This window comes from Nelumbo lutea, chromosome 8, assembly GCF_056320005.1.
Source record: "Nelumbo lutea isolate HS-2025 chromosome 8, American lotus-T2T, whole genome shotgun sequence".
In the NCBI taxonomy this organism is placed as follows: Eukaryota; Viridiplantae; Streptophyta; class Magnoliopsida; order Proteales; family Nelumbonaceae; genus Nelumbo; species Nelumbo lutea.
Window position 1 is genome coordinate 6,955,273 of NC_142691.1, and position 144,179 is coordinate 7,099,451.

A 144,179-nucleotide genomic window follows, 5' to 3' on the forward strand; every position below is an offset into this window, starting at 1 on the left:
AAATAGGGTTCAAAGTATTAATATTTAATACTCTTAATAAAAGAAGCGCGCATTAATGATAATTTGTCATAGGATATGTCACCTCACCTTTTCAATGTTTTTGAAAAACACCCGACTTGATATTTAGCGTATAATACGTAATTGATAAGTAAGATATACATATATAAGCCAACCTCATATAGTTGGTAGAAGGCTTCGTTGAATTACTGTTGGGCTGAGTAGAGAGGTTAAAACGGTTACAGTCGAACCTAAGACGTCCCAACAGCTTATTGGGTGAACATTTTACATTATTCGTAGTAGTCCTCCAATATGAAAAGGACGAGTTATGCCATTGTTGTTAGAAATTAAATATAGAGCACTAGAAAAAAAAATTTGTCATGGTAATTTGAGAAGCATGGAGTGATACCCCTTATTACTGTAAAGTTTGAGGAACTAATAGCTAATAACAGTGAGTGAGAATATTTTAGTCAATGAAAGGAGGAAGAAAAGGGATGGGGGATATTGGTCCCACCATATTTGTCTAGATGTGCTTGGCCGGGGGAGTTGGGGGTGGGGGTACATGGACTGATGGACCCAAATTCTCCAAATAACAAGTGTGGTGCAGAGTACCTTGCCCTAAGACAGCTCCCCGGATTCATGATCCGTGTTGGATGGGCTTTAGTTAATTGTGGTGGGTTAGGAATCTAGTACTATTTTTTCTTTCCTAGGACTTATCAAGAGAGAGAACTACATTGCGAGAGCGTGATTTAGTTAAAAAAAAAATCCTTGCATTGTTTGCGTCGCTCATTCCTGTGTCAATTTGCATTTGGATTCGGGCGATGAGTATTGAGTAGGGAGATATTTGTCTGCTTCCCGTGAGCGGGTCTCTAAACCCTGGAGCTAAGACAAATTCTGGGAGATTTGGATTGATAATTGCACTGTGGCTCATTGGGAACCTCTCGTTCTCATTTGGGTTGGGGGGAATAATAATAATGAAAAAAAGAAAAAGAAAAAAGGTAGAACAAAGACCCAACCCAAGAGCGGAGGTGAATCATGATTGGGTTTGGTAGCTCGAAAATGGGTAGGAAATGGGGGAATAGGGATGGATCTTTTGACCTTCCAAGATGGGGGCCCATGTGGCATTAAGTGATGACCCCTCAGAGCGTACATTGATAATAAGAACATTAAACTTTGTACTGGATGGCGAGGCTGGCAAAAGCTGCAGATCGGTGGTGGATCCCCAACAGTGCCATCGATTCGATCCAAATCTTTAGGCAACATGGTGTCATTATCACAGCTTAAATGCTTCAATTTAAAACGGGGCTGAGGCTCCTCACTCCTGCACCCGTGGTGGATGTTGGGTTGGGTTGGGCCCAAATTTATTCACCAAGGTATAAAATTAAAAGTGGGGAGACGGGGGGAGGGGTTGATCTTTGATGGCCAACAATGAGAACAAATTGATGGACATTTGGTAGAGACCCTTTACGACTACATTCACGTAATAAAACCCTTCGTACAGCTCACGCGTTTATTGTGGCCATCCATTGCATGTCTAGCGTGGAACATCCTGGGCCACTTAAACTTAGCTGCTTCACCTCTCTCTCTCTATACAGAACATACAATGAAAGAATTTTATTTTCTTTTCATTTCTTTGGGGGGGGGGGGTATTAAGAAAATGATGGTTCACCTGATTTTCAATCAAGGGTGATGAGAGCAGACGGGAGAGTTACAGCGGGAAGTCCACGGCTGTTGCAGTCGCTGAGCTCTTTTTTAGTTTTTCTTTTATTTTGTTGAGGGGGCCATTCAATGTGACAAACAAACTTCTGTACATGCATCAACTTCGCGAAACCAACAAAGTGAATGAACGAACAGAACCCCCAGCCTCACGGATCTGACACCCACATCATCACGGCCGGTACTCCCTTGACGGCGGTCACATTCGCTATCTCTATCTTTGTTCGCCGACATCCGTCTACTCTTCTACCCAACGCCTTTCTTTCTTATCTTTCTTGATCACCTCACCTTCATCAATAATTATAATAATCAGCGTGTTATCTCGTTTTCTAGACGGGTCGCCCGGCACTCAAATCTCCAATCGGGGCCCACCATGTATAAATGGGACTCGAAGGATGGACGTTTCAGATCCAACCACGTAGGTTCGTTCCCCCTTTTCTTTGGGAAAAATATCTATTTAGAAACCAAAAGAGATCAACTTCAGGGTGCCAACATAGATAAATCAGAAGCCTTAATTAGGATAAAATATTATATATATAAAAAGAAAAAAGAAAAAAGGGGGTTAAATGGTAAAGGGGGGTGGTGGGGGGGGGGGCCAAGCAGATGGTCCCAGATACAGCTCTACTGTTGTGATTTTCCATGTGAGAAGGAGCGATCCACTAGGGGAAAGAACCACTCAAGGGAAGCCACGTAGGTGCGACGTAGTGATGTTCACGTGTGGCTGTGGTGATAAAACAACTGGGAACAGAGTGGGCCCTACCCCACTTGTTGGGACCTCGGATTAGGGTTGGGGGTGGGCTGGGCTGGGCCCTTGGGGAGAGGATGAGGGTTGAGAAGAAATGATTATCAAAACCAGACGAGATCAGCCTCAGCGTCAGCTGATGAGACAATAAAGCCAAAAAACGGTCGAGAAGGAGGGGCAGATGAGGTAACGAAAGCCCACCCGACAGCTCACATCCGTTAGCAGAAATAAGGCGGAAGAAAGGAAGAAAGCGACGATTCTATTGAATCCTACTCCAGCTGACATTAAATTTTGCGATTTTGACGTCCCGGCATAGACCGCGAAAGAGAGAGAACGGTAAGATCGGGTTGAGGTCAACCCCTAATCCAACCCGGGCTGTTGAACCCCCAACCCAACCTAGCTTTCATGTTGAGTCCGCGCTGGATTTGGATTGGTCCGATTTCTTTATTTACTTTTCTCCAAAATATTATTATTTTTTAGATTTCGTTCCATTACTAGTATTTAGTGGGGTAAGTTGGCCAATTGGTAAGTTACTGATGAGTGTTGATTTTACCCTTCGGCACCCTCAAAACTCTCTCATGACATCTAAGTGTCATGTAGGAAATGATTTCAAAAACACTCCGAGTAGACCTCGACTGCCTTAACTGTCTTGGCACCACCTCGACAGGGCTGACTTGCAGACATCTCGATAGGGCCAGATTGGCATAAGAGCCAACTTGCCTCCGCTGACTTGGTTGGCAATCTACATGATGTGGCGGCCGACCTCTAGTACACATGGGCTATCATCTCCGAATCCTATGGGATCACATCGCCTCACTAATAGAGCTATCTCCCACCCCGCCCGCTTCGGAGACAATCAGATAAGCACTATCACTTTACGCAAAAGCCAATTCCAAGCGACGTGGGCCGGTAAGCCATGTCCTCCAGGAGATATTGGATGCGCTACGTGAAGTCCATGCAACCCACACCTATATAAAGACATCCCATTGATTAGAGAAGGTACACACAATTTAACTCTCAAGCTCTTTAAGTTCTCTCGCTTTCTAGCATCCAGACACTCTTTGCTGATTTAAGTATCGGAGTGCCTGACTCAAGTAAAGCACCCTGGGTATTCTGATCATTACTTTCTTGCAACTAACTGACTTCACCACTTCGACATCTGAGCTTTCCTCCAGCATGAAGCACGAGATTGTGCATCATCACTAACTGCTATATTAAATCCCATAGTAAACGAGGATTCCTAAGTAATAATCCCTAGACTTGGATAAATCACTTATTCATCTCTTGAACCACGTTGGTAGATTGATCAATAACAACCCCCATGAACTTTGATGAAACCCACCTGGTTACTACTTTTATGGTACTGGTTGCTTGCAAGGTTGCAAGTTTTTGCAACATAATACCTTTCCGGCATAATATATGCATATTTATGTACATGCACATACCTATATATTTATATACATGCAACATGCCAACCAACTGGTTGGTAAGGTCTCCTGTTGGTCGTTGTGGAGACTTGGGATAAAATCTCACCTACACCATAAAAAAAGATTTAGATACTATATATAATTATATATACTTATATGATATTTGTACATATAAATATGTGGTTAAGGCAGGCTTGGATTGGGTCAAATTGGTCGATTAAAAACTCGACCCTAATCCAATCCGCTGTTAAATTGGATTAGTACTTTTCATCCTTTAACCTTAACCTGAACCTCAGCCCAGTGAAACTCAACTCAACATTTTCGGACTGGGTTAACCCAACCCAAGTTGCAGCCCTAACGATGGACAGTGGGAGTTGAATAATCTTGCATTATTCCTGAGTGTGGAATCGTGATCTCTAACACACACCACTGCATTAAGATGAATCAAAATAGGTAATGAAGGATCCTTTATATGAAGAATTTAAAGTAAAGGAAGAATATAATCTTGGTCTGAGTTGATCCAGGGAATGCAATGCATGTGTACTGCGTCCTATCTCACTAAAAAACAAAGCTTAATTAATTTTCAGAAAGAGATGTTTGCCGGAGACGGCAGGTTTTAGATGCGGTTTTTTCGCATAACTCATTTGACCTAGAAGCCCAGAGAACACCTCTCTCTCTCTCTCTCTCTCTCTCTCTCTCTCTCAATCTAACTTAACTCTGTCCGATCTAACACCCTCCGATCTGTGTCGCAAAAAACAAAATTGGAGCAGTAATTTCCGATCACAATAAATTCCGTTGTACTTATGTATTGTTGTTGTATTTCATCGCTAACTTTCAGTACTGCTTAAATTGCATAGTTTTATTGACTTGAAAGCACCCAATAAAAATTCAACCAAGAAAAGTGACACCACCGCTGATGACTGCCGCATTTATTCTGTTACAGCCTTAAGTGGGCCTAGAAGAACTCAGGAAGGGACGAAAATAAAATCAAACTAAACGGCCTGTTTGATGGTGGCTTCTACGTTCAGTTGCAAGAGAGAGCACTTTTAGAGGCTGTACTGTGCTGTGATCGCTGCAAATGCAAGCTTCTCTCATGGAGATGGAATTCTAGTTGGTGACGACAACAATACAAGCTTCAAGCTTGAGTGCTTGACTGCAGAAGTGAAAACCCAATTACAGAAGCCAGTTGACGGATCATGTGATGAGAAAATTTAACATCTGGGTTTTATGATAATATTAAGGGTTCGTTTGGTTTGTATTCAAAATTGAAATTTGAATTGTCCTCAAATGGGGTAATGCCCATTCCATCAGGAAACGATTGAATATTTTGGTTCCTATTCCGGACCCCTTTTTCCCGTGAACCAAACTGACCCTAAACGCTTCTTCAGTTCACGGGAAATAATAATAATGTTGTTGAGGCAGTAAAATTTGGTAATGATATTAACTGAAGGCTAGGGAAGGAAAAAAGTAGCTGTCATGGCTAGTTTGCCAAGACCGTTACAGCAAGAAGAGGCCAAAACAAGTCCAAACATGCATCATTCAATCTCTTTTATATCCTCCTGCTACCAACTGGTTTGTTTCATTACTCACATGTACCATTGTGGAATTTAGCTCTTTTTGATTGATTTGAAATTAAAAAAGGGGAATAACTCATGAAAGCGAAATGCCTTTATGCATGTCAAACAGGAAAGAATCTGCATTTATAAAACCAAGCAAATTCGGTTCGATTTGAGGAAGAGCAAAGAAGGCTTTAAAAAAGTTAACTCTATGTATTTGGAAATGGAAATCAAGGAAAGGAAAACTTCACTTGTAATTTCTAGCTAATTAATTAAATGAGGCAGAAATTGGTAATTTGCCTTTTCCTGTATTAATTTATTTACCCCAACGGTCCCACCCACCCAGCTCCATTCATAAAGATATTGTTAAGGTGGGGTCACGAGTTGGGTTGATCTAATATTCTCCATGGAACCCAGCTCTGGCAGATTCATCGCCTTTAAAGGATTTATCTACCCAAGTTAATTTCAACCCAACATTCCTGATTGGCCACAACATTGCACAGGCTGCCATGTGGCTGAAGTAGTAGATGTTGTTGGGAAGATGAATAGATGGATGAACTGTCGCAGGTGACACGTGCATTTACCAGACTCTCAACTCTAGCTTGTCTCTTAATTATCAAACTGGATGGTCTGTGTTTTGTTCTTTCTTTGGTATCTTCAAGTTAATCAATGTGTATGGCCCCGGCAATTAAAGAGGTATAGGCACTAAGTTAATGGGTTGGTGGGTTCATGTATACGGAATCCACAGTCTGATGGTAATAATCTATTGACGGAAATGATAACCTGCACATTTAAGGGGTTTGCTTGGGCATGTGTAGTTCTCTTCTGTCGCACACAACACAAGCAACTTGTGCGTAAGGTATTAGTTTGCTCTTTATATTGGAGCTCAACCAGTTACAGCCTCAGTCTGCAACTATTAAGCCTTTAATGGTGGCGTACAATTCTCTCTCTCTCTCTCTCTCTCTCTCTCTCAATGGGCCACTCTGAAGTCTGAACCAATCTCAAATTTGTATTTATCCTTCTGTTCAGGCAAGGTGAGGAAAAACATAAGAGTTAGCATTAATCGAAGGTGCTGGTGATCAGTGACAGAAGGAGCAAATCCCATGAAATCAAACCCACATTCACTGAGCCGTGTAATCATGGGGTGCATGTGCAATGACTCAGTACCTCTGATACTCTCTCTCTCTCTCTCTCTCTCTCTCTCTCTCTCTCTCTCTCTCGTGATCTGGTTACAAGTATATATGTAGACTTGACAAGATTAAAAAATTAGGAAAAAATAAAACTTGTTATGTTGATGTAAACAGACAAAATTTTAGGAACCACTTGCGTGTGCTATCTTCTTCAGTCTGACTCCCTTGCCTGCCAGCCAGCATGTTTTAAATTCCATAGTCCAACCCCCCCCCCCCCCCCTTCTCTCTCTCCTTACCACCACTACCTTACACGTTTTATTTTCCATTTCTACCTTCTCCTGTGTTACAATTTTTTACTCTCACTACTATTTCTCGTTTTTACTGTTTTAAACATTTATATATATCCTCATTTCTATCTACCTCTTTAATTGTGTAAACCTCAACTCTTTCTCTCTCTCTCTCTCTGATCTGAATGATCAAGCAATCTTACACATGGCAAAAAAACTCAGTGGATGGGTTTAGACCTATTCCACCCACCCCTGTATTCATGGAAAAAGTTCAGACCCAAAAATACATTGTCATCTATATATGCAAAATGAGCTCACTTTTGTAGATAAGATTTGTATTAAAATATATCAGAAAGTTGATGGCTGATCATATTAGTAGTACGTGAAAACCATTATATGGATTATGAGATTGAACATGTTGGGAATCCAGTGGGTCTCTCTCTCTCTCTCTCTCTCTCTGGGTTTGTACTAATGCTAATGACTCTGCTCTGCAGATACGCTTAAATACATGGATGTGAAGGGTATTATGTTGATGATAAGAATTGTTATAGAGAGAGGGGTTCATATTCGCTCATGAACCTAGCCATCCTATACAAGTGGACCATGGGCATGGAGTCATTGATCTGGACGTTTCAAATGGTGGGACTGGGCCACCTCTTGAATGGTGGAAGTCCTAGGTCAGTCGTTGAAAAGAAGAAACAGTTCATGCATCGGTAGCATCATGTCCCTTCTCATCTTATGTGTCTCTGGCAATATGCACTTTATTTTTTGTATATAACAAGAAATTTTCACCTTTACTAGCTAGAGCCTAGACTCTAGAGTATAGAGGTGAAAGTTAAGGCTGTAATGCACTCTACTATACACCAAATGTGGTCTACCAAACCACAGAATATCTTCATCTTCTGCAAACGACAGTAACTCCTATCCTGAGAACCAACTAACTTCTCTCAGCTAAGATCCGTGCTCATCAGAGACCAATTGGACAGTGAGTCCTAGTTATATTCCCCTGCACGTACATCAATTTGTGCAGGTACAGAGACATTAGACCCTATTTAGGGTTTACTAATACATGGGGACCATATGTATATATATATATATATATATATATATATATATATATATATATATATATATATTTGCATTTTCCCCCACACCCACGAGCCCACATTCACTAAGAAATAACAGTTACATCAGGGAAGGATAGATGGGTCATAGTTATAAATCGGCCCCCTGATTGTACATCACTATTGCAGGCCCAAGGTCATCAGACCCTCTTAATAAGTAACTAGTAGAGGAGGGGGACCATACATAATTACATGCATCTTAATTCCTCCTAGCTTGCTCAAGTAAATTTCACTTAATTGCAAATTAATCATCTACTATGACCACACAGCATTAATTAGGGAGAAGAATATATTGATGATTAAGACGATGATTAATCTGCTTTTTATATAAGAAGATCAAAATGGTAGTGCTAGCTCCAAAGCTGCTCAGTCTCACTGCACTAGTGCAGTTTATCACAGAGCGCATGGAAGGGATGCAGGAGCAACCAAAAAGGAGGTGCAGAGCTTTTCCCCATTTCTTATTGTTGTTGTTAATTATTTGATTAATAGTATTCAACATGGTTCTCAGAATTCTCATGCTCCCCATCTGAAAAATACTCCCACACACCCCCACCATACTGACCCAAAAAAAGAAAAAAAAAGGCATCATCTTTTTGAAAACCAATACCTCTACTTAGCAGAGCTGTTACATCTATATTTTATTTTATTTTTCTAAGTCTCTCTCATATTTTACAAGTTCAAGTACTACTTCTAGTAGCAGATGGGACCATCTGTCATTCCTATATAAGCTTATCTTATTTCAGTCTTCGTGACAATATTGTTCCCTCATAGAAACCCAATAACTTTGATCTTCTCTCTTCTTCTTCTTCGTCTTCTTCGTCTTCTTCTTCTTCTTCTTCTTCTTCTCTCCTTGCAGGTATTTCTGCGCTGTCTTTGTGTATATGCTTCCACACTATGAGTTCTTGGGAAAAATTTTCGGAAAAGTTGCCAAAATTGACATTAGCGACGACTTCTTTTTTCCTGCTCACAGTTATCATGGTATGCAATAAATATGGTTGTTAACGCTGGTAGTCCCGTTATAGAAAAGGTGGTTCAGAGCTGAAGTTTGATTCGGCTTTCTTTATCTTGTTCGAGTTCGCGAATACTTGAAACGGGGGGTTTCTTTGGATAGCTATAGTTCGTTCTTCACGTTTTCCAACTTCAGTGCAGCCAGATCTGAAACAGGTACCTCCCATGAATTCAAGTTTCTTCATATTTTCTTCTTCTGTATGACTTTGACACTATTTCATGATTTTTGGGCTTCAGTGATGCATTTTGTACTTGATGATGCTATTCCTGATATCTAGAACTTAAAGACATAACATCTATACTACCCAAAAATTAAAGAAAAGTTATATATACAACTGCTATATATAGAATGAAACAACAGGCTTTCAGTCTGTCTGTCCATCTGAACTTTTCTATTCTTGTCAATTGGATGCTGCAGTTGTACAGAAATACTTGCCGTGAAATCTCTTTGTTTTTTCTCTGTCTCGAATCAAATTTCGTCTGATAATGGATTGTCTGGGTTGGGACGAGCCGTCGATATGGAGCAATGAAGTACAACATGAACTTGCTCAAGGCTCCATAGCGTCTAATACGACCATTAATTATGGAATTCTTAGTGGCAAGGTGGATCTCTATGAGGGTGTTTTTCAAAGAACGAGGATGTCTGGAATAGGTTCAAATTCCGAAGGAGTAAACGAAATGGCCCAGCAATTAGTTCCGACCTTGGATTCGATAAATGTGGTTTCTGATTTGAACTTGTTGCAGCGCCAAGAAGCGATAAGGTTAGCAGATGCAGCGCTTCTTGCTAAGTCAGGAACTGGAAGCGCGGCGTGGGGAGAAGCTCCAACTACTGCAGAATTATGCTCTAACCATGTGATCAACAGGCCTTGCAGCATCAACCCATTGAGTGGTTTAATGGCAGAATTAGGCGCAGTGGATCGATTACGAGTTAAAGATGGCAGGGCTGGAGTTTCTGATACTGGTTCACTTGAATCCTTCGACTGCTTGCTGTCAGCAACCAACAGCAATACAGACACATCAATGGAAGATGATGATATTTCCATGATCTTATCGGATTGCAGAAATTTATGGAATTTTAATTCTGGTGGTGCTGTTTCATCGGGAGAGTCCGAGAACAATGGCTCTAACGGGAGCAACAAAGATATGTGCTGGCGGTTTAATAATGAGCTTGATGAAGCGGTCTCACGGGGTTCTTCAAATCCATTTGTCAACCATGGCAGACCTTCAGATGTTGGGCCTAATTCTAATAAGAGAAGCAAGGTTGAACAACAACTCAAAGTGATGAGACCGAACAATCATCATTACTTCGATCTTCTTCAGCCAGATTCTTCGACTACGGATGGTGGCTTCCGGCTCATCCCGGAGAACCAACCAAAACCAAAGAAACCCAGATCGGAGAAGCAAAGATCATCAAACATCAACTTCCAGCAGTCGAATTCTTCTTTTTCTTCAGCCGATGAGCTAGATGCAGAGGCCATAGCGCAGATGAAGGAAATGATTTACCGAGCTGCGGTTTTCAGGCCCGTGAATCTAGGTTTGGAGGTGGTGGAGAAGCCCAAGAGGAAGAATGTAAGAATATCAAGTGATCCACAAACAGTAGCAGCAAGACATAGAAGGGAAAGAATCAGTGAGAGAATTAGGGTGTTACAGAGGCTAGTTCCCGGGGGAACCAAGATGGACACTGCTACAATGCTTGATGAAGCTGCAAACTATCTCAAGTTCCTCAGATCACAAGTCAAAGCCCTAGAAACCCTTGGTCACAAGGCTGATTCTGTAAATTGTTCATCCACCAACCTTCCACCCAAGCTCCCTCTTCCCATGCAAACAATTTTCCCACTCCCAAAACCTTAGTCAAGATTCTTCCTCCCATTATTCCACCACCCCAAAAGACCAACCAAAATAATTAAAAAATAAAATAAGATAAAACAAATATCATACTACAACCCCTCGTAACCAAACTCCGAAGGAGAAGAAGAATTAACCAAACCCAAAATCATAATCATCATCATTTCTTCACCATAATCCAAAACCCCATATCATGATCATCATTATTACATCTTCTGTGATCAAGGGTTGTAAAAAGGCCTAGCACTCAAGGAGGGAAAAAAAAAAGGGAAAGCCCCTTTTTCATAGGAAAAGCTTTAACAATTATAACACCTATGATTAACATGTATGTAGGTAGGGTTAGAAAGTGGTGTATCACTTCCTGTTGTTTTATTTTATTTTAATGTAATTCGAGTTATTATATGTACTTAAGATCACTTTTAGGAGTTGGAGAACAATGCAAAAGGGACATTCTCTTAGGGGCTATGAACCCTAGTCAGAGGGTCTGTCTCCTTGATTCAAGCCAAAGCGTGCCCTTGAACCTCACTCCAACCCTAGTGCTAAGCACGTGTAACCCTTTTTGCTTTATGTTGGTGTTGGGCTTGTTATTGGTGCATCATTTCAACCCCCCCCCCAATTTCTGAGCATCTACAACTTTTTATTTAATATTCTATTTGTTGATGATTATCAGAAAGGGACACGGATCAAAGAGGAATATCCGTGGCTGGAATTGTTTACTTAGGATTTGAAATTCCGTCAAATCGGTAAAGGGCCCGGACCAATCGCTTGGCTTTATAATTATTGCAGTATTTTCTACAGGATCTGTTTTATTTGTTTTTCCTTCTAAGTTGACCACATTCTAGATTTCTTAAATAACCAAAATGGCGTGAGCGAAAAATCGTCGGAGCCACATTTTTATTTTCACATGGGGAGGTTTTGACTTTGTAACCAATAGCAATTGTATTGAGAGAGAGACAGATACAGAGAGAGAGTGAGAGATTTGCACTCACCAGTCACGACCCCCAAGTATATGCTTATATGCTTCACAAGAAATGGGAGCTTTTTATCTTTTATTGTTTTTTTTTTTGGGGGGGGGGGGGGGGAAAGAAATGGGAGATTGATGCAAACATAAACTTAGTAAAACGCATGCCCCTATGTAATTCAGTAGATGAAGTACATTATATAATCTGTTTTGGGATATTGGTGACAATGGATGCTATTAGATCTGGTAAAATCAATAATAAATATGTGTATGTTAAACACGTTCAAAAAATTGAATGTGGCAGATACGGATATGCTGAGATGGATGAGTAGAAAGGCTAGAAAAAATAGGGTTAGAAATGAAGTAGTTCGAAGGAGGAAAACGAAACTAAAATGCTCAGAGTGACAAAAAAGAAAGAAATTGGAATTTTGTAGATACAGAGAGGATTACAATAAGAAGGTAATAAGTTGGGGGCTTACTCATGCAAGAGGTATAGGACTCTTTCAACTCTTCAAAAAAAAAACTCTAAGCTTTCACACATTAAAGGAAAGAACTTGGTGCCTTATGCTTAGAATTACACAGCTTATATAGAGAATAAATAGTCAAAGCTAGATGTTAGAGCAATTAATGTAAAAGTAGCTATTGAAGCATTTAATAAAATTAGTTGTTATAAACCCATGACAAACTAGTTGTTCGAAGCTCACTAACAAATTAGTTGTTAAAAACCTACTAACCAAAGTGGCTATTAAAAGCTTGTTACGAGTTCAAATATAAATCCATTGGCTTCTCCTTTTAAAATGATCTTGCGCTTCTCAGAGCATCTTGGGGCATTATTATTGGTTAAGTAGCCCATAGTACGGGTGCCAATTGGATTGGATTTGGTCTAATCCGATCCAGTCCAATGTGAGCCTATTACAAATGGACCATGTCCAATCCAATCTAATAAATATTTTGGACCAATTCAATTTAATGTCTGAACCGTCCAATATGTTCAAAATCATTTTAATCTAGATTGATTTCAACCCAAACCCACACAGTCCATTGATACCTATATTCTGACCACATATTGGCTTAATCCAACCCAGTCCAATATAAATTTATTACGGACAGACCATGTCCTATCCAATTTAATAAATATTTTGGATCGGATTGGTCCAATCCAATATGCCTTGTTGGTCCATCCAATCCGTTCCATTGACACCCTTATCCTCTAGCACAGCCATCAAGGGCAACTAATCCAGTAATCAATATGGAATGGATTTTCTTTTAGGAATCAAGGAGGTTATAGGTTTCCATCTTGGCGTCTTAAGGCCTCAAATTTTATTTTGACTTTCAAAATATCATGTATCTAGGCTTACAAATTGAGCGGTTTTTTTTTTCCATTTCTTTTTGATAATAAGACAATCTTAATTGACTGGCGAAAATCCATCAAGATAAAAAGTGCAGCTCCACCAAAATTGGTGATTAATCAAAGAGCACTAGCACACTAAGGGGATGTTCTACAACATGGGTTGTTTTACTTGTTGTTTGCTCTAAAAACAAATAAAACCCATCTTGTTTGAAAACAAATTATTTCTTAAAACAAAACACAAAAAGCATGTTCTCGGTTGTGTGTGTTTTCTATTTTCAAAATTGAAACCAAAAACATGTTCTTAAATCTGGTTTCAAAAACATGTTTCATAAATCATATAATTTCTATACTAAAAAATTATTTTTGTTTTAAGAACCAATATTTTGTTGGTTCCAAAAACATGTACTATTTTTTGAAACAAGACCAACTTGTGTTTCTCTTTGAAAACAAAGACAGAGTTCAAGGACATGTTTTTGTTCTTTTGTTGATGTAGCGATTTCAATTTCCAAAAACAAATGAAAACAAAAGCATTCATGTTGTAGAAGGCCTTTGAGCCTTTGAGGGGTGTTCAATAACATGGTTGATTTTGCTTTTGAAAAGAAAACAACTCAAAAAAAATTATTGTTTTTGCTGATGTGTCAGTTGTTTTTGTTTAAAAAAAAACAATCATGTTGTCTAATACCTGCTAAAGGAATTGCACCAAGTATCATCCCATTTCTCGCAGGGTGTTTTTTTGGGTAAAACTAGGAGAATTTTTTTTTTTTTCTTGCAGGATGGTTTTTATTGAAATTAATGGCCTTTAGGTTAAGCATTAGTACTGCTTAACCATTTACTCTAATAAGCAGTACTAATGCCAATATAATATATTATTTTTTAAGTCATTTTAAAACCCATTATTAGAGTAAGATCTCTCCATGCGCATTCAGTACCCTGTTGAGCTCCGTACCCTTTTTTCCATTTAGAGATCAGTATTGAAGTTAAAGCTTCACGATTGTGCAATATTTCTCCTCTATCTTTTTACTTGTGATTTGTCATGCCATCTCCTTCATAGTTCATAATTGGATATTGTAGAGACAATATTGAACTTTTTTTAAGGTAACAATATTGAACACTGAGCAATACATGTTCATCCACTAATACGTTTTTCGGATCTAGTCCCTAAAAAATGGGTTTTCTAGTGTGGTATTGGTAAGTGGACTAAAAGGTCTGTGCATGCGAGAATGGGTCGGTCCGTTAAAGTGCTCGGGCCATAGTCCAATCCGATCAGTTAGGAGAAAAACATTTCGGCTTTAGTTACAAAGTTTATATTCTATGCCAGGTTGGTAGGATCATCTTTAAGGTGGGGTTTGGTTTGTCACTAGGTTATAGTTAGTTATTTATCAAAAAGTAACGTATCACATAAGTTGCTTGGCGTCGCTTAGAATTTTAGCCTAATTTACTTAAATTTATTTATTAAGGCTATTTTTTTATGGGAAACCCACCATACTTCTTTACTTTTCTATTGACTTTTTAATTTCTATGGTGCTTAACGAGATCCAGTCTTGATGATTGGTGAATGAAATTTGAAAAAAAAAAAAAAAAAAAAAACCACGTAGATGTAAATGTAATAGACTCAATGACGGAATGGGGAGACGGATACCAAATCTCAGTATGCTGATTTGATTTCAACAAGTAAACGTTGCCAAACAATGGGGCAACATTTTTCCAATTTCTGGGCGCATAAATAATGGGCATCATAGGAGGGCAAGCCAAGATGTTTATGCAGTGGGTTATAATTATTACTTGGCAATGCCTTGTTAGGCTCAAATTTTAACCATTACTAGAGATTTATTCTAACCACGTGGCAAGGTCGTTTTAGGCTCAAATTTAGCCCAGCAATAGACGGTAGCCAGAAAAAGAGTGTGGAGCCATAAGCCATTTTGAGCCCAAAACCAACTTTTCCACATGAAAGATTCCTTTACTATTCAACCTTAATGATCTGACTAGCAGCTAATCAATCAGGTTATCTAGCGGGATTTCCCAAATGACCAAACAATCTTATAGGTTCCAAGCTAGATTAATTCGAGCTCAAAAGAATTATCTGAATTCTTTTCCTCACCTGTTAGCTTGGGTGAGGCCCTAAGAATTGTCTCACTGTTCAAAAACCCATTTTTAGCTTTCTTTCGCCAACAATTTTCCGGCCAGCATCACATTCCTTATGAAAAGGTTTGCTCTGGATCCAGTTAACACTTAACAGTTACAAATGGAGTGTTAGGGAGAAAATAGCTCTCCCAAATGCAACCTAACATGAAAAGAATAATATCATCATACAGTAAACTAAAGAACAATATGGACTTATGGAGCGCGCCAAGGAACCAATACCTGGACACCTTGAGCAAATGCTTGAAGAATATTCAAGGCAATGCAAAGAAATCAAGGAAAGAAGAAACTCATTACTTGAAGCTACCAAACTGTTGTTGGTCGAGTGATGAAAATATGTCATTTCCAGTTGTTCCTGTCGAAGTAAACCCAGATATACCCAGACCTGACCCCACCCCCATGGCTTTTCCCATGTAAGCTGAAGTTGGTGATCCCTTTTCCTTCTCATCCAATCCATCACTGAGGTCTCCCACAATTCCAACCTCCGCTAGAGATACCATTTTGGCTGTAGATTGACCACAAAGAAACAAAAACCAAGTTAGTACAATAATATGTTGTAGCCTAATTCCACGACTGCAAGATCAATTTCAAGAATCTTCACACAACCATGCATGTCATTGGATCTTCTGAATTCTTGCACGTTTTTCTTTCCTTCTACTGTTATTAACTTTTCCATGCATGTCATTGGATCTTCTGTTATTTCAAGTTGAATCTGCATTGAATGTTTGCTAAGCGAAAAGAATACATTTCCATAATATCTTCCTCTCAAAGGGCAAAAGAACAATTCCGGTAAAACATAAAAATAAGAGTGATCAGTATTTGAAACATGTTCCTATATTTATTAAAATCCAAATAACTTGAGCTTAACAAGATTCTAACAGATTACAGAATGCAAGCATAAAGAAATACGATATAACATCCTACATTCCTACCCTAAAGGTATATTCTTTGGCAACTGCTAATTTATGTATTCCAACAAACATTGCCACTTGTAACCAGACAGTGTCACCCCTAATCCAACCAATATCCTAATCCATAGTAATTGGTGCACTCTCAAGTTAGCTTCCATTTAATCATGAACTGCAATTAATGTTTTATTGATGTGTGACATAAACCCCTCACTTCCAAGACATTGGAGTTAAGAAACATACACAACAGCCATAGGCAGACATTCCATTAAAAAAAAAAGCAGAACCCTTTCTGCTAGTGCATTAGCAACATTGTTTGCTTATCTTGGTATCCACCTGAATGGGCAGTTTAAGTTAGAAGCCATTACTTTTGCATCTCTAAGCAAACAATACTTCAATAGTTTCATCAATTAAAACAATGTCACCAGAAAACAGCATGCACCATGGGACCTCTTGAACATGTTCAGTCAATTCGTCTATGACCAGTGCAAATTAATAAGGGCTAAGTGCTGGACCTTGGTGAAGATTCATCATGACTATAAAATCTGATGTCTCTCCCAAGGTATTTTGGCATTAGTTGTTGCACCCTCATACAATCCTTAATTAGGTCTATGTACCTAGGGATCCATCTCTTTTCCAAGACCCACCATATCATCTCTTTGGAAACTCTATCATACGCTTGCTCTAGATCAATGAACAGCATATGAAATCTTCCAAATAGGTACATAAGACCACAGAATTTCTTCTTTTATGGTATATATGCCTTAATTTTAAAGACCAAATCTGGTAGCAAGATACACCAAGCATTTTTCATGATGCATATCATATTCATGCAATAATAACTTACAAATTTAGATAAATGGAAATAGATGAGTAAGGTTCACCTACAGAGTTGATGGTTCAATTGATAGATTATTTCAATTGGTGCTTTACAGTTCACAACATTTCAACAGCCCAACAAGGTCTTTTCCAATTTCCTTCAGTTGATATTATGAAATGCATATGATGGTACTTTGGCAATTTATTTATTTTTTGGTCAGAACCAAAATCATGCAATCTAGTCATTAATGATAATTGATATTCAACAAAATGCAAAAGAAATAGATGTTACTAATAAAAGAAAAAAATACAATAAATGGGAGAGAAAAACTTACGAGCAGAAATAGTCAGGTCAATCAGTCCACGGCTCAGGGAATCTGCCCAAATTTCAGACTTGACCTGAAAAGTATCCTTCTTGGGTGGAGGCTTGGATTCTATTGGTCGCTCTTGGTCTTGGTTAAGCTTATTAAGGTCTCCACCATTAGCAGAGTTTATTGTTGACTCAGTAGAGAGTTGAGCAGAATGAAAAGTGAATTCACCAGAGAGATTGGATCCATCAAAACTGTTTAGGGGCATTGCAGCAAATGGATCAATACTGTTGGAGTTCTCTGGTTCAGATTGTAGAGTCCTGTTTTCCATCTGTGAATCTGGACCAGGAGCAGAAAAAAGGTCTACTGTTGAAGAAAATGCAGAAGAAAAGGAAGGCTGAGAAGGAAATGGATCAAAGTTGGCCTGTACGAGTGGACAGAAATGGGAAAATGTCACACATAGAAAGCTTCCACTTTAAACTGATTAATATAATTAAACAATGCATTTGCTCAAGATGGTTGAAGTCCAATGACCTATCAAAATAACTAACAAAATATCATTACAAGTGGCTAAAACAAAGAGCTTTATTAAAAAAACATTATGGAGTTTCTCATTCATAAGCAAAGTGCATGAACTTTTCATCTGGTAAACACCCAGGGAAGCCAATGTTCTTCTAAGATAGAAGCATATCAGGGCAAGGGCAAACATCCTAGCCACTTAATGGTTATGATCATCCCAGTATCTTTGTATCTTTCAGATGGTGAAAGATTTAAATATATATTTGCAAAAATATAGATGGTAAAGCATTAATGACTCTCATTTCATCATTTAGAATAAAGTATTAGTTAGCCGTTTACAAAGAAATGTGTTGTTACTATGGGGAAATGCACTCTATGATGGACTAATTAAGTTGCTCTTTCACTAAAGAAATAATTTTTATTTTATTCCACAAAGCTCATAAAGATCAAATGAAAATTCAAAGTTCAGAATTTTATGTAGATAAACAGCCCAAAGGAACAAGGAAATGACAACAACCAAGTTGAACCCATCAAGTCCTAACTATTACTAGAATATAGCATCTCAAGTTTAATAACAAAGTGGGCAGATGCCAAAGATATAAAACACTCCTTGGCTTTTCTATTTGTTGCAATTAAATACCCTGTGTAGTTCCAAAGAGTGTTGCCACATTTCATTAATTCTGAAGACTTTTTTGGTGAATAAAAATCAATGATTTAAAATGCAGAGGTGTGGTGTGAAGCATTCCACTACCTGGAGGTGTGAGGCATGGCTCAGAACACTAGAGCCATAATCCTCATGTAAAAGGCATTTGAGGTGTATGCCTCACACACCTGAAGTGCGCACCTTGGGGCATTTTGAATGTGCCTCGCCTGGTGTCATGATTCCAGGCGTGTATGCCTCAAACACCTTTTAAAACATTGATAAAAATCTTTCATTCAACATACGAAACAGAACAACCAAAACCACAGGAAGGCAACAGACAGAAAGACAAGGAAAAACAAAAAACAAAAAAGAACACGGAAAAGGAAACATAATCTAACTCTCATCAGGAGGATTTTTGTCCTCAGGCCACATTTAGAGCTTCAACAAGAAAAATAGGTGGTTCACTACACCAACATCCTTCCTCTATATGGCCTGGTGCTGCATTTCAAGAGCAACACTATTTTCCTTTCTGTCAACATAAGAGAACCATGTGTGATACCAACATCCTTCCTCTATATAGCCTGGTGCTGTATTTCAAGAGAAGCACTATTTTCCTTTCTGTCAACATAAGAAAACCATGTGTGTGATACAAAATGTCCTTGATGACTAGCGGTGGCAATTGGGCGGGTTGGGTTGGGTTTCGTTTGGGTTGAGCTTCAACCCAACCCATCTAACCCGCCAACCCATTAATGACCCGGTTATATAAAATTAAATGGGTTGGATTCAACCCAATCCAACCCGCCCAAACCCATTAATCTTATATTTATGAACTTAAAAAACAAACTCTCTCTCTCTTAAATAAGTTGGCCATAGCTTGGTGGTGATTGTAGTTACTATTTACACAAGTGGTGAAGGTTCAAATCACATTACATGCATGTTATTTTTACACAAGCGGAGAAGCCATTTGGACCGGACCATATCAGGCTTGTGCACGGGTTTTGGACCGGACCATATCAGTTACTATTTACACAACTGGTGAAGGTTCAAATCACATTACATGCATGTCGGTCCGGATTCAGGTCGAATTGTGTGGATATTGGTCGGTCGGACGGTCCAGATCGAGCAAAGCACGCGGACACCGAATCGTCCCACCCGAAACCGTTTCAGATTTGAGTCAAGCCGGATAGTCTTGTGTCAGGTCGGATAGGGCTGCGTGAATGGTGGTTGGACCGGACGACCCAAACCGAGCAGAGCAAGCAGTACCAAACCATCCCGTTCAGGGTCCATTTCAGATTCGGGTCAACCCGGAGCGGTATTACAGTATATGCTAGGTCGGGTCAGACCACGTTCAATTGGTCTGAACTCAGGTCAAATTAATTTGGATTTATGTTGGGTGAAGTGTGTTGATTCAAGACAAAACTAAATTTAGTCAATAATTAATAGAAAATTAATGCATTAATTATAAATTATTTAATTCAGATGAAGAAAATTTAGAAAAAGGCTAAGGAATTAGTACTTATGTCAGTAATGGTTAACCCAATGGTTATCCACAACCCAACCCATTTAAATGGGCGGGTTGGGTGATGGGTTGATTACACAACCCGCCAAGTAAATGGGCGAGTTGGGTGGGTTCAGCGGGTTGGGTGAAAAATTGCCACCCCTATTGATGACAAAAAAACATTCACTAGTCAGTACTTCTCTATTTTTTATAGTAAAAGCAAATTAATTAAAAGAAAAAAAGAGGAAGATATCATCAAGGTAAAGGGAACACTTATAAAGCTTCCCTCAAAAACATGACAACTCCCTCCAAAATTACTCATGCCCTCCTAATCAACCCAGACAAAAACCCATCCTACAAATTCACCACTCTTAAAATACTTCAAGATAGCTAGTTTAACAAAAGACCTGCAAATCTTCAACCCAACCACATAGAAGGTGTTATAATTTGGTCTGCCTTTGAGTTCTGTTAGTCTGATAACAGCCAAGAAGAAAGAGGAAGAAAGAAAGAAGAAAGAGGAAGAAAGAAAGAAGAAAGAGAGAGAGAAAGGAGGAGAAAAGGAGAGAAGAAAAGTCTGGTTCGAATTAGGGAAAAGTTACTCTCCCATTCGGCCAGACATGTTTTTATATTATTAATATAATGGAAAAGACACATGTGCCCTTATTTAAGTGATGGACACTAGTTCTAATATAATATTATAGATCAGCAACCTCACCATAAGTATAAAGACAGAAATACCCCTACACTAACAGAAGGAAAAAAAAAATTATGCTCTCACTTCATACCTGTCAACTAAGAGTGAAAAGGATGTGTTCTGTCTTGAACCATGCCCAGAAATATTTAACTTATATATGAGATAATACAATGTTATGGAAAGGACAGTTATGTCCTTGTCTTACAAGAAATAATAAAACAAAAGATAGTGTACATAAGTTACAACATAAAAGGGTGGTCCCAAGGGCCAAAAAAGGAAAGGAGATGTAAGAGACAGATCAGTCTATATACCAAATGCCAATATCAACTTAATAAAAATTAAACTTTCCTGCACACTTCCTTCTGAGAACGGATTGAAAATTCCACCCCTCCCCAAAATTTATCCACCATCTCTTCCAGACCTCCAAAGCACCAACAAATCCCTCACCCTAATTGATCATCTCATTCTCTTCATGTTGCTGAATAAAAAGTTAGAAACCAGCAATGAGCTGGTGTGTTTTTAATTCTTGTTCTTTAACGAACTTCATGAAAACTTTTCTGGCACTTTTTTATTATTTTTGAAAAGAAATGAATGTATGGATGTGCATTGTGTTGCTGTATCAGAACCAAATTACAACAGTCCCAAATAACCAAAGGACTGTACAAGAAAGCTATACAAAAAGATCACGTCATCACTTAATCCCATCTACACAAAAAGAGTTTCTTTCAAGAAAAATAAATTGTAAGGTATTCTTTAGTTTATGCAAATCTAGACAAGAGAATAGCAAAAGTTCTAGCATTCTTCTTATATTCCTCTTCTAACTGAGCTTTCTTTTCAAAAGTTCTAGCATTCCTCTTCACCTATACTGACCAACAAACATCAAAAGGGGCTCCAAACCACCTTCCCTCTTATATTCAAGCCTCTCAATTTCTATCACTGGAAACAAGCTTCAACTGATTCTGGACAACAGTCTTCCACTCCAAAAATTCCTCTTACCCATGTCCAACAGCTTCTTGAGAATCTTCAATGCAAGAACACATGGTTCACTGTTTCATCTCATTCATTGCACAACACACAACCACTACTGCCCACCACCATACCCTACCTTATCAAGTTATCCTTCGTCAAACATCTATGATCTATAAGGTAGCTGTTCAAACTAGGACTATAATCTTTGATGGGACTGCTGAGTACCAAATATTTGCAGCAGGGAATGTGCTTGGCCTGTATCCTCCATCTTCTTTTAAAAAAGACCTTGATGTAAACAACTCAGAAGTTTTCCACTTCCAAACACTTCTATCCTCCAGTGAGGGTTTGGAACTATATTTTTTTATTTTGACAATAGTTCCATCACCTGAGAAACCTCTCAATAATTGGGATTTCTTCTAAAAGTGGGTTGCCATACCACTGCCCCATCTTGAGCTACAGCATAAAGTTGAGGAAAAAGGTCCTGAAAGCTTCTTATGAACTTCCAGCTTCATTCTTCACTGCCTAAATAGAATATTCCCAACTTCTTAGTGACTTCTTTTTCTTATATGTGTGTGTGTGTACCAAGATGATGAATACCAAACTCCTCTTGGAGGGTTCTAACCCCCCCCCCCCAAAAAAAAAAAAATAATAATAAAATCTTGGAGGAAATAGAGGCATTTTTGTAAGATGGGTTTGTTTTAATCCGGTATTCTTGTGTTTTGGCTTATTTAAGCAATCAAAAGTATTGAAGTATTGGAATAAAGTGAAGAGAGAGAGGTCCTATTCTAGTTTTCCCAATAGTGGATTGATCTCTTCATCTCCCATGATCTAGACTGCCAAGACAAAACCATGTTAAACTTTCTCTCTTGTTCTTTTTATTTTTACTTTCGGGCTTGTTATCTTCTCCACTCCAAGCTGACAACTCCAACATCAAAAAGAACTTCAAAACCTATGGATGAAGCATTACCCAATAATAGTTACCACATGTGTTAAATAAAACACTGGAGTTCAATTTGAAAATTGATGCATGTGTAGACTAACAAGATTGCCAGGGGTGATATGGACATATTCTTACCTGAAACTGAGGGACTGCCCCTGCCTCTACATGAGGTGTGGCTGACACAAAAGTTGCATTTGAAAACAAATCAACCTCTTCTGTGGCATTGTTATTCACAGTACCTGTTTCGGTTGGACCAGATGTTGGTGTATCCATGAGGTCAATTAAATTTTCACCAAACAAATCCGCCAGCTTAACACTTGTAGCAGCTAACCCTGTTACATAAAACAAACATTTTAAGATATGCAATATTAAAATCATCTATATGGTGTATCCTATTGATGGTTATATGCTCTAAAAAGTTATATTAGTTTAATATCATTGCATAAGAAAGAATAATTTATAAAATTTAGATGTCTCCAAAAATTTGTCTATTTGATTGTTAGCAATCAAAAAATTTATTGATTAAGACTTGATAGTAAAAATATATTGTATTTTACAACAGAGGGATAGAGGCATAGAGCCCCGAATTAGTTATGCTAGTTAATGCTACCTGACCCCCAATATTTCAGTTTATATCACCCACTCTCATACAGATCCCCAAAAGAGTTGCCTTCTGTTCACCCCGTGTTTTTCCAATAAATCTGCTAACCTATTGGCTGATCTTTAAACCCATTTGAAAATAGAGTGCTGTTCCCTGGCCAAGTCACTTCCCTCATAATCTACTTTATGTTTTTTGATAGATAACAGTAAAAACTTTTTATTACTTAAAAAGAAATGTTGATACAACGAGGTACATAAAGTGGTTAGCTGAGGCTAACAACTTTGAAGACCAGATCCCCAATACACATTCTCCCTTCCCACCCCTGGCCTTTCCAACCCATCTTCCAGTTCGTTAGCAGCTCTATGTAGTATGTACCCATTTTACAATTGTTCCCAACTCGTATTAACTGCTTCATTTTTTTATAGTATGTTGGTATTACCATGGTCCATCCTAATTAACCATTAGCCACCCGGTTACAAGTTCTGAGTCACCTTCAACAATAATATTCTTGAAGTTCATTGACTTAGCCCCTCTGAGACCTTGAAGAACTGCCCATGCTTCTGCCCTGGTGGAGTTGTGGTTGGTATTCTTCAACCATCATAAAATAACTATAACCACATTACTTAAGAGAGCTGCCCAACCTCAACCCATGTAGGACAGATAGTAGTTCTGTTCATTTTTAATTCCCAAAAGTTCAAGAACAAGTTTTACCAACAAAAACATTAAGTGTTCATACATACTCACACTTGTATGAATAAAAAATGCCCTCTCCTACCACATAAAAGGAACTAAGATGAACCTACATTTTACAACATATTTATATTGATCAAATATTCTATTTCATTTCTTTAGACCCAATCATACTTATATTCTTCTTTAGAGACCCATGTTTTTTTCTCACTTCTAAAAACTCGAGGGATAGAATCACAAGAACATGTAGCAGTTTTCATGTACATGAATAGCATCAATACAATGCCACTGGTTCTCTTTAATTTCTTTTTTTATTGGTATCCTCCTTTTTCTTCTTTTCTTTTCTTTTCTTTTCTTTTCTTGTATTTCTCAAACATTTTAGTCAAGATATCAACTGCAAGTAATATACAGTTCAACTATCATGTTCTAGGTCCTGTTTCCATGTAAAAATCTTGAAAGCCTGTGTGGCTAGATAAACATTTAGCATAATAGTATGTCAACATAAAATATGCCAGACACAAAATATTAGCAATACCAATCCCAACAGGAAAAAAACGAGGGTACAGGAAAAGAATATACATCAGGTCATCTCCAGTGCCATGCCAATAGAATAATAAATACACATTTCTGGACTGAATTAACAAATTTTTACCAGTGGTGGAGGTTCCCCGGGGATCAAAGTCATCAAAATCATCATCAGGATAACTCAGAGGTGCATTTGAACTTTGGGAGGGAAGAGGACCATAGTTATCATCAGAATGGCTTAACTTTGAATCTGAACTTGAAGTACTGGGTGGTGGAGCATCTTGGCCCTTACTACATAATCAACAATCTGGAATCAGCAAAATAACAGCTATTGGCATGGAAACTTAAACAAAAATAACCATTCATTAACATTTGTGCACAGTCAAAGTCAATATATTATCTAAATTGCAAAACATAGGAGGACAAACAAGTGAATAGATCATTAATCTAAGAAATGATTGCCTCTGCCTTTGTTAGAACTTAAAGGTAAGCAATTTTGGGTTCAGAAATAAAAGATCATAACATCTCAAACTGCAACGGTGCGATGTAGCAAAGTTACATTGCAAACTAGTAGATTGTGCTAATGTGAGATCTTTTCAACAACTGTATATATATATATATATATATATATTAAAAAGGAAATATGATTACAAAGAGACAATGCTGAGAGAGTGTCAAGGATACAAACATAAACCATGACACTCATGATATCAACCCCTAACCCAATAAATCAAAACAATCTTAAAAAACTACTAACCAAAAATGCATAAGGAATCCTGGAAATTTTGGGATTGGAGGTGTGTTCAGAAGGCATGATGGGACCATAATTACAATTTTCTCAGGGCCCATTGGCGTTGGGAATCCCATGAGGGCAGAACTCTTGGCAGTATTGCAAGGACCAACGCTGGGGAAGAATATTAACTATAGTAACATTGTGGTGGAAGTGGACTTCAAGGTAATAGTGGGCTGGCTTAGAGACAATAGTGCAGGAATGTGGCGATATAGATATCTGTTAAGGGAGGTTAGATATTGGCAGATGAGATAAATTTCACCTTTAACTGCATTCCAAGATGTGCTAATAGTCTGTTTATTATAGGAGAAAGAGGGAAATAAGTAACAGTTTCCTCTCTCCAAAAATTAGAAGGGAGAATATGCTAAGAAGATAAACTAGAGGAGCTGTCCTGTGGGAAGAAAGGAATGCATGGATATTCAAGGAAGAGAGTCATACAGTTGAAGCCTTAACCGAAAACATTATGACTAATGTAGCCCACTGGGTCAAAATAATATCACTCTAATTCATTTACAATGGATGATATCATAAGAAACTGGCCGCAGGCTGCTAATTCTTCCACATCAAGAACCATAGCAATAAGCATGTAGTCCTCCCCCACCAAATTATATAAAACTGAATTTTAACGGTTGCAGCTTGGGTAACCCAGGTTTGGAAGGAGCAGAGGTTGTTTTTGGAAACTGTGAAAGGGAAGTTTTATCAATATATTCAGGACCTATAGGCCAAGGTAACTCAATCAAGGCGGAGTTGATGGCATTACTGCAGGGGTTGAAATTAAAGAAGCCACAGAACTACAACAACCTATTGGTGGAAGGAGATTCTCACACAGCCATAGGGTGGATGATGAATAACAGCAAACGACCTTTGTGCCATATGCACCCCATTAGATAGGGAACAAGGCTAGAAAGGCAAATGAGAGTTATATTCAGCCGGACTAGACAGAAAATAGGATGGCGGATGCATTATCTAGACAAGGGGCTCACAGGGACCAAATGTTTTCAGAAAGTATTGATAGGGGATCTGCAAACTCTGCATCCTAGCAAAAGAAAAAGGCTATGGGATTAGGAGCTTGGCTCCCCTATGTAATATTGGGGTGAATTTGCAAAACCAATGCTGTAAATAGATTTTTTATCCAAAACTAATAAAATGTTCAAGTTACCCACCAAAAAAATCATTAATGATAAAACTTCATTGCTGAAAAGAGAGGAGAATATAAAACGAAATATGGACATATAAACTAGTTATGATACATTATAGGCAATTAGGCCTGCAATATAACTGTGCAGACCTGCCATAGCAAGAAGTTCCCTTCTTCATATCGGTTCCTTTATCATCATTGGCAATGCCACTATGCGGCTTATTGTGACTACCCTTTCCATACTCTTTCTCTAGTCGCTCTTTATCTCTATAAGTATCCTTGGACATTTCCCCTTCTTTTCTGTTACTTGGACCTCCATATCGGTCATTATGATTGAAGCCACTACTATCATATGAGGTTGAACTTGACTTGTATGTTATTCCAGATGATGAAAGTCCAAAAAACCTAGAGATAATGATAAGTGCTTAGCTCATTCATTGACTCTGAACTGAAAATAAAAATAGGGAACAAAATGAAGTTCAATTAAAAAAACAACAAATGAACTCACTTATCACGATTTGCAGCAGCTTTATTTCTAACTCCTTGTATTTTATCCTTGTCATTCAAAAGAGTCACAATGGTTTCAGACCTCTTTCTTACATTGATTCCCATATCTTTACCATTAGGCTCAACATATTCAAAACCTGAGAGAGACTTTAAAAATAGAAGGCAAAACAGAGAAAACCAAAATTATCAGAGATATTCATATTTAACTGACTATGAATTATATTTGAAAAATGTAAGAGTTGCAAATATAAAAAAGAAGATCCCTTACTGTAATTTGAAAGGTATGTTCAATTATGTCATCAAGTGCACGTTCAGACCCATGTGCCACCAAATACTCAATAACTGCCAATGCCTGATAAAGAAAATGCCATCAGAAATGGAAAACAGATAAGAAAGAGAAGGGGTAAAGAAAAAGGTTGGGAAAATGAAATAGAAACCTATGATCTACTTATGCAGATACCAATACAGACACGGATATGGGAAACAAGGATATGACTTTCTTCTTCCTAAGATATGGTATAAATATCCCATTTCATATGCTTTTATCATTGCTTTGATATCTAGATTTTGAAGTTAAGTGTCATTTCTCAATACTAATATCTTGCAAATTTCAATTCAATTTATGGCATATATATGTTTTTTATGGTTTATTTGACCAAATATACACTAACTTACATGTTTATAGGTTTTAACATTATATAGTATACTGCAGAATTGTCCATGCAGATTGTATCAAATACTTTTCAGGTCTAACACCAGTACACAAAGCATTTGCAGCTATCAAGGTATCATAAATATGAGGTTCAAACTGGAACTCTAATGTGATTGAAGAAAAACACGTTAACTAATTGAAATAGGAGTGTCTACCTTGTAGACATGACGCCAGTTTCGACCAGTATCAGATAATCTTGTCCATAAAACATTCATAATCATCTGGCATTCAGTGCTGCATGATGACATGATATGTATGACACAACATCTTTCATTTTAAGGAACAAAGTTCAGTAAAAAAAGGGGGAAAAAAAAAGAATGAGCACAGAATTAACAAGAAAGATATTTAAATTAGCTTACAATTTTTTGGTGGCCTGTGCTATCTCTGCCAAAACAGATCCATGAGGACCCCAAGGTTCATCGCTTGTTGCATCTAGAACCTGTCATGAGTAATAAAGAAACTGTCATAAATTGAACCAAATGATGTAAAGTAAGATGAAGTGAAAATGCTATATTTATCCCACTGTAATGAAGTGCAATCAGATTTCAGTGCTAAAAATTCTAATTTTTGGCAGTGACCTTTTAACTTGAGTGTTACCATTTCAATATTTCCTCATACAATGATATCATCAGTCTCATAAATGAATTGGCCCTGCTCTCCATATTCTTTTAATGCTTAACCTTTTCAGAAACTTGAATAAAATGAATTAAGCCAAAGAAACATTATGTATGTTGAATCTCACTGAATGGAAGGGCCAACTTGAATATACATACCTAAAAGCTTTGAACTACAAATCAACATATTCAACAAGACATAAATTGAGTTCCATGAGATTAAAAAATCTAGGTTTTTTTTGCGACTTATGAAAACCTTTTGTTCAAGATTTCAGCATCTGTTGATAAAAAAAAATGACAAGATGGCTCCAAGATCAGATTGCATTGATGCCAACATAAGCTAATTCAAAGCCAAGTTCTTAAACCTAACCTAACTGAATATGAAATTTTGTTTTCTTTACAATTTCATTTCTATCCAAATCGCTTTCTTTGTTCATTTATTCACTTATAAGTATTGCTTTTACTGTAATCAGCAATAAGTGAGTATTTAGAAAGTTTACGAAATTTAGTTCAAGTCCAGCTGAAGTCAGATTTATTAATCAAAGTATCAAACTTTACATACCATGTAGTTTCTATTATCAGCCAGTAAGTCAATAATTGAGCATGTTACTGCCTAGTCCTCAAGCATTTTTGGGTATTAAAAGAAAATACTGTGATGAAATGCAAAGTATTTCAATGGAAAATATATTGAAGCCTTTATTTGCAGTGCTTTGGCATTATGTACAACAGCATGATTTAGGGTGGTGCAGGGCTATCATCTCCCCATATACGAAATTGTTTCTTGTTAAATAAAGCTTAGATCCCTCAACGTTCTCTTTTCTTTATCATGATCTCATCATTCTCTAACTTTTTTTGAGGTGCAAGAAGTCCATACCATCATCGCCTAGCTTAAATTTTAGCCAACAGGAATGCAACCTAGATGGGGTTTTCCTGTATTAGTATCACATATTCACATGTCTTATAGTGTACTCAACCACAGGCTGATCCTTTTCTATTTCCCAACAAATTCAACCAGGAGATATTATAGAGGTGATACTCCTTTTACTTATATCCATGAAAATAATGTAACTCTAGTCCAAATCATCTTCTCTCTTCCTCCTCCCTATTCTGTTTTCCAGCTTCAACAATTCATTTAGAAGAATTCACCAGAGACTCAACCATCTATGAATAAATAACAATAACAGTGATGATGAATAACAACACAACAACAAAAACCGCATCTCTCTCTTTTTCAGTGGGGTTTCATTAAGCTAAGATTCCACGTTTTCAAATGCTTCAAATCCAACGTTGAAAATAATCCTACCGATTAAACACAAGACACTATCAACTAACTGCATCCATCTCCCTCTGGATACTGAAAGAACATACCCGTATCTAAGAAGCGTATCGACCAAATGGATGTAAAAAAGAAATGTTGGCATCGGTTGAATAATATACCCAATCCTCAAGGTAGCAAGTTAAAAATTCCACGACAAGCAGATACAATGATCCCACCACTGAACAAGGTAAATGTTAAACAACCATAACCCATGACCACAGTTTAAATGCATAACAGTGTCAAATTTTGCAGAGACAATTAAATGTCGAAGCCAAGAAATCCCTCCCTCGTGCATAAACAATTAATGGCATCTGTATTCGGTCATGATTCTTGCCTTCTGTTCGATCTCAGCAACTTTTAGGATTTTCAAATTCACCTCCCTCTTTCTGCAGAAACCGAAACCAAAAATAAACAAAATCAGTTTTTTTTTTTCTTTTTTCTGCAACAATCAATCTTCAATAGAACAGTTTTGAAAGAAACGTGTGAAAATGTTCCAGAGCTCACATTCCTCGGATAGTTTGGTCAATAACCTTCATGAAATCCATGGCGGAATCTGCAGAGGGAAATTTGTGAAGAAGTGCAATTCAGCTTGTTCAATAAAAAGATTCGCTAGTTCTGATCGATTCTATAGGGAATTGGATATCGTTTGTTGTTTGGGTAGAAATTGGACATCGATAAGAGGAATTTGATCACCTTATGTTAAAAGGTAAAGGTGTGCCTTGAAGGGTCGATCCAGCCAAAAGAGGAAATTTTCCTTTTCAATTTTTTGGTAACAGAAATTTTCAGATCTTATGAGTTGCATTGCAGGAGAACATATGGTTTGCATCAAGTTTCAAAGATATATATAATGTTTCATTGGCACAGGGTGAGATTCAATGTACATCTATAATGTTTCTTACTCAAAGATTCAAAGTTTATGAAAAGTGAAGCATTGAGAGAATCATTCATGAACCTGATGGTATCATTGTACGTGGAAATATGGATATAACACTCAAATCAAAAGGTCACTGCTGAAAATTATCATTTTTAACAGGGTTGTCGGGTCGGGTCGATTTTGGGACAGGGTGCACCAGTCCCAACCACATTATACTGGCATCAGTAATTAATTTTTCTAGAAGATATTTATAATTATCTATGTCTCGATTTATCTATAATCTATAATTTATAATGCTGATATTTGCCTTTGAGTTACATTTATAATGCTCATAATCGATTTTGAGATTTTTTTTTCATATTTTTTAGATATTTGATAGTTAAGATACAAAACTAAAAATTAACAAAAATAACAATATGATTATAAATAAATTTACATGTTTGTAGCAAATAATAATAATAATTAGTATTATTATTGTTATTATTATTATTATTATTATTATTATTATTATTATTATTATTATTATTAAATTTTGTATTCTATTTTTATCATAAATAAAAATGACTTTTATTTTAACAATTTTTTATTTAATATGATGAATATATATAACATTATAAATGTTCTCAAATGTTTTAGACAAAATTCTATGCATTTTTATCATCTTTTTTAAATATCTATTATTCAATTCTGATATCATGGGTTTCTTTGAAAAGTTGGATCATTGACCCATCATCTAGATAAGAAAATAGTTTTGCTTTCAGATTAATTTTAAATTAAGGAAAATTATAGTTAGAGTTGGTTGTTGTACATTTAAAATTAGGCTATAAGTTGGTCTAGAAACCAACAAAACTCTAATAATCGGCTCTACATGTCAAATTATAAAAACTTAATCATGTCGTCAAAGGCTTATATGGTTGTTACCAACATGGGACTCTTAATCTATGTTGGACACAAGAAAAAACTTATACTGAAATTACCCTTTAATGTTGGGTGATTGGAAAAAAAAAAAAAAAAAAGGTTTTTAGTCTCTCTCTCTCTCTCTCTCATAGTTGTTTCTCTTTGTTCAATGATTGTGTGATTTGAAAATAAATAAAAATGCTTTTTGGTTTTGTATTTACGTTCTCTCTATCAATTTCTCTCATTCTCTCTCCACCTATCGTTCTCTCTCAATCTCTCCCATTTTTTTTCTTGGTCGTTCTCTCCTTCTCCCTTAATTTCTATCATTCTCCTTCAGTTTCTCTCCCATTTCCTTTATCGTTCTTCTTTTTTTTTTTCTTAGATACTTATATGGTATTAATCGGGTCGTATAAAAGTACATGAGACCAACTTGGTATGGTTCAAAAATCATTACACCAATTTAATAAAAATTCACAAGAAACTTTTGACTATTAAATTTACACCAACTTGGTAGAAATTTATAAATTGATTGTACAAGTGGTTGGTCCCTTTAATTCTTTTATATGGTTTGGTTAATATTGTATAAGTTTGTAAGAAAAAAAAAAGAACGAGAGAGGGAGTGGGAGAAAGACTGAGGAGAACGATAAAGATTGAGGGAGAATGAGATATTGACTGAGAGGAAGAGTGAGAGAGAGAGAGAGAGAGAGAGAGAGAGAGAGAGAGAGAGGATTTTAATTTGACTATAGACCGAAGCTGAGAGAGTGGGAGAGACAGAGGGAGCGGGAGAGAAACTGAAAACATATTTTCAATATAGGCTTTTTGCTATGTCCAACATGGATTAAGAGTCTCATGTTGGCAACAATCACATAAGCCTCCAGTGACATGGCGAGGGCTTTTATAATTTGAAATGTAGAGCCAATTCTCAAAGTCTTATTTATTTCTAAACCAACTTACAACCTAATTTTAAATGTATAGTTTTGACTATTTTTAAATTATATATTTCATTTACATTATATAAAATAATTTTTACTTATCACACTTTATTTTTGTTTGTCTATAATATAATGTTACCCAAACCACTATCCCATCACCCAAAAAGAAAAATAGTTTGATTTCTAAGTTGACATTAAATATTGTATTACATTTTTATCATTGATAAATTTATTTCTTATGTATAATATTTATTTGTGTTCAATATAATGTATGCATAATATTAGAGATGTACCCAATATTTTATTTTTTATAAATATAACATTAGTTATGTGCCCAATTTTTTTTATCTTTTTTTATTTTTGTGATTCTTTGTATTTTCTATTTTTTAAAATTTTATTATTTGACTATGACATGATTTCATTTCTTGGTAGATTTTAAATTTGGCATTCATTTTCATCATTAATAAAAATACTTCTTACAATTCATACTTATTTATTTTATTATTTAATTATGGCATTATTTATTAATCCATTTGACTTCAAATGGTCGAATTGCTTGCCCACCACTAGGAGAGAAGAAAATGGTTTTGTTTTCAAATTACTTTTCAAAATATTTATTTTTATACTATTAAAAATAATATTATGGATTTAACTACAAGAATTTAATGATGAAAAAAAATCTTCAATATAGGATTTAATAAGAGAGAACATAAAAATATTTTTACGTCGAATTAGTTTAAAATTTTACATTCCATTTCCATCATTAATAAAAACATTTCTTACTTATCATGCTTATTATTGTTTAATGTGTATGTTAAAAATGTTACCATTTTTTTATTTTCTTTTTTTTCATTTTATTATTTAATCGTGGCAACATGGATTGACCCATCTGACCCACAATGGTTTAATTTCTTACCACCACCTAGATGAAAACACTATTTTTTTCTAGGTAGATTTTAAAAGTATAAGCTTTTATGTTATTAAAACTATTAATTTATCAGGTATGGATTTAATTAATAGAACTTAATGATGATAAGAAACAAAAATGACTTAAATATACGATTCAATGAACATGAATGCAAGCATATAACTTAAAATGTGGGATTTAATGAGAGGGAATTGAATGCACTGAATCTTAAAATCACCTCTTTTCAACTCATTTAATATCATTAACCTATTACCCTATTTTCCCTCATTTTTTATAATAAATTTCAATATAAATGGGTAAATTTTGTCCAAAAAATTCCAAAAATATTCTTGAGGTCATTCATGCTTTTTAAAGTAACACACACACACACACACACACACACACACACACACACACACACACACAAAAAGTAGAGCTTGCCATGTCAACAGTCCTCTCATTGGTACTCAAACCAAGCAATTCTAGAGGGGTGCAAGATTCCCTTTAGAAGCACAAGGAGTTGCCACCTAACATGGCTTATCTCCTTTTTTTTCCTTTCATTTTTATTAGGAAACTAACTATCCCCATTTTCTCATAAATTATCTCTATCTCTCCATAAATCCTATTTATCGCTTAAATTATCTCTAATTCTTATTTATCCTCTCCCCACTCTTTATCTAGAGAAAGTTTTAATTAAAACATTTAACAATAATTAAATAGTATAATGAAATTGTGTTAATAACTTTAAAATATTTATTAAAAACACAAAAAAAAATTATAATAGGTTTAATAATATTCATATTATTAATAACTTTGTATTTTATGAAATTCATAATGAAATTATGTAATAACAATATAAATTATAATTTTATGGATTATTCGATTAGTTTAATAACTAAGTAATATTTTAAAACATAAATAAAAATTATTTAAATAATAAAATATTAAAAATAGCTAAATAATTATGTAACAAAATATTTAAAATTGTATAATAACTTTGAAGAAATAAAGTTTAAATAACAAAAAATATTAAATATTTTACACATTATTTACATATTTAACTATTGAAATATTTAACATAACTAAATTTTAAATAGTTAAAATAATTTTAATAGATTTCATAACTTTTGAATTAATAATAATTTTATATTTTACAAAATTAATAAAGAAGTTATAGAATAAAATTAACTTATAATTTCATGGATTATTAAACTTAATAAACAATTAATATTTTAAAAATTTAAACAATGATATTATTTATATTATTAAATAATACTATAAATAAATAAAAATTAAATACTTTAAATATCAAAATATTAATAACTAAATCATATCTTATATATCATTTCAAAAACAAAAAATAGATTAAATAACAAAATCATGTTATAACTTAAAAGATATATATCAAAAGCACAAAAGTAATTATAACTAGCGAGGCCCCATGCAATGCATGGGATGTGGCACCCCTTCCTATCCCTTGCCCTTGTAGTGAAGACACTCTACACCATCCTTGCCTCATCCCTGGTGGTGGGGCAGGTTGGAGGTGAGGCACCCACTCCCCGTAGGGATAGGGAATCCCAAAATTTTCCCCACCTCGAGGCAACCACCTAAAAATAATTTACTTTGTGGACATTTTACAAATAGGATTATGGGAATTTGGGGTATTTTAGGAATTGGATTATGACAATTTGGGGTATTTTATAAATGAAATTGTGGGATCCTAGGATTATAAGAATATGAGGAAAAACTTAAAGATATTTTAAAGTCAATATTAAATCTACTGATATTTTACTAATTTCCCATCGGGTTTGGGGAATTATATGTAAACCCCATCCCTTCCCTGTCATTGATTTGGAGCAAAAATATTTTCCCCATCCCACCATGTTTCTTCCCATCTCTATTTAAGATTCAAGAAAACGTGTCCCGTTTTGGGTGGGATAGGGGTTTTTTTTTGTTTTATATACTATTTTTTAATAATTATCTATGTTTTATATAATATTTTTAAATAAATTTTAAATGTTTTCAGTATAAAAAATTGAATGCTAAATCATATTTTAAACACTATTTAAAAAAATAGATTAAATAACAAAATTCTATAGTAACTTTAATAAGAATATAAAATATAAATAAATGAAAAAAATAAATATTATTAAAATAGTGGAACTATTAATTAATTTATAGGTATTAAAGCTTTTTATTAATTTATGTATTGCATTTTTTTTATAAATATGTTTTCAGCAATTATGTATTTTTTCTATAAATTTTCAATAATTATGGGAGATTAAACTATTGTTATTTATTTGTGGTTAGACTATTAATTTAGTCAAAATTAAGAGTGTTCACTAGGCAATTCAATTTAGTTGGAGATTGTTTGGCTAGCCAAGTCAGGTTAGGGAGTTGGTGACTCAAAACTGACCAACCATTAGTTAAAACTAACCATTGGTTAATTAATAAATGTTCAATTTTTTAATGTTTAGCATATTTTACATTAATCATTGTACTTTAATAAATTTTCATTAAATTTGTACAACAATTATTTATTCATAAAATATATTACTAATTGGCGTAATCTACTAATTTTTATATAATCAATAATTATAGTTAACAATTATCAAATAATTCAGGTCAACTCTTTAACTATTAATCCATAATTTTTTTAATTAAACAATAATTAAAAAGTTATAAAATTAATCTACAAAAAAATTCTTCAAAACTATTTAAATAATAGTCCATTATTATTATTCAACTAAATAATTATTAAAAAGTTTAGAAAAATTAAATTAGGAAGTTAATCTAAACAGAAATTGTTTCATACTTATTTGAATAACCACCCATTATTATTATTTTAATAGATAATTATGAAATAATTTAGAAAAATTATTAAATCTATCCACGCTGGTCTAGACCACTTGGTTGACTTCAACCATACTTGGTTTTACATCAATTAAGAAAAAATGTTTTACTTTTAATTAAAATTAATGTAATTTACCGTAATTACATTAATTTGCTTTAATTATATTACATTGATTAATAATAAATAATTTAAGCTTAAAAAGTAAATAATTTACATTAATTTATTGTTATTGTAAATAACTAATTTACTATACATTTTTGCTAATCAACAACAATTTCAATAATTTTTGGAAATTATCATAAAGTACTATAATTTATTATTATTTAATTTACTATTAGTTAATTAGTTATATAAATTTATTAAAATTGTGGAGATGGAAAATTTTCTTGTAAAACTAAGGCCATACCCTGCCCCACCCCGAATGGGGCAAGTTTTTTCAAATTTTAAATAGGGATGGGGACAGGGAAAATATTTTTGCTCCAAATCAGGGATGGGGTTTGCATATAATTCCCCAACCCTGATGGTAAATTAGTTAAATATCAATAGATTTAATATTGCTTTTTAAAATATCTCTAAGTTTTTCTCATATTCTTATAATCCTAGGATCCCACAATTCCATTTATAAAATACCCCCAAATTGTCATAATCCAATTCTTAAAATACCCCCAAATTCACATAATCCTATTTGTAAAATATCCACAAATTAGATTATTTTTAGGTGGTTGCCTCGGGGTGGGGAAAAGGAGGATGTTGGTAGATTACTATGGGGGCAAGGGATGGGGCAAGGATGTCGTGGAGTGTCTTGACTATGGGGGCAAGGGACAAGGAGGATGCCCCAATAGTATATATATATATATATACTTTGGATTCTATGTAAGTTATAAAATTTAGGGAAATTGTCTAAAAGCATTTCTCTTAAACCTACCATAATTTTCAAAATGTCCAGAACCCCATGTCAGTAAGTTACCTTAAATAGATTAACAGATGTTGGTAGATTACTATTTTACCCTTTGTTCAATTGAAAATGGAAAATAAAGCAAAACATTGATAAAAAACAATAAAAATATATCTCAAATGTTTTAGTCTATTTTTTTATTGCCCATTTTACACATATAAGTAAAAAGGGAGCTTCAAATAAAAAAAATGCTTTTGATTCGAATCAAACTCATATGGTGCTCCATATCTACTTCCGCAACACAATTGTTACTTTATCCCTTTTAATTTCAATTTTCAAATGCAACAAGAACTGAGATCAATAAAAGATTTATGGTCAATAAGAGTACACATGGCTCTATAGGACCCCACATCCACTTCTATAGATATCAGTTATAACAACAAAGGTGTGTTGAATAAAAATTAGGATGACATAAAAATATGTTTAATAAGGATGGCATGCCATTCAGGGGCAGTTTGATCATAACAAATTGCATTTGTGCTGACATGGACAACATCTGTTAATGAACACTAACCGATGCTTTAATAAATGGTGAGTTTTGGAAAACAAAAAGTCATTAACATGGGGTTTTCTAGACGTTTTGAAAAGCTATGGTCAGTTTAAGAGAAATGTTGAAAAGTCATAGTGAGTTTTAAACAATTTCCCTATTATATGTTACTTTTTTATCATTTGAGCTCAAATTGAAAAGAGTGCAAATACAAGTATAAAAGTGCACCCAATGCATGAGGCTCCTTCCAATTTAGGGTTTGGTGAAGGATATATAGATGTAAATACAAATATGTAAAGTGCAAAGCTTTGTATATTATATTTAGACATGGCAATTGGGTTGGGTGTGTTGGGTCAAGACACTTCACGTTGATTTGGGGTCAGCTGAATTTTGGGTTGGGTCAAAAAATGCTAGACCCTAACCCTAAATGTTTGGGTTAGGGTTGACCCACGAGTCAATTTAGGCCATCCCTAAAAACAACTAAAATTAAAAAAAATAAAAAAATACATGAAAATGCCAAAATTAAAACAATTAACCTTAAAGTTCCAAACATAAAATAAGAAACTTGAACATTGAACCATTCAAAGAGTAAAGATTAAAGAGTGGAAACTTCTAACAATACATAAATAGTTCCAATTAGACCTAACAATTGGCATCAACGGGTTGACCCATGACCCAACTTAACAAAGTTTTTTGGGGGGTCAGGTAGGGTTGGGTCATTCTCAAATTCAGGTAGCTAAATATGCAACCCTAACCTTGTTTTTTCGGGTTGGGTTGGGTTGGGTTAAGTTCGCGGGTTGGGTCAACTTTTTGCTAAGTTTAATTATATTTGTAAACCGGATTTGATCGGGCGGCTCAGGTTGGGTTGGGTTAGGTTTACTTTTTTCCAAAAAAGAGAACATTAATTCATTGAAGGGATACAAGTTTTACAATTTACCTCCTGAATTTGAAGAGTGCAAAGGAGAATTCTTAAGGCTGTATTTGGTTGCAATGCAAATAAATTTGCATTGATGCAAAACCATAAAATTACAAATGATTTGAGTGTAACTTCTGACTTATTTTTGTTTCAAATTTTAATTTATTATGTTCAATTGCAGCACAAATTTTAATCTATACAAGGACATATTACCACCCTCTGAAAGTATACATATTTTATTCTCTATTCTTACTCTTAAATTCTTTGCCACCTTCCAAAACTCTACATTTTGGAGTTCCTTGCCCGGGACATCCACCCGAGCCATTTGACACATTTTGCTATGATAAATCACGCCCGAGCTTTAGATCATCATCACTAGCAGGGATCCGGGACATTTGACATTCATCGCGCAGCTGTTATCTGCTGTGGGTATAAATGTGGGAACCACATGTGGGTAGCAGAAGTGACCCCAAATTAAAGAAACGCTCTTCACTAATCTTACCTCATGCGGAAGCCAAAAAACACCAAAGCGGCTTTCTTTTGTGTTTTGGTTGTTTTTTGTTTTGCTTATTAGTGATTTCTTCGCGGAAGTCTCTTCTCGAGATTGACCCTGTATCCGCCTGACACCTCCCTCACATCCCCTCTCTGCCAGTCAAAGCGACCTCGAATTCGACTTCACGATTGCTATTTTCCAAAGCCCATCGTCAATTTTGATTTATAATCACAGGTGCAGTATTGTTCCACCCTGATGCTTTACCGCTAAGAAATCTATGCTTTTTCCTTTTCCTTTCATTTTTATTGATAGATCGTTTTGCGAAGTTTGTGCAGTTGATCTATCATATGCAGTCCAAGGTTAGGGTTTAGAGTAATTAAATTCGTTTATTTGGAACAGAGTGGCACTGACGTTCCGGGGAATTAATCATGTTTACGAGGATTTTCGGCAAACCTAAACAGGAGACAAATGCTCTCGCAACGCTAGATAAGTTAAACGAGGTATGCTTTTAGATCTTCTTCTGATTCTTTTGTCGTAGATCTTCCTTTTCGTTTTTTATTTCGAAGAGAAGCGATCTATGCTGGATTTCTGATTGTATTTTCCACTTAATTTGTTATTCAGCGGGAATCAGTTTATGTGCGGTTTGTTTTTCCCCATTCAACAAAAAGTTAAGCAAATTCCTTTTCTATATGTACCAGAGGATGTGATTTAAGTTTGAACGAGAAAAATTAAATTTTGGAGTATATCTTGTCGTCTCAAGAAAAAAAAAAAATCTACACTGCAGTCCAAAAGGGATCAATCAACATTGATTAGAGAGCGGATTGGAAGAGAAGGAAAAAAGCTCCCCTTTTCACCTTATAATTTATAGGAAGTTTGTAGCAAAAAAAAAAAAAGGAAGTTGATTGCCATGTGCCCATGTCCCTCATTACATACGCAACTTATGCACATTGTAGAAAGAAATTAAGAAAAAAAAATAATGAGAAGGGAAAAAATGGACGTATAAGCTTATTTCTTTTGGATATGGTAAGAAGCGCCTTCTTTATTGCCACAGTACCAAAAAGAAAAGAAAGGCATATTATAAACTAACTCATTCTGTAACATAGGCTACATTTTAATCAGCATCTAATGCCCACTTGGTAATTAGGAAACTATTTCTATACATGCATACAAGTGGGAAGGCATGGGTATTGGGCATGGCATTAAATAATGACACAAAAAGAAAAGGTGTCACTTTATATAGCTAATGCATATGTATGCATCCAGGTATGTAGTTCTTTTTGAACATTATGATTGGCCTTTTCTTTGTTATTTCAGCATAATGTAGTAGCAAATTAGGTTTATAGACTATCATCCTTAATACAAAGGGTTGTTTCTCAATCAGATCTCTAGCTATAAGAAATCAATAATCATATAATTAATGTCTTTGATTCAGGCCTATCAGTATATTATACCTTCCAAAAGACTTGCAGCTAGCATTTTTATTCATTCTGGCCTCCTATGGTCATTGTGAGGAGCTGAATTAATAATTGATTTCACAACATAGCAAATCTCACAGTTATTTTTTTATTTTGACATCCCCTCTAAATTTCTTTTCTATTTGTCATGCCTTGCATTTGATATTTTGTTTGTATTGGCTTTAATTTATGCATAGTCTATCTTTGAGAATGGCGAAGGCACATCAAAGCTTTACTCTATCACTATCAGCTTAATCTGTTGGTAACCTGTCTCAATTTTATAGGTCATATCTGATTGGGTATTCACCCATTTATGGGTGAATTGTTTGCATTATAACATTGGTTCCTCATGTTGCAATTCCTTCAATATTTTATCTCATGGAGAGGGTATTAGATGTCCTATTCAATTGAAGTCCATTTCTACTTAATTGGCATTAAATGGAACTTACTTTACTGAATTAATCTGGAAAAATATTCATCAGTCCCTGTTTATTGGAGGTAAGCATTTCTTTAAAGATTCCAATGCAATCAACATTGTATTTGAAGGGCAAGCTTTCAGGAAGGAATACCATTATGAGTTCAATTGTTCTGTCAATATAATGGTCAACGTTTATGAAATAGATTTTTGTATTTAGCTACACTTCACCATGTTTAAGTGATAGAATATTTTAAGACACATGAATGGTTTGGTGCATGCTTTATGCACTGGAACTTTGGTAGAAGTTCTAGACAATATGCTATTAAAAACACTCATCGCTTTCCTATTTGTGCTGTGGATAATGGATATTTTATATGAAATTGTAACATGATAATGCTTTTTTGATTCTATATGTCAGCCACCCTTCTCTTACTACTTGATCATTTTCCGCAGACACTTGAAATGCTAGAGAAAAAGGAGAAAGTCCTTATTAAAAAGGCTGCTTCAGAGGTTGAAAAGGCCAAGGAATTTACCAGAGCAAAGAACAAAAGGGGTATGGTTGAACTTTTTTTTTTTCTGAGACAGTTGCCTTTTTGGGTCACCTTATATGTTTATTTTAAATCCATCCATTAAGGTGTATCTCTTTTTGTTATTACTTAGAAAGTTTAAGTTACTTTTTACCTATCCTTGTTGCCAAACTGTGCAATCAAAAAAGAAAGTGTAGATATCATACAGATAGTTGATTTTCTTCCTTATTTTTGTCCTCAACCCATAAAGAGGGGCAAAATATTGTGGAGATGCATGAGGGCTTCAATCCTATGGACCGTTTGGGAGCAATGCAATATGAGGATTTTTTAAGAGAAAAGCCAAACTAAGGGAGTCTTGATGACAACGGTGGCAATTTGGGTTTAGACTTTGCCCAGAGTTTCAAACTTATGATATTATTAGGAATTGACCAGTTGTCACTCATCACTACCTTGTCTACATTCTAGAACAAGAGTTAATGTCTAATGGTCACCTCCCACTCAACACAATATCAAGATGAATTTTGATGGCTGAGGCCTAGGGAATCCTGGCAACTTGGGGGTTAGGGGAGTTTTCTGAAGGCATGATGGGACTATTATGACAGTTTTATTGGGGGTCATTGGATATGGAGACAACACTAGGGAAAAACTCTTAGCAGCCATACAAGGACTAAGGTTGAGCAAAGTAGTGAGTTGGTGACAAACAATGTTGTGGGTACATGAAAATATAGATATATGTTGAGGGAAGTCAATTGTTGGTGGAAGAACTGGATGTAACTTTTTATTGGACTCCTAACTTCTAAGTGTGCTAAATTGCTAATGTAATGTTTGATGCCTAGCCAGGCAAGCTATGAATAGATGCACCTGTATTGGGTGGTTCCAGAGGGAACCTGATGCAAAAGAAAAACTTACTGGGGTAGGTACTGATTACTAGCTCACAATAGAACTGATTTTGCACTTTTATACTTCTCCCTTTTAAAGAAGTCAATAAGATGTTTTGATTGTTACTGGTAAAAAAAAGGATATTCTACTCTACCCAAGGTGCTGTTCCTGCTCCATTGTTTTGTTCCTGTTATTGCTCCAACTTTCTTACTTCCATTGTTCCACCATATATACTGTGATTATATCAGGAATTCTCTTCATTTTATTAACTAGTAAATCTGTACGTGCATTGCACATGGTAGTTTTAAATGATAAGAACAACAACACAATTAAAAAACAATAGTGGTCATAATAATCTTAGGCTGCGTTTGGAAGCGGTGTAAAACCTCATCGATGTAAAAGTTCATCGATGGAGTTTCACACTGAACTGTAAAAGGTTCTGACCATTGAGCTTCGAAAAACATGGAGTTTTTACATCAATTTTATCCCACTCCATCCAAACACCGATAAATCTAAACTGGGAGTGGAGTTTTACATCGATCTTGATTTACATTGCATCCAAATTCTGACAAAACCGAACCGGTGTAAACTTTTATATCGATGACATTTTACATCGTTTCCAAACGCAGCCTTAATGTTCTTATCAAAACCCATGTGACAGATAAGTAATTGACAAATGGTGTGTATTGGTGAAACCAATAACCCATTTGACCAGGTCAACGGACTTTGGAATTTGGATGAGATATTCATCTCCTTATTTTTTTTCTTTTTTTGTATTTTAGCTATCTCCATCATTAATCACAATAATACTCATTTTTAGACATTTTGTTTAATACAATGAATATATAACATTAAAGACATGCTTAGTTTTAGATAAACTTTATAATGTTTTCTATATAAAAAACAATTGATTGGTAACTCCTAATTAGTAATCCCATGGTCAAATCAACCAACCAATTGGTTAACTCATAATCAAACCAATGTTGTGTCAAATTACTTGCTTGTAAAATCAACCAATCGACTGGTTAACTCATAATCAAACCAATATTCTGGGTCCATTTATCATCAAATTACTTGCTTGTAAAATATAGAATGAACTTTATAGTTGAATTCGAATTACAGTTTCTGCCCTTAAAATATAGAGGGGTTAAATTCAAAAAGAGGGGATATTTTGGTCAAGAAAAAGGTCCAGAAATCTTGGGGGGCTATTCCCATTTTTATAGTAGTATATAGATTATTTTCAAACTTTCAATTGCTTACAGATTGTCTCCATTTGGGTATTGATATTGGAACTGGAACCGTTCTGGCCACCGGTTTCCGGGTTGACGGGTCAACCATTCAGTTTGAATGGATGGTCTGTTCTGACAAAAGATTTAAAAAATAAAAATAAAATAAAAAAAGCGGCCAAAAAACCGTTGAACAGTTTGGTGGTTCAGACCGCTTGGGTCAACGGGTTGTTGACTGATTCAACAGTTTTTGGCCAGGAACCGGGTTTGGGGCAAAACAGAACTGGTTGCCTGGACGGTTCCCAGGCTGAACGGTCCGACCATCTGGGTCAACGGCGGTTCGAAAACCATGTGTAAGAAAGCATCAGTTGGTAGCAGCTCTTTGGTACACGTTTTTAGGTTATTTTGGATCCAAATTTCAAAAAAATATGCTGTGAAGTGTTTCCCCATCTCTTGCTGAACTGAACATTTCCTTGTTGAATTTTTCTACTTTGTTTTGTCATGTAGCGGCAATACAATGTTTGAAGAGGAAAAAACTATATGAACAGCAAATTGAGCAGCTTGGTAACTTTCAATTGAGAATTCATGATCAGGTTTGTTGGTAATATTACATAATTTTATCAGTATTCAGTGATTTGTTTGCATGTTAGTTGGTATCAAATCCTTTGAATTTTGTCATTTGGTATTGGCATTTCAGATGATAATGTTAGAAGGTGCAAAAGCTACAACTGAGACAGTTGATGCATTGAGAACTGGAGCGTCTGCAATGAAGGCTATGCAGAAAGCGACGTAAGTATCACTCTACTTCATTTTGCATGCATCAATTTAATTAGATCCCACCTTCAAGGTTTTGCTACTGCTCTGCCATACTCAAGTTGTCACTGATTGTTTTACTATTAATTGGAAAGGTTTTATTCTAAATGGATAAAAAGAGATAAACAATAATTATTCCTTTTATAAACAAATACTTGTTCTTTTTATAAGCAATAATTATTCTAAATGGATAAAAAGAGCTCTCCAAGGAGGCATATATGAGTGCAATGTCCACAACCCAATCATGGCAAAAGCAACTAGACCATCTTGGGAGAGCATTTCCTTGGTACAGCTCATTTCTCATAACTGAACTGTAGCCTAACTCTCAGCTAACGAATGATCTGATTTTGAATCCATCTGAAGAGATTTTTATTCATGCATCAATGTTCTGGCCTCTCTGATGTATTGATGTAAAGACCAATTGCCCTTTGAATCCTCCTGCATCCATCTATCCAATGAGTCTGAGAGTCACTCTTCACCTTCGTTTTAATTGATACTGATGTTAGTTACCCAAGCTTTATTGTTTCTGGGTTGTTTATTGATTCTCCTTTGAGCTTAGAACCCCTGTCCAACCAACTGAGCAAGCGTTGGAACTGAAAATGTGACTTAGTAAAATGGAATGAAGGGAACATAAATGATATGCATTAATTATCAAAAAAAAAAAACATAAATGATATGCATTGTTTCTAATGAAAAGTAAATTAAGATAGTTTTGCCATGTGCCTGGAAGTCTACATGGAGCGAGATTGAATAGAGTTGAGATAAAACTATGAGAAATTAACCTCTAAGGAAGATAGCCCTTAAACCAATGAAGAGGTGGCAACATGGTGACCACCCTCGGCTCGTACTTCCTCTTGGGAGGCAGTACAAAGGAGATGACCAGAATGAGAGCCCTGGTTCTCATTTCCCATCATTCCAGATGTTGCTTATATTTTCTTCTGTAGGCATGCATTCTTCAGCTTACAGATCCGCTTCCCTATTGCCAAATCTATTCTCCTTTGCTGTCACACTGCCTGCCTCATTACTCCATCCACCATTGAATTTATCAGGTATGTCAGGTTTTGTCTTGTGAGCCGGCTGAGTTGGACATCTGCTGAAAATACCCCTCAATAGAACCGAAGGAAATATTGAAATGGGATCTGTATACCTAATCCCAAATAGTTGGTATAACCGTATAACGCTTCATTGAGTGGATAGATTTGAGGATTTATGAATTATGATGTAACAGAGAATATAGTGCCTGATAGATTTGGTTTACCAGGCTCTGTTGAGTTGAGCGGCTTGAGTCAAAATACTTGGGCCTTGTTTTCCTTGGAGTCTCAAACCTATGCAATGCATGTAGGTCATGGCTAGGAATGGCAACAGGGCGGGGCGGGGCCGGGTTTTGCCTGCCCCGTACCCGACCCTGAATTGAAATTCCCCACCCCAAACCCCCGGTGGGGCTAAAAATCTTAATCCATTCCCGTCCCCACGGGGAATGGGGATCCCTGACTTTGCCCCGCCCCGCATTGGTCATTCTTGTATATTTATAAATTTATTTATTTTTATTTTTTTGAAACCTAACTAGAACTATTTTATATTATGTAATACAATATAGTATAATATAATATATAATAATATGTTATGATATAATATACATTAGCATATATTAACAATTTTATATGTATTATGTAATATAATATAGTTGAGCGGGATCAGGGTGGGGTGGACAAATACCATCCCCGCCCTGTCCCTGACCCCCAGAGTTTCGGGTTTTCCCTGAACCCGCCCTGAACCCTGATCAGTGGTAAAAAATTCTGCCCCAACCAGGTTGGGGCAGGGTGGGGCCCCACAGGGATGGGTCAAATTGCCATCTCTAGTCATGGCAGATGTTGGCATTTCTGCTGCTGATGTTTTGTTATCATATGAAAATTTCACTTTGTTCATGTAAGCAAAAAATGTCAGTAATGGATTTCAAAAACCAAGTTTCCACTAAGCAAACAAATTTCTCAACAATGTTCACCATAACTCATGGATTCCATGAAATCTTTACAGAAATATTGATGATGTGGACAAGACAATGGATGAGATTAATGAGCAGACTGAGAACATGAAGCAGATACAGGAAGCTTTGGCAACTCCTATTGGTGCAGCAGCTGATTTTGATGAGGTAATCACCCTGTTTCCATATGCTCCCCCATGGGAGGTTACTTTTTTGAAGTGAATAATCAAAGCGATCTGAACTTTCAGGATGAGTTGGAGGCAGAGCTTGAAGAATTGGAGGGAGCAGAGCTGGAGGAACAGCTTCTTCAACCTGCTACAACTGCTCCTGCAGCTCCAGTGCATATGCCAGCAGGCAGGCAATCAACTCGCCCTGCACCTCAGAAGAACACAGCCGAGGAAGATGAGCTCGCTGCATTGCAGGCAGAGATGGCTCTTTAAACAGGTATTTCTTCCTTTTAATTTATGTTCATCCTTTCATTTACTGAAAAAAGTTCATTATTTGTTTTGAAGATTCTAATCCTGCCTTCGTCAAGGTTGGGGTGGGGGGTTGGGAGTTTGTGGCCATCAAATGTAATAGAAAGCACAACGGAATTGTTTCATTGCAAGTGTGTCTGATATGCTGCTAATAAAAAAACAATTGTCTGATACAATGCTCTTGGTTATCGATAAGAAGTGCAAAAATATCCGGGATCAGTTTAGATTCAGACATTTTCCTAATTAAAATGTGTTCTTTAACAAAACTGATGTTTTTCCTGTTCTGATTGTGTTGGTTTTATCTTGTGCAGTTAGTTCAGTCCATGCAGTAAACGTGGATTGTGTAAAGATTGGGTACTCAGGCTGATACTCCAACTTCCGCAACATCTCGGTGTGCATTCAGGCGTTGTATAGTTGGCATAAAGTAAACAACCCCCTCTGAAATCTGTACCCTACTTGGGATAAGAAGTTTTCTGTTTTATAGAATACCTTCGTTGTGAGTTTATTGTTCTGTCACGCATTGAATTCAATGTCACCATGGGCAAGGTATATTATACATGAATAATGAAGTAGTCAGTATTGCCACATGTTCTGAACTGTTTTGTTGTTAGCTTTAAATCAATGTAGATGCGCTTAAACTATTTACTGGTTTGGGGGAAATCAGAAATATGAAATTCCCAAATGGGGAATGCCATTTCAATAGGAGATCACATCTCCCGAAGTTGTCAGTGGGAGATGTTCCCAATGCACGGTTGGGATATGCTGTGCGGTGCAGATGTGAGTTCTTTCAATAAGAACGGGATTCCCATTTTGGCCAACTAAACAGTTGAATTGGAATGAATCATTCTTGTTCCGATTATTCCCATTAAGCAAATGGAAATGGAGTACTGTATAAGCCTTAAAGAATTATTAACAATAAATAAAAATAAAAAACAAGGAATATTTAAACTGATCATTGGCGTATGTGAGAAAGATCATTACTTGAAAGTGTTGTTTCTTTGACAGTTTGGCTAAATTAGCGGGAAAAATACAGGCGAGTTTAAGTATCGTTTAAAAGAGTGTTTATGTGAAATGGAGGTGGAACGACGACAGTTGTAGTGCAGCTGTTCAAGCTTAAATTTTTAGACTAGAACTTGACGGAATTCCTCTACTCTTTCCTTCCCGCCCAACTCCCCAATAGGTGGTGGTGGTGGTGGCAGAGGACCAATGGCTAATCCACTGGGTGTCAAACTGTAAATGATGTAGAGCTCGGATTACCTTTATAATGCGCCATGCCTTTCAACTAGGCTTTCCGCTTTTGAAAATTTGAGCTGATAAAAAATTGAGGTACCTCAATGGTAGAGGGGGCCTCGTTCGTTTCAATACTCATGGATTTGAAATAAACTTGTGTTCGTTTGCTACTATAATAAGGCCAACGGAAAAGATTTTTCCCAAAGACTAGACTTGACAATTGTGTTATGATGATGTGCGATTTAGAAACTCCTAGCTGGAGGGTTGTCTGGATGTGTTTTGCGTGGCGAGTTGGATCAAACTGTGAAACATACCAGAGAGACCGGGGTGGAAGATCCGGTGAGGTCACTCTGATGCTTAAGCCAATAATATGTAGCGGTTGCGAGCTAAAGTTTTAGATGCTAAAGAACTTGAATGCAAACAATCACACATACTTGGGCCTTGGAGGGGTTGTTGTCTTTATATAGTTGAACTTCATGGGTCCCACGAAATGGTCACGGGATCTTCGGCCTGAGTAGATAAGATCCATTTCCGCTTTAGTCGGGGAGTGACATATCGGTTAAGGAAGTCTATCGTCTCCGCCTGCTCTGAGTGGGGAGAGGATAAAGCCTGCCGTTACGCGGTGTGATCCCGTGGGGTTTGGATTTCGTTGGGTAGTTTCTGGAGTCGATTACATGTCACTCCGGGTCTTGAGCCCTGAACTAGATTAAGTGCTAAGATGCCTTTACGCCAAGGTGGCTCTATGCCGAGGTGGCTTTGTATCGAGGTGACTGAACACCCGAGCTCTGAGACTGCTGACTAGGCTCCTTTTGCTGAATTGTCACCTATCAGGCAGATCGCATCCACATGACCTTTACTTGCTAGGTCGTGCCAAATCACCCTCCATCAGGTTGGGTGGGTCGAGTTCAGGGTGGGTCAAGACACTTTGGGTTGATTTAGGGTCGGGTTGAATTTTGGGTTGAGTTATCAAATGCTAGACCCTAACTTTCCTTTTCTTTCCCTACTTTTTCCTTCAAACCAAACGTATCTTAAATGTTTGTGTTAGGGTTGACCCATGGATCAATTCAAGTCATCCCAAAAAAATAACTAAAATTTAATAAAAATAAAGAAAAATTACATAAAAAATGCTAAAATTAAAAGAATTAACCTTAAAATTCTAAATATAAAACAAAAAAGCTTGAGCATTTAACAATTTAAAGAGTAAACAATAAAGAGTAAAGACTAAATATAAAAAGAATTAAAGAGTGGAAACTACTAACAATTCATAAATAGTCCCAATTAGACTTAACAATTGATTTAGCGGGTTGACCCATGACCCAACCCAACCCAACTCTAGTTTTTTTTTTTTTTTTTTCTGGGTTAGGTTGAGTAGAGTCATTCTCACATTAAAATAGCTAAATATGTGACCCTAACCGTGTTTTTTCAAGTTGGATTGGATCGGGTTTACGGGTTGGATTAACTTTTTTGCCATGTCTACTAAAGACTTACAAATACTGACTATTGGTAACCAATATGAGGGTGAATAAGCTAACCATATGCCAAAAAATAAAAGTATATGTTTGGCATCGATGGCGCAGATGCAGCACCATTTAATGTTGGAAGGACTGCTTTTTTTTTTTTTTTTTTGAATTTGCCGCGTGTCCTTCCACACGTGGATTTGAGGAACTCGTGCGGAGTTAATCGTGCGTCCTCTCGCCTAAAAGGTCATCCTTTTCATTTCAGAACACTCAACCCTCCATCTTCAGCTCTCAGAACTAAAACCCGCCGGAGATTTCTCCCTTCTTCTGCTCTCAGAACTAAAACCCGACGGAGGTTTCTCCTTTTGAGTTCTGCCGGTCAACGCCGACGATCACTCCGGCAGATTTATTTACCGGAGGTAAGTTTTTCTCATTTTTTATGTTTTTTGTTTTTTTCTCATTTTTGCCGGAGTGAGAGCTCCCTTCCAGTTCCGCCGGTCGACGCTAACAAGTCACAACATCTGCAACTCTGTCTCTTCCATTGACCAAGACCAAAACTCTACCTATGTTGGTAAAATCTCCCAAATTTCAGTTGTAAACCAAACCAAAACCAACCAACAAATTCAAGATGTGGCTACTACGAAACGAAACGGAACCCATACCCTCAGTCCCTCAGAGAAATAACAAATTTTCATATTTAGCAGCAGAACCATTTCCTTCAAAAAGAAAAAAAATAATAACAAAGGAGGAAAAACTGAAAGAACACTCGCCAAAAAAATATAATAAATAAAAGGATAAAAAGCAAGGGTTCCATTTAATGCAACTGTGATGGATGAAAAATAAGTAGCACACAAAAAAGCATACAGAATCATCAAAAAGAAACCATTTTATAGACAGTCGATGCAGTTACCTGCAACCGTGACCGGAGAATTATCATCTTTGGATTTAACCTGATTATTGCCCATGGAAATCAAGCTCTCCTGCAACCTCTGACAGAGAGAGCAAGCCATTTGAACGATTCTAACAGCAACATCCAATTCTGTTGAATATTCCTCTGTTTCAGAGGATGTAATCCCCAACTTTTCGTCCTCCATGATCGATGGAGAAGTTCGATGAAAACCCGAAAGAGAAGCAGCGTTTTCTGAGAGACCCACCTTGCTGGAAGAGGCGGCTAGGCAGCATTTACTACTGGATAATAGCAGAACTCCTACATGCTTAGATGTACCAAATTATGTGGGAGTTGTGTTGCGTGGCTTGCACAGAATAACGGCATCAGACTCCCCTTTCAATCAATTTAAGCTATCTTCGCCTACTCGAAAGAAAAATCTATATTTTTTTCAATGAACAAATTGGTTGTTTTTGATTGATTATGTGGGTTTTGAAGCAAGAAAAACAAACGGCAAAATGGGTTCATGAAAACTGAGAAAATGGATATAACAAGGGACCTGTAACAAGGCGTTTGAGTGGACATCTTCGTCGTTTCTCGCTGTTAAAAATGCTTCGCTTTCGGAATGGTCGTCGGCGTCGACCGGTGGAATTCAAAGGGGTGCAATCTCCGGCGGATTTTAGTTCTGACAGCAGAAGGTGGAAGGTTGAAGTGAGCGCGTCGACCGGCGGAGCTCAAAGGGTTGAGGTGTTTTGAAACGGGAAGGAAGACCTTTTGGGCGAGAGGACACACGGTTAGCTCCGCACGAGTCCCTCACAGCACGTGGGACGTTTTTGGGGGGCGGATGGAACCCGTTTCCTGGAGCACTGTTTGATACCAATGCCTGTCATGTTGGCAACAATTTACAGTTGTAGTTTCTGCAAACGTCAAATTTAGCATCGCTTCAAGTCATACTTCAAGTCATATCGTAGAACACCATTTTTTATAAAAAAAAATAGTTTCAAACAAATGCCTATTTTCTGAAACACCATTTTTTCCAAACGATAATGTTATTTTCTGAAGCAACAACAACGATGCTAAATACACACAATTTCAAAAATCACTTACATGAAAAACATTATTGTGTACTTACCAGAAAATGAACAACAGGACATTACTGCGTACTTACCAGAAAATGAACAACAGAACAAGGTACTGAGCAATGCAGGAGAAAGAGGTCTTCATGTATGACGTATCTCCATCTCCATCTCCCGTGGAGATAGGAATATTGTTCATTTGGGAGGGTCACTTCCATTCATGGGTCCTGATGGAGCGCGATCCGGCCGGTCTTAGCTGTCCGTTATCTTACTTCCGAACGGGGTAGCAGGGAACCTGAAACGGAGGAGATGGAGAAGCTCCGGGGGGGAACCCAGTATAGAGGCTCCGAAGCTCAAATTAGAATCCTTCAAAAGCAAGGTAATATCAGATAGCGCAAAGTTTGCATACCTCCGTTGTCGGGGGGCAGGGGGCTCTTATAGTCACCTCGTGCACTCGTCTCGGGGCCCTTGTCAGGTCAAGTATGATTACCCTTGTGCTTGTCAATCCGGCCGTCGTCATTTCTGTTGAGACAGAACCGTCGATGCCTAACCGTCATCTAACTGGAGATGGCGGTGTCAGTGGTGGTGGCAGGTGGCCGTTTAGGGTGCTATCGCCAAACGTCAGATCCCAAGTCAGTCAGGCGCGGCGCCCTTGGGCATGAACTTTCTTAGTGTCAGGCGTGGTACGACTTGTTTGGTTTTGGTGCCAAGTGATGCGAAGTGCTGAACGAGGCGGTCTTGAGCTCGGAGGTATCTATAGGGCAGGTCAGTTCGGCGAAGTGTATTCCGAGCTGTTACAAGGTGGGTCAGTTCGACGAAGTGTATCCCGAGCTGTTACAAGGTGGGTCAGTTCGGCGAAGTGTGTTCCGAGCTGTTACAAGGTGGGTCAGTTTGGCTAAGTGTATCCCGAGCTGTTACAAGGGTCAGTTCGGCGAAGTGTATCCCGAGCTGTTACAAGGTGGGTCAGTTCGGCGAAGTGTGTCCCGAGCTGTTACAAGGTGGGTCAGTTCGGGCCCCCGGTAGGGAGCTCAGTCCGCTAGTGTCCCCTTGTTCCCGCCTAGGCTTGGCCCCTTTTGCCGAGCTGTTGTTTCTGCCACGTGTCACGTAATAGAGAGGTCGGGCCAAATCTTCCTTCATCAATTGCCCCCCACTCCTTGCCCGGGGGTCTTGCCATGGTGCGGGGAGTTTTCGCGAGGTAGCAGGTGGATTTGTCACGTCCTTCGAACCTTCACTGCACGAGAAGGCTGGAAACGTGCTTACTCAAGAACGCTGGTGGTTGTGACAGCGCACGTTTTAAATTTCAAACCAATTCGTGCCGTTGGGACGTGACAGCGGGTCATTTCAAAAAGGCGCGCCACTGCTGTACGTGCGCGGGCGACTGTCAGGGAGACGTGTGGCGCGTCAGTTTTGGAAAAGACGCATGTCGAAGCAACGTCGGTTTCAAAAATACGTGCGCTGACGTTTCACTTTTTTCGGAAAGACGTGCGCCAATCACGTCTCGACCTTAAGGGTTGTGCGGTCGGTAAGAACGTGGGCCGTCGGATCGTCTTCGGTCTGCACGGTCGATTCTTGGTTACTGTAGCTATAAATAGTGGGGGACCCCGGTTGGTTTGTCACTTCTGCGGTTTGTCTACTGAGTTCGCGTCCAACCTTTCAACTCGCGTCCAAGTCTTTTTCAGCTCGCGTCAAGGATGGTTATACAGTCTTCACGGTTCTTTGGCTTGTTCTTCAAACTTTCCGGTGAGTACTTTCTTGAATCCATCTTTTCCCCAATGTCTAGCTTTGATAGCTTAGACGATTCTTCGAGTAGGGCCGACGTAGGTTCCACCAACCGAGCCGTGTCCCCAGACTGCCTCAGTGATCCTGAGGTGGAGCTTGAGGACTATGAACCAGTGGGCCGAGTCGCTTCGGGCAGTTTGGCGTCTACCTCCCGACGAGGTCGGATGCTAGACAGGTTTGGTCCTTCGACCATGACGCCTGAGGGGCTTCAATCCATACTTCTGTCTTACAATCTTCCTGGGGGGTACACATATTTTATTCCTTCGGGTAACTTTCCTTGGGAACACGGTCCCGACGAGATTGTGATTTTTCGAGAGCAGCTCGCTGCAGGGTTGCGACTTCCTTTCCATCCCCTTCTCGTCGAAGTCATAAACCACTTCGGTGTCACCATTGGCCAGCTTCATCCGAACTCTATTCGGAACCTGGTGGGGACAGTTTCCCTTTTTTGCGAGCAGAACTTCCCCTTGGACCTAGAGATATTCTCCTCTATCTTGATGCTCAAGAGACAGGCGGGTCCTCTTCCTGGGGGGAGACGGGCGTATTACCTTACTCATCGCCAGGGTTTTAAGCTTCTGCACGATCTTCCTAACAAGGTCCCGGCGTGGAAACGGGACTACTTCGGCGTGCGAAGTGCACAAGGATGGCCTTTTCAGACCGGGTGGGGTGAGGCCGCTCCCGATTTAGGCGTGACTCTCGATAAAGAGACGGTTAAGGGCCTCCGACAATGGGCACGGCAAGGCTTAAAGTGCCACCACTACTTAACGGAGGCCAAGCTTATTGTAGCCGGCCTGAGTTCGGGTAGGTTTCTAGCTATGCGGTTCTTGCTTGCTTTGTTCTTTTCGTTTTTTCTGATGTCGAACTCGTTTCTGCAGGTGTGATGGACGCGGAGAGAACTCGTGGGGGGCGTTTGTTCCAAGGTATGAAGAGGAGGAAGCAGGTCGCCAAGCGAACTCATACCGAACTGCCCCTGGGTGAGGAGCCCAAGCCCCAGACCATACGCCGGAGGATCTGCCTAGGGAGCCTGATGTGACTCCACCGGTGCACGAAACTTCCGGGGCGCCTTATGCTGAGACCACTCATACGGATGCTCCTACATACTCAAGTGCTCCTGCTCACTCCGGGTCTGCTCATACATGGGCTGGGCCCTCAGGCTCGGGAGCTCAAGGGGAGTTTAGGAGCGTGTTGACGCCGAACTACGCTCTTAAGAAGAGTAGGGACGCTACTTTCCCTGAGGAGGTCGCGGCATGGACCGATCTTCCCTTGAATCAGGTCGCTTGCCGCGCCGTAACACATGCCATGGTGGTAAGTTAGATTCTGTCTTCCTTTTTTATTCTGTTGCTTCTGCTGTCATTTGCTCACTTGTTTCTTTTGGTAGGTGAATTCTTCAATTCATGCCTTGGCGGCCCAAGTGGAGAGGAGCTCGCGACAGGCGCGAGCTGCTGAGGCTGCCGCTCATGCTACTGAAGAAGCCTTCCGTGCTGCAGAGGCAAATACCCGGGCTGCTGAGGCGGCTGCTTATGCTGCTGAAGAGGCTGCTCGCGTCGCGATGGCCAGACAGGCGAGGTCTCAGCGTGACGCCGAGGCCATGGGGGTAGTTGTCAAGCATATGACGGACTTGAAGTTGGATTTGCAGCATCAAGTCAAATATCTTCAAGAGGACATCAGGGAAAGAACACATTGCCTCTCCGCGTTTTGACGATCTGATGGTGGACTCTTACAGGAGGGGGTTCAAGTTGAGCCGGTGGATGATCCGGAATACGTACCCCGACCTTGATGTAAGTGCCATAACCACTTCGCGTATAACTCAGGAGATGGCCAATGCTGCCGATGGCGAGCCGGACTCTAAAGGAGAGGCAGGGCCTTCAGGTGTTGTTGAAGTGCCTTCCGATGGCGAAGAAGTGGCTCCGGGCATGTAATTTTTTTTTTGCCAATGTACTGTTTCTTGCAATGGAGTATGTCTTTTTCCCCTTGCTCATCTTCCCCGAACTGTTTCTTTGTCGGGTTATTAAATTTCCGCGGTCTTTTATGCCGCGAACTGATTTTTTGCCGAGCTGATAATATGCTCTTCTTTGCTTGTCTACGCCGAAGTTCCTCTTGGCTTGCCTTGTGGCACATAGGGCCTGATTTCGTCCACTTCGCTTGGTGGTTTATAGGTAGTATCGCCTTAAGTTCACGATGTTCCACGCTCGAGGTACTTGTTTGCCTTCCAAGGTTTCGAGTTCGTATGCGCCCCCGAGCGCTCTTTTTACTTTAGGGCCCTTCCCAATTAGGTCCAAGCTTGCCCATGCCGGGTTCGGGCACCATAATCTTACGAAGGACCAGGTCGCCGACTCGGAAGCTCCGTTGCTTTACTCTGCTATTGTAGTAGCGAGCTACCTGCTGCTGGTATGCCGTTGTTCGGATGTGCGCGAGGTCCCTTACCTTGTCTAGTAGGTCGAGGTTGGTGCGTAACTCGTCTCCGTTCGTCCGATCGTCGTATGTTTCTAATCGCAACGTTGGTATTTCAATTTCCGCCGGGATCATTGCTTCATTGCCGTAGGTGAGGTTGAAGGGGGTTTCTCCCGTGGCTGCTTTTTCGGTAGTTCGGTGAGCCCATAAGACACTTGGTAGCTCTTCGGCCCACAATCCCTTAGCTCGATTCAGACGTGCTTTCAGTCCGCGCAAGATGGCTCTGTTCATTACTTCCGTTTGACCGTTTGCTTGCGGGTGCGCGACTGACGTGAAATTTTTCCGAATCCCCATGTTCTGGCACCACTCTTGGAACTTGATATTCTCGAACTGTTTGCCGTTGTCGGAGATTAGTACCCGAGGTAACCCGAACCGACATACTATGTTCTTCCAAAAGAAGTTCTGTATGTTTCGAGCCGTAACAGTTGCCAGAGGTTCGGCTTCTATCCACTTCGTAAAGTAATCTACTACAACAACTAAGAATTTTCTTCCGCCTGTTGCTGGTGGGAATGGTCTTAGGAGGTCGATGCCCCATTGTGCAAAGGGCCACGGGCTGGCGAGGTATTTGAGGTCGGAGGCAGGTTGATGGTGGATGTTAGCATGCTTCTGACACTTGTCGCATTTTCTGACGAGCTCGACAGCTTCTACCTTCATCGTTGGCCAGTAGTATCCTTGTCGAAGTGCCTTTTGGGCGAGTGCTCTACCCCCCAAGTGTCCGCCGCACAGGCCTTCATGAGTGTCGCGGAGTACGAACTCGACTTCGGTAGGTCACAGGCAACACAAATAGGGGAGCGTGTACGACCGTCGGTATAACCGTTCGTCTATTATGACGTATTTGGCCGCCTGGCACTGCACCCTCTTGGCCGCATTGCGTTCTGCAGGGAGGGTTCCGTCTATCAAGAAGCTCGCGAGTGGATCGATCCAGCTCGGCTCTGCTTCTAAGACGGGAGCGACCTCCTCTATCCCCCCGAGAATACTTGGCCGAGGTAAGTCCTCTATGTACACAGTTCTCATATTGTTGTGACTCGTACTGGCTAACCGAGACAGGGCGTCGGCCTCAGTGTTTTCTGACCTCGGGATTTGCCCGATGATGTGTGACCGGAAGTTGAGCAGGGCTTCTTTACTTTGGCCAAATATGCGATCATGGAGAGATCGTGTGCTTCGTACTCGCCGGTAACTTGGTTCACCACGAACTGAGAATCGCTGTAGATGACCAAGTGTTTTGCCTTTACCTTTCGCGCTAGGTCCAGCCCGACGATCAGTGCTTCGTACTCTGCCTCGTTGTTGGATGTCGCGAACTCAAAGCGTAGTGCGTATTCTAATTTTGTGCTGCCCGGGCCGCACAAGACTATTCCACCTCCGCTGCCTTGCCGGTTCGAGGAACCGTCCACGTGAAGGATCCAGGGCTCCTCATCCCAGTTTGCGCTTCGCCTGACCAGGAGAGATGCCACACTAGCTGCTACTTCACGGGGTTCGGACTTTATGGGCTTAGGAGCTCCAGGTTCGCCCGAACTGGGGACCTCGGGCTCGACCTGTGGGGCTTCGTGGCTGAAAGTGCACTCGGCGATAAAATCTGCCAAAGCTTGGGCCTTGATAGCGGTTCTTGGTTTGTACTAGAGGTCGTACTCGTTGAGTTTGATGGCCCATTTCGTCAGTCGACCGGAGACCTCGTGTTTGAATAAAACTTGTCTAAGAGGTTTGTCAGTTAGGACGATGACTGTGTGAGCTTGGAAGTATGGGCGGAGTTTCCGAGCTGCTATTACTAGGGCGCATGCTAGTTTTTCTATCTCCGGGTACCTTGCCTCTGCTCCCTACAAAATTTTACTAACATAATAGATGGGTCGTTGGACCCGGTCTGTTTCTTTTATCAGTACCGAATTGACCGCCTCGTCGCTCGCCGAGAGGTACTGTTCTAAGACCTCGCCCACCTCGGGTCGGGCTAAGGTTGGCACACTAGCGAGGTAATCTTTTAGTTCGTCGAACACGAACTTGCAGTCCGGGGTCCACTCGAACCCTTTGCCTTTGACTGCCTTGAAGAAGGGTAGGCAGCGGTCTGCTGACTTAGACAAGAAGCGGCTTAGAGCGGCTATGCGGCCGTTTAGCCTCTGAACCTCTTTTACTTTCCGAGGTGGTTTCATATATAGAATGGCTTTTATTTTGTCCGGGTTGGCCTCAATACCGCGCCGATTGACAATGTAGCCTAGGAACTTGCCCGAGGTGACACCGAAGACACACTTGTTGGGGTTCAACTTCATGCTAAACTGACGCAGGATTTGGAAAACAGAATCTAAGTCTTGTATTAATTCTTGTGAAAACTGAGTCTTGACGACCATGTCGTCTACATAGCACTCTATCTTCGTACCAATCAGGGGCCGAAATAGCCTATTTACAAGTCTTTGGAAAGTCGCTCCGGCATTTTTTAGTCCGAAGGGCATGACTTTGTAGCAATACAGGCCAAACTCGGCTATGAAGCTGGTTTTTTCCTCATCGGATGGGTCCATCCTAACTTGGTTGTAGCCCGAGTAGGCGTCCAGGAAGCTTAGCAACTCGTTTCCCGAGGTCGCGTCCACTAGACGGTCAATTCTGGGGAGGGGGAAGCAATCTTTCGGGCAAGCTCGGTTCAGGTCGGTATAGTCGACGCACATGTGCCACTTGCCGCTTGCCTTTTTTACCAACACCGGGTTGGCCACCCAGCTTGGGTAATGGACTTCCCTTATGAAGTTTGTTGCGAGGAGCTTCTCGACCTCCTCGTCGACCGCTCTCCAACGTTCTGGGGCTAAGTTGCGTTTCTTCTGTCTAACGGGTCTGACTACAGGGTCAGTATTAAGTTTGTGAGTTATCAGTCCGGGGCTAATGCTGGGCATGTCGGCCGCGGACCAGGCAAAAATATCTAAATTTTGAAGTAAAAATCTCACCAGTTCGGCTCGTAGGGGGTCTTCGATGGAAGCTCCGATGCTTAGTGTGCGAGCTGGGTCCGTAGCTGAAGTCGGGATTGCGACAGTTTCCTCCGTGGGCGAAGCTCGTTCCTCACCTTGCTCCGCAGGCCGCTCCAGTTCGAGGTCATCGGCCGCCTTGGTTTTTCCCTTCAGGGCAGCAACGTAGCACTTGCGGGACTCGAGCTGGTCACCCCGCGCTACCCCTATACTAAAGTCCGTAGGGAACTTCATGGCCAAATAGTAGGTGGAGACCGCCGCCCGTAGGATATGCGTGATCGGCCGCCCTATTATGGCATTGTATGGGGAGGGAGTCGCGACTATCAGGAAATCATGGTTGAGTCTGACTGCACAAGGCCATGTGCCGACTTCCACAGGGACAATTACTTTTCCGAGGGGCCTGACTTCCTCTCCGCTGAAACCCACCAGGGGAGTGTTCGCGGGCTTCAGCTCGCTCCTCTGTAACTGCAGCTGGTCAAATGCTGATTTGAAGAGGATGTCCGCTGAGCTGCCCGAATCTACGAGTATGCGCCTGACCTCGAAGTCGCTGATCCTTAGTTTAATGACAAGCACGTCATCATGGGGGTAGTGGACTCCTCGCGCGTCGTCCTCCGTGAAAAAGATTGGTTCTTCGGTCTTTGGTCTCTTTGGGGGGTTCCGTTCTTCGAGGGCCGCTTCGCGAACTGAAGTTCGGGCTGCTGCCGAGGTACACCCCGCTACCACCGAACCTCCCACTATTACATGGATGGTTCCCCGAATTGGCCTCTCTTCCGGAGGCTACTTCTGCAATGGTTCGGCAGGTCTGTTGCTAGACTTGGGGGCATCCTTTTCGTGCTCCCCTTGCCGACCTGCTTTATTGTTATTGTTGTGCTGTACAAAGTTTCTCAAGTATCCGGACGGATGAGCCCCTCTATCTCATCCTGGAGGTTATTACACTGTTCGGTGCTATGACCATGGTCTCTATGGAAACTACAATACAAATTCTTATTTCTCTCGTTCGGATTTCCCTTTAGGCGAGGTGGCCACTTAACGTACGGAGCGTATTTGATCGTCATTAAGATCTCTGTCCGCCTCGTGTTTAACGGCGTGTAGTCCGTCCGAACTGCTAGGGGGGGCCGGAATGACTGGTTCGGCTTCGGCTCCCGGGTCGGGTTTTTTCTATTCACCGGGTTGGAGAGCTCGCCTTCTCTCTTTCTTTTCTCGTTCCCGCCTTCGGTTCGTTGGTTGATTTTTTCCTTTGTCCTCATGAACTTATCCGCAAGTTTGAGGAATTCGGCCACGGTTGCAGGCTGGTTGGCCACCATGTGCCATTTGAATTCTTTGTGTGTCACCCCTCTTTTGGCCGCCGCGAGCTGCACTGCGGGGTCCAACCACGGTATCTGCAAGCATGCTTCGTTGAATCGCTTAATGTAGCCCCGAATAGATTCTCCTTCTCTTTGGACTACTCCGAAGACGCTTTCCTCCGTTCTGGGGCACCGTTGGCTGGTGACGAAGTGTGTGGTGAAGACTTGCACGAACTGGGCCCAACACTTTATCGACCCGGGGGCCAGGTTCCTGTACCAAGTGCGGGCTACCCCCTGAGGGTGGTGGTAAAGGCCACGCACATGCACGATTCGCTGGCCCTGGCGAGGTGCATTTGCGACTGAAAGGCGTCAACGTGGTCGTTGGGGTCGAAGGACCCGTCGTACTTGTCCAGAGGTGGGAGCTTGAAGTCTCTGGGTAAGGGGACCGCCAGGAGTTCCGATGCGAGGGGGGAAGGAACGGAGAGAGCCGGGGCAGCCCCTACCTCGCCCAAGCTCATGTCTTTGCCTCTGAATTCTGACAAGGCACGGGTGGTGGTTCGACGACTTCGCTGGCGCCTTCGCCGTTGAGCGGGCCTTGTACTGGCGCTGCTGGCCTCCGTGTTACCGAGCTCGATGAGCCCGGAATGCTGGTAGTCTGCCGCCAAGGCGCTGAACCGGTTTTTGGTGAGCGGGAGCTCGGGCCCGGAGCGCCGAGGTGCCGACCTCGCGGGCGAGGTTCCCGACCCGCCCGCAGGTTGTGAGGCGGGGATGACATTTTTCTCTCTTCGGCCTGGGGACGAGGCCTGGCTGTTGGGGTTGTTCTGGGGCCGGGAGGCCTTCGCCTCGTGGGGGCGCCCATCCTGCGGGGAGGCCTTGACCGGCCTCAGAGCGGGGTGGCAAGGCGGAAGTAGTGGTTGGTTCAGTGGCAGTTGGGGGAACTGCTGTTGATAGTGATACTGGGAGATGTTGTGCAGTACTTGGTGCTGGTGAAGCTGGTGCTGTTGGAACTGTTGCATTTGGGCTTGCATTGCCCGCATGCACTGCATCAGGTCCTCCAACCGGTTTTGGCTAGCTGCCAGGGGGACGGCAGCCGGTTCAGTGAAGGTTGTCTCAATGGGGAGAGGAAAGGGGATGCTTGTGGTAGGAGGGTTTACGGGTGCCACTGCTTGTGGCGCGTTCAAGCTGGGGATCCCATCCACCGAAAGGGGGATGGTGAACTGTCCAACGCACACTACGGGGACTTGAAGTCGCTCCCCGGTGGCGTTTGTCTCCGTGCCATGTCCGGTGTTGCTGGAGGAGGCCATGAGTGTTGGGTTTTTTTTTTTTTGGAGAAAAGGGGTTATCGAAGCTTAGAGGGAGGCTTTTTGAAGCGTTTTCCCACAGACGGCGCCAATTGATGGAGCGCGATCCGGCCGGTCTTAGCTGTCCGCTGCCTTGCTTCCGAACGGGGTAGCAGGGAACCTGAAACAGAGGAGATGGAGAAGCTCCGGGGGGAACCCGGTGTAGAGGCTCCGAAGCTCAAGTTAGAATCCTTCAAAAGCAAGGTAATACCAGATAGCGCAAAGTTTGCATACCTCCGTTGTCGGGGGGCAGGGGGCTCTTATAGTCACCTCGTGCACTCGTCCCGGGGCCCTTGTCAGGTCAAGTATGATTACCCTTGTGCTTGTCAATCCGGCTGTCGTCCTTTCTGCTGAGACAGAACCGTCAATGCCTAACTGTCATCTAACTGGAGATGGTGGTGTCAGTGGCGGTGGCAGGTGACCGTTTAGGGTGCTGCCGCCAAACGTCAGATCCCAAGTCAGTCGGCGCGGCGCCCTTGGGCACGAACTTTCTTAGTGTCAGGCGTGGTACGACTTGTTTGGTTTTGGTGCCAAGTGATGCGAAGTGCTGAGCGAGGCGGTCTTGAGCTCGGAGGTATTTATAGGGCATGTCAGTTCGGCGAAGTGTATTCCGAGCTGTTACAAGGTGGGTCAGTTCGGCGAAGTGTATCCCGAGCTGTTACAAGGTGGGTTAGTTCGGCGAAGTGTGTCCCGAGCTGTTACAAGGTGGGTTAGTTTGGCGAAGTGTATCCCGAGCTGTTACAAGGGTCAGTTCGGCGAAGTGTATCCCGAGCTATTACAAGGTGGGTCAGTTCGGCGAAGTGTGTCCCGAGCTGTTACAAGGTGGGTCAGTTTGGGCCCCCGGTAGGGAGCTCAGTCCGCTAATGTCCCCTTGTTCCCGCCTAGGCTTGGCCCCTTTTGCCGAGCTGTTGTTTCTGCCACGTGTCATGTAATAGAGAGGTTGGGCCAAATCTTCCTTCATCAAGTCCAATTTCAGATTTTGAGTACTCCGAGAACTTGTGAAAATAAAAGATTAGATTTTCAGATTTTCAACCGTTACTATTAGTTGTGATTGTGGCTGTGGGTACGGTATAGAGGTGATATAGCACAACTGGATCATGTTCCATAGTGCTCGGAACACGGGTAAGTGGGACATTGCCTGGTGTCAGATGAAATCATCCTGAAATGGATGCGAAACAGCTACGAACCCCTGCTGTTTTTTTCATATAGGTTCATTCGTGCACATGAAAATATGGCACTTGGACATGCACTCTCGAGGTATATCCAAATACCATATTCCAATAGACTTGGGCTTTTTTTTTTTTTTTCTGTTTGTGGATTTCGATTTCACCCCGGTTCTGTCACTGGAATTTGAGAGATTCACGGGAAGAGATCTTAGTATCTTACTGATTGACATGAGAAGCACCAGAGAGCTTACTCTGATACCAACCAGCACATCAGCACTTGTATATTTATAGAATTGTTTACAGCATTCGTTGAACACAATATAGTAATATAAATTGGGAATAGATTATGGAGCCCCACGAGAAAAAAAAAAAAAAAAACTTCTCTCAGGGGAACTGAGAAACTGATATTCTATTTATTCAAGGCATAAAATCAATTCCAATCAATTTCGAAACAAGGTAAACGGATGGAAGTGAAGGCAAAAAGAAAAAAAAGAGGGGCACAAGAAGAAGGAAAGAGAATGGAATAAAAAAAGAGCTTAGAGAGAGAATCCCCATATAAAATAATAAAATTAATATGTGCCATTGTCAATTGCCATACAATACAAGCATGAAAAGGAAGGAACCCACATCGCTGAATATCTCTCTCTACGTTCCTATCTGTCTGTCCATCTTCTAGGACTCAATGTATGATATAGGTGAGCACCATCGCAGCCAACATTAGCACGTAAGCTATTCCTTGGTCTATCGCAACTCCTGCAAAAACAAAACCAACGCATGATTATTATTCAGAGAAGCTCAAATAATTCTAAGTACATTCGTATGTAGTAGTACTTGACTAGTTGTTTTATTTTCTTTTTATCAAGGGGGCAACCACGGAACCACCCAGAATCCAGATCAGACAGGATGATTCAGGTCATGATGCAAGAGAACCCAGTTGGTTATGGGATTGGGCTTGAGAACCGACACCTAGAAGAATAGAAAAAGAATTGAGTTAACGACACTAACCATCGCTGGAAGGAGCAGGAGCAGGGCTCTGCGCATTGATGACAGGTAAAAGCAAGGTCAGGAAGAGAGCCAGAATAATGGCTACTTTTGCAGAAGACAATCTCATCAATTCCATAAGAAAGCTCATTGCTGGTTTTCCTTTCCCTCTCTATAAACAATAGGTACAGGGCCTGAAACAGAAACTGAAAGCCTAAGAACCATGTTCTTCGGTTTTAAAAAGGATTGGGGAACTTGGTTGGGGGAGAATCTCCAAAGGAATCGCATTGCCAGTCTGGCTGACAACTGTTGTCAGACTGCATAAACCACTAAACCCTTCTGGGCCAGTATATATTTGACACGTGTACTGATGGAAATTCCTCATGCATGTTCTGAGTTGTTATTGTTAATGTGCTGGTTGTTCCCACCCTATTTTATGTATCCACGATTGCCTTCTGCACTCATTAATATTCAATTCGTCTCCACAATCAGGTGTTCCTTTTTTTTTTTTCTTTTGAATTTTCAAAAAATGGATTCGGCTGCCAGTTACAACGGCTAATCTCTGCTACTGCATCATGCTCTTCCGGCTGACACGTTTATGGAGGAATTGCGATTTGCCAAGTGCCGAGGATGATCGATCAATGCTTGCTGATCCAAGATGCAGCGGTGAATCAGCGTCGACGATCAACATCAACATTTTCGTGGGACCCACATAAGAAATCACCAAACTGTTGATCCATTTGAATGATTCAGATTTACCTAAACGGCATCGTGACTTTCCGGCATCATAGTAAAGGTGGCCATGGCAACACATCTAATTCAAGGTGGGACCATGACAACACATCAAAGGTTTTTAATTACTTGTTTGGGCTCAGCGCTACAACTAATTAGGTGGCCATGGCGTGGCAAATGTGGCTTGCTAAACATAACGGACATAAGAGATAAAACACCCCCTTTGCCATTTAATAACCTTTTCTTTGCCATGTAGAACATAAGAGACTAAACCTACACTGCTACACATCATGGTGGGAGAGAATTGGAATTGAGGGAAATGACCCATTATAAATCACTAATTGATAGGAATGGCAACAGATCAGGTTCAGGACAGGGATTATATTTCCCGTCTCCAATTTTTGTTGGGAATAAAATTTGTCTTCCATCCCCGATTTCCCCGACTAAGGATTCCTAATAATCCCCGTCCCTATCCTGCCAAAACAATCCCATCAGCATCAGCGAAAATTGCCATCCCTACCCGTTGATCTGGCAATTGTCATTAATTGAATACTTTCTCTTCAGAAAGACGGCAAAAAGAGAAAAAAAATAGTATCCATCATACCGTCAAACTTTGTGGATTAAAGAGCCTCAGCGAAGCCCCCCCTTCCCTCCAAAAAAAAAAAACAAGAAAAGAAAAAAACACACTTCAACCACCAAACTCCGATTCATTGTATTAGTAAAAAGCATCAAGTTGTTATACGCCATTAATCAACTGGGAAAAATTAAAAAAAAAAGGCAAATATAATTTCGATGTTTGAGGGAATACAACTTTACCCTTCTTCTTGGCTTCTTTTTAAGCTGGAATGTTACCTGCTAACTTTTGAAAATTTAACATATACATGGTTTCTGAGAATAATTTGAACAGCTTCTAGCATTTATTCACCAACTGCGCTGGCTGAAACCAAAACTGCAGGTTCCAAATAGTCGAAATCATCTCCCATACCCACCTGCAGTTTGATTGAAAAAGAAATTACTCAAAAGAGAAAAAAAAAAAGAAGAAAAAAGGTTTTAGCATGAGTTGATTATCCTCCAAGAAACACAGGGTGCGTGGTCTTAATCGGACTTTACAAAAATGTTGAAACTAATTTGGCTAGGTCCATCATATATATCCTGAAAATGGCTCTGCATCCCATTTAAGAGGAAGGGCTATGACATAAGAGAATGTATCCAAGTTTTCAGACTTTTCTCATGGGTGGGAGATAGGTTGAAGAGAAGCGATAGGAAGTTCTGAAGTGCGGTTATGGCTTGTGCAGAACTTCGATAATTAAACTTTTAAGTTAATATGTAAACATGAAACTGTATGTGGAAGTTTGATCTTGTGCATTTATATTTCCATATAGAAGTTGACAACGTGCATTTCAACAAAACTTATCCCATTTGAAACCTCATTCCAATTACTATGGAAGTGTGATGCCTGACACATTTCAATTAGGCATTGGATATGAATGGGCCATTGCTTGGTATAATGGTAAAACCTTAGGCTGACAAGTATAAGAACATGGGTTAAGAGTCTAAAAGCAGTCACTTTGTACCAGATTCCAGAAAAAAAAAGCCAAAGGTTAGGTGTGTATCCAGCCCACCCCTCCCAAGACCCTATATAGCTGGGAGTCTGGGACCAACAAGGGATAACCTGACTAAATGCATGCTATGCAATCATAAGAAAATATAAACAAGGAGCAGGACCATTATTGCATCAAACGGATTAAAGGAATATAATTTTGCTTTAAGCTAGCAAGTCCGATCACATGCATATTTAAGGAATTGGGAAATATTGATACCTCCTTGTACATGTGTTCAAGCTGTTCTTTGGCCTCAGGAAAATTGTTTGAACACCATTGACGTAATGTGAAGATATTATCTGTGGGATGGTTTATGAGCAGTAATCACAGAATAAGGACTATTGGAATTTACCACCCATAAATAGGACGGAAATGAAAGCTGATTAAAGTTAGAGATATGTCAAAGGTGTTACCTGTCCATCTATTAGCTGCTGCATGGGCAACTGAAATTGCATTCTCTGTCAATGTCAAAATGAAAATATTATTATATGCATGAGTACATGACTCAGAGAAATAATGTGAATCCTTCTGAATAAGAAATAAAGGATATACAAGAATGACAAATCCTGATCAATTCTCAATAATGTGCTTTCATGATAAAATAATAGAATAACAAAGACTTAAGAAGAGTTGCAGTATCAAAAAGAAAATCTTAACTCATTGCTTCAAGAGCAGCTGGGTCATTTTCTGCATATCTCCCCAATTCTTCCTGAAGGACCAGGGCATAGTCTCCAAAATTAACTTGCATAAACTTTTTATATTACACAAGAATGAGAAACAAACAGGGTATGAACTACCTTCAGCTGGTTGTACTTTATCTCAATAGCTTTCAACTCACCCAAAGCCTCCTCTCGTTCATCCTATATTAAAGGTTCAGGGCTAAAATGTCAAACCTGCAGAGCTTATCCCTACAAGAAAACTTTTCATTTTAAGCACAGAAAAGAGGGATGCTTTATAAACTTACAGTTTCCTCCCTGCCCTTCTTTAAGCTATTCCTGTGCTCAGTAAGTTCAGAAAAACGCTTCTTGCTGCTTTCAATATCAGCTTCCAGTTCGCAGTATACGTTCCTAAGCTATAAAATAGTAAACTCTTTACATTATCAATATGAAAATGGGTTTATGTGTCTAGGAACAAGTACAAAATAAATATTTATTGTGTTGCAGTTATTGCAGAAACAGAAAAAGAAGCAGCAAAACTTCACCAGATTTCCAGCACAACTAGGAAGGCTCCAAAAGTATACCTACGAGTTCATAACGTAAAACAACAAAATATAATAACATGAGAGAAAATCCAACTCAGCATAGGGTATAACAAATCCCACCAGAAAGGGATTACATCTTCTCATGTCTACCAACACATGAGTCTTCTATTATTTACTTGAAAGAAGTTTCCAGTGAAAATTGAATTTTATGCTTTCAAATGTTTCCCATAACATATACTCACTGAACTGCCTATCTTGTCTTTTGAAACAAGGTCATCATCCACCAAACTTTGGACGACATCCTTCACAGACTGGCTGATAACACCTTTCTTGGGGCCCAACTTCTCAAGCTCTCTAAGCTGAGGACAGTGCACAAGTAAGGAATTAAATCTGAAAACCCAGGTATCACATCCAATAGAACCTATGCAGGTTTTTAGAAGTGTTATCCAGAAATAACACATGAAAAAAATCTGAAGAAAAATCAATTATCAGAAGGACAAATAGACAGAAAGAACAGTGCATTTATGCCATAAAAGGGAGAAAAATAAAAGAACGATGGAGTCACTCAGCCGTGGCCAAGATGGAATTAGATGCAGAATCCAAGCTTCCATGCTGCAATACTCCAATAATAAGCCATAGGAATAATACTAGACACATCTCAATTAAAATCCATAGCAGTAGTAGCAATCAATCAATTACAAGATCTTCTTAGCATATCAAACATGACTAAAAGAATCGCTTGAGCAATGGATAAAATCCTGCCTCAGAAGACCTGCCTAGAACTTTAGTTTTCATTACTGAGGATAAAGAGGAAAAATAAGATTGTATAGAAGATGAAGAACATATTGCCATCATTTACACATACAATGCTTCAAAGCAGTGGTAAGAATTTAACAAAACCAATCCAAACATTAAAATAATGTATTCATTATGGGCATTAGTCCCAAATTTTCCTGAATTTTTTAAAAGAACAAAGATGGAAATACACAATTCCTTTGCTAAAACATAACAAAAGCTTATGGTTCCAATGCAAAATAAATAATCGAAGCTACTGAACTATCTCACAGAAGTACAGATAGGAAAATAATACTATTATAGGAAACCTGAGAGGTGAGAAAGGCTGAGAAAATAATTTCTTCTTATATGTCTTCTTAATGAAGATTGAGACTTCTGAATAATTGAAGAGACTGCTCAATCTTGTAATTTTTCATATTTTCATGAAAGCATAAGGAGATGTTACTGTTATCTAGCTATCTCCATAAAGCAATCAAGTGGACAAATAAAGCTGATAAACTGTTGAACAAGTTCTCTGTTACTGATCAAAAAAAAAATGTTGAACGAGTTCATCCAAAACAGAAAGGGGGAAAAGATCATTTGTGCCAAATAAAACTGTTCTACATGTTCCTCAAAGAAGTAGCAAGTCCGTTCTTCACCCCTGTGGCCAATAATGATGAAGTACATGGAAAAACAGCAAAAGCATAATGGATATAATCATGTGACATCAATTTCTAAAATCTAAAAACATAAATTGATTCCAGGCTGCTGTTTCAAGTCAACAGTAAAATGGACTACTCTTTTTCAGGAACTAATTTCTATTTCATAGTGATGACTCAAGAGAGTACACATAAAACACTGACATGCAATACAAAGAAAAGAGAATGATTTCAAGAATACATTATAATTATTTAATTCAGTAGTAAAAAAATCAATAATGCTCTTTGCCTCTTTCAAGTTTCCAATTTTCACTTATTAATTTGTACAAGCTATTATTTGGCAGGAATCAAACATGTAGGAGTAAAACAAAATTCTGAAGTAAGAAATACCAGATCAGTATCCAGGCAGAACATATAAGCAAAACGTATATAATCTTAAGGGACATTTGAAAATGAGGAAGTTTGCAAGTCTAGAACAACTTATTGATAATTTTGAAGGGAAGTTGCATATAGGAAAACAGAAACAGCATGTGCAACATGACTTTTAGAATGCACAATAGAAGGGACGGAACGAATACGAACATTATAGTATTTCTAATTCATAACTTACTGTAATGAAAATATAAAGCTTCTTGAAAATTGAGAATGCAAGACACATTTATAATTTCACTCACAAGAAAAAAGTCCTGGGACTCATAAAAGATTTGAAGGATTTGCTCTCGCTTCTCTTCTAAAGAAAGACCCCTTTTCTTTGACTGTGCAATAAACCCAAAAAAAAGTCATAATCAGATTCCTCGTCATATATACTAATTATTTGGGAATTGGGATATAAAAAATATAAATGAAAAGATCCACTTTCCAACTTAATGCTTGCCAGCATAATGTAGTACTTCCAAGTTCCAACATCGGAAGAAATGCTTGTCTATTGCGTTATTGGAAGAAGTAAACAAGGTAGAAAGACCGAACCAGAGCAATCAGATGCCTGTAGTGGAGGGGATTCTTCTATTTCCTTACATTCGGGATGCAGATTTCTGCAGCCCATTGATAAATTTGTTCCATATTCGGGTATTAAGTTATGGTGAAAAGTGAAAACCGTCTCTCACATGGTCACAATAGAACCTGTTTGCAGATGTCATTTTCTGTTTCTAATTTTTCTTTTCTCAATTAGACGATCGAACTATCTAACTTTCAAAATCTAAAACCAATTTTAGTGATCCAAACTACATTCGAAATTAAAGTAAAACGTCGAATATTACACACAACAAGATGATTTAATTGACTAGACAACAATAAACTGTAGAAATCAATAGTATCATTTCAATAGAGAGAAGTCCTAAATTCAAATCGAGATTTGAAGACGAACAATTTATTAATCAATTAATCAGAGAAAGGAAGAAACAGCCGAAAAATCATTATACAATGTAAACTTAATAGAAGCAGAAAATGAGAAGACATGGTAATGGTAATATTTCCCCTTTTTGTAATCAAGTAGCTTCTCCGTCTCCAAGAAGTTAAAATTACCATGGAGAAGTCTTTCTTCGGTAGTTGCAGACTTGCAGAAGACAGACCGAAAGAGGGAAAGACCGCGCGAAGAAATGTTGTCGAATGGCGGGAGATTTCTCTTTTTACTAATAGCAAAGAAATTGGACCGGCTGGGCACAGCACGGTGCGATGGCACGCGGGCCGTGCTAGCCCGGCACGATGGTCCAGGCCGTACTGGGCCTGAGGTTCTAAGTCCATGGGCCGGCACGATACAGCCCGTAGGCCTGTAGCTATTCTCCAACGGCTAGTTTTTTTTGGGGGTTTTACAGAAATACCCTCCAACAGCTATATACGGGGTATTTGTGTATTTTGGTTTTGGGAGGAGAAAGAATTACACAAATTCCCCCAACAAACTATATAATAATTAATTTGGGGGGGCATTTTGGGTAAAGTGATAATTTATTTATAATGATCAAAATACCCCTCTTAACAATTAAAAAATGACTAGTTTTAAGGTTATTTTGGGTAATTGAATTATTTTCAATTCCTATAAATAACCATATCCTCCACCATTCTCATCACACCAATTCTCTTAATCTCTTCTCTAGTTCTCCAATTCTTTATTGAAGTTTCAACAAGAAGAAGACTTGCTCAACAACTCAAATATCTCAAGTTAGCAATTTGGGAGGCTTGGACTCTTGGAGTTGAAAGACTTCAATTGTTAAATCAAGTTGGGATTCCAAATCAGCAATCCAGGTCCTCCAACCGGTTTTGGCTAGCTGCCAGGGGGACGGTAGCCGGTTCAGTGAAGGTTGTCTCAATGGGGAGAGGAAAGGGGATGCTTGTGGTAGGAGGGTTTACGGGTGCCACTGTTTGTGGCGCGTTCAAGCTGGGGATCCCATCCGCCGAAAGGGGGATGGTGAACTGTCCAACGCACACTACGGGGACTTGAAGTCGCTCCCCGGTGGCGTTTGTCTCCGTGCCACGTCCGGTGTTGTTGGAGGAGGCCATGAGTGTTGGGTTTTTTTTTTTTGGAGAAAAGGGGTTATCGAAGTTTAGAGGGAGGCTTTTTGAAGCGTTTTCCCACAGACGGCGCCAATTGATGGAGCGCAATCCGGCCGGTCTTAGCTGTCCGCTGCCTTGCTTCCGAACGGGGTAGCAGAGAACCTGAAACGGAGGAGATGGAGAAGCTCTGGGGGGAACCCGGTGTAGAGGCTCCGAAGCTCAAGTTAGAATCCTTCAAAAGCAAGGTAATACCAGATAGCGCAAAGTTTGCATACCTCCGTTGTCGGGGGGCAGGGGGCTCTTATAGTCACCTCGTGCACTCGTCCCGGGGCCCTTGTCAGGTCAAGTATGATTACCCTTGTGCTTGTCAATCCGGCCGTCGTCCTTTCTTCTGAGACAGAACCGTCAATTCCTAACCGTCATCTAACTGGAGATGGTGGTGTCAGTGGCGGTGGCAGGTGGCCGTTTAGGGTGCTGCCGTCAAACGTCAGATCCCAAGTCAGTCAGGCGTGGCGCCCTTGGGCACGAACTTTCTTAGTGTTAGGCGTGGTACGACTTGTTTGGTTTTGGTGCCAAGTGATGCGAAGTGCTGAGCGAGGCGGTCTTGAGCTCGGAGGTATCTATAGGGCAGGTCAGTTCGGCGAAGTGTATTCCGAGCTGTTACAAGGTGGGTCAGTTCGGCGAAGTGTATCCCGAGCTGTTACAAGGTGGGTTAGTTCGGCGAAGTGTGTCCCGAGCTGTTACAAGGTGGGTTAGTTCAGCGAAGTGTATCCCGAGCTGTTACAAGGGTCAGTTCGGCGAAGTGTATCCCGAGCTGTTACAAGGTGGGTCAGTTCGGCGAAGTGTGTCCCGAGCTGTTACAAGCTGGGTCAGTTCGGGCCCCCGGTAGGGAGCTCAGTCCGCTAGTGTCCCCTTGTAAAAATTGTTTTAATTTTATTTGATTTATTTGATATTTTTAATAACATTTTTTTTCAATTTGTAACTATATTGTATTTTTTATATTTTATTAATTTATTGCATTTTCCAATTTTCATATTTCATTCATCCAACCATTGTATGCTTTGTATTATTCAAATTTAAATGAAATAAAATTCTTATTTTTCTTCCAATTTGTTATTCACTTTGAGTCTTTGTTTCTTTGACTTCTTATTTAGTTAAGCTTTTTTTTTTTCCATTTCTTTGTTAGATTTCTTATTTTTCCAAATAGTTCCCAAAAGAAAGTTAAATGTTTTAGTTTTACTTAGCAAAGAAATGAAAAATAAAAATTTTCAATAAAAAAATAAGGGCAAATTTCTTAAAGTACCCCTAAGTTTTAGGAGATTGACTAACTCTACCCTTACTGTTTACGTATTATCTGAAAGTACCTTATGTTTTCTCACAATTGATTAAATCCTCCTTTACCATTAGTTTATCGTTATAATCCATTCACATCTGATGGCATGTGACTTATATAATTTTTCTTAATCCAAAATTATCCTTTGTGGTCAATCTTATCCTTCATTATTCTTCAAAATTTTAAAATAAAATCCAACAAAAGCATCTGTAATACTATACTTGATGCCTTCCCCATCTTAGGTGATGCAGTGATGGTTTGACACACACTCCGGTGGTGCCACCAGTAACATCCCAAGCCTGCTTGCTAAGGAATACCCACAGAAGCAATATTTGAAAACAGAAATCTAAGTAAGCTCAAGTACATATCATGGTGCTGCTATGTAGAAATCTAAGGAAGCTCAATTACTTAAACAAGTTCTATTAATATGGATTATCATTCATGAGCCAAGCCAAGGCTGGGAAGCTGGATTTGATCACGTGTTATATAACCACTGGATTTGATCATGTCATACACATAACTAACAGTCTGTTAACGTCAATACTGGATTAGCAACTTTTGAGAGTTTTGATATTGAATTGTTGCGTTTTAAAGTTCCATGACTATATATATACCCAAATGCATCAAATTTTAGTGCAGGTTGGTCTCAGATTTGATAGTTTGGGCTAGACCTTGGGCTTGGACTTCAGGCCCAATTCTTAGGGTTGGGCTTGAGTTGTGTTAAAACCCTCCCTAGCCTACCTAACTTGCATTCTTAGACATGCTGAACTGCAATGTGCATAAATTTTGAACCCAACATAAATGAGATGTGTGGTGTAAGATCATGTTAGGAAGGGTGTTGGGATTGTTGGTATGAGATCCAGACTTGTGCCAATTGGGTTGACTCAATTGGTAAGGTGTCTGAAATGTTTTAAAAACTAACTTGGAGGCCAAATTGTTTTTGCCTTTGGGTCACGGGTCACTTGTTTGATCACTTGGGCCGAACAACTCAAACTATGACATATCAGCATATGTATGAATATGTATTTTATTAATAAAATAATTTATAATTATAATCTACATATAATATATGTATTATTTTATGTTTAATTAAAATTTATATTTCAGTTTTTAATTTTTATTTATACATACAAATGTTAAAAATTGGGATTTGAGGCAAAAAAAGAGGGGCAAGGCACCTTCGGCTCCTTGGGGAATGCATAGATCTCAAAAAATTACCCCAAAACAATATAAGGATCACCCACTCAAATAATTGAGCACAAAATTATGGCCTATAGAAGTTTTAGTGTGTGATCCAACTCGATGATTAGGTTAAATGGTTTTTTTACCAAGTCATTGTTTTTTTGGTCAAAACCTAGAGTTGAAAAAAATAATAGACCAAAAAAATGGAACCAGGTGATGGTTCGACCATCTAGGTGAACAATTGGTTGAAAACATTGTATCTGGCTGATTGTAGAGGACACAAGATTAAATCCCGTGTTCACCATGGTTCAAATCAGTTTGGATCTCCTATCCACACTTACCCAGGACACTATAGCCACACATTAGGAATATCTCTTGTTTACTTATATATTGTCATTCATGGGACATATTCCTAAATGTGGTGTGGTGTGATAGGGCTTTTGTGGGGTAGGATATACAATCATAGTTTGGGTGAGAAGACTCAATATGGATAACGGATATGGGTGCAAGTTGGGCTGCAACACGAACTGTGGAACCCTCAACCCTCAACCCTAACGCAAAGTTTTAGAGTTGGGTTGAGATGAGAATGGGTTTGGGTTGTCTCAATTTCTCTACTTCTTTTTGCCAGATGTTTTTATTTCCAACTCAAGGTTTGAGGTCAATTCAGTTTTAAACAATATTATATTGTAGATGAACATAGTAGTCATGCTTTTTAGGATATGGCAATTTTCCCCATTTCCCTTATCCCTATGGGGTGTGGAGATCTGCCTCGATTGAGATGGTGATGTGGATGATTTTCCCCTCCAAGGACAGGGATAACACTCCTTACTAGGCAGGGATGGATTTTTTTGTAGGGACAGGAATGTAAAGTGGCTCACCATCCCCTACCCCGCCATTGTCATTCCTACATGCTTTTGAAAACTCCATCCCCGTAAATGTATGGTTCATGCATACATAAATACCTACCTACATACATGAATGGATGCATTGTTGCACATTTACATAAATGCCACATGCATACAGTAGATATGTAATTAAATACATGAATAATTGTTAATATTTATACACGCACATTACCTGAACCCTAATTAGGGTTCATACTTTTCAACCATAACCCTTAACGGATTTTCAACTCAACTGGACCTTCTTTTGGGCTTGGGTTTGGTTAATCCGATCTAAATTGCAGTCATATTCTGGCATTATAGATTTATCCTTCAAACAAATGTGCACATGGTTGATTGTTTTGATGGAAAATCATGACACATAATGCTTTAAGGTTTTGAAAATGTTGTTTTTCGCCCATGAAAAACTTTAGTAGGTAAAATCCTGCAAGTGAAGGAAAAGTGAATAAATGAGAAAATGAGAAATCGTAAATGGCATCTTTTAACATCTTTAAAGTTTTTAACATGATTGATAAATGTGAATTAACCAATGAAAAGCGAGTAGACTGTATTACAATTTTATCATGATTGAGTACTTTTTTGACTTATTGTGTAGTTTCTGCATTGTAATTATAATCAAAACTTTATTAATGAGATGAACATTTATCAAATTATACGAAAAGGTGGTTTACTTTGTTTATTTATTTATTTTTTGAGAATTCAGTATTGTTCAATTCATTGAGTGAAGACAAAGGCAAGTCGGGGTTAAACTTAAACCTCACATGTTAGTAGAAATGCCATATTCAGGCAGTCTAAAGAGTATGCACACAAGCACATTGATAACAAGGGCAAGGGCATGGTATGGTTTCAACTTTCAACATCTCAATTGTATCTGCATATTTATTTGAAATTAACATGAAGCAAGGTTTTTGTAGAGGTTAAAACATGGGTGAGGTTTTCTAAGTATTAATTATCCCTTGTTAGTTAATGCACATCAAAGAGAGAAACTAACCATGTGAGTGAAACCATTAATAAGGGAGAGAGAGAATCTGCCAAATCCTAAATTACTAAAGAAGAAGAAAGGAATAAGATTGACCAGCACCAAAGAAAAGTCAAGTTGAAATTGTTGGTCCGACGCTATTAACATAACAATGATCGAGTTAATGGCGGCCGAGCCTCTTTTTCTCATTTAATTGTTAAGGCAAAGATACATATGCGTCCATTTTCTCTTCACACAGGAGAAATTAATTAAGGTGGTGTGGCATTCGTTTTAATCTTCAATTACTTCACGTAAGCATTAATGTATAGATTTCACATAAGCATTGCACAGAGACACATTCAACTTTCAACGTTCAAACAACTTATTTAACAGAGCAGTTTTGAGGAGAGGTCCTTATCGAGGCCAAAGCTTCAGTTTCAAAATGTCAATTGGTTTTTGCAGAATTTTATTGTTTTCATATGAGGCGCTCTGGAACTTAGAGGACGCTACTTAAAAGCTAGGATCAATCTGAATTTGATTGAACCGTGTTGATTGAGTCACTACCCATATATAATAAATTCACCAGAAAGTCAAATTCTCAGCTAATGCAAGGCTATCTTGGTTTTTCACCAAATACGGTTTCATGACTTTCTATGGCAGACCTACCTTGCTAGAAAGCTGCTACATGAAAGCCCCTTTCAAACTGTCACTAATTTTATATACAGACCGGATTATACAAACCATTGGCTTTCCCACGCCAATTCCCAACCAACTTGAATTGCTCGGTTATATATTTATTTTCTACGCTTCCTTTCCCACCAATCCCTTATTCTTTCATTCATGGGTGCCCCCTCTTTAATTAGGTTCGTTTGACCTTAATTTCATCACAATGGGAGGAGATCCATGGTGTCATGATGGACTTTTCCATGTTTAGGAAAAAAAAAAAAAAGAATTAATGTTTTTGACATTTAAGAGTTCTGGTCAAGTAGGAATATATAATCCTCCATGTGATCATCCATATGTACTTAATTACATTACATGGACAACGTCCCACCCTAGATAATCTAGTGTTTGACCATGCCTGCCAATTAGGTTTCTTGTGTTCATTAACAACAATTAGATAGACATTCACATACATGCATACCCAAAAGGAAAAAAATAAAAAATAAAAGAAAATGAAATTAATTAAACATATGAATATCAAGAACTTCTCTATCTTCATTTTCACTTCCTCTTATAATCGCATGCATCTTTGCCTAAACATTAATGGGGGTGCCTTTCTGCTTATAACATTTCCTACTCAACTTCATTATTCCCTTACCCTGCATAAGGGAGTTTTTCTCTGAAACCAGGAATATGCAGATTTTGGCAGGTTTAGATTTCTCCTGGCTGTTGCTGCTTTGGTTATTAGCTCTTGCAGTTCTAGTTCATGGGCAGATACATTCAGGTAAGCTTTTCTGGTTTTTAACTTCGCTAATACAATAACTCTTATTTGCGATTTGTTGTTTTCTATTGTTGGTTGTTGTTAAGGCTACGTTCATTTCCATGTCTAAGGGGCGAGAAGCAAAGTTAGTAATTTTTTTGGCCTATTTTAAGGTGGAACAAACGGAACCTAAGTTGAAACCAATTGAGGCAACTTTGGAAGTATTTAATTATGCATTTATGATTTATGCCAGAAAGAAAATTCAAATACCTTATTTAGTTCTGAGAATACATGGGGCTGTAACCTGTAAGTTGCACTGTTTGGTTCATCATTGTCTGTTTGTCACCGTTTGGTTGAACTTTCTGAGACGCATTATTGAGCAATTTTCGACTGAATGGAGCCATTGAATCTAAAAATTAGATGATACCCATAAGAGCTATTCAGCATTCTTTCTTTCATCTCTCATGTTCCAGTGGATACATACCATCTTCACTGCAGTAGCAATTAACAAATCAAGTGGTTGCCTTTCTTTTTTTTGGTGAAGAGTTTAGTAGTTATCCAAACAAACTATAATGCACTTTAATTTTCTTCTGTAGACTTCATTAGCATTGATTGTGGGTCGCCCAAAGATCCTGGCTTCACAGATGATGTTACTGGCATAAATTACGATTCGGATGACCGGTTCATCAGCACTGGAGTTAATGCGAACATTAGTGACAGTTTCATGTATGACGGGATTCCACAGCCACTCTCAGATGTTAGAAGCTTTCCCCAGGGAAGCAGGAACTGTTACAATTTAACACTTGCAGGGATAATAGGTGGAAAGTTTCTGATCAGAGCCTTATTCTTGTATGGGAACTATGATAGAAAAAATCAGGTGCCTCAATTTGACCTCTATCTGGGAGTCAATCTTTGGTACTCGGTGAAGTTCAGCAATGCATCTCATTTCGTGTCCACAGAGATTATCAACGTTGCTGAATCTAGTTCTATATATGTTTGTCTAATAAACATTGGCCTTGGAACGCCTTTCATATCAGGATTAGAGCTAAGGCCACTGAATGCTTCAGTTTATAATCCAGACAGTGGGTCTCTGCTGCTCTATGAACGGCTTGACGTTGGAGTAATGACAGGAAACCAAAGTATCAGGTAAGTGTAAAGACCCTGTCAATGTTTATCTCATTCACAGCATTGGGCTTGTGCCTTGTGGCATTATATATGTAAGTGTGGTACATTGATCCATAACATAGGGACAGAGACGATGTTTATGATCGCATATGGTCACCCTACACCTCGCCTAATTGGGTCTCTTTGAACACTTCGTCAGTTGTGGATGGAAGCGGAGATGGCTATAGAGCACCGCCCATGGTTATGAAGACTGCAGTTAGGCCTGCAAATGGTAATGGTTCCTTGGAGTTGTACTGGAACCCGACCGACTCTACTCTGCAATTTTACATCTTCATGTACTTCGCTGAACTGGAGAAGCTTCAGAGCAACCAATCAAGAAAACTCAGTATTTCCATCAATGGGTTCCCCTTGCTTGAATCTGTTGTTCCTCGTTACTTATACACGACTACCATCTCCAACTCCAGTTCCTTGTCCAGAAATGAACTTCGGGTTTCTATTTCCAAGACAACAGATTCAACCCTTCCACCCATCCTGAATGCAATTGAGGTTTATGTGGTCAAACAATTTCCAGAATCACCAACATACAGAGGAGATGGTATGTATTACCTGAAGTTTCTTGATCGATCTTCTTATGAAATGATAATAACATACACGAAGCCACCACTGTAAATGATTGGGCCCCATTTCTGCTCACAAGTGGAACACATCCACATCCCCAAAGAAGGACCACAAAATCAATGCGACATCTCAGCATAAGCTCTATATATCAGTGGCTTTTGTTGGAGCTGTCAATGAAACTATGTGCAATAATCTGCAGAAAGTGGAAACTGATGGGATGGTCTCGCATGTAGTTAAGATTATTGAACTGGTTGAACATGAAACTTTCGGGGTCCTAGTTGGATCTGCCGAGGCATCCCAATTAGTCCATATTAAGAAACAATTTGAGCAGGAACATGGAGAAGAATGTATATATGACAAATATGATGATGCAGAGAACCATGCTTTTATTTATTTTTTAAATTTGTTCAAGGTTTAAAGATATCCCTAATGTTCTAATATTGCTATTTCTCTCGTGCGTCTCTTCATTGAAACAAGTTGATGCTATCATGAGCATCAGATGGACATACCGACTAGACAAAAACTGGGTTGGAGATCCATGCGGGCCAAGGAATTACTCTTGGGAAGGTTTAAATTGCAGCTACAGTGGTTCAGATTCCCCTCGGATCATTGCCCTGTAAGAAAATCTTTATGCATATATTACCATGTATATAATCTTTGTTTGTGGGATCATATCCTTTTCTGATTTACTTGCTGATATAAATATTGTTGTGAGCAGAAACCTGTCCTCGAGTGGTTTGACTGGAGAAATAATTGCTTCAATAGCCAGTTTTACATCAATCCAGTCCTTGTAAGTATAAACTTGTATAAAAATCCAGTAAGCATCAGTAAACCAGTAGCTTTCAAAAGCTGCCACTAGAGTATGTTTCTGCATGTTTTGTAGTATTCATGGTACATCAGTAGTTCTACCCTACCCTAGATGAGTTTAAGACTGTTGCTGCTCGTTGGAATATCGCAGGGTTCTAGGCCTCTTATAGCCCATCAACCTGGTGTAACAATCTCATAGCTTCTGGAATACCAATGGCAAAATCTTTAAGTTTTCTTTTTTTAATCAAAGACTTTTGTTCTAATGGCTCAGGTCTTTTGTTTCAGGGATTTATCCAACAATAGCTTATCTGGACAAGTGCCTGATTTTCTGTCACAGCTGACATCCCTAAGGTTCCTGTATGTCATCAAACTTTGGTAACATGATTTTAAATTTCATGATGAGTCAAGCTTTTAATAAAACTGGGTTGTGCTTTGCAGGAATTTAAAAGGCAACCAACTCACAGGATATGTGCCTGATATTCTTATAGAAAGATCTAATGATGGGTCACTCACATTGAGGTCTGCTTTGTAAAATATAGTCAGTTATGTTATTAAATGCCATCACCAATATCATATGTTGGTCGTCTTAAACTTTGACTCCCATTTTCTGTTATAGTGTGGATAGCCATAATATTTGTGCCTCGGGTTCTTGCAAAAAGGGCAAAAATATTGTCATCCCGTTAGTCGCATCAGTAACATCAGCACTTGTCTTATTAATCATTCTGATTATCCTATGGAGACTGAAGAGTACAAGACAGCCAGGTATTATTTTTTTTTCTTTTTTGCAATGCTTATTTCAAATATCTGTACCTGGCTACCTGCTTCTAGCCCTTGTCTGTAACATAGAAAAGAACCACAAAAATAAGTAGTGTATATCTGTGACAAAGTTTTCTTGTAGGAAAAAGAGTTTTTTTCATCCATGTGGACAGTTTAAAATGAATACTCTGTCTGCATCAGACACTTAAATATTTAATATAAATTCTGTTTTCTTCAATTTATCCATGCTGTGTCTTTGTACTAAGTTTGATTGTCTTTCTTATGTGACAAAATTTCGGGAATACTTGGGGATTGATAATTGATATTCTATCAAGTGTCGAGAAACAGTTATTGATCCACTATTCAACATCCTTACAATGGAGAAGGAAACATAATGAGATAACTACACTTGTATAATGTCAGGAGATATGTAAAAGGTTCATTCATAAAGGCCAATGGAAAGAGCAAGGAAAGGGAAGAAACTCAACCTGATGAGTGCAGATTTGGCCCTCCAGTGAAATTATGACACGTGGCACCTCGTGACAACTAGGCAAACACCCAGGCAACAACTTACCAAGTTGGTGTCACACCCGGGCACCGGTCTGGCCGGCCTGGCGCGGCCTGGCGTGACCTGCACGCGGCCTGGCGTGGCCTGCGCGGCCTATGCGTGACCTGTGCGCGACCTGGCACGGCCTGGCATGGCCTGCACGGCCTGCGCGATCTGGCCGGATCAGCCTGGCACATGATCCGACCTGGTCGACCTGGCAACCCATAAGGCGCCCACCGATGAACCATAACGGCATACCCCGCGAGCTCGGTAGCTCACCAAGGAGCTCGCCAAGGAGCTCGATAGCTCACCAAAGAGCTCACCAAGGAGCTAGACAGCTCTCCAAGGACCTCGCCACCAAGGAGCTAGGCAACTCGGCAAAGCTCGCCACAAGCAGCTCGGCATAGCTCCCCCGGGCAGCTTGCCACTTGTAGGGTAGCTCGGTACAGAAGAGTAGTTTGGCGTATCGCAGGAAGATCTCCTGCTTGACTACTTGGCCCTGACACCGACCCGCCGATTGACACAAGCGCCGACCTGACAACCTGGCCCAGACACCGACCCGCCGATTGACACAGGCGCCGACCTGACAGACTGGCCCAAACACCGACCCGCCAACTGACACAGGCGTCGACCTGACAACTTGGCCCAGACACCGACCCGCCGACGGACACAGGCGTCGACCTGACAACCTGGCCCAGGCGCCAACCTAGCCGCCTGACATAAGCGCCAGCCTGACAACCTCGAGGAGTTCACCACCGTACCCTGGTTCTGACGGGATATGATGAGTCTTACCGTTTGAAGGCTTTTCACCCACCTAACCCGCGAGGAAACCACTATATAAGGACTCCAACCCCCAAAGCCAAGAGGAAGGAAAAAAGGATGGTAACCCCTGCTCTCTAGCTCTCTCATTTCTCTCCAAGCTCTCTGTAATCAGAATGCTAACTTAGGCATCAGAGAGTCCCCGTCGGAAAAATACCCCCGGGTCCTCTGATTCAGTTCTCGCAGGTCCCTCAACTCTCGCCGCCTACAAAGGAGAGGAAATCACCTCATGCAGAGGGTAGTCAGGTTGCGCTGCACCAGGGAGCTCCACCATCCTCTGAGTTGTAGGCCGCCTAGGAGCAGGTCAAATGAGGAGTCCCCTAGGAAGTTCGCCACCAGGGAGCTCGCTACCAAGCAGTTCGCCACCAGGCAATTCACCACCAAGTAGCTCTCCACCAGGGAGCTCACCACCAGGCAGTTCGCCACCAGGGAGCTCGCCACCAAGCAGTTCGCCACCAGGGAGCTCGCCACCAGGCAGTTCTCCACCAAGGAGTTCGCCACCAAGCAGTTCGTCACCAAGTAGCTCTCCACCAGGGAGCTCGCCACCAAGTAGTTCTCCACCAGGGAGTTCACCACCAAGTAGCTCATCACCAAGGCACGTCACCACCGGGTCAAATAACGAGGTACTTAGCATCATTTGGCGCCGTCTGTGGGAACACACTACAAAAAGCTAAGTTCTCATCCTACAAAAGCTAAGTTCTCATCTTACTAAAGCTAAGTCCTCACTTTTTAGAAATTGAAGCTATCGCTTTATAGTTTACATTTTTTATGAACTCAAAGACTATGCAGGGAGCTAACAGACTAAGTAGCTCTACCAATCTTACTTTCAATTCAGATAATGCCTCATCAGTCCTCTCCGCAAGGTCCCCCCTACAAAGATGAGCTCTTCGTGCCTTCCGTGGGAGTTGGCGGCCAACAGACTACATAGGCGCCCTTGCCGGTCGAGCCTTCCAAAGCTCCTGTGTGAGCTAGCGACCTAAAGTTAGTAGTGTTGCCCCCGAAGGTCGAGCTCCTAGTAGCTTCTTGTAGGAGTGGGTGACCGGCATTACGAAGTTGATGTAGCACAATCATAGCTCGACACCTCACAGGCAAAGCCTACGGGCCACATTACTACTTAAGACCCGGTCGCCATTACGAAGCTGATGTAGCACAATCATAGCTCGACACCTCACAGGAAAGGCCTACGGGCCACATTACTGCTTAAGACCCGGTCGCCTCTCCGGCACGGGCAAAAGTCAAAGAAGAGTAGACTACGAGTCACTCCCAAAGCCTACGGGTCACACTATTGCTAAATATCCAGTCGCTTCCTCAGGAGGAGCAAAATCAGCAAAAGTGAACTATAAGTTGCCCTAGAGCCTAAGGGCTACACTACTGAATTGGCGGAGACCCCCTCGCCTTACTGGCAGCTTGCCACATCCAGGCAGCTCCCAAAGCCTAAGGAATTGGATCAACACTTACTAGCTCGTCGACTTACAGGCTAAAAGAAATCTACTCCCTTCGCTGAGTTACTCTTAGCTCGGGAGTGGGGGGCAAATGATGAGGGCAGATTTGGCCCTCTAGTGAAATTGCGACACGTGGCACCTCGTGACAACTAGGCAAACACCCAGGCAACAACTTACCAAGTTGGTGTCCCACCCGGGCACCGGTCTAGCCAGCCTGGCGCAGCCTGGTGCGACCTGCACGCGGCCTACGAGCGGCCTGCGCGGCCTGCGCGACCTGGCCGGATCAGCCTGGCACATGATCCGACCTGGCCGACCTGACAACCCTTAAGGCGCCCGCCGATGAACCATAACGGCATAACCCGCGAGCTCGATAGCTCACCAAGGAGCTCGGTAGCTCACCAAAGAGCTCGCCAAGGAGCTAGGCAGCTGTCCAAGGACCTCGCCACCAAGGAGCCAGGCAGCTCGGCATAGCTCCCCCGGGTAGCTCGCCACTTGTAGGGTAGCTCGGTTCAGAAGAGTAGTTTGGCGTATCGCAGGAAGATCTCCTGCCTGACAACCTGGCCCAGACACCGACCCGCCGATTGACACAGGCACCGACCTGACAACTTGGCCCAAACACCAACCCGCCGACTGACACAGGCGCCAACCTGACAACCTGGCCCAGGTGCCGACCTGGCCGCTTGACACAAGCGCCAGTCTGACAACCTCGAGGAGTTCACCACCATACCCTGTTTCTGACGGGATATGATGAGTCTTACCGTTTGAAGGCTTTTCACCCACCTAACCCGCGAGGACACCACTATATAAGGACTCCGACCCCCAAAGACAAGAGGAGGGAAAAAAGGATGGTAACCCCTGCTCTCTAGCTCTCTTATTTCTCTCCAAGTTCTCTGTAATCAGAATGCTTACTTAGGCATCGGAGAGTCCCCGTCGGGAAAATACCCCCGAGTCCTTTGATTCAGTTCTCGTAGGTCCCTCAACTCCCACCACCTACAAAGGAGAGGAAATTACCTCATGCAGAGGGCAGTCGGGTTGCGCTGCACCAGGGAGCTCCACCATCCTCTGAGTTGCAGGCCGCCTAGGAGCAGGTCAAATGATGAGTCCACCAGGCAGTTCTCCCCCAAGCAGTTCACCACCAGGGAGCTCGCCACCAAGCAGTTCGCCACCAAGGAGTTCGCCACCAGGCAGTTCTCCCCTAGGGAGTTCGCCACCAAGTAGCTCTCCACCAGGGAGCTCGCCACCAGGCAGTTCGCAACTAGGGAGCTCGCCACCAGGCAGTCCGCCACTAGGGAGCTCGCCACCAAGCAGTTCGCCACCAGGGAGCTCACCACCAAGCAGTTCTCCACCAGGGAGTTCGCCACCAAGCAGTTCGTCACTAAGCAGCTCTCCACCAGGGAGCTCACCACCAGGTAGTTCTCCACCAGGGAGTTCGCCACCAAGTAGCTCATCACCAAGGCACGTCACCACCGGGTCAAATAACGAGGTACTTAGCCAAAAAAATTTATACATCACAAAAAATTGGTACGTGACCAAAAACGGTTACATCACAACCCATTCATAGTAGTGTCGTTTCAAACCTCCATTGGCCATTCCTTCTACATAATTACTAGTGATGAAAATTGAAGAAAAAAATGAAATAAGAAGTTAAACATATCAAACTTTATCTAGCTTGGTTACAAAAGAAGCTATAGCAATCCTTCACTGATGCAATTTATACCATGTCAACCATGTTCAAGGCTCCAAATCCTGATCCACCCCCCATCACTCCCTTTATCCACCCCCCATCACTCCCTTTATGTTTTTTATTAGTTCTTTTAGTTTGTCAGAAGTAAATGTATTTCTTGATGTGCTAGATACAATTTATCACGGTAAAAGTAATACACAGATTTTGCAATAGTGTATTCTGATAATTATATCATCTTTTATGTAAACTTCAGCCATAGAGTCAGGTGTCCTCTCTAATAGGGAAGGAAGCTTCTTGGCATCTAAGAGTCAACAATTCACATATGCTGAGATTGTGAACATTACCAACAATTTCCAAAAGGCTATAGGAAAAGGAGGATTTGGAACTGTTTACCATGGCTACTTGAAGGATGGCTCTCAGGTTGCTGTCAAGATGCTTTCTCAATCATCATCTCAGGGGTCCAAGGAATTTCATACAGAGGTAAGATATGCACATCCAACAGAGGTTCTCTGCACTATCGTAATGAATTATCATGCAAGGAGACAACTTTTTCATCATTCTCTCTCTCTCTCTCTTTTAATGTTATCTATCTTTTTAGAGAAATTAATCAAAATATAGTTAAGCCATGGTTTACTGATAAAAATTCTGGAGAGGTTTCATAAGCTGCACTTTGGTTTTTATTGCAGGCTGAACTTTTGATGAGAGTTCATCATAGGAATCTGGCCTCTTTTATTGGGTATTGTGATGAAGGTGGCAACATGGCACTCATTTATGAGTATATGGCTAAAGGCAACCTAAAAGAGTATCTATCAGGTATTAAAATATATATTAGTCTCACATTATTTCGTTGCCAGCTTGCTCTATTAAGTGCTCAGATCAACTTAACTAAGCAAGCCTTAACCCAACTATTTGGTGTCTTCTGACAAGTCCTGCTGTCCTTTTCCACTTTGCCACTCCTTATCCCAAAGGGGTTTAACTTTACTACTGACTCTTGTCTGAGATTTGAGTCCTAAGTGCCAATGAAGGAAGAGCCGTCTCAGATTGGTATATGGCACAAATACCTTTTCATCAAATCCTTCAAAAACAAATGCTAATTGTCTGTAGTTGGAATAAATTGTATAATCAAATTTAGGTGGGAGACTACAATGAACCACTTTAGTTTCTTATAGCCCCTAAAATTGGATTTAAAAATATTGAGAGAGAGAGGGAAAGAAAGATATAACCCTTTTGTAAGAGGTTTTATAAGTTCTGTATTACACTGTTATGGTTGCAGATACAAACGCAAATGTTTTAAGCTGGGAGAGGAGACTTCAGATAGCAATAGATGCAGCACAGGGTTGGTATTGTGATGTCATTTGATTCTGTCACCTTAACTTTCTTTTGATCCCAATTGAATTGATGGCTTGATGGGATTTTGAATTGCAGGACTGGAGTATCTACATAGTGGTTGCAAACCACCTATCATTCACAGAGATGTGAAGACAGCTAATATTCTGTTAAGTGAAGCATTGGAGGCTAAAATAGCGGATTTTGGACTGTCCAAGGTTTTCCCCAATGATGGTTTCAGTCATGTGATGACTCAAGTAATGGGTACACCAGGGTATCTCGATCCAGAGTACGTTTTTGTTGTTTCGATTAATACAACTATGCCATCTCTATGTTTTTCATTTTTCACTATACTACTAATATTGTTGTACAAGTATTACTGAACTCTCTTACTAATATGAACTTGTAAAATGAGAAAATCTGATTCCATTACACTTATTTTTTTTAATTTCATTTTCTAACATTTTTTGTGCAGGTACTATATTTCGAGTAAGTTGAATGAGAAAAGTGATGTTTTTAGCTTTGGGATTGTTCTATTAGAGCTTATCACAGGACAACCACCCATAATTAAAAGCTCCGAGTCCATTCACATAATTCAATGGGTTGGTAGTATGCTTGAAAGAGGGGAAATAAGAAATATTGTTGATCCAAGGTTGCAGGGAGATTTTGACATTAATTCCATCTGGAAGGCTACAGAGATTGCAATTGCATGCACACCATCTACATCCATCAGAAGACCTACAATGAATTATGTTTTGGCAGAATTAAAAGATTGTGTAGCAATAGAGGCAGCTCGTGACAGATCATCCGTCTTAAAAGAGGATCAAGGAATAACATTGGTTAATTCAACTGAAATGTTTCTTGTGGATCATGGAAGCATAACAGGGCCCGTACCAAGGTAGCAAGGTTTCCTTAATAGTTTTAGAAAGAAAGTGTTTTTTTCGAGTGACCTGTAATTTCTTGGTGAAAGTTAAAAGAGCAAAATCTTCATTTCTATTAGAAAGGTGTGCAGAAGATTCTTCAACAAGGTTTTCAAACAGCTTTATGTGCTACACGATTCTGATTTTTCATCTTGATAGATAGGTTTTTCCATTGGATGATGATTGAATTGTTCTACTGAGAATCATTCAGTAAATTTTATTAATCTATTTACTTTTTCGTTGAGTGCATTGTCCAAAAGAGATGGCATATTGCAGCAAAAGCACCTGTGAGTTTAGTTACAGATGGGATACAGGGTTTTCTTTTTTATTGTTTCGGTTTCATCTTATTTTTGCCTTTTCCTACCAAAAATCATGTAGCGTGAATGAATTTTCTAATTTTATATTCATTAAAGTGAAGCTTGCCTCTAAGGGATAAGTCACAAGCCCATATATTTTGATATCCTCTCTTGCACATAAAACTAACAAGTTACAATACCATTCATGCCGATTAATTTTTTCTATGTTTGCAAGACTTCTTTTGTTATAGTTCAATGCCCATTGTTTTTATTTCTTATACAGAAAATGGCTGTGGTCTTAGCTATTTTAAGTTATTCCATCTAACACTGAAATTTAACTAATTAACCAGGTAAATATATTCTGGTTCATCGTTCACGAGTGCAATTGATACTAACTGGGTTAATGTACTAAAATTGGTTAAATCGGGTTAGCTTACTTCTAAATTCTAATACTGAATTAATTGACCCACTTCTGGCTTTGTAGTTGTGGAATATTTGGTGAGAGTAAACGAATTTCCATACAACCGCATCTCAAAGTTCTGACTGTGTTTGCAATAATATGAAAATTAAAAGTATAAAAACTTATCTCAAATTAAGGTTGCGTTTGGAAACGATGCAAATAAGTGTGAATGCAAATATGTAGAATGTAAAACAGTGCATATAAATTGCAAAGTTGGGTTCCTTATGCACTGACAAATTTTGTCATTTGTCAATGTATAAATGTAATGTTGCCAAACACAGGCAAAAGTGAATCAGAGTACAAATTTACCCTGAACCGGGATTTACATTCTATTTGCATTGTTTCCAAACACAGCCTAAAGAGACATAAGACAGATTGGGAGGAAAGGAATCAAAAAACCTTCCATGAAAGAAAGAAATAAGGATGCTATCATTGAATCAACTTCTATTAGGGTGGTTCATTGGGTTAAGACTATGAAGCTACTTGAAGACTAATCAGCAGGAGATATCATCAAGAATTGGAAATAAGTGGCATGGTCATCTCCCTTTGAAAACTGCCCCTGATTCAGTTTGGTCTCCTCCAGCTATGGGGTTCACTAAATTGAACTTTGATGAAAGTAGCTGGAGTGTTTAGGAAATCTGGGCCCTTCTGGGATAGTTGGAGTGTTTAAGGATGAAGAAGGTAGAATTATTTCCATGTGTTCGGGTCCCATTGGATGGGGGATTCTATGAGAGCTGAAATATTGGCAGTCTAAGAAGGGGTTAAAAGAACCCAGCAACTGAATATCAGAAAACTGGTTGTGAAAGGTGATTCTAGGCTAGCCATTAGTTGGCTGCACGGAAGGAAGAGTTCAGTTTGTGTAAGTACTTAAATGAGAAAAGAAAGTTAACTATCTCGAAACATGGAAATCCAGTTCTAGTGGACTAAGAGGAGTGCCAATTCTTTGGCAGACTCTTTGGCCAAATAATGGGTGGGAAGAGTTAATCTTAATTTTTTGGGCAATATTGTAATTTGAAGTCTGCTTTTAGGGAGGTTTAAGAGATTTTACCCCTCATTCCTCTTGTATCATACTTTTTTAATTATTCCTAATAAAAGTTTATGTTATTTATAAAAAAAAAGAGATATAAGACAAATTTTGTCTCCTCATCAATGACTACTTTGGATCTAAAGATTGCAATGTACAAGTGTAAGAAATATGCTGAAAATTTTGGTATTGATGGAAATGTCAATCATCCAAATATAAGAAACATGTTGAAAATATCATATGGAATATTGTAAAGCTATAGAGTATAAAAATGGTGGGAACATTGTAAAATATGCAAAAAAATATAGAATGATATGCTATTAAATGATAGAAATTATTGTCTTCCTAATCACTAAAAAAAAATTAGTGTTATAGGCAAAATAATATGTTGTTAAGTTGTCTTGTAAACCTTAAGATTCAAAACTAAATGATAGAATGAATTCAAGCAAAGTTTAAACTCAGAAAATGTAATTGTCTCTATTAGATAAACCAAATAATCTATTATGCACACAAATAAAAACTAATATTTAACTTTCTGTTGGGAATGAAGATCGAGCTGGCTCAAAGTGGTAATCATGTAAATTAGGTGGGAAATAACATTGCCACTCCATGTATCTATAATATTGCTACCAACTTAGTTGATTAAAAGAAATATTGCTACTAACTTATGTTATAATACTAACTTTTGTATTTCATATAGTTCACTGCGGAACATGTTATTCCAATAAAATTTAGCATCACCACCAATGGAAATGGAAATATATTGCAGAAATATTAGGAACTTTATGGATATTTGAAACCATGCATGGCTAAGATCTTCAATAAAAAACCAATAGGAGTCCCTTCAGCATGTGAAGATTAATGAGCATGCAAACACTAAAGAGGGTGTTTAGGTGAGTTTGGAAAGGCATGATACCAGAAATGCTTGTAGCCAATCAATCAGTATCACATAAGTGGTAACCATCCAGTTGGTTATTGATCAAAATTGAGTTGGGATTTCTTCCCAACAAAAGAACTGTTTCAACACTCTTCCAACATGATTCGTGTCCATAGATCTCACTATACAATTGGGGCCCACCATCTATGAGATGTGCAAATTGCATATTATGTTGGAATGTGTTGGAACAGTTTTTTGTTGGTAGGAGGTCTGGATTCATCGAATTCACTTGGGGTGGGATTTGATTGGTCAAAGTTCGTCCACATCATGTCTTTCTCACAACATAGATTTTTCCAAGTTGACATCTCCTACCCACAGTCTCTTCCTACATCCCTACCCATAAGACACCATAGCTGCTTCCGTGTGGAGATGTTTCCAAAATGGGTTCAGATTTGCTACCCACATGTTGTTTCCATGTCCTTACCCATGGGACATTATAGTTGTGTGTTGGGAATGTCTCCCTTTTCATTTAATGGGAGATGTTCCCAATTCATAGTTGTGGCTTGTGGGTAGAGATGTGGGTAGCAGATTTGGAGTGTCCCAAAACACGATGATGTGGTAGACTGGTAGTGATCTATGTGGGAAGAATTTTTGGGTAGGAGATCTAGAGTGGCATGAAAAATGGAAGTATGTACATCTAAGGTGTGATTTATTTTTGGGTAAATTGCTGAAACCTTTCTTGAAGTTGGGTAATTGCAAATGCTTCCCATGAATTTTCCAATACAGTTGCAAGTAGACTCCCTTTTATTAGAATCCTCTAACAAGAGGCATAAAAATGTACAAAATACACATGCAATCACTATTGAGGCTAGTTTTTATAGAAAAAAGGGAAAATCCCGATTAATACCTTGTACTTTGGGCCTATTGTCACTTTGGTCCCCAAACTTTAAAATGCAACAATTCAGTACCCAAACTTTCAAAACGTATCAATCTAGCACTTGCTGTTAACTAGTCCATTAACTAGCTATTAAGTTGCATTTGAAAAGATACAAATACCCTTCTGGTGTCATCTAATTTTTTCTATCAACCAATCAAACTTTGATAAAAATGAACAGTCCCAAATCCTTGCCTCTTCAATTCAAGAAGCTTTATGGACAATAAAAAAGAGAGTTTAAAGTTGCAAACTTTACCTATGAACTGTTGATATAAAGGGCAAATTTTAAAAATAAATCAATTTTGGAAAAGAGATTGGAAAGATTTGGGGTAGCGATTGGAAAGATTCGGAAAATAAACATTTTAATTACAACAACTGCATATGTATTTTAGAAATTTTAGTGCCTCCTGTTAGAAGATTTTAATAGAGAGGATCTATTTGCAACTATTTCATAAAGTTTAGGGGAGGTGATTGAAATTACCAAACTTAAGGAGAGGTTCCAACAATAATAGAAAGAAACTTCATGGGAGGTTTCATCAATTTACCCTTTAATTTTTTATGCCTCAAAATATGCTGATATGGATCAATAGTGGGAGAAACGGGAAAGGAAAAGGTCTTTCCTGTGAAACTTTCTTCTGTTTTATTTCAATTAAAAAAGGAAAAAAAAAGAAACAATCCCACTGAACATAATGGAGTTTACAGAATTGGGTTGAAGAAAGACGAAGGAGGGGAGAGAGAGAAGAGGAAGAAGAAGAAAGGAGAGAGAGCAAGTCAAGAGATAGAAAAGCAGGGGACATGCGAGAGAAGAAGAAGAAGAAGAAGAAGAAGAAGAAAGGAGAGAGTGAGAAAGAGCAACTCAAGAGATAGAAAAGCAGGGGAGAGAGAGAGGAATGTGTGTTTTCAAAAGTTAAATTCTTTTTAGAGTCCATACTTGACTTTCTAGAGTTTAAACTCCCATTAAGTTTTTCTATCAAAAAAAAAATATATATATATATATATATATAGACTCCCATCAAGGTGATGTTTGGTACGCTTACATTTATTCAGTAAACGTTTCTTGATGGTGCCACATAGGCGTCATCTCAGCATTTTCTCTCTCTTGCTCTTCTGCATACATCGAAAATGTAAAAAGTGAACTTTGGTTTATTTGTATGCCATCCGTTTGTAGAAGTTATTTTTTAAAACTTTCACAAATGGCCAGGCGTTCATTCACTGTTACGCTGAAGTGGTGCCTAATGGTGCCCAATTGTCATAAACGGTTGCAATTATTGCATTTCTCGGTTTTACCAGCAAATAAAATACAAATGTTTATTTAATAAACATAAATGGCACCAAACACATACCAAGTCTACATTTCGTTAAGTTAGAAAGTATGTACTACCATTAAGAGCAATTTTAATTTTTTTATTTTTGCGTCAAAATAGGTTGGTGTTAACAAATAGCGGGAGACACGGTTGAGAAAGGAAAAACCTTTTCTGGTGAGACTTTTTGTTTTTATTTTTTTTTCAATTAAAAAATAAAATATAAAAAAGAATGGTATAATATTACCCCTTTTAATAATTGATTTTTTTTATGTCTAAAATGATTAATTTTTTATTTATAACTTCTAAAAAATGAACAAGACCTTAATATACACATACATGTTTTTCTTGTCTATTCGTGCATTGAGGAAATGAAATCTATTCGTGCGAGTAAATTCCACATGAGAATAATTATTACAGTAATTTAATAATTTAATTATTACAGTAATTAATTACTATAATTTAATAACTATTGATTATTACAGTAACTTAATAAATTTATAATTAATAATTATTTTATTATAAATATTGTTAATAATTAGATATTTACTTTAAATTAAAATTATAAATACTGTTAATAAATTTAGTAATTATTATGAGGATAAATCTCTTAAAGAATAGAACATGCTGAGCAAAATCTTCATGTAAAACTTGCTCGATTTAGATTGGAAAAATCGTACGGATTTTATGAAACCATGTGCTATGGCTCGAATCCATAGTCAATCCTATTTCCGATAGGAGCAGTTGACAATTGAATCCAAATTTTCCCATTATTTTCGTATCCATAATAGTGCGAAAAGAAGGCCCGGCTCCAAGTTGTTCAAGAATAGCGGCATTGAGTTTCTCGACCCTTTGCCTTTGAATTAGTCACCTTGACGTGGTGGAAGTCATCAGTTCGAGCCTGATTATCCCTAAACCCAATGTGAGTTTTTCTATTTTGACTTGTTCCCCCGCCGTGATCGAATGAGAATGGATAAGAGGCTCGTGGGATTGACATGAGGGGATAGGGATGGCTATATTTTTGGGAGAGACTATCAAAAAATCAGAAAATGTTACGAAATTTATATTAACCGCATTCAGTATAAGCTCAAGACACATAAGTGCTCTAACCATATTTCGGCTCGTAATCAATCCATAAATACCGATGGAAAATAAATAGGCACTCAAAACAAGTACATGTTCGAGCATCATTGAGTAACTCCTCATCAATCTCGATTCATTTCAATGTGAACAACAATTCAACCGATTCCATTGACTAGAATATAACAAGAATGGAACAAAGGAGGATATTGGTAATAAAAACATTTCCTTTTTTTTATTTTTTTTAAACATGAACAACCTGAAAATAAAAAAGAAAAAAATGGAAGTAAAATGAATGTGATAATGAAGTAAAATGGATATGATAATACAGAAAAAAAGAAGTCCTTATTTATTTTTATTTCTAAATCTAAGTATTTATTACTGACGAGCCATAGCAATTGCACCTATCAAGGCAACTAAAAGAATTATAGAAATGAGTTCAAATGGAAGAAAAAAATCTGTTGATAAATGAATTCCAATTTGTTGACCATTACTTATCAAATATCCTGTTCTATAATCTGGTTTGATCTTGTAGTCCAAATAATCTCATACCATGACGTATCTAGGATAGTAGTAATTAGTGAAAAAAAAAAAAAAAACTTGTACAAACCAATGAAGTGACTCCATCTCCAATGGTCCAAAGATGGAAATCATTGTAATATTCTGAACCATTCATGAACATCACAGCAAATATGGCTCCCACGTAAATAAGAAGCTGGGCAGCAGCTACAAAATGAGAGTTCGATGGTATATAGAATAAGGATATACAAACAAGAACCAATCCTAATGAAAAGGAAGAATAAATTGGATTGGTAAGTAATACTACTCCTAGGCCCCCTAATATAAGACTTGATCCCAGAAATGCTAAAAGAAAATCATGTACTGCTCCAGGTAAATCCTTTATATGTAAAATAAGAGATAAATAAGTCGAAATATTATTTCATGACCTTATTGACCGGATCGGGAAAAAAGAAGTTACCCAAATTTATTTATTTATTTATTTTATTTTATTTATGATACGTTCCTAATTGAATTAAATGAAATTCAAATGGGTGTGGATTGATGTAGATACGGTTATTGGATCAATCCCATTCTATATCCGAAAAAGTAGTATCTGAAAGAGTAGTTTGAAATTATATAATTATATATTATATTATATTTCGAAAATTAAGCCGTGATTCTCATCAATTAATAGCTAGGATTTTTAGTTATTGACCAAGTAAAATGAAAGAAGCTGCGCTTCCTTTAGATCAAAACGGAATCTTAATAATTGGTAATTGTTTTTGAATCAAGGGATTTTCCTCTGGCTATTTTTAGTTGAGTTGAATTCATAATTGTTCGAATTGTAGAATCTCCAATTACTGATATTGGTAACCGACCCAAAGCAATTTGATTATAATTCAATTTGTGACGATCATAAGTAGAAAGTGATAAACAATTTGTTGGACAATACTCGACACAGTTACCACAAAATATATGGATTCCAAAATCAATACTGTAATTAAGCAATGTTTCTTTCAAATATCAGTTTCCAATCTCCAATCAACAAGGGATAGATCTATAGGACATACACGAATACATACATCACAAGCAATGCATTTATCAAATTCAAAATGGATTCGACTGCCAAAACGCTCTGATGTGATCAATTTTTCATAGGGATATTGAATAGTTACAACGACCGATACACCTTGCAGGTCGTATTGTGAATATGTATGAATAAAAGAATTTGCTGTTTTTTTCTCTTGCTCTTGTTTGAGAGAAGTTATGAAGCTAAAATAAATTATAGTATTTTCCTAATTATTTAGCATATAACACACGGTACCTGTTTAACTATTGTCTTGCGGTATTTTTCAAGTTTTCTAACAATTGATTAGCTCTACCCCCCTACATCCGTCGAAATTTATACACACGTTACACCGTCATGTATGTTTTTTTTTTAAAACCCATTCTTACCCTTTGTCCCTCTCCCTTCTTCTTCACCACCACACTGCAACTGTTCCACTCCCTGTTTCTCCGCTGCCATGCCACCACTGTCGTCGTCTGTATTGCACCACGGGAATAGTTAGTGCTTTCGACAACCTCAGCTTCTTCACCGTCCTTTCCTCACCAGCAGACAAGTGGCTAGGAGAAATGGGCCTCACATGGGTTCCATTACTGTTGCCCTTGTCAACAGGTACCGATTTCTTCAAGCCCGAAGGACCACATCTTAGATTCAGGCCGGTTCTCCTCGGAGGAGGAGCTACTTGGCTGCTCATCTTGGACTTGCAAGAAACGAAAATTTAGGGTTTTAAGGGAGGAAGACGAAGAGATAAGCCAAAGTATGTTCTTCCTCAAATCCCTAAAAGCTCAGACTTCGTTATTTTACAGGGGAAACTGGAAAGTAATCGGAACTTCAAATTTCTCCTCTGCTTTTGCTCAACAGTTGTCGCTCGTATTTCTCCTCAACAGTAGGGCTTCTACCGGAGGTTACCTTGCCGATGGAAACAAGTGAGGAGATGGCAGAGGGTCATCAGCTGCCATCGTCAGATCGAAACCGAGCAGCTTTGCTGAGTAGGAGCAGAAATACCGCCGAGGGTCATCAGCCACATCGTTAGATGAAACCAGATCTCGGTCTGGGATGGAGCGTTGTTCAGTCCGTATCCTCTGTACAATAGTAGAAACAAGCCGCCTCACCGTATGGGGGTTTACGGAGGTCGCCGATGGCACGCAGTGCGGCAGCGGCGGCGCGGAGTTCGGGGTAGCGGAGAGAGGGGTGATCAGCAAGGAGGTTGTGGACGGGGATTTCGTCACCTTACGCGTTGACCCCGATGTGCATCCCGGCGAAATCTCGATCTCCCACATCCATGGCGTCGAAAGCAGCGTTGCAAAGCTCAGCAAGGACCCTATATCGAACTGTGCTGGAATCACCGCCATCTCCGTCACGAAGAGGCTTGGAATCCGATCAGTGGGTCTGTCGCTGGAACTCGAGAAAGGTTTGCCGTTAGGAAGCGGCCTCGGATCAAGCGCCGCGAGTGCTGCACCCGCTGCTATAGCCGTTAAGCAGGGGTAGTTTAAGAGATTTACCAAAACTATTGTTATTGATTATTTAATAAAATATTATAATTACTGAATATTATTGATAAATACTGTTAATTTAATTTAATTTTGGTAACTATTAATTTAATGAATATTGTTAATAAATCTTATTCATAAATTTAATAATTATTGTTATATTAAAAATAACTAAATAATCTTATTAAAACTATCACTAATGATTATTTAATTAAATAGTATAATTATTTACTATTATTAATAAATGTTAATAACTTTCAGACAATCAACTGTTCGACCGTTTGGTTCGAATGGATGGCCCATTCTGACAATAAAAATTCTAAGCAAAAAATTACGAAACCATTTTGACCACCGCTTTTCGGGTCGATGATTCAATCATCCAGTTCGAATGGATAGTCCGTTCTAACAACAAAAATTATAGGCAGAAAATTGAGTTTGTGAGGTCCATTATGTAGTATCATACATGTTATATCATTCGAGCGTGTGACTCATATGACCCAAAAACGGAACTATTATGACCACCAGTTTTTGGGTCGATGGTTCGATCTTTCAGTTCAAACGGATGGCCCGTTTTGACAACAAAAAAAAAAAAAAACAAGCAAAAAATTACGGAATCGTTTTGGCCATCGATTTTCGAGTTGACAGATCATCCGGTTCGAACGGATGATCCATTCTGACAACAAAAATTGCAGGCAAAAAAATGAGCGTGTGACTCATACGACCCAAAAATGGAACCGTTCTGGCCATTAGTTTTTGGGTTGACAGTTTGACTGTCTAGTTGAACGGACGGCTTGTTCTTACAACAAAAATTAAAAAATGGCCAAAAACCATTGAATGGGTCAACCGGTTGATGGTTTGACCACTCTGGTCAATGGGTTGTTGACCGATTCAACTGTTTTTGGCCAGGGATCGAGATTGGGGTAAAACGGAACTAGTTGCCTAGACGGTTCCCAATTAAAAAAAAAAATGGATGACCGTTCTGACAACAAAAATTACAAGTAAAAAATTGAGTGTGTGAGGTTCATTAAGCAATACCATATGTGTTATGTCATTCAAGCATGTGACTCATACGACCTGAAAACGGAACCGTCCTGGCCCCAGTTTTTGGGTCAACGGTTTGACTGTACGGTTTGAACGGATGGCCCGTTTTGACAATAAAAATTAAAAAAATAAAAAAATGACCAAAAACCATTGAACGGGTCAACGACTTGATTGCCTGGATCAATGGATCGTTGACCGATTCAATGATTTTTGGACAAGGACCAAAATTAGGATAAAACGGAACCAATTACTTAGATGATTTTCAATTAAAAAAAATAAAAAAAATCCAAAAACCATTAAACGAACAACAACTTGATGATTTGACTGCTTGAATCAATGAATCGTTGATTAATTCAACGATTTTTGACCAAGAACCGAATCAACGGGTGATGATTCCATTCCAGCCCCTATGAAGGAAGGGCGGCCCCTCCGCTAGTATTTACTTAATAGACTTAATTAATTAGAATTGATATTTCACACAAATTTCTTAAGGACAACAGAATAAATTGATTTTCATCCCTTGTAAACCCATGTGCGCTGTATATGTAATATGTTATATATGTGCCTGTATTTGAAACAAAATTGCATTACGCCTGTTTAGCCAGCAGCATTAAACATTAGGTAAGCATTTTTATTTTTTAATAACAATAATAATTAAGCTAAGTTAGCTTGTTATTTCCTCCAGTTAATACTGCTTCGTTTTTAATGATTTGTAAAACAAAACATGCTTTGCTCTTTGGGATGACAATTAAAACAATCCATACGTATAAAACAATTACATTACTACGGTACACACCCTTCAACTCGTGAAGATGACAATTAAAACAATCGCCCCTGTGTTGGAAAACCATTTAATTTGCAGGCTGGATGATGAAACTCATTAACAAGTTGGATCACCACAAAACAGAAACCTTGCAGAAATTCTCGATCCACATTGAATTGGGACTCATAAACATACAAATAGGAGTGTTCATTATATGTGGTCTAAACAATCGCCCCGTTTGTTTTTTGGTAAGTTATTTATCCAGGTAGCCAATGTTGCATCGATAATTGAAAGCACTTGTGGTAGAAAAAAAATATTATATTCTCATAAAATTTGTATTGATCAATCTAAAGTGTTGCAAGAGTAGAAGTCACAATGGTATCAAACACAACCTCTAGGTTGGTGGCTTAATTAGATTTTAACTTTTCAGGTGCATCCACTTAGTACCAACTCATGATAAGGTATACTAACAAATAGGCTCAATTGGTAAGTTCGGCTCAGTTTGGAAAGAGTACTACAAATACAAGCATGTACAGTATAAAGGCATACAAAATAATACGAAATACAAGGTTTTGCTCTCTACATATTTGTATGGGGAAATCTATAATACTAGAAAGACATAGTATCAGGAGAATATTGACCAATCAAAACCCACCCATGAATTTTAATAAATAACACCTGATTGGCTACCACACTTGTAATACTTGTTGATCAGTCAAAAAATTTTCAGATCTAATATCTTTCCAATATCATAGTTGAACCCTATTTGTATTTGCTCTCATTCCATATTGAGCCTTAGTTGTTAATTTGTAGGGGAGACTTGAGATCAAATCTCACCATACAAGTGAAATTTTCATTGCAAGCAAACTGAGCTGAATGTAAAATTTGCTTTACTTTTGTTCATGGGGTAAAACATAAAAACCTCCCCTAATGTCTCACTAGCTATAATAAGAGCCTCTCTTGTAGTTTTGAAAACACCTGCACTTACTTCTCTTTGGTCCCCACTTTGGCCCCCCTCACTTTTGGATATATTACTTACTCACTTAGGAGATGGGTATCACTTAACTGGGTAAGTAATACTCAGAAAAATAAACTTTCCCAGATCCTCACATAAAGTTAAAAAAGAACATGCGATTCTTGATCAATAGAAATCAAAATCCCATTGATCAATTTTCCCCCTCTCAAAATCTAAAAGAAGAATACCCCTTTTATATAAAGAGAGAAGGGAGACAAGATGAAGGTTGTTTGTTTGGGAGGAATAAGATAGGAAACCGAATGATGCAGTCCCCACTTTAAAGCTGGAAGGGTGGTGCAAATTTGTTTGGTAGGAGAACGATAGGAGTACATCATATCACATTTACAAAAAATGGATGTGAAACTGAATCAAGTGAAAGATTCTTATCCAGTTCAGATTTGAGTTGCAATCAAACAAAGATAGGCTTAGCTTGATTGTATTGCAATTTTATTTGCATTGAAGGAAAATACAGGGAATGAAAATGATTTAAGTGCAAATTCTAATTTATTCTTGTTTTGGCTTTCATCTTATTTTATTTATTTGCAATGCAGACGAAACAAAATAAAACCAGCTGAAGTGAAAACCAAAGCAAAATTGGACCAAAATTTGTAATTTTTTTTTTCTGCATTTTCACTCTCTTGTATTTGTACTATATGTTACAAATTAAATTGCAATATAAAAATAAAATTTTCAATGTAAATACCAAAAAATGCACCTCAAATGAATCTCTAGGTTGAAGGTAATGAAATTGTTATCACTAATAGTTTTCTTGTTGTTGCTGCCTGCTTTTGGCACATGTAACGAGTAAGACAAGAAAGAATCATTTATGATGACTTTTCCAGAGCTGCAACTGCAAGGAGTGATGATGGCACGGGCTGAGCTTAGCACTCACCAATAGTAAGGGGGGAATAGTTCCGCCCAACTTGCATGAACCTGGGTTGGGCCCATCCGATTTTTAGGCCTAGTTATTTTATTAATATAATAATATAAGCGAAACATAAAATATTGGGCCCAATTCTGGCCCATAAAATATTGGGTTTGTTGATTGGAATTTCTCTTTGGGTGCATTACATGGACATTTTCTGGTACGTTGTCATTTAATTCATGGGATACTGTTCCCTAAATCCCAATACACGCTACGTGTCCGTGGGCCGTGGGATCCAATAATGCAAAACAATAGTTAGTTTTTTTTATTTTAAATTGAAAATTTTAGCATGAACAAGCATGAAGACGTCAAATATATTATCCATATATTTTAAATTGCAACGAATAATATAAATGATGCATTAATTTGATGATGATGATGATGATGATGTTTGGCTTTCCATAAGGTTTCATAAACATAGACTGTGGCTTAGCCGAGAGTTGTGGGTACATAAATGGAAAAAAGCAGCATTCGTTACTCTTCTGATGCTGAGTTTATTATAGATGGTGAGGTGGGGATAAGCAGGACGATTTCCCCAGAGTCCAAGTATGGCAGTCTGGAACGGCCGCTCTCAATTCTGAGAAGCTTCCCTCAAGGAAACAGGAATTGCTACACCTTAAGACCTGCAAAAGGAAAGGGAAATAAGTATCTGATCAGAGCCAGATTCCTGTATGGGAATTATGATACTGAATACCAAGTACCGGAATTTGAGTGTAAATCAGTGGAACACTGTGAAATTTCTTCGTGCATCTGACATCCAAACCAAAGAGATTCTACACATTCCCTCTACGGATTATATAGATGTCTGCCTTGTTCGGACGTGATGTCCCTCCATTCTTAATACCATATACGGTGTGCAACAAATTACCCTTGAGTGGTAATCGGATTCGAATTTCTCTTATTAAGACAAATGAATCCACCCTTCCACCTATCCTCTATGCTGTTGAGATTTATATGGTCAAGGAGCTCCTGCAATCGCAAACAGATAATGACGACGGTATTCTCTCTCTCTCTCACCAACGTTTCTAGCTAATATAATTGAGTAACTACTACTTAATCAGTACAGTGCCTTTAATTTGTACCAAAAAACTTGTTTTAATTTCCTCCATCTCTACCAACAAGCCAAGACCACAACAAATGATGAACCCATATTCACAAGAGTCCAGCATGGTCTTCCTCATTCTAGTGTTTTAGGAACTTCTTCCTTGATGCTTACGTAAATAACACACATAAGCCGGTTTAATTTGATTTTTTTTTTTTTCATTTTGCTTGGTGGAAATGTTAGTTGATGCAATGCAATCATGAATATCAAATCAACATATGGCGTGAAGAGGAACTGGCAAGGAGATCCGTGTCTACAGAAAATTATTGTTGGGTTGGTCTAAATTGCAGCTACGATAATTATGAAATCCCTAGGATTACCATGATGTGAGTGTAAACAGCCTTTAATTTGTATTACTAATAATCACATACATTGATATATATATCGTAGAATGTTAATCAATTATAATTTCCATCAGATGACATTTCTTAATTAAGTTGTTCCTTTTAATTTTCAATCAGCAATTTGTCATCAAGCGGATTAACTGGGCAAATAGCTCCTTCTCTGGCCAGCCTCACAGCATTACAGCACCTGTAAGTATATATCTATGCATACCTAGCACCAGAAACCAAGCACTGCAAAATATATACTCAAGAACACACAAGATTCAATAATGGAAATTTGTGTCTATGTCCATATATTATGGATGAACCCTTGTGACATTTCTCCTGCACAAGAGCATGGGTTTCTCTTTGATGAATAAGTAACTAAGAAGTAATTTGACAACTCCAATATGTGACTTAGGCTTGTCAATGAATGCACTTCTTTCTATCAAGTATCAAACAGTAGATTAATGGAAGTACTTCACTATATATGCCCAGCGCTGGTGTTGAACAGAATACTTCTTTTGTTTCAGGGATTTATCAAACAACATATTAACGGGATCAATACCTGATTTGCTATCAAAGCTTCCATACTTAACGTTCTTGTAATTAGTAATTGAGTTTTGGTAATGATTTGTAAGTAGTCCTCCAAAACCAAAAATAGCAGGTACCAATTCTATTTTATTGTAGGAACTTGACTTCAAACAAACTGACAGGACCTATTCCTAAAGCTCTCATGGAAAGATCGAAGAATGGATCGTTGTTACTGAGGTTTGTTGTATGATTTTTTTTTTTTTTTTTTTTATAGAACTAACAGTTTGTAATGTCTCAATAGTGTTGTGATTTCCTTTGTAGCGTTTCTGATATCAATTATATGTTCAGTAGAAGGGAGTGCTATTTGCCCAAGTCAAATATGTATACTACTGCATCTGAACAACTTTTGATTCTATTGACTGGTCTATTCCTTTTTATTCACTTTCGTTTCATATATCACATTACGGATCATTAGTTTGTAACTTTCCAATCATGATATTTTCTATCATGAACCATTTCAATGCTAGTATCGCCAACAACCCAGATATCTGTTTGGTGGAGTCATGCAAAAAGAAGAAGAATATTATTGTTCCTGTGGTTGCATCTGTTGCTTCTTTGGTCATCTTGATATTGATTGCAGTGCTCATATTGTGGACATTAAAAAGGAGAAAACAAAAAGGTAAGGTCTAATTATCTACTGACATAACATTTCATGGTGATTAGTTCTAACTCAAGCATGCCCAATCACCACCATTATTTAGTTTACGGTTCAAGAATGATGTATTTGTAATTTTACTTGTTTCAGTTTTTAGAGCAGATGAAATGCAATTTCCATATAAAACGACTCAGAAAGTTTTGAGTTTCAGGATACAGTAGGTTTTATATAGCTATGTTTTAGGACACTCGAGATTGATTTTGCATGACATACAGGTAAATGTTTCTTTTTCTTAACTAATTAGAATATTGGTTGGTTTTACAACGATTCCATTAGCCACAGAGCTGTTTCACGTTTCCAACCAAGACGTCAGGTTTACTCCTGAGCCTGCAAATCAACAACTTAGATGTAATGAGGTTCTGAATAAGAGCAGCATCTTCCAAAGGAATACAAGATTTACATATAATGAGATTCTGGATATGACTAACAACTTCAAAAGGGTCATCGGAAAAGGGGGGTTTGGCTCCGTTTACCATGCTTACTTGAAGGTGCTCTCCCCATCTTCGGTTCAAGGGTTTAAGGAGTTCCGAACAGAGGTTTGCTATTTTTGATACAATAATCAAGTTTCTATGTACTACATATATCACGATCGAGGAGATGATCAACAATTTCATTGAAACTGCATCAAATAGTTGTGAATATATCCGTGTGGAATTGGAATTGATGAGAGTTCATCATAGAAACTTGGCTTCTTTCATTGGGTACTGTGACGAAGGTACTAGCTTGGTAATCGTTTACGAGTACATGGCTAATGGAAGCTTGCAGTTACAGAAGCGTCTGTCAGGTATCAATCGTACCATACTTCCATTAATGGAATTCCCTGTTAAGTATTATCGGCCGGTGTTGTATCAAAACGGAACTTTTTCATTAGATTTTGACTGCAATTTTATGGTACCAGCAGATAAAAATACAAATGCCTTGACTTGGGATAGCAGTCGATGCAGCACAAGGTTGACGAAGACATGGAAAATGACTTATATATATATATATATATGCACTTATTAAATTTGATTTCATGCTAAAGCTTGGTGATGATGATAATGATAATGAACTGTAGGATTGGAGTATTTGCACAGTGGTTGCAAGCCACCCATAATTCACAGAGGTGAAATCAGCCAACATCCTACTAAATGAAAAATTGCAAGCTAAAATAGCTGACTTTGGGCTGTCCAAAGATCTTCTAGTTGAAGGTAGATCTCACGTATCAGCTGCAGTTGTTGGAACACCAGGTTACCTTGATGCCGAGTAAGTGTGCAAATTTAACTTAATAATGAATAAATTAATCAACAAGGGGAAATTATTCAAGACTTGTTGTATGCATAAATGAATTGTTAGCTGACAAGAAAGGGTTTGTTGTATTTGTATATATAATGCTGCAAGTACTACATTTCTAACAAGTTGAATGAGAAGAGCGATGTTTATAGCTTTGGGATAGTTCTGTTAGAGCTAATCACAGGCCGAACTGCAATAACAAAAAGCTCTGGCAGCAGGATTCATATAGTCCAATGGGTGAGTCCTAAGCTTGTAACGGGAAATACGAAATATTGTGGATCAAAGGTTCCAGGGAGATTTTTCCGTTAACTCTGTGTACATGGCAATGAGATGCCATCCAAAGGCCAACCATGAGCGATGTAATAATAGAATTAAGGGAGTGTTTGGCAATTGAGACGGCTCCTGAACCAACAATGAGGGGAGAAGAGGACAGCACTACAGAATCAAGTAAATCGTTTGGGATACATCCAGTGGATCCTCAAACTGAAATGATTCCCTCGGCAAGGTAGTAAGTAAGTACATGATGGGAATGATTCTCAACTTTTGGAAGTTTAATGTGTCATGTGTGGTATTGTTTTGTGTTTGGCTATGGAATTACTTTAATGAGTACTTAGTGAGTGAGTAATATGGAAAGAGTTGGTAGTTGCTCGCAAGCCAAGAGACTGATACATAAACAGAATGAGTGATTATGTAGTTCCCCTACAAACTAAACTACAAATCTACAATGCGTGAGTACTAGTGTGTGGCATTAATTCTGTATTGATCAAATTATGATTCCTGGATTTTCTTTTGTTGGCTGCTTCAACGGAATGGTGTCATGGCGTTGGATCGCTAAAATGGGCACCCAGTACATTTATTAAGACAGCTTTCTGTGTGTCTTAATATTCTGGTTGGACCCATATTGCCTCTTTCTAATTTGATTAACACAAGTTACCCATGACTACTTGCACCGTTCCTCAGAAATCCTCAGAAAACAAGTGGGTCGAATAAGAGGCAACTAAGGGCCCATACAAAGCCAAAGACAGAAACTGTTACGTTGTGTGAATGCTGAGAAAATAGCCCGTGGGCTGTTTGGGAGCATTCTGCGCATCACATGTTATGCTATTGAGCCCGTTGCTTTTTTTTTTTTGTCTAAAAGAATATTGGGGGAAAATACTATTTTATTCCTAACACGATATAATATCGGATCTTGCCCTGTCCGAGGACATGCATACAACTAAATGGATTTTACACTTGAATTTTAGGATTTTAGGGTTTTAGGGGGTTTAGAATTTATGTTTTAAGATTTACAATTTGTTTGGTTTGCAGGAACAGGGGCTAGGAATAAAAATCTAATGGTCTATTCTAATTCCAACTGTTTGATTGGGCAGAGTCAGAACCCCATTCCCATTCTGTGTGGAATGGCATTCCCCCATTTGAGAGAATTGTCACTCCCTCCCCCTACCAGAGAATGAGAATCTATTGTAGTCAATTTTTATTCCGATTCCAATTCCAGTCTGAACCAAACAGGAAAGGTGAATAGAAAACATTCTGATTCCGGTTATGACTGTAAACCAAACAGACCCTTAGATCGAAAGGCCAATGGGTGGATAGACACTTTCTTTCCTCCGACAATTGTAGGAATGAAGTAAAGCCTCACCCATGTAAGACGATTTTGAACAGCCGAGGCTTTTTCTGCAAACAGCCAAACTCTTTTTTTCCTCCCAAATGCAGCCCTTTACCCATCTACAGGCACTGTGTACCCAAGGCCCAGGCACAAAAGGTAGATTCTCATCAATAAAAGGGCCTGTTTGGGAGGGGTATGATTCAGCTAAGCTAATTCAACCACTTTGAAGCACTTTAGATAGAGTCGGGATCTTCTACCCACGAGAACTCTGTCTATATTTATCACAGTCACACATGGAGAACATCTAATGCATTGTGGTTAGGCTGTTAGTGTTGGTACCACCTCAGAAATTAAGCTGTTAGTGTTGGGTCCACCTCAGAAATTAAGCTAGAAGTTGCTGTACCTTCAGCGCTCCTATATGGGCATGAAGTATAGATTTGGAGAATACAGATCCACTGACAAAAAGATACTGGTCAGAAGATCCTATAACCACACATCAAAAACATCTCTATAATTAATGGGGAGATATTCCCAATGTACGGGCTATAGTGGCTTGTCAGTAGGATCTGGTTAGTATAGTGATTCCCTTCGTTTTTTGATCATGTATCCTTCTATGTTTTTAGTGGTTCAGTTGTATTTTTTTTTGTTTGAAAAAACAAGAAAAATAAAAGAAATTGATTATTAATTTAATATAAAAATACAGTCTTGGAATATGTATGTACTTAATTAGATTAAAGTAAAAATGGAGCATATTACAAGTCTATTCGAGGAAAACACCCTTATTTCTTAAACCAATGAACAGACTTTAAAAATCTGTTAGAAAGAATGTGTGAATGAAAAACTGACGTGTTTAATCATGATTGGGTGGCAGATCCTGCGTGCCACAATAAAAAGGTTCTAGATGTAGTAGGCATGTTAGATAAGCACAATGAGTGATCACATAATAGTTGTGTGACACATATGTACCTTTCATTCAAATGTTTTTGTTTTCTTAGATAGAAATTATTCATTATTTTATTTTTTTTGTCAAAATAATTAAAAATAAAATAATGAATAAGAAAAACATAAATGACTCCCAAATTCCAACACGTTTAGGTTTTTATTTATTATTATTATTATTTTAATTATTTTGACAAAAATAATAAAATAATGAACAATTTCTATCTAACGAAACAAAAACGTTTGAATGAAAGACGCATTAACTGAGACATGTGTCACACAACTATTACGTTCTCACTCATTATGCTTACTTAACGTGACTATTACATCCGGACAAAAAAAAAAAAAACTTTCGTTTGATTAAACAGATTTCTTTGAAAGCCGAAATAGACTTTGATTTCAAACTAATAAAAATAAAATTAAAATTATGAAGCTATTAAAGATTATGATAAACTAAAATCTATTTGGTTAAAAACTTTATCTGAATATAGGGTCTAATAAGTAGATCAAAACAGAAAAAATAGAGTTTAACTACAGTTTAAAAACTATAAAATAAATCATAAAAGTAATCAATCACATTAAAGAATATCATATGATCTATTTATTTTTGATTGATTTATAATTCGCAAATTATACTTAACAATTGGGTTAAAGACTTTAGCTGCGTTAAATGTCACGTGTGATGTTATACTTTATCATTTGTTCTTTTTTTAATTTTACGGGGCAATTTCTGCACTATAAATTTTACACTGAATATATTGTTCTTTTTAAAATCTCAAACCTTCAAAGCAGAACATGTGTTTCTGAAAAATAGATTTCTGTCTTGTGATCTATGAAAAACCAGAAAAAACACTTTACAATGAAAACTGTGTTTCTTTTTTTCTTTTTTCTTTTTTTTTTTAGTTTTGATTTAATTTTAAACAAGATAATGTTATTTTAACCAAACGTGGAGCCTAGTTTCTTAAAATTACGACCGAGGAAACTCATATTAGAGCAGACCCCCTTTAACTCTTGTTGAAGAGAAGCCAGTCAATTTGTACGCTAAAAAGCAAATAAACACTTCCTCACAAAAGTAGGAGCTTATATTGAAGGGATTTTATGGACATGAGCAGGGTTGAGAAATGAAAAGTAAAAGCCCAAAGAAATGGTAAAATGATCATAAGTTTAGGACAAAATCGTTTTTTTTTTTTCCTTCGTTCTCTTTATTAATTAAGGGTTAGTCTGTTAATGTAGCAGTTGTTTTTGTTTTCAAAAACAAAACTAAACATGTTATTTGAACACCCCAATAGTAATTCTTTCAGTATCCATAATCCCTAGCTGGTCGGACCGCCCAGCACACAAATTTGCCAGGCCCAAATCTAGCTTTTTCAAGTGAGGCCCAGCCCATAAGTAGACATGAGACTTCGAATATCAATCACTACCTGATCATCCCGTGTACATAAATTAATATGCCCTTTAATTAATTTGTGTTTATTATATAATGCGATGTTACATGTTAAGGAGAATCACGAATGCAAGAAAAAAGAAGTGATTAATTTGTTATGAATCCAAATTCCAAAGTTCCAAACTCTTAGCGGGTAGATTAAGCAAAATAAATACGCGGCATCTAAAACATTGACCTGTTTAACATGTGTATTAATTGCACAACAAATCGTAGTAACCCAACACATCAAACCGAGGCCTCCAAGTCAAAAATACGAGTAGGAAATTAGCTGGGTGCGTGGTGGCCCTCCAAAATATAAAATTAATTGAATGAACTCCACACACACCCACCTTTAATTAAGCAGGGTTTCTCTTACTGATTACAGACACTATGTAAACTTCAAATTAAGGACTTTCAAACAATCTGATTAATTAGTAAGCTAGCTTGGAAAGCTCAACAGATTAAACAACTGATGAACTCTTTTGTCATTTTTCTTTAGCTAATATGTCTTTATTAGATTGACAATTGCTGATTCCCGGAAGCTGAAATGTTGAAGTTAGACCATTTACAAATTCATTGACTTGGAACCAAGTGTTTTAATCAGATAGGAACAGGTTATCAACCAAATCTGGATGCAAGGCAAGAACTAGTTACTAGCATAGGCCGGTCTTAGCTTGTTTTGGACCCATCCAATTGGTGGACCATGATTCTGCCACGTGGCTAGTTCTGCACCGGTACCTATAATTTGAGTTAACTATATATGGCCTCAGACGAAGAGACACTGCCATATTATATAACTTATGTCATGTTGACTTTTTGGATGATCCGTAATTGCGCTCTCTCTCTCTCTCTATATATATATATATATATGTATATAATCATATCTTAATTGGATGTTTTAGTCTATAAATGAAGATTAATTATTTCAAGATGCTTACGTGGTGGGCCGAGACCTCAACCTCCTCAAGTGTTTGTTTTAAAATTTAAATTGCTTTGCCCGGGGAAGCAAGTGGGCGGTGGTGTTATTGGCGGTTGGGTTCTCATAAGATAAAAGCAACTGGAGCTTATGTTATGGCATGTCACCTAATTGTTCTATTTAGCCCAATGGACTCATCTCAGTTGTCGAGAGTCAAATGTATTGAGGTCATCAGTGGAGGGCTGAACTTCCTCAGCTGGATGCATGAGAATCTCTTCTCTTACTGCATGGGACTGCTGGGTTTTGTGAGAGCTCAGGTCATGATTGATATTTTGTATTCAACAAATTAAGCCTTAGAAGGAGCAAATTAAATTAATTATATTTAGTGAAGATACTAATCAATTATCGTAATAGAATCACATTAGTTAATTATTAATTAGCAGGGAGATCATCATTGATGTGAAGTATTACTAGAGAATATTCGAATGACGCACTTCTGGCTGCTGAGCGTTTTCTGCAAAAAGAGTAACTTAATTGTAGGTTAGTTATGAATTCATTTTATATTGAATCAACGGATGGGTAGTAGTAGGTACTTGGCAAGTATGAAGACTTGAAATGCATCGATGAAAAGGCCAAATTGAAAAATGAAAATTCCAGCATCCGACTTTTTGGTAGGTAACGTAGTTAAGCTCTATTTAAGAACACTAATTAAAAAAAATTAAGGTATATATATACACCGATATCAAGAAGCAGCAATGAAGAACCTAAGCTATGGCCACATAATAATTCAGAAACCAAACAAGTCCCCAATTAATTAATATTAAGGCATTTAATAAGGAGAGAATCTTTATTGAGACTTGAGAGAGAGAGAGAAAGAAAAGGAAAGTTCCAGGAAGAAAAGTAAAGGAGGAGGAAGAAGAAAAAACTTGCGTGAGGTGAGAGTAGTCATTCACTAGGCCTAGGGCTTGACTCTATGACACCATTTCTTCTAAGTAAGCACTCTTTCTTGTCGTCACGCGATGCAAAAGCAAATAGATGAAATGGGCATCTGGTCAGGCCATGTGATGATGATGATAAAATCTAAAAAGCATGTTTTGTCACTAAAACACTCCACAAAATAAAATCCAAAATAAATAAAGCCGCCTCCACAGGATACAGACTTTGAATTCTAATAGTTGATCGAATCAAATATGCCAAGAGTTGTAGAGTCTAGAGATCGTACCACGCGGTTATCACTTTTCTTGGTGTCTACTTCTAATTTCAAATTCCATTTGTCTGAATTCTGACGATTATATCTCACTCTCATAGATGAAATATGTCGTATACATATATTCAAGTACGGAGGTCATTTCATTAGTATCTGAATAGTTGGTAATATTGGTCGTCAGAGAGTGTCGGAGACGCCGCCGCCTGTGTCCAAATAGTCTCTTCCGAACAAATTAGAAGAAGAAAATGAAAGAAGCAGAAGCAGCTAATTAAGAAAGAGAATACGATTTTAATTAATTAGTCACATTAATTTTAACAATTAGATCGACTATTCATGATCATTAATTTAAACAATGAACCATAAGATGACAAGTGGATTTTTCTCTGCAGCTAGCCTGCAGGCTAATTTGTAACGAATTAAGCAATACACACTAATTTACACAAATTTATGTGTATTATTAATTAGTCTCTTAGCCTTGCGATTCCCAGTCTAATTAATTAAGTTAGCGATATTACTTAATTCCTGAATTCTTTAGTTTAACTTGAAGCATACTTGCGATTATCGTAGTGCATGTCTATAAAATTATTTATTTCTAAGGAGAACAACCTTTGATGGAATTTGAAATACTAATTAGCTTGGATGTGATTACAAAATGGGATCAAATGGATATCAATCCTTCAAAATAATAACTGGGCTCTCATTGTTTACAACATCCAACCAATTCATCCTAAACTAATCTCGAATATTCAATTTTCGAGCGACACGTAATCAATTAATTAGTGATGTTGATCAAAGAGATTCGTGCTGTCTATCCATCCCGCCACAACGTATGCGTAGATAGGTGGGATAACGAAGATGAGGATGCTACTCAGATTCCTACAAATTTTTAATCTACTGTTTCACAAGTCATACAAGCTTTCTCTCTGTCACAAGAGTGGGTCTACTGTAACATGTCTGCTATACCATTTAGCAGGATAAATACAATCATCTCTATTTAATAAATCTAATCTTAATAGAATGGATTGTTACTGTATATATATATATATATATATTGATGATGATGATGATGTGCTTAAAGTCTAGGGTGTTTAGACCGTGAAGACATTTTTCTCAATGGTGACATATGACTGTAGAGTCATTTGCCCCCACAATTAGAGTTTCCATGAATTAAGCCATATAAAGGGTTCCTTTATTGATAGTTATCAATACCAAATACCAGCCTAAAACCTTCACCAAACTAATGGATCACAGCTAGTTTGTAAAATACTTTATTAGCAGAGGCTGTTTGATAAAAGCTGAAATAATTGCTGAATCGAATGGTTTATTGTTTTGTTTGTTAGTGAATAAAATGTTTATGAATATAATAATCTATCCAATTTCAGCTTCAGTCATTAACGAACCCACAACCTATTCCATACTAACTTATTCACTAAGGCGCAGTTTGGGTAGACTTTTACACTTGTATTTTTAACAGCACTGAAGTATAAAATATAATAATTGTTTTTACATTAGTGTTTTTGTTTTGAAAACCGTTTGGTATAAAATTTTGTAAAGTATGTTTTCCGGAACAAAATAACCATTTTCTGTTTGGTAAAAGCATGTTCTTCCATGCTTTCGGTGAGGGTTTCTGGTGATTTGGTGGTTGAGATGGTGATGGCGATGTAACTCTAATAGCGGCAAAGGAAAACAAAAGTATTATTTTGCCAAAAGCATATTGTATAAAAAGCCAACTTCATGCTTTTGGGGGGTTTTTATACTTTTAAAAAGTGTAAAAATAGAAACACAAAATATACAATACAAACACTATATGGTACTTTTTGTGCTTTTATACTTTCAAGAACACAAAAGTACTTTATAAAAACCTATTCAAACAGGGCCTAAAAATCAAAATATAATGTTTTTCGGTTCATCCACTTCAACTATTTATCAAACTGCCCCTAAGTTGCTCTTTAAAGTTATCTAAGAAAATATCATGTCTTCTCAAAGTGTGATTTTTGATGTGGAGATGGACGGTGAATGCATGAGCCATACTGTTATTATATTTTAAGAGGTGGAAAGACATCTTTCCCTACCAAACATGGTCTTGCAAATTATGATCAATCGCGTGGTCAAAGCACGTTGGGTGTATTTATTTTTTAACCCTTAAGCCGTGTTTGGTTTAATATAGAAAATAAAAATGAAACATTTATTTGCCTTATTTTGTAAAAAACTCTTATTTTCTACCAAACCAAACATAGCCTTAGAGAAAAACATAATTAATTCCTGTTTCTTTTTGTATGTATGTATAGAAAATGTGCTCATGATGACCATTTGGGCGAAGTTTCTAAGAAACGCCACATACCTTTGTGGTTATGGGTTAGCGTCTGTTGGGGACGTCTACTTCAGCTTTGAATTGGCCGTCCCATGCAACTTCCGTGACCAGTGACCACTGACCAGCCACAAGAAAACAGTTTTGCTGAGCGCATCTATCCTCTTCATTTATGCATTATTCACCAAAATTTATCTATTAACAAATTAAAAAATAAGGGCTAATCCAGACCCAGAAACAAAATACTATATATCAGCTTCCACCATGAAAACATTATGCAAAAGAAAACCCACAAGTACTGATGAACTTTATCTATATTGCCTAAAAGCAAAATCCAGTTCCATTCATGATTTAAATGTCATTTACATAATAATGTCTTCTAACTATCAACACAATCAAGATCCTACTAACAAAACACATCTAAAAATAAAAAAAAACTACTATGCTGTGTGTTTGATGATCTTTCGATGTTTGTCCTTTTCAACTATTTCAATGAAACACTTTGATACAGCCCTTGGGTTTTTGTCTCATAAACTGTAGCCAATAAATTTGTATATGTAGAGTTGGCTAAATATGGAGTTGCTTCGTCGACATTGTATTTCTCTTGAAATCCAAATCCATCGAGAAGATGATACGGAGATGACCCAAAATCCATAAACAACCCATACTGATCATCACCACCGCCATTGCCGGACCATGTGCCGTAGCCGCTCTCCATGCCCACAGACGGTGAGGCTGAAAGACCAGAAACATCTTGAGATGATGTAACACTGTAACTGTTGTTTCTGCTGGTTCCTAATTCCGATGGTTCCATGAGTCCCGCCGGCAGAGACAAGTGGGTTGGGTCGGGAACCATTCTGTTGGAGTTCACGTCGTGTACTAACCCACCTCCAGTCGAAAAAGGCAGTACTGTTGTAGAGCTTGTGCTGAGAAAAGTGGAGAAGTCATAACCGAAAGTTTCGGTTTTAGTAGTTAGACAAGTAGAAGAAGAAGGTGTGGAACTGAAGTCTATGTTGTTATTATTGGCTTTATTGCTATTGACGGTGGTTGTGTTGCTGCTGTTGCTGTTGAGGCCGTTCTTCTTTGCCAGCCACTTCTTCTTCAACTTGGTATTCCAGTAATTCTTCACATCGTTGTCTGTTCTTCCGGGCAGTTGGGAGGCTATCACAGACCACCTAATTAAGCCAAACACAGAGGAGAATAAATAAACAAATAGATAAATTCAATTTCACTAACTACAAGTAAAATTTTTTTAAACAATGCTACAAGAGAAAGAAAGTAACAATAATTTTTTTTTTTTTTTTTGAGAAAAGAAGACTTGATTTAACATGCCTGCTTCCTATGCTATTGTAGAGAGTACATATTATGTCATCTTCCTCTTCAGTAAAACCTCCATGTTTGATGTCTGGTCTGAGATAATTGAGCCATCTCAAACGGCAGCTCTTGCCACAACGTCTAAGGCCTGAAATAGGAAATGAGATCCTTTAAGTAAAAACTGGAACGAAACAAAATGAAAGAAAGCAATCTATTTTGGAGAGACAAGAAAACAACATTTGTGAAATTGATAGGGAGGATTGGATGAAACACAAATTAAATTCTAGATACTCGGAGAAAATCGGAAGAGACCAATGCAAACTAAGAACTGGGTTTCGGAAAATCGGATCAATGCAACTCATGATTATATATAAACCCACCCTATGTTTTTTTTTTTTTTCAGTGGAAGAAACTAAATTAAGCAAGATAAAATAAATCGCAAAAATAATGAAATGGATTTACGCTTTAGAATAAATTGCACAAGTAAAATGAAGATTTCAGAAAGAAAAAAGGAAAAAATGCAATTTGGGTAATAGGAATTGAGTCAATTTGCTTTAGGAAAATAGAACAAAACGCCCTCGGTGGATGTTGGAGAGAAAAATAGAGAAATCAAGAACCGGGAGCATGAGAAGTGTGTAAATTAAGAAACGGATCGAAAACAGAACACCATTGCCATTCCATGTTAGTGAGAAGGGGGAAGATTGTGAAGTGTGTAAGCAAAGCTTGATTTAGGATACAGAGAAGAGAAAAGCATTAGTTGATGTCGTTTTGAAATGGGAAAGGATGAAATTGATGAAATGGATTGAAAGCATGAGAGAGAGAGAGAGAGAGAGAGAGAGAGAGAGAGAGAGACCTGCTTTCTGGGGTAAAGCGATCCAGTTACCACCAGTGCCATATTTCTCAACGTAGTTCTTGAGAGCAGTATCTTCTTCAGGGGACCATGGGCCTCTCTTAACATTGGCTTTGTCGCAGCAAGGAGCTCGTCCCATGGTTAGTAGCTTAATTAGCTCTCACTGAGAGATGATAATATATCCGGTGCCCGGTGGAGTGGAAATCACTCAAAACAGAGCTCCTTACCCCTTAGTATGTATATTTCCTGGCCGGAGAGACGGAATCGGGGGTGCTGGCAGTTTTAAAGATAAAAGAGCTTTTAACAAGCTTGACTACGTACTACCACCACCTATTATTTTATTCTTTTGTATAATTTTCTTTTCTGGTTGGGCAGGCTGCAGAGCCCAGTCAACGGCATGGTACATGAAATAAAAAGTAACGCTTCTTTCTTTCTTTCACTCATACAAGTTCTGGAGTCAGATTTAATTTTGGTTTTACCGCGTCTCAGACTGGGAGAGGCAGTGCCAGTGATTGAATGGGACAATGCACGACTCATCTAAAACCAAATTGATTTGAGCCTCAGATTTTTATCACGATATTCATTGCACTTTCTTTATCAATCAAATTGGCTGTTTCTGTTTTGGTCATGTGCTTTTTAAGCTCATGTATTGTGTCTTACTCTTTAATTCGGTATACTGATCCAGCTTCACCTCCATACATACTCCTTCAAATACTCTCTCTTTCTCTCTCTCTCTCTCTCTCTCTCTCTTTTGCCTGCAGCAGTACTCAGTAGTAGTACCACAGTACCAGTGGAATAATAAGCACCCTTGTTATCAGGGGGCCTTGGTCTAGGAGTGTGGATCATCTGTGCTGTACCAACAATCAGATCCGGACATGTGTGGCCTGGGCTGAGCTCTGTGAATGAGACAGTTGTAGGTCCTCTCCACATGTGTTTTGGAAAAATAATGTCCACATCTCATTGTATATACACAGGGGCTTTGATTTGTTTTGAAACTTCAAAGGTAAATACTAAATAATATTAATTTTTGGATATGGTAGAAACTTGATTCTTCAAATTACTTATTAGCTAGGAATAATTAGACGACCCTATGCCACATTTAACCAATCTCTCTCTTCCTTCTCTACAACTGGTTGTACGACTAAGGTACTAAGCTAGCTAGGATCATATAGTCCCTTTATCTCTAAAGGATCATTAATTGAACTGGCACCGTTTGATCTGTTCTTTAGTGATTAGTTTATTCAGAAGTCCTACATATATTCAGGGTCCTTAATTTGGAAGCATATGATAAGCAGAGAGATGGGGAATGGTGTATTTCCGTCCCCTGCTTTCTCATTGACGTTTGTAAACTCTAACAGTTTTTTTTTTTTTTTTAAGCTCAATCAATGCATGCATCTTCTTTACCAAAAAATTATATATTAAAGAGTTATATAATGGGTAGAAAAGTAATTTTGCATATTCAGTTTGTCAATTTGCCAGACTGTCTTATAACTAGGGGACCCTTGGAGGCAACTAATTAAAAGTTAGAAGAAACTTTTAAAGGTTGCAGATAAAGTCAAGAAAGGCTTATTTTAGATTAATGTCCCATAACAATCAGTCTAGAGACCACAGACTGACTTTATATATAGATTTAGATTAAGTCCACAAAGAATTAATTAACAAAATTGTCTACAATTATAGAGGTACCAGGCCAATCGAGATAAGATCCGCACCACCTATCTTTCTGACTAATGTGGCATACATATCAGAATCAGACCAATCCAATATCTAATTCCTGTACATATATAATTGGGAATGAAACCTTTGAGCCAAATAAGAGAATAACACCTACACCACATTCCACATACCTTTTATTTTTATAATATATGAAATGATAAGGAAAGAAGACTTTAGAGTTTATTGTATAAGCACTTCAAAAAAACTGGAAATTTGAGTATAAAAATAAGCCATTATTTTTAAAATAACCATTTATTCGGACTTATTTCCCAAATAAGCACTTATTTTTTAAGCACACCCAAACGAGTTCAAATCAGCCCCCCACAACATCCCACAGCACATCTCCGCCGTGTAATGAGAGCATCTCCCAGTGACGACATCATCATTTATCGGGAGATATTCCCAATACACAGCAGGGATGTGCTGTGGGATATTGTGGGGGGCTGATTTGGTCTCCTCTCAAACATGGCCTAAAGAAAACAAAATAGGAAGTGGATCCCTCACCTTCTACTTATAATGTTCTTATCTATATCTATATAAGAAAGAGGAGTGTAGGAAGATGAAAGGTCTCTCACCACAAGCCTCACAGCAAATCCTCCCTTCTCTCCTTGGTACATGCGAAAAATTAAAAAATTTACTAAAAGATGAGGAGCAAAACTTTTAAATTAAGCATCTTAATTAATCTCTCACCATAAAGTCTCATAAATCTCAAGGTACAAATTTGTCTACTCATAAAAACTCTCTTGATTTTCTTTACTAAAATCCATCATTACTCTTATCTAATAGAATTATTTTCATATCTCTCTTTCTAACTTAAATAATCAATGTTTATAACATCTCCTCTCCACCATTAAATCCCTCTATTTCATCTTCAATATTTTTAAACCCCTTTTTGACCCTCTCCGATTGGTTGAATCTGATTAAGGTCCAATCTAAGATCAACCCTAATCATTGACCTTGGACTAGAACGAAACTAATATCAAAATCCAAATTTATCAACCCAAACCTAACCAACTTTCTATTAAACCTAAAGCTACTGTACTTAAAAAGACCAAAGTTTATTTACTGTTAGACAGGTCCAGGCCCTCCGTAACCTCCCACCTGTACAATACTTCCATGTTTCAAGAATTAAAATCCAACGTCCAGTCCAGTCAACGTAAAGAGACAATCTTTAACCATCTGATGTGAGCATTATCCGTCGTGAGATATTCTTATAAGTGATAACTCTGCGAGCAACTTTTTCCATTTTGTCCTGTCAGTTGGAGTTAAAATACGAGGATAGTTGGTTACCGTCTTCTACATTTGGCACTCGGCCCAGGCAGTCTACAGGTAAAACCCATTCAATGATGGGAACTTATGCTTAAAATATGTATGGGGGCCCAAATCTATCCATGTGTCCTGGGTCCCAGCCCAACAAGTTTTTAGGGAGGTTGTGGGCTCCTCAATGGCTGAACCTGAAACTGAAATTGAATAGATTATCACATCCTTGAAAACTTTATTATTTAATTATTTTAATTACTGAAATACAAGATCATAAGTCTGAACTTCAGCCATTATCGAATGATCCCTAATAAAATTATAATATTGTTGTGCCAGGGGCGGATTACCTGACCTCGGCCCATCATCCATGTGTAATTTGGGCTGGCTTCAACAAATTCAACATGATTTAACCAAACTAAATAGATTTTGGTTTTATTTTTTGAAAATCAATGGTTTATTTTTGTATTAACATTTTTCTCTTAAGTAACTTTTTTTTTTTTCTGTTAACTACCATATTTAATTGCATAATATATTTTAGTTGAAAGTATATTAATAGACTGCTGTGACCAAATATCTTGGTTATTATCTATTCTATCCTTTAAAATATAAGCATTATATTTCTTTTTTTTTAACTAAAATTATCCTGAAATTGATTCACCCAGAATTCTAGCAAAACTCAAGAATTCATCCGGCATTTAATCACCACCCTGAAGCTTTTTCATTTATAATTCCACTCCAATGAAACCAGTACTTTCTAAAACTTCTTTTCTTTTGTTATAATCATCCTTTTGTAGTAAATCCTTTTATTAACTACACGTCAATGAACTTTTTTCCTTTATCATACCAAAATATCCCTTATGGTTAATATTTAGGAAATAAATAATTCATAATAACTACTGATATTTGGAAGAACTAAATGGGTTCCAAATTCTCCAATATATCTTATTCCTTAAGTATTAGAAGAGCCGGTCCATTTCTTTCTACTAAAATAGCCATCTCATCCCTTATAATACTTTGTGCATCAGTTATTAATTGATAAATATTAAATATGTCACAAATAAGTACACTTTTCAACATATGCATCCAAAACTAGGGAAGAATATATTCTCAAAAAATGTATGTTATGATTTATTGAGGGACGTCTAGATGCAGTGCTGATTTTGTTTGTTTGAAGTGTCCTATTATAAAATGTTAGGCATTTGATTGCACACTGGATAGAGTTTTCTCTCCTCCCCCCCATCCCCCCACAAAAAAAAAGAAAAAGAAAAAAAAAAGAAAAAGAAGAAAATCTTGAAGGGTTTTGTTTTCAGTAAGGTCTTTTTTTTTTTTTTTTCTGTTGATAATAGTTAATAGAATCAAGTGCTTGTATCGTTTTCTATCACAAATTGTAATAAATAAATGTTTAACATTTTGAAGGGGGTCTAAGAATTAATGTTAAGAAAATCTTGTCCTAACTTCTAACAGTCTCTTAGGCAATAGCCATGGTGGCAATGGGCCGGTGGGCCAGTGTTGTCTATAGTTATAGGGCCTGCAGGCCTGTGGTCGTTGTTAACGCCATGCTGGAGTCTCATTCAATTTAGGTGATGGGTCTCATCTCATGACTCCTGAGTACCTATCTATAGTAGGACCCACCCTAGATCCTCTCTCTATAGAGATCGGTCATCGGACAGTCGCTGCTCGCTGATTAGTGAGTAGGTGGGGAAACGGAGTTTACACCTGCGCCCCACAAGAGGGCGCCACAGAATGTTCCACAGTGCATTCTCACCGTGTATTGGAACATCTGCTGATGACCTGATGATGTCATCACCGAGAGATGATTCGAATAGAAGGCGGAGATGAGCTGTAAAATGTTGTGGGGCGCCCTTGCGTAGGGCGCAGATCTGAACGACCGTCGGAGTCGGATGCACTGTGTCATTTGGACTGGAGTGACCGTACAGGGAGACATATGGGGACCTTCGGGTCCAGCGGGGAAAGTTGAAACCGGAACTCGCCAACTTGGTTGTGCCACTGCCGCATGTGCATGGGACCCAAGAGTGACTACTGACTCACGTGACTCGGAAAGTGACCAAATTCTGATGAACAAAGACGAGATGACCGATGACTCCGAAGAAGATCGGGTACTGCAATTTTCACGTGCACACAGTGAGGTTCCACAATATAATGAGGAGGAACCCCACGTGGGGCTCATACAACTCTTACATCTATTAGATTTGTAGATGGGAGAGAGGGAGGGGGGAATCCTAGGTAGCTATTGCCTATTGACCACTAGAATAAAACAAAGATTGCGGTGGCCTTATATTGAACGTTAGATCAAAGCTTCATGACATCAGTAATGGGGCCAACCAGATATCAAGATTTAAGCGGCTCTGGTTGTTGAATGTTAATGCTATTCGCAACTCGCAAAGTGGTTATACCTGAGCACCTGAATCCGGCGGTTTGTTTTGCATATGTAAGAGTAACCGACTCGTGAAAACCGAAAGTAAGGCATGGAATAATATCCGGAGTAGGGCTGTTCACGGGTCGGGTTTATTGCGCTTCACTCTCATAGCAGCCGTGAGTTTTCTCAACCAATGAAACTTTAGTCACTGGTTGAGCCTTACCTGATAAACTTTTCTTTTTCTTACCTTTGATTCCCATATAACACCTTAATAAGATCAAAGAAGATATCATAAGCAGTTATATTACAAATATTGAGATTGATTTTCGTTTAGCTCTGACTAAAGTTGTAATACTAGAAAGAAAACTAAAATCTAAAAGGGTCTACACCCAACAATGACCGAAGAAAATACTAAAGCTCTGTTTGGTTTGTGAGAAGATTTGTGTGCGATGGGAAAGTGTAAAAATTTACATTTCGATTGTTTGGTTTTACATATGGAAAAATAATAAGAAAAACACTGTTATGAGCTAGTTCTTCGTCGGATTCATGTAAGATGAAGAACAGAGCTCCATGACTACTTTGGCGATCAAAGAAAGAGAGGGAAAATGAGGGAATGAGAGAGAGATAGGAGTGTCGAGAAAGTATCTGGTGAAGATTGCTGCTGCCCCTCGTAGATCCCTCGTAGATCGCCACTACCCCATGTAGATCCCTAACCCCGCAGATCCCTCGCATATTGTCGTTGCCCCTCGTAGATCCCTCGCATATCGCCACTGCCCCTCACAGATCACCGTTGCCCTTGTAGATCCCTAACCCCGTAGATCCCTCGCATATTGCCGCTGCCCTTTGCAAATCACAATTGCACCTCACAGAAGAGAGAAGAGAAAGAGAGGAAGCCAGGAAGAATAGGAAGAAGAAGAAGAAGGTGAGGGAGAAGAGAGAAGAGGAAGATAGAGGGAGATCGTTGCAGATCGCCGCTGCCCCTCGCACTAGTTCTTTGCCAGCATCTGGTGAAGAAGAAGGCCAGTAATAGTCAGTTCAATGATAACAATGGTTTCTCGAGTTTTTTCTATCGTGATTGCACGGTTTTGATGCGACCCCGATTCCATGGTTTTGAAATTGACATCCTACATTTTTCTCATCCCATTCATCTATTTCCCTCAAAACAAATGAGAGAAAAAGGGAATACATTCCCATCCCATAAACCAAACGAAACCTAAAGCTTAAAAAGTCAGGAGAAGAAGTTTTCTTCCATGAACTATCCTACCATCAAAGATTAGTGGGTAAAAGTATGAAAAGTTAGATTTTAAACTTCCTTGTATGGGAAGATGTAGACTACCTTTGGGCTATGGCTTGGAATGATTGGATACAGCTTATGAGAACCGAAGTTGCAGAGCAACCCGTTCTCCTTTCGAATATGAATGTTGACTTGGAAGGGTGTCCACTATCTACTCTAGAATCTAGATGCGCACAACGGTCTGTTTACAACCCGGCAAAGTGCAAACCCCCACCAGTCAAATGAAATATGGAGAAAAAAAAAAAGAAAAGAAAAAACAAAGAGGAGGGGAAAATAAGTACCGTCGTGATTTGTGAAGAGAGAGAGACTACTCGGCTAGGATGCGAGTTGGATATGGGACCAGGACAGCGTTGAGAAGTTGAGAGCTCAAGGAAGCGTGGGCGCGTGCTTTTGGAAGATAGCACGTTGTGGACATTTTTGTCCCTTGCTTTGTTTTGTTTATCCTAGTTTTAATAATAATAATAATACTAGAACTAGCTAGACTAGTCAATGAAATAGCAGGCAAAGCCGTCCATAGCCATTAGCTGATCATATTCTTTCTCTTAACAACTAATTAATCTCTCAACAAGTTTGTCTTTCTTTCTTTTTTACCTACTTCCCCATCTCCATCCCCCACCAATACATTCAATACATTCAATACATTCAATACATTCAAGAGAGAGAGAGAGAGATGCATTGGCCTAAAACGTTGTTGTCCATCACAAATTCACAGTAGGAGAGGAAAATCGGTATTTTTAAAAATAACCCAAAAAATGAAATTAACATATACATTAAGGTTATGTTTGGTTTGAAGGAAAAGATAGGGAAAGAAAGGGAAATGTATGAAAATCTATATAAAGTTTGTAAAGGTTTCCTTGTCTTTCTCTACTTTTTCCTTTAAATCAAACATAACTTAATGATTCAAGTGTTCAACCATTTAGGCTAAATAAATCAAACCATGATATCATAATTAAAAAAAAAAATTATGAAGATTAGATAAAAATACAAGAAAAAAAACTTTTGAGCAACATTGAACAAATTTTCATCATTAAAATTAAAAACTATATATATATATATATAAAGTGTAATTAATAAGAATAGTTTTTTTTTTTGCAAATGATGAAAATAATTTTTTTTTTTTGGAAATTAAGAAATTCTAGCACTGGTTCAGCCGACAAGTTGAAAACACTTATGTGCATTCACAGAAAGTCCTAGCTAGTAGCTTAAGGACCTAGCTGCGTCAAATGTAGTTGGAAAGACAACTGCAAGCGTGTCACAAGATGTAGAACCGAGTATTGGAGGTTTCTCATGGTTGACATTTTCTATGGTTTTGATCATCAACTCATGTGCTGTCTTGGTCTCTAGTAACCTCTAACTGAATGGAAGATTAATTCTGCAAAAAATTGTCAACGGCCATGTATGCCTTTAGTTCGAGGGTGGTAATTAGGTTTCCCTTCTATTTGTTATTGAAACTCAACCAATCTTTATCCACCCTGAAATGGCTTTTGCATTCTACGTATTTGTATATTTGTTTTTGTACTCCTTTTAAACTGAGCCTTCGTGAAAATTTAACCGTTTCAATTTGACTCTATACTTCCGGTTAATGGATCAGGATAGACCTGATCCCAAACATGAATGAACCCAGTGATGGCCAGTGCCGATCAATTGGGCTTTATTTGGGTCTGAGTTGTCTGACCAAGCGAGACCTTATTTATAAGTTACAAAATTTTAGCCTATTGACCATAACTCTTCCTGCTCACACTTGTCGAAATATCTTATGGGTCCCTTATTTTAAATGATCATTTTAGACATGTTAAATGAAGTTATTACCGATAAACCATGAGAAGTATATGTAACGACAAAGTTGTGTTCTAAGGCAGGGCTTGGTCAACCCCAGTTTCTCCGTAATGTCTATTCATTAAATTAATAGCCTTTTCCGACACGAGAGAAAGCCAAAATCCACAAAATTAATGGATACCATTCTTTGGAACCATCGTTTTCATAATCCGACCAGACCGGATGGTTGGACCGAAAAAATTGGGAACCGGTCAAGTGATCAGATTTGTTTTTCCCTAAAATCAGATTTTTTAAAAAATTGTTGATTTTGGTCAGTAAATCACTGATTCAGACGATTAATCGTTCAAACGGTTTTAACCATTATTTTTTATTTTTTTATCATAATGGAATGATCGTTTTGATTCGAAAAATCAAACCATTCGATCTGAGAACTGGACCCCTGACCATTTCGTTCTCTTGGTTGATTTTAAAAACCTTGATTGGAGATCACAATGCGCGTGCGGCGTGTCTGATACCATGTGTCCTTCAAATGAATGTGTATACTTGAAAATTCATATACACACCAAACCTTCTCGAATGTGAAAATATATTTTGTGAAAATTTAACCAATAACATGTAATCAGACTTTAATTTATTGGTTGAGATATGAATTTAATATGTAGCCAATATTGTTGAATACACGAAATATAGTTGAACTAAACATTCACAATTAATAGCCAACAGAGATGCACTAATTTGACCATACAAGGGAGCGTTTTACAATGTGAATTTTAAAACCAAACCATCTTGTTAATTTGAAAGCAAATTACAGAAAACATGTTCTTGGCTATATGTGTTTTGGTTTTTTAAAACTGAAACCAAAACCATGTTATTGAATGCGGATTCAAAATCATGTTTTCATATGATTATCTAACATTGTGTTCCCTTAATTATATATTAGAAAACTTGTTTTTGTTTTAAAAATCTAATATTTTGTTTGTTTCAAAAACATGTTGTGAGTGGTATGGTAAGGCTGAGTGTGGTGGTCTCCTTGAAGGATGAAGGAAGGTTGGGAACAAGGGTAGGGTACAAACTTCTATTGACAAAGTCGTGTGTTTGTTATGATTCATGCCTCCTTTTATAGGAAGAGATCCCGTGATTATCGGGAGACATTGTTAAAAATTTGTTACGTGTCATATGAAATATCTCCAGAACAAGGCTTCCTTTCGTCTGAGGATTTTCATAATATATGTGTGCTATTTCTTTTTGTGGGTATCCTATATTGACGTGGCGTGGGTAGCACCAGGGCTAGTTTGACATGTCCTACTTAATCCTACTAGATGTCTTGTTGGCTTTGAACTCATCACAGGTTCGTGATGGCTTTGAGCTCATCGCAAGTTTGCAATGGCTTTGATGAGCTCATTGCAAGTTTGCGATGGCTTTGAGCTCATCACAAGTTCATATTGAGTCGTAAACTTGTTGCAAGTGTTCGTTGGCTTGTGTCTCACCGTGAGCGTTTATGTGGCTTTGGTTAGGAACTTTCATTGCCTTTAGAGTCATAATAAACAATATGTACTTACATATGTATTGTTTTTTAACCAAAACCACTTTTTTTTTTGTTTTTTTCCTTTGAAAACAAAAATATAATTCAAGAACATATTTTTTGTTTTTTGCTAATGTGGTAATTCTAAAGACAAATCAAAACAAAATCAGCCATATTGCAAAACATCCCTTGTGCTGAGATTTAATTAATCATAATGGGGTAATGAGGATTAAACACTAAACCATTTGATCAAAGTGACTCTAATACCATCTCAAAGAACCATTTAAGCTGTAAATTGAGATAATTGAAAAAATTAATATTCTCTAACAAATAATATATCAATACCGCCAAAATGCGAGACAAATAAAAAGTATGAACTCCCAACTGGGTTGGGCTGATGGAAAATGGACATGGACGTCGACATAAGGTCGGCTCCAGTCGCAGGTCTTGACACTCTCAAATTGATCACCATCAATCAACAATTGAGGGAACGCCTCGCAAATAAATTAATTGTCCTTTCTATTCAATACTTGGGGTTCAAATTGAATCGTTCCCCAGGTTGCTTCCAATGTGGTAATAAAAACATCGGTGCAAATTTGTATCATCCGGTGCTAAAATTTTCTTCTGCGTGGGGTCGAAAGGAGAAAGATTTTCATTTAAACTTGGTTCGTATGGAAGAGAAAAGAAACGAATTATTTCGTTTAGGAATAGAGAAACAGATCAATGTCATAACTCATAAGAAAATCGAAATTTCAAAGTTATTGGTTCACATCAATCTGCGAAGTCCATACTATCGGATGTAGGAAATATTTGTAAAATATATAAGAAAAAGACAAATACGGCAATAATATAACGTGATAATGGGTGTGTTACATCAAGAGTGACTCTGTTTATAATGACCGATAATCTGACTATCAAGATTTGCGATGCTAATTGGTCGGTGCAATTGACTAATTGCAGTTATTTTATCCAGAAAAAAATAATTGCAGTTATTAGACTTTGGAAAACAGCCACCCAAGAAGCCGTCGTCGCTGCTACGGAACTGGTTGGGAGAAGAGAAGCAAGGGGATCTCCCTGGCACGCCCTCGGAACCAAGAAACTGAGCCTTTCAAAGATATCATCTCAGTCACTCTTGCGAGCGGAGTGAATCGTGACTATGTATTCGGTAGCTTAATTCTTAAGTGTTATAATATTTTTTTTGTCCAATCATTTATTAATTTAGTCTGCATTTCCTATTTAAAATTTCTTTCAATAAATTTGATTAAAAATCTATTATTAATATTTTTTAAGGATAAACTGCATATACAACTCCATAGATTAGGGATTTGTCAATTAGGCTCATTTTGGTTGGAGTATAAATACAAGTATATAGAGTGTAAAATCCTGTATTTTGTATGAATTTTTATTATACATATCTGTATTTATAGTCTTTCCAAAATTGAGCCTTAACTCCTTAGACTGCATTTGGCTGCAATGCAATTTTATCTACACTAATACAGATGTATAGGGAGTGCAAATGAAAAAATGAAAATTCTCATTTAATTTCATTTTAGGTTTTACTTTACTCTGCTTCATGTCTTAATTTATTTCATTGGTACTATAATCAAGCGAAATAAATTCAAATTTAAAATAAAAATAGATTAGAATTTACACTCAAATCATTTGTACTACCATAGTTTTGCATCGGCACAATTTTATTTGCATTGCAACCAAACACAACCTTAGGCTCAGTCTGGAAAGAGTACAAATACAAAAATATACCATGCAAAACATTGTATTTTGTATTGCTAAATCTGTATTTGCAGTAAGGGATGGCAATTTCTACATATCAGGTGGATACCTGCCCTTACCCTTCCCACTGGGGCAGGTTCTACAACCCCTATGGGTATGGGTAAGGTATAATATTAAGCTAAACCCCACCCTTCCCGACTTGCATATTGTTGGAAAGCATAATAAATTTTATGTACTATGTGCTGAATTTAATAATATTTTGAATTTTATGTACTATGTGCTGAATTTTATGTGTTTTCTATATGCTTTAATCAAATAATTAAAATTTTGTTGTTTATTTGTGTAATTTTACATATTTATTGCTTATATATGACGAGAAATAATAAGAAATTAGATTAGATGTGTCTTCTAAACCCAATTCACCCCTACCCTTGAATGCAGGGAGGGTTTGGATTCTCAAAATCCAATCCATTATGGGTTTTAGGACGGGTATGGGTTGGGAGTTTAGGGAGGTGGGTAGGATCTAGAATTTATGAAACCATCCCCAAACCTGCTCCTGTTGCCATCCCTATTTGCCATATACATATTTGTATTTATACTTTTCCCAAAAGGTTTTTTTTTTTTTTTTTGTCAGATTCTCCCCCTCCCCTTCATGCCTTGTCAAATCCTCGAAATGCCCTTATTCTTTCACTTTTAGGATTATTTTATCCACTTCCACTAATATTATTAAAAAATATTTTAATTTTGGTCTTCAAAATAAAAAATCTAAACCATTAAAATGAAGCCTCAAAACGAATCAAGAGATCTTGAAAATCCAAATAATTTGCAAATAGAAACAATGGGGGGAAGGGGATCTGAGACACACACACAAAAAAAAAAAAGTTGAGGGAGATGGGTGATAACCCACCCTCATGGCTTAGTTTGGAAGGAGTGTAAAAACAAATATTTGCAGTGAAAAGTCTTGTATTATTCCCAAATTGAGCCTATGGAAAAAATAAGAATAGGGCGGTTGGGTGGGGGATATGAAGTTTACCTTTCTTTAAAAAATAAGGGTAATTATTTAAAACTTTCCTTCACTCTTCTACCCATCTCTTAACTTATTCTGACTTTTCAATGCCTCCAAAATCCACCTTTTCAGACACTTGTCATCCTTAGCAAGATTACAATGATGCCCCTCCATTTAATTAATATATTTTTTAAACAAAATTACAATAATAGATTCGCGTAGGGGAATTGAACCATTGATGAATTGTAAGATTTTTTTTTTCAAAAAAAAAAAAAGTAATTTTCTTTTTACATTCACCTTAAGAACAAAAGTCTTTATTAGGAAATATCACTTCAACATACAACTCATCAAACAAAACTCCTTGGTTCCTTCTCTTGTTATCTCCTCCATGTCATGTGTTTCATTAGACGTGCTCTTGTATGTATTTATAGATTTTTAATGGGACATCTGTCACTAAACAAATGCAAGTTGAAAGCAAGTACCAAGTACTGAACAAACAAGTACAGTGGATCCCATGGTTCTTATTTTGGAGGGAGAGGAAATATTGGATCTTACCCAGTGATAAAATATTGGATCCCCTGGTTGTTCAATTTTAAGGTGTTAGGACTTTACAGCCTCTAACCAGCTATTGTGTTCATCTAATCCATTTTGTGATTGTTTTCTTTCTTTTTTTTTCTTTTTGTGGGGAGGGGGGTGTTCTACACACACTAAATGAAAGTCCACGTCATTCTCTCTAATCTAAGTAACAAAAAAAGAACTGTTTTCGGTTTTCGAAAAAAATTGTTAGTTTTAGAAACAAGGTCAACTTTTCTAATAAATTTAGAAAGCAGTGAAATATCAGAAGTACAAATTAAATAGTTTGTGGAAAATTTCATTTTATTACCCTAAATTTTTTGGATAGTGTCAACTTAGTATCTCAACTTTAAAACATGTCACTGTAGTATCTAAATTTTCAAAAAGTTTCAAATTAACCCAAAACCGTTAATGGATGTTAAATATCATGTAAAAGGATAAAATTGCCTTTCACCTATCATCTATTTTCATATGTTGTGCTCACCAATATTTAACTACGCATCTTTCTACTTCGTTTAACAAGGTGTCTATTACAAACTTTTTTTTCTCCTAAAACTTATGAGCAGATAGTTGAAGATACGTACAAATTCTTTGTCGACATGCAATTGATTTCCATATTCTTGGCTCCCAACCAATGTGGAAAATCGAACAAGGTGGTTGGGTATGAACGTGGATTCAAGAATACTTTGCTCTTTTTCAGGTTCTCGAGGCTCAAACCCTGGAGAGACGAGAAAGAATGGCTTTGTTGTTGAAAGCACAAACACAACAATAAATACAAGTATAGATGATGGTAATATAAGTGAGAGAGTACATATATACAGATAAAGCTGTGATTGTTTGTTTGTTTGTTTCCTTGTCTGAAATCGACGTCTTCAGACTGTTTCAATCCAATCACGTCATAATCATCTCTATAAGTCTCTTCAGATTTTCACTACTGTTTTCTTTTCAAACCCTTCTGAATCTTCTTATTTCCTTGAAGTGATTGCTTTGTTTCCGTTGGATCTTCAAGTTTTTCTTATACTCGTCTTTGAAATTTGTTTCTGGTTTCCTGGTTTTCACGGATCTTTTGTCTTGTTTTGAATTGGTTCTCCATGGATATTAAGTAGAAGAAATCCCGGTGGAAATGGTTGTAGCGTTTTTGTTCAACTTTGTATTGTGTTTCGTGGGAACTTTGAACGTTAACAGTCATCAACTGTTAACTACTTTTTAAATAGTCACAATGTTTGAAATTGTGACTGTTCAAGGTGCCTTCTCTAAACCAACACCCACATTTTCATCATACCTCTTTACAAATTATTTAAGGAGCATGGATCAGATTCTAAAACACACAATTTCGAAATCCACACTTCCCTTCTCTCTCTCAGTCCGGTTTGCTACAGTCTCACAAAATGTTTCCTTGGAGACTTTTCAAATTTGCTGGTTACAGATTCTCATCCAAGGCTCTGTTGTATCCTGGGAACGAATTTGCTTGTAACCCAACAACAAACTCAGTAAAACTGAGTGGGGGCAAATAACGTTCTAAAGACAGTGTCTTGAGACGCGCCTCAGAGCTTCTCCTCCAAAGTTACAGCGACCCCATCTTCTCCAACAATTTTAGAACGTTAATTTGCAATGGAAGCGGAAGCAAGCATGATTTCAATCAAGATGATGAACTAAGTTCTTGTTCGACTAGACTAGTTCGACGGAGCAAATTTCAGCCGATGGCAAGACAATATGATCTTTTTTCTGACCACACTAAAGCTATACTATCTGCTGGATCCGAATCTGCAATCACTTCTCGAACCCACTGATAAAGACTCATAGAAACTAAAGAATGAAAGAGCAAAACGAGAAGATGACTCACTTCTGTGCCGAGGACACATACTGAATGCTTTATCAGACCGGCTCTACAACTTCTACAAGGAACTTACATCTCCAAAATAAATCTGAAAGGCCCCGGAATTCAAATACAAGGTGCAAAAGTAGGTACAAATAAGTATCTTATTGCAGATTACTTTGACTTCATCATCCTTCCTGAATCTTTACAAGTGGGAGCAATCATTGCCAAACTTTCACCATATTGAAAGGATTACAAGAAGAAGCTTCTGCACAAGACTGAAGAACTTACTTTGGAGCAAATTCAACAACACATTCGTATTGAAGAAGAGTCTTGAATTAGAGACAATGGGGATAATACCCTAACCGGTATGTTGAACTCTAAGATCAATTTTGTAGAAAACATATCGAAGAAGACTAACCCTACATTACAAGTAAAGAAGAAGGATAGGAACTTCAAGAAGAGCAACAATAAGAAAAGATCCTGCTATGTTTGTGGAAAGAAGGGGCATTATGCCCGAGTCTGCCGACATCGGAAAGGCAGAACCAAGTCTGCAAACATGGTAGAAGACAATCTCGTGGCCATGATTATTGAAGTCAACGTGGCAGAATCGTCTTCTAGGTGGTGGTTTGATTCAGGCGCCACAGTCCATGTTTGCAAGGACAAGTCCTTGTTCAAGACATATGAAGAAGTGGCTGATGGCCAGAAGGTACAGATGGAAAATCAAACATGTGCCAAAGTTGCTAGAAAAGGCAACGTAGAGTTGAACTTCACTTTCGGAAAGACACTGACTCTCCTGAATGTTCTCCATGTTCTTGAGAGAAATTCTCAACTTCTAGAACTAATCCATTCTCACATCCGTTAACTCAATGGTGTATTAACTAGAGGAAGTAATAGATACTTCATAACATTTATAGATTTTTATAGGTACACCTATGTCGACCTTATGAGAACTAAGGATGAAGCCTTTGACATGTTTAAACTATATAAGATTGAAGTTGAAAATCAACTAGAAAAGAAAATTAAAATTCTTAGAAGTGATAGGAGTGTTGAATACTTTAAAAATAGTTTAACTCTTTCTGTGAAGAATTTGGAATAATACATCAGTGTTCTGCTCCCTATACCCCTCAACAGAATGGCCTGGCTGAAAGGAAAAATAAAACACTTACAGAAATGATAAACTTCATGTTGTTAAAAGCTAATGCACCCTTAAACCTGTGGGGGGGAAGCATTCCTAACAGCCTGTCATTTACATAATAGAATTGTTTGTAAAGTTATTAACAAATGCCTGTGTGAATTATGGGCAGGAAGAAAGCCTAATTTAGCATATCTAAAAATGTGGGGGTGCTTAGCATATTATAGAGTCCAGATCCTAAAAGAACCAAATTAAGACTTAGAGCTAAGAAAAGTATGTTTGTTGGATATGCAGAACATAGCATGGCCTATAGGCCTCTAGACTTAGAGTCCAACATAATAATTGAAATTAAAGATGTTGAATTCTTTGAAAATAAACTGTGTTCTGAACCTATAGAAAATGAATCCACAGAAAATGATAGAGAAACTCATATATCAATACCTGTTGATAATAATGAGACTGAAAGAAAAAATGACACAACTGTAATACCTACAATAGGACTTCGAAGAAGTCAAAGGCAAAGAACAGAGAAACATTTAGGTTCAGATTTTATATCTACTCAGTCAATTGTGTTTTTGATTGAGGCTGATAGAGAGAAGATTTTAAATAAGATACCTATTGTCCTAAACATTGAAAATGATCCAAAAACCTATAGTGGGGCCATGACCTCTAAAGATGCTGCCTTTTGTTTGGAAGCTATAAATGATGAAATTGATTCAATAATGTCAAATAATACATGGGTACTAGTAGATCTGCCTCCATGATGAAAACCAATAAAATGTAAATGGGTGCTTAGAAGAAAATACAACACTGGTGGAACTGTACAAACTTTTAAGACTGGGTTGGTAGCCAAAGGTTTTAGTCAAAAGAAAGGGATTGATTACTTTGACACCTATGCACCAGTGGCTAGAACAACTTTCATTAAACACTCATAGCATTAGCATCTATTTATCACTTACCTATTCACCCAATGGATGTTAAAATTGATTTCTTAAATGATGATTTAAATGAAAAAGTTTACATGGAACAACCAGAAGGATTTGGTCTTCCTAGAAAAGAGAAAAAAGTCTGTAAACTGGTTAAATCACTATATGGATTAAAACAAACACCTAAAGAGTGGCATGAGAAATTTGATTATTGCATTATAGTTTTTGGTTTTAAACATAATAGTGTTGATATATGCATCTACTCAAAATTCATTGAAAATTAGGGAGTAATTGTATGTCTTTATGTGGATGATATGCTTATTATGGATACAAATATGGTTGGCATAAATGAAACTAAAAACTACTTATCCTCTGTTTTCAAGATGAAAGATTTAAGAGAAGTGAATACCATCTTGGGAATAAAAGTTAAAAAGTATAAAAGGGCTATGCATTAAGCCAATCACATTATATTGAGAAAATACTTGAGAAATTTAAGCATTTAGGGTTTAAAGAATATAGCACGCCACGTGATTCTAATATAAAGCTAGTAGAAAATATTGGCAGAGTAATTGCACAACTTGAGTATGCTAGTGTTGTAGGAAGCTTGATGTATGCTATGCTATGTACCTGACTTGATATTGCATTTGCAGTAAGTAACTCAGTCGGTTTACAAGTAATCCCAGTGCAGAGCACTGGAAGGCAATTGGAAGAGTTCTTGGGTATTTCAAGAGAACCTTGGAACTTGACTTGTTTTATTGTGATTATCCAATTGTACTATAAGGGTACACTGATGCAAGTTGGATTACCGGTAATAGAGATAACAAGTCCACATCTGGATGGATTTTTGTCCTTGGTGGGGGTGCGATCTCTTGGGCATGGAATCCGAATTCATAACATTAGCGGCTGTTGGAAAAGAGGCTGAATGGATTAGGAATTTATTATTGGATATAAAATTTTGGCCTAGTCCTATGCATCAAATTTCCATTTACTGTGATAGTGAGACAACTCTGTCAAGGGCCTATAGTGGTATCTACAATGGTAAGTACAGACATATAAGTCTGGGACATGAATTTGTTAGGCAACTGATTTAAAATGGAGTCATCAATATAACCTATGTGAGGTCAAGTAAAAACTTGGCTGATCCTTTTACCAAGGGTTTAGCCAGAGAATTGTAAAAAATGACAACCAAAGAGATGAGATTAAAACCGTTTACTTAGTCACCTGTAATGGTAACCCAACCTGAACTGAAAAACCATCAGTATTGGGTTTAATGGGTAACAACAAGTTACAACAATGTGACTGTTAGCACTGACATTGAGAAATTTCCCATCACAACATAAATAGTATTGTCCGTTATGATGAGATGTTGAGATAAACTCTTAATGAAGTTCTGAAATGTGTCAAATAACAGATCACATAGTGGAACTTCACCTATGTGAACATAGAAGTGGTGCCGCTTCTCATGAGGGTTTGGGTTTGCTCTTGGGATTGTTCATAAAATTAGGAAAGAAGCACATGGCCATAATAGTGCTAAGCAAAACTTGAAACTCTTGCAGAGACTGGACATTTTTGTGTGTATAGGTGTCTCCGGTCTGTCTTGAGAGTAATTGGTTTAAGGTTTTACCACCAATAACTTTGACAAGGCTCTGAGATAACTATACTAATATGATGTTTAAGTTTGTAAACACCTTTTTTATGCATAATTGTGTCATAGTAGTTTGGATTGAGAGAGAACTATGTAATTGATCAATCAATGTGGGGGATTGTTGGGTTTTAATCTCATAAGGGATAAATCCAATAGGTTTGATTGGTCAATTACATGAAAAATTGCACCTCCACACTTGGTTGAAAAATCAGTTTTTCTATTACAAAAACCTAGTTTTGAACTTGTCCCACATTGGAAAATTATAAATTTTGTTTTCAGTATTTCAATAGGATCTGATTTATACTCCTTAGAATTAGTAGAGGTGAGTATGGGGATTTGATACCGCGCAACACGTGCGCACGTGTGTTGCAATGAGGTGCTTTAGAGGCGCACTTTGCGTGCACCCGCTTGACTCGCGATGGACGGCTCTGGTTTTGGTGCGTTGATGACCGTTGATCACCACTGATGATATCAACGGTCATGATTCGATCGGGTGTGATCAAGAGGCACAATTCAATGTTAACAGTCACCAACTATTAACTACTTTTTAAACAGTCACAATGTTTGAAATTGTAGCTGTTCAATGTGCCTTTTCTAAACCAGCACCCACCTTTTCCTCATACCTCTTCACAAATTATTTAAGGAGCATGAATCAGACTCCAAAACACACAATTTCGAAATTCACCCTCTCTCTCTCTCTCTCTCTCTCTTAGTCCGGTCTGCTACAGTTTTACAGAAGGTTTCTTTAGAGACTCTTCAACTTTGCTAGTTGCAGATTCTCGCCCAAGGCTCTATTGTATCCTGGGAACGAATTTTCCTGTAACCCAACAACAAACTCAATAAAACTGAGTGGGGGCAAATAAAGTTCTAAAGACAGTGTCTATAGACGCGCCTCAGAGCTTCTCCTCCAAATTTATAATGACCCCATCTTCTCCAACAAAAGACAATGAAGAGTGTTTTCTTTTGAAAGGATGATGATTGATTAACTTCAGGGACCAACTTAACACTTTGTAAAAGTTTAAATACTGCAATAACTCGTTTAAAGGTTTGGGTACTAAAATGAAACTTTCCCAATATTTTGGATTAAGGGATGAGAACCTGCGGAGGGCTCTTGGTAATGCACAGCACGTTCTTTAATTTTCTTCTGTCCCAAATTGATATAATAAATTAAGAGGGTACAAAGAAAACTAACTAACAACAAAAGCGTACGAAAGAATGATGAGAAACATAACAATAAAGAGGAACAGGTGGTCTAAGTCTATATATTGGGGTATGACATATTCCAGGGCTGGGCCTGAAATAGGCCCTGAACCAGTTTTAGGTTAGGCTCGAATTGTAGCCCAGATTCTAGAGTAGAGTAACGCGGTATACAAGGCTTAAAGGCTACAAGCCATGTAAAGGCACGTAGTTACTCCTTTATAATGAATGGTCTGGCACTTTTCTATATGTGATGTGGTCCAAAACCTACAAACCTTCACAGGCTACATCATTGTGCCCTCCAATTCAATTTGATGCCTTGTCTCTCTTTGTCTGTGTTGGGTCGTTGGTGGGGTTGACAAGGACAGTGCTTCGTAACATCGTTCCAAAGCTTGCCAGTTGCCAGACATCTTCACACTGTTTAGAAGATTTGTACACACAAAGTCAAAGAGAGAGTGTGTGTTTGTTCTACTATTTCTAGGATCGCTGCCCACATTCTTGTGTATATATTTCTACAGTCTATCTGGGAAGCCGAAGAGGCAGAGGGAAGAGGGCTATTATTACTTAATAGGAATCAGGAATTATATATACTTGAACTTGATGCTTCAGCGGAACAATGAATCAATGATAATGATTCCCCTTGGCCTCACGGCAAGACGACCGACCAAAATTTTAGATTTTTATCCACTCAATACAATTAACATGAGTTGTGCGGCAAAGACTAATACACTACTACAGCGGTACTGCCCGTGATCCACCGATCAGTCTATGTAAGTTGTTGACCCTTGCTGTGAAATGGGTGAATGGATCCTATTCTCATTCTGTGTGTACTGTTGTTATACTCTGCTCATCCCCATGCCACAGCACTACCAAAATAGTAATAAGACAGAATCTATTCCAATTCTACCTGTAAATTTGCATTATTAATTAGACGCATACCTACCTATTTAGGGACTATTTTCACGCTTACCTTTTGTCGAAATTTGAACGGCCCAGCCCAAAACAGTTTAAAATGTCTAGGCCCATCTCTCTCTCTCGCTCTCTGGTGCTCTTAATTTAATAATAAAGAGAATGGTATTAAAGAGAATGGAATGGCAAAACAGGTAAACAAGGCTCTCCCAATGTTTAATAGATTTATATGGTGTAGCCCTTCCCTTAATTACTGAAAAAAAAAAAAAACTGAAACTTAAAACGATGACTGCTTTGAAATAAGGACAGCCCAGTGCATGAGGTCCCCACCAATGCAGGGTCTGGAGAAGAACAGATTTACACAGCCTTATCCCTACACTTACAGAAAATCTGTTTCCAAGCAATTACTTCTATTTTTTTTTTGTGTTATTTGAACATGAATTTATATATGGTTACCTTCAACCATAGATTAAGGGGCGAACATTAATGTTTCTGTTTCATTTGTTTTTTTTTTTTTAATTTCCACATCAGCTAAAAAGTAAAGTATATTCTTGAGCTGTGTTTTTTTTTTGTTTTGAAAATCAAAAACAAATTTTATAGAGATTACATAATTTGTGCAACATTATATTAAATAATCAAATGGAAACATATTCTTTCAACTAGAAACTCAAGAGCATGTTTTTTTTTTTTGTTTCAATTCTAAAAACAAAAAATACATATGTAACCAATAACATGTTTTTTGTGTTTTTATCTTCAAAACTAATTTGTTCTCAACCCAACCTTTTTTGTTTTGTTTTTTGTTTTTCAAACCAACTGATTTCGTTTTATTATTCAGAATTGCAACAAAAAACGATTGTCATTGGTTTTATTTGAGAACATGGTTGGTTTTGTTTCTGAAAACAAACATAAAAAACAGCTACATCAGTACAAACAATATAGTTCTGATGATGTGGCAGTTTTTATTTCAAAAACAAAGTTATGTTGTAGAACACCCCCTAAGTCACAAAGGATATGTTTGGTTTGAAGGAAAAAGTAGAAAAAGGAAGGGAAACGTAGGAAAACCTTTACAAACATTGTATAGGTTTTTTTATGTTTCCCTTCCTTTGCTTTCATTTTCCTTCAAACCAAACAAAGCCGAAGTCTCTTCTATATTCCTTCCAACAAAAAGCTTTTTCTTTTAAAAAAACCATTTTAGTTAAATATTTAGCAATTTCAATGAATAAATTATATATCTTGAAAGCTTAATAAACAATGCTATATATATTAAACAATTCTCAAATAATCATCACAATAATCAGTAGAAAAATTGAGATTAATCTGAAGTCAAAATGATATCATCGAGAATAGGGGATGTCTTTACCTTTCATTATGTTGTCACATGTGCATACTTTGGTTCAACTATTGTGAAAATTTTGAACAACGAAACTAAACTAAACCAAACCTTAAGTTAGCAATGAATTTAAAACTAACAATATCTAAGAAGATTTCCAATGACAGAGTTATGATTTTTTTTTTCAAGCCCCAAACTATACTCCAGGTAGAGGGTAACCACCTATAGCTCAAAATGATATAATCGAGAATAGGGAATGTCTTTACCTGCCTTGCCCCCAAACCCAAGATTACAAATCTTTCCCTCTCGAGATTACATAGTTATGATCAATTAATAGAATTATGGAAGAATCTATGTTTTCAGAAAGACATGAAACAGAAAGGGATCTAACCAATCAAAACACCACTGAATTTTGATAAAAATCCACTCGATTGGTTATAGCAATGTTTTAAAAAAATTACCTAGAATTGGAATCATTCTAGCTATCGGTTTTCAGGTCAATGATTTGACTGTCCTGGCGGATAGCCCGTTCTGATAAAATAAATTAAAAAATAATTAAATTTTAAAAATGGTCAAAACCTATTGAACGGGTCAACGGTTTGACTGCCCAGATCAATGAGTCATTAACCAATTCAATGGTATTTGGCCAGTGATTGGATTTGGGATAAAACATAACCGATTGCCTGAATGAATCACAGGCCAAATGGTCCAACCGTCTGAGTCAACGACAAACCGAAAACCATGGGTCATAAGACATGATATGAGGAAAACCTACAACCAATCAACCCCCATTATAAAAGTGGTAACCAATCACATGGGTTTTCATCAAAATTTATAAGGGATTATGATTGGTCAAAGTCTTTCCCGTATCATGTTTTTCTAGCATCATAAATTTTCCCTTTTTCAATATCATGTCTTACCGGCATCGTAGTCAAATTATGAAGAGATTAATGCATACAAAGTTTTAAAATTAGATAAACGCTTCAGAATAATATAGGTTTCAAAGTGATTTGAGTTAAGATGCAACATGCTAAATACATTCTAAAAAAGGAATAAGTTGGATGCATTGTACCCGAAACAAAAGAAAAGATGCACTTCAGCATTACTTTGTTATGAAATGAATTTAGACCACTAACATCAAAGAAAAAAAATAATACAAGAGCCAGCAGCTGTTTTGTTAATAATCAAAATCAAAACACATCATCTTTATATCTATGAATTGATAATGACTGTAAGGAATGGTGACATCACAAAATCAGAATGCAATTTAAATAATAGTCATTTCGACATGCATGATAAATGATCATAAAAATCCATTCATTAGAAGATATATGTTGAGGTACCAATTTTTTTTAGGTCTCGTGTCATTTCAATTTGACATGGGCGTATGGCCACATCCCAATTCTTCAAGTAAAGGTCGAACTCACAATCTTATCTAAGATAAAATCAAGTGGGCCTTAAATATTACACCAGACCTACAAATAAAGACCCAAGCCCACTAAATAATCAAGTGGGATGCACTAGTAACCAATAGATTGGGCCTTAAGTTACACTTCCCATACAAGGGCGAATTAAAATCATCTTTAATTATGAAAGAAAACAAATAACTTTTTGATTTGATAAGAGTCGATAAGACCAAGTTAGCACATACTACTAGACTAATTATGGGAGTGGATCCCACTAAGATACATACGTTGAAATAGAGGGTCCCACAAAACAAAAAGATTAGCCAAAGTTCTAAGATAAAATTATTAAAGCATGTAATCTTCCATTAGGTTTCTATCGCCCTACGCCCGATGTCCTTACTTGAAGAAAGGGGCTATTGATAGAATGCTTCAAGGTAGGAATGTTTTAAAAGAAAGCAAGAGAAAAAGAAAAGGCTTCAGAAATCTTCACCGGAGTTCTCAACCAGATGAAGCTTGAGTGATCTTCATCAACACAGGAAATAATTTAAGGGACCAAGAAAATATAATGAATTTTCAAAACTATAGAAGCTTTACATAAGGGAGCTCCAGAGATTGTTCTACTGGTCTAAAGGCTCAAAAGCAAGCTAGCCCTTCATTAATAAAGGTTCTATATCTAACCATCAAACTCTTCAAGTATTTTCGTCATTATCTTGCAAGTAAAGCATGAAGCCTGGATGTTAGGAATGTAAATCCATTTCCTCTTTTGTTAGAGATTAATTCTGCCTACCCACATCAACAATGGTTTTTTTTTAAAAGGATAAAGTACAAAACTATGTTTTGATAAAACAAAAAATAATAAAGTCAAAGTACTCATGAATAGTTGTTGCATATTAAACCAAAATTTCAATTAAAGTCGTTATATGTTCTATTTATTTTTCTTTTTTTTTTTTTGCATTTTATGAGATGTATTTGCCTTCCGGGTGATTTTTCCATTGATCTAACGTCATAATCCACAAGTTAACAGTTTACGGGGAATGGTTCGATATCAAGGCATTCCGGTCCTCGATTCATTCAAATTAAATTCCTTTGAAGATAAGGTTTTCTCATCCCTTAACCCCAGGGATTCATTCCATAGATCTAATGTTTTGAATATTAATAAAATTGACATTCAACACGTTCATCTTTTTCGTCCTGGATAGCAAATTCTTGCGAACAGAGATGATTTAATGCAAGCTGAAATTTCGAAAAGGACATAGGGAAAGATCCTTGAATAAAAGACATGACCTTGGAGTGCAATTAGGGTTATGATGCTCTAAATCCCCACCAAGTTCATAAATACAAAGACATCCTTATCTACAACCTCTTTTTTTTTTTTTTTAAAAAAAAAAACTTTGATAGATTTATCTAGAACTTCATGATGGATTTGAATATCGTTGAAAAAATTGCAGAACTTTTGAATATGACAGTGAAATAATAAATTATAACTTTGACTTGATCCATAGTTTGCTCTTTTTCTTTTCTTGCTCAATTGAAAATTTTCTTGTGTTGTTAATTAATTTTCTGGCAATGTCGTGTTCTTTCATTCTTGACGATTTTGAATTCTTTATTTTGACAAAATATAGAGTTTGCTATAGTCAAAGTGATTGAAAAGATTGAAGGAAAAAGAAACAATTGATATCTTGGTTTACAACGCTCTGGCTTTTTAATTCAAGAAACAAACCAATGATATATTTTCTCAATTAAAACCTTGTCATAATAGTAAAGTAGCTAGATATACCGATATACATCACAAGATTGTCTTTAGGACTAGAGATGTATCTTGTAATTCAATTCTCCAACAAGGAAAGAACGATCCACTATCCTTTTATATAAAGTGGGGAAACAAGACAAAACGAAGAGAATGATTTAATCCAATGAATCTAGAGGCCAAAAAAGAAAAAGAAAGAAAACCCTACAGATCTCAAGATGATCATACCAACCCCCAAAAGGAAACAAGCTGCATGCTGACGATGTCTAAATTGTTTAATTCTTCCCGGCAGAAAATACAGTCTAATATTCATTTCAGTCATTCAACCTAGACTTGTTCACTTGTTCCAGATCAAATGGACAGACTTTTATATATATATATATATAGTTTGTTGAAGCCAATCAACGACAGACTATTATAATCGCAAGCCCAACTTGCAAATGCACAAGATGAATTCAAGATAAACGATCAACTCTAGTGATTTAAATTTTGTAAAGGAAAGCAATTACTAGAAATTAATTAAAATCATTTCCAGCAGGAAAGAGCTTAAACTTTGGGTACTGTCTCATCACTGTTTTGCTGTATGGTCCATACTCTCATCAGTTGATTCCGCGTTTTTGCTAGGCCCCATGGATGAAATGGTTGATTACTTTTAATTTTATTCATGAATTAGTCCATTGACCTCTAGTACTCATGAATCCAACTGCACCCAGGGAACATTTCAGCTCAGTCTCGCAGTAAAATTGGCGAGGCGAACCGTATAAACTATAGAGTTTGGAGTCCTCCTCATCTTTATTTACACTGCTAATGTGAACAGTGTATTCCTCGTAAGAAGCACAGTCGTACTTCACTGAAAATAATTTTCAGAGTATAGCGTAGAATATGTCAGTACCACCCTCATTAAGTGAATCGCCCATGTTCGTGTTCAGATTCCTACACATCCACATCTTTACTGGTTTCAGGTTGCTGGATCTGGATACCACTATGCCAAAACCAGCAGCGCAGCGCTTGATAACGACCCATTGTTTGTGTGTGTGAGAGAGAAAGAGATAGATACATGCAGCAAAGCAGTGGTTTTCAGTTTTCTCCAGATTGATGCTGTTTCAACATATTCCGGTTTAATTGACAGTAAGCTCAAAGGTTGCCGGAAATTTACAATTTACAAAACCAACAGCTATACTAATCATTATTTGACAAAAAGTAGTACCACCAACATCGAGTACAAGAGTCCATATCGATATCATCACATTTATTGATTTTAGAAAAATAAAAATTTATCTAAAATTCATCATGAATTTTTATCACTTCTTTTAAATTCATCATAACTTTTTAAAATGTCTGTGATTAACTTGACTAATAGATGTTAATATATTATCGTTTTAACCTTTATAGAAAAATTATTATGAGTTTAAGCGAAATATTAAAAACTCATCGTAAATTTTATACAGTTTCCCAAAAATAAAAGGGTGTACATTTGAATTATAGATTATCAAGTGGCAGGGAAGAAGAGAACTTAGAGAGAAGACACAAGAGTCCGTGAGAATGGATATATTCTTTCAAATCAAAGTTTTGGAATCGTTAATATATACGCGGTTCTGTTTTCCATCTGATGACCGTATGTATGTCGAGCCGGGGTCATCAGATAAGAAGCAGATTGGTTCAGGATATATATTCAACTTAACTCAAAAGACCCATCCACAAATTTCATCGTAGCCCCGAGCTGATCTGAAACTGAAACAAGTCGCATTAACTATTAAGGCCTTAGTTAATGACAACTAGTGTGTAATAATAGTGTAGAATGTGTGTTAGTTAGGTTTGACAGACAAGGCGCGGTGGCAACGTTCATTGCACCAAACGATCGAGCATCAAGGTTCAGTGTATGCGACAAGCATCGTCCTCACTCCTCAGTCTTCACCCACAAGCATCGTTACCTCCACAAAGTAGGTTAATATCCATTTCATCGTACTTTTTCTCATTTCCTGTGAATAAAGAGGAGCAAGCATGGCCTGTGGATGCATGACCAATTTGCGTCTGTTTGTTTGGTATTGTTGTCGTTGTTTCAGAAAATAGTGCTCTAAGTCATGCTTTGAAAATTAAAGGTTTGATTTGGAGCGATGTTGAATTTGACGCTTCTTCAAGCTGCAACTTGTTGTTATCAATAAAAATACGAGGTGGCAGTGACCGTTTCCTGCAGCGCATTGGTATATCAAACAGTAAATATTGATGTTGTTCCAAAAAATATCCTACCTAGCAATAACGTTAACGTTTAAAAAAAAAGATATCAATGGTGCCATATCTACAGCATCGATACCAAATATATGCTTAGATGATGAGTCAGAGTATATATAAGTAGGTGATAGTGGGAATGCTTCCTTCTTTCGTGCCTTGCAAAATTGCAAGGAACCAAATAAATGAGTTCAAATCAAGTCACGAGCTGCATGTGGTTTCAGTTGGTTGGTCTCATCTACCGATTTGCCTTGCACACCCAAGCATAAAACAAGAAACGCGGAACGGTGGATTCAGTGCAGCGCCCCTTACCATTCAGCATCAGCTTCGACCGTAAAGCAGGAAAGTGGTACTGTCTGCGGAAGTCTGGTAGACATAAATAAGAGGATGAATTTGGTCTGTACCCCACAAGGCGGAAAGGATAAAAACAAAGGGTTTCTCATTTTCCCAAAAAAGAGTCACCTGCAATGGATGGATAATCTGATGTGGCCAGGATAGAATGTTTGATTGAATAAAGTGTTGTTTTTGCTGGGTCGTTTATCTCGATCCACATCATCTTTTCCAGCTGTACATTTAAAATTATATCGCGAATTGGATAATAAATCAATAAAATTTTGGCAGCTAACTTTACATTTCAAATTATAAAAACGTTTACCATGTCATTAGAGCCTTATCTTGTTATTAGGGCTTAGGGATGAGCAATAAACACCGAAAAATTAAATCGACCGAAAAAATCGATTAAAATGAAACCAAAATATCACTTAATTGAACTGGTTGGTTTGGTATTATTAAAAAACCGGTGGTTAATCAAAATGACCGGTATACATATATTTTTATATATTTATGTATATTTTAAATATTTTATATTTTTTATATTTTATAAATTATTAAATACGCATTATATATTTTTATAATATATTATATATTATATATTATTTAATATTTTATATATATATATATATATATATCAATAATTTTTTATTGTATATCTATATATATTGTAAAAACTAAAAAACTGACAAACTGAATAGGCGGTTAATCGAATAGGTCAACCGGTTAATCAACTGGTTTCGGTTCGGTTCCAAATACTGGTTTTCCAAAAACCAGTACTACCGGTTAGGTTCAAGCATATACTAAAAATAGGTTTTCAATTTCTCTACCACTCCCTTTGTCTCTCGATCTCCCTCCACCTCTCTCACTCTCACATTCACTTGTCAATCTCCCGCTCCCTTTATCTCTTCCACTCTCTGAAGGGATAAGAGATCCATCATATGGATGGTCGAACCTTGCAGGAAGGTTGGGCGAAATTTCAAAAAATTTCTCTCTCTCTCATGTGGGAATCACATTTTTGTTTTAGAAAACTACATTTTCAATGATCAATCTTGAAACCAAACCAGATCAGATCTGATACCAAAAGGGAGTAGAGGGATATACCTAATACGGTGTAAAAGTAAACCCCCAATGAAGGTGTTCATGCCCAAGGAGAAGACCGAAGACTGCTTCCACCGAAGATGACAAGGTAGGGGGTGAAGCAAAATCAGTAGGACATTTCTTCAACAAGAATATGACGGAGGGTTGATGAGTACGATTTAAGATTGCCTCTTTTCGCAAAAGGAAATATCAAGAATCATTCTTGATCACTCCCAATGGTGGAATCGAACTGGGTAGAGGCAGCAAGAACAAGAAGAAAACAGTAGAAGACAGGAGCAATCGAACTGTGTGTTGTCTTCTCTCTTAATTCAGTAGACCGTAAATGTGTCTAGAGGTCCGCCCTACTCTCCTATTTATAGCCTTAAAAAGAGGATCTCCTAACCCCATTAGGAGTTTCCTAATCCAAATCTTTTATTTGGATATGGACTCTATATAAGAGATAAGGATAATCCATTATCTTATCTATAGATAAAGATCAGCCTCCTAATCAAATTAGGAGTTTCCATATCCAAATCTTTATTTGGATCTAGACTCTTTATGTGGATAGGGATAATCCTTTATCCTATTTGTTGATCTAAATCCCAGAACCGCCCGCATTTAATATATCTTAATAAGCCAGTTCGAATTCGTATTTAAGCCCATTAAGTCTATATGCTCATTTAACCTCTTAATCTATTGCCCAGTTGGCTATCATTGTATAGCGTGGGACTCAAACATTGATTTACACATTAACCACATGGGTTCAACCCAGCCTCTTTTACAAGGCCTAGCCGAATTCACTGTAGGAGACAGTAAACCCCTAGGTCCATCACCATGGGGCTCTTAATGGGCCCAACGTTTGCACTAAATGGTCCTTGGGTCAAGCCATCTTATAAAAACCCAAGGACTGTGGGCAATTGCAAGATTAGCCCATTAGGTATTATCCTCAATGGTCTTACACTTTACCTATCAGCCCATAATGATCAAACAGTGTCCGATAAAAGAGGACCTCTCCCTCGGCTGCAAGGAACAGTGTTGCATTCTCTACTCACATGGATCACGGGAATTAAAACCTTTTGCAAATATTTTGAAACCATAATATATCTATATATCTATATAAATATATTTTGCAAAAACAAATTTCAATGATTGAAATCGACTGCCGGTAGTTTTTTGTTTCTATCAGAGAGAGTCTTATAAATATATTTTGCAAAAATAAATTTCAACGATTGAAATCGACTACCGGCAGTTTTTTGTTTCTATCAGAGAGAGTGCATCCCCGATCCTTCACTTTGTCCGTGGCTGATCCTGTTAGTATGATCACCAACTCAGATGAATTCTCATACTGTCCCAACATACTCATGTTTTGACCCCTTTAAAGATCTCACTTATTGGCATATAAAAGACAATCCAATCCAGCACCTAGTGCAGTATCATAATCGAGTCCAGGAGTCAGGT

At 38.0% G+C, this 144,179-nt stretch overlaps 8 protein-coding genes, 2 long non-coding RNA genes and 1 pseudogene across 13 annotated transcripts; 6 read left to right on the forward strand and 5 right to left on the reverse strand.

Annotated features, from left to right (window-relative positions):
• The first annotated feature begins 8,282 nt into the window (after positions 1-8,282).
• On the forward strand, positions 8,283-11,441 carry LOC148842437 (transcription factor bHLH87-like). Of its 2 annotated transcripts, XM_088958861.1 has the most exons (3): positions 8,283-8,415; positions 8,836-9,143; positions 9,406-11,441. In XM_088958861.1, the coding sequence occupies exon 3, from the start codon at positions 9,474-9,476 to the stop codon at positions 10,836-10,838; it is 1,365 nt and encodes a 454-aa protein (XP_088814987.1). In that variant the 5' UTR covers positions 8,283-8,415; positions 8,836-9,143; positions 9,406-9,473; the 3' UTR covers positions 10,839-11,441. The 2 variants fall into 2 exon arrangements, with proteins under 2 accessions (XP_088814987.1, XP_088814985.1); XM_088958859.1 differs by lacking the exon at positions 8,283-8,415 and having other exon boundaries at positions 8,730-9,143.
• Positions 11,442-15,292: 3,851 nt separating this feature from the next.
• LOC148842438 (clathrin interactor EPSIN 1-like) lies at positions 15,293-30,433 on the reverse strand. Of its 2 annotated transcripts, XM_088956619.1 has the most exons (12): positions 30,170-30,433; positions 29,981-30,029; positions 29,811-29,862; positions 27,904-27,983; positions 27,700-27,778; positions 27,101-27,184; positions 26,834-26,979; positions 26,476-26,730; positions 24,525-24,688; positions 22,717-22,913; positions 17,346-17,742; positions 15,293-15,788 (listed from the first exon to the last, which is right to left on the reverse strand). In XM_088956619.1, exons 2-12 carry the CDS (start codon positions 30,019-30,021, stop codon positions 15,577-15,579), a joined length of 1,707 nt encoding a protein of 568 aa, XP_088812745.1. In that variant the 5' UTR covers positions 30,022-30,029; positions 30,170-30,433; the 3' UTR covers positions 15,293-15,576. The 2 variants fall into 2 exon arrangements, with proteins under 2 accessions (XP_088812745.1, XP_088812746.1); XM_088956620.1 differs by having other exon boundaries at positions 30,007-30,291.
• Positions 30,434-38,525: 8,092 nt separating this feature from the next.
• On the forward strand, positions 38,526-47,152 carry SNF7.1 (SNF7 family protein). Of its 2 annotated transcripts, none has more exons than XM_088956798.1 (8): positions 38,526-39,025; positions 39,191-39,291; positions 41,117-41,216; positions 43,803-43,888; positions 43,993-44,084; positions 46,143-46,257; positions 46,338-46,533; positions 46,877-47,152. In XM_088956798.1, exons 2-7 carry the CDS (start codon positions 39,220-39,222, stop codon positions 46,527-46,529), a joined length of 657 nt encoding a protein of 218 aa, XP_088812924.1. In that variant the 5' UTR covers positions 38,526-39,025; positions 39,191-39,219; the 3' UTR covers positions 46,530-46,533; positions 46,877-47,152. The 2 variants fall into 2 exon arrangements, with proteins under 2 accessions (XP_088812924.1, XP_088812925.1); XM_088956799.1 differs by having other exon boundaries at positions 38,759-39,025; positions 39,127-39,291.
• A 2,368-nt stretch (positions 47,153-49,520) lies between these two features.
• LOC148842440 (uncharacterized) lies at positions 49,521-63,633 on the forward strand. The gene is made up of 2 exons (XR_016102908.1): positions 49,521-49,671; positions 63,027-63,633. It is a non-coding gene; the product is annotated as an uncharacterized LOC148842440 (long non-coding RNA).
• On the reverse strand, positions 49,929-51,005 carry LOC148842441 (uncharacterized). Its single transcript, XR_016102907.1, has 2 exons — positions 50,698-51,005; positions 49,929-50,561 (listed from the first exon to the last, which is right to left on the reverse strand). It is a non-coding gene; the product is annotated as an uncharacterized LOC148842441 (long non-coding RNA).
• On the forward strand, positions 53,979-54,689 carry LOC148842442 (uncharacterized). Its single transcript, XM_088956400.1, has 2 exons — positions 53,979-54,295; positions 54,369-54,689. The coding sequence occupies exons 1-2, from the start codon at positions 54,290-54,292 to the stop codon at positions 54,687-54,689; spliced, it is 327 nt and encodes a 108-aa protein (XP_088812526.1). The 5' UTR covers positions 53,979-54,289.
• On the reverse strand, positions 62,683-63,303 carry LOC148842443 (arabinogalactan protein 41-like). Its single transcript, XM_088956800.1, has 2 exons — positions 63,169-63,303; positions 62,683-62,916 (listed from the first exon to the last, which is right to left on the reverse strand). Exons 1-2 carry the CDS (start codon positions 63,293-63,295, stop codon positions 62,843-62,845), a joined length of 201 nt encoding a protein of 66 aa, XP_088812926.1. The 5' UTR covers positions 63,296-63,303; the 3' UTR covers positions 62,683-62,842.
• Positions 63,634-64,563: 930 nt separating the features above from the next.
• On the reverse strand, positions 64,564-69,709 carry ATMND1 (Mnd1 family protein). Its single transcript, XM_088956976.1, has 10 exons — positions 69,633-69,709; positions 68,786-68,866; positions 66,921-67,037; positions 66,679-66,717; positions 66,442-66,549; positions 66,275-66,337; positions 66,135-66,186; positions 65,891-65,935; positions 65,697-65,776; positions 64,564-64,865 (listed from the first exon to the last, which is right to left on the reverse strand). Exons 1-10 carry the CDS (start codon positions 69,633-69,635, stop codon positions 64,794-64,796), a joined length of 660 nt encoding a protein of 219 aa, XP_088813102.1. The 5' UTR covers positions 69,636-69,709; the 3' UTR covers positions 64,564-64,793.
• Positions 69,710-76,329: 6,620 nt separating this feature from the next.
• On the forward strand, positions 76,330-86,699 carry RHS16 (root hair specific 16). The gene is made up of 13 exons (XM_088957846.1): positions 76,330-76,420; positions 76,993-77,542; positions 77,644-78,116; positions 78,617-78,755; positions 78,858-78,929; positions 79,232-79,303; positions 79,385-79,465; positions 79,563-79,708; positions 84,448-84,674; positions 84,881-85,007; positions 85,468-85,530; positions 85,620-85,809; positions 85,996-86,699. The coding sequence occupies exons 1-13, from the start codon at positions 76,330-76,332 to the stop codon at positions 86,420-86,422; spliced, it is 2,658 nt and encodes an 885-aa protein (XP_088813972.1). The 3' UTR covers positions 86,423-86,699.
• Positions 86,700-99,664: 12,965 nt separating this feature from the next.
• LOC148842446 (putative LRR receptor-like serine/threonine-protein kinase At1g05700) lies at positions 99,665-103,465 on the forward strand (annotated as a pseudogene).
• An 8,386-nt stretch (positions 103,466-111,851) lies between these two features.
• On the reverse strand, positions 111,852-114,157 carry LOC148842447 (uncharacterized). Its single transcript, XM_088956973.1, has 3 exons — positions 113,723-114,157; positions 112,888-113,017; positions 111,852-112,730 (listed from the first exon to the last, which is right to left on the reverse strand). The coding sequence occupies exons 1-3, from the start codon at positions 113,856-113,858 to the stop codon at positions 112,040-112,042; spliced, it is 957 nt and encodes a 318-aa protein (XP_088813099.1). The 5' UTR covers positions 113,859-114,157; the 3' UTR covers positions 111,852-112,039.
• Positions 114,158-144,179: the final 30,022 nt, after the last annotated feature.

Coding starts and splice junctions, on each gene's coding strand:
- LOC148842437 (XM_088958861.1), top strand. CDS start 9,474: ATGGATTGTCTGGGTTGGGACGAGCCGTCGATATGGAGCAATGAAGTA.
- LOC148842438 (XM_088956619.1), bottom strand. CDS start 30,021: ATGGATTTCATGAAGGTTATTGACCAAACTATCCGAGGAAT. Junction 26,731..26,833: donor GCTGCTGCAAATCGTGATAA/GTGAGTTCATTT, acceptor CATTATCTCTAG/GTTTTTTGGACTTTCATCAT. Junction 17,743..22,716: donor GGGCAGTCCCTCAGTTTCAG/GTAAGAATATGT, acceptor CCACTCGTACAG/GCCAACTTTGATCCATTTCC.
- SNF7.1 (XM_088956798.1), top strand. CDS start 39,220: ATGTTTACGAGGATTTTCGGCAAACCTAAACAGGAGACAAATGCTCTC. Junction 39,292..41,116: donor CGCTAGATAAGTTAAACGAG/GTATGCTTTTAG, acceptor CATTTTCCGCAG/ACACTTGAAATGCTAGAGAA. Junction 46,258..46,337: donor CAGCAGCTGATTTTGATGAG/GTAATCACCCTG, acceptor CTGAACTTTCAG/GATGAGTTGGAGGCAGAGCT.
- LOC148842443 (XM_088956800.1), bottom strand. CDS start 63,295: ATGAGCTTTCTTATGGAATTGATGAGATTGTCTTCTGCAAAAGTAGCC. Junction 62,917..63,168: donor TCCTGCTCCTTCCAGCGATG/GTTAGTGTCGTT, acceptor TTGTTTTTGCAG/GAGTTGCGATAGACCAAGGA.
- ATMND1 (XM_088956976.1), bottom strand. Junction 66,718..66,920: donor AAGACAAGATAGGCAGTTCA/GTGAGTATATGT, acceptor ATGAACTCGTAG/GTATACTTTTGGAGCCTTCC. Junction 65,777..65,890: donor AGCAGCTAATAGATGGACAG/GTAACACCTTTG, acceptor ACCATCCCACAG/ATAATATCTTCACATTACGT.
- RHS16 (XM_088957846.1), top strand. CDS start 76,330: ATGCAGATTTTGGCAGGTTTAGATTTCTCCTGGCTGTTGCTGCTTTGG. Junction 76,421..76,992: donor TCATGGGCAGATACATTCAG/GTAAGCTTTTCT, acceptor TTTCTTCTGTAG/ACTTCATTAGCATTGATTGT. Junction 85,531..85,619: donor AGCAATAGATGCAGCACAGG/GTTGGTATTGTG, acceptor TTTGAATTGCAG/GACTGGAGTATCTACATAGT.
- LOC148842447 (XM_088956973.1), bottom strand. CDS start 113,858: ATGGGACGAGCTCCTTGCTGCGACAAAGCCAATGTTAAGAGAGGCCCA. Junction 113,018..113,722: donor CGCTTTACCCCAGAAAGCAG/GTCTCTCTCTCT, acceptor TTCCTATTTCAG/GCCTTAGACGTTGTGGCAAG. Junction 112,731..112,887: donor TACAATAGCATAGGAAGCAG/GCATGTTAAATC, acceptor TGGCTTAATTAG/GTGGTCTGTGATAGCCTCCC.